The sequence below is a fragment of the Sylvia atricapilla genome, chromosome 30, assembly GCF_009819655.1.
Source record: "Sylvia atricapilla isolate bSylAtr1 chromosome 30, bSylAtr1.pri, whole genome shotgun sequence".
In the NCBI taxonomy this organism is placed as follows: domain Eukaryota; kingdom Metazoa; phylum Chordata; class Aves; order Passeriformes; family Sylviidae; genus Sylvia; species Sylvia atricapilla.
Genome location: NC_089169.1, coordinates 1,778,456 through 1,910,422, shown reverse-complemented (window position 1 = coordinate 1,910,422; position 131,967 = coordinate 1,778,456). Strand labels below are relative to the sequence as shown.

General features: G+C 64.0%; 13 protein-coding genes across 18 annotated transcripts in view; 6 read left to right on the top strand and 7 right to left on the bottom strand.

Moving 5' to 3' along the window:
- The window catches only part of NPR1 (natriuretic peptide receptor 1), an 18,952-nt gene extending 15,729 nt beyond the window's left edge, over positions 1-3,223 (top strand). Inside the window, exons 18-21 of one of the 2 annotated variants that reach the window (XM_066337710.1) lie at positions 543-717; positions 1,868-1,966; positions 2,061-2,152; positions 3,103-3,223. In XM_066337710.1, the coding sequence (XP_066193807.1) occupies positions 543-717; positions 1,868-1,966; positions 2,061-2,152; positions 3,103-3,165 (429 nt within the window). In that variant the 3' untranslated portion in view covers positions 3,166-3,223. The remainder of the gene's footprint in view (positions 1-542; positions 718-1,867; positions 1,967-2,060; positions 2,153-3,102) is intronic. The other variant, XM_066337711.1, reaches the window with a different exon arrangement.
- Positions 3,191-4,267, bottom strand: LOC136372906 (proline-rich protein HaeIII subfamily 1-like). The gene has a single exon (XM_066337762.1). The coding sequence runs from the start codon at positions 4,265-4,267 to the stop codon at positions 3,191-3,193; it is 1,077 nt and encodes a 358-aa protein (XP_066193859.1).
- A 431-nt stretch (positions 4,268-4,698) lies between these two features.
- On the top strand, positions 4,699-38,908 carry INTS3 (integrator complex subunit 3). The gene is made up of 30 exons (XM_066337729.1): positions 4,699-4,878; positions 5,521-5,604; positions 6,616-6,699; positions 10,650-10,763; positions 11,702-11,786; positions 13,386-13,452; positions 15,995-16,139; positions 18,574-18,703; positions 19,269-19,366; positions 20,418-20,609; positions 21,501-21,588; positions 22,935-23,014; positions 23,656-23,747; positions 24,072-24,178; positions 24,351-24,467; positions 24,984-25,113; positions 25,983-26,037; positions 27,727-27,830; positions 28,142-28,186; positions 28,314-28,433; positions 29,777-29,930; positions 31,609-31,677; positions 32,582-32,657; positions 34,093-34,206; positions 34,291-34,339; positions 35,901-36,068; positions 38,114-38,214; positions 38,304-38,376; positions 38,485-38,644; positions 38,757-38,908. Exons 1-30 carry the CDS (start codon positions 4,795-4,797, stop codon positions 38,832-38,834), a joined length of 3,063 nt encoding a protein of 1,020 aa, XP_066193826.1. The 5' UTR covers positions 4,699-4,794; the 3' UTR covers positions 38,835-38,908.
- Positions 38,909-40,545: 1,637 nt separating this feature from the next.
- Positions 40,546-45,488, top strand: SLC27A3 (solute carrier family 27 member 3). Its single transcript, XM_066337761.1, has 10 exons — positions 40,546-41,083; positions 42,432-42,641; positions 42,726-42,884; positions 42,960-43,084; positions 43,155-43,349; positions 43,443-43,533; positions 43,604-43,802; positions 43,933-44,030; positions 44,108-44,238; positions 45,209-45,488. The coding sequence occupies exons 1-10, from the start codon at positions 40,546-40,548 to the stop codon at positions 45,383-45,385; spliced, it is 1,923 nt and encodes a 640-aa protein (XP_066193858.1). The 3' UTR covers positions 45,386-45,488.
- A 5,803-nt stretch (positions 45,489-51,291) lies between these two features.
- On the bottom strand, positions 51,292-76,359 carry GATAD2B (GATA zinc finger domain containing 2B). Of its 2 annotated transcripts, XM_066337730.1 has the most exons (11): positions 76,188-76,359; positions 62,109-62,438; positions 60,313-60,442; positions 59,983-60,114; positions 59,692-59,823; positions 58,923-59,093; positions 55,912-56,227; positions 55,302-55,504; positions 53,574-53,684; positions 52,904-53,021; positions 51,292-51,468 (listed from the first exon to the last, which is right to left on the bottom strand). In XM_066337730.1, the coding sequence occupies exons 2-11, from the start codon at positions 62,435-62,437 to the stop codon at positions 51,335-51,337; spliced, it is 1,776 nt and encodes a 591-aa protein (XP_066193827.1). In that variant the 5' UTR covers position 62,438; positions 76,188-76,359; the 3' UTR covers positions 51,292-51,334. The 2 variants fall into 2 exon arrangements, with proteins under 2 accessions (XP_066193827.1, XP_066193829.1); XM_066337732.1 differs by lacking the exon at positions 53,574-53,684.
- Positions 76,360-78,268: 1,909 nt separating this feature from the next.
- DENND4B (DENN domain containing 4B) lies at positions 78,269-94,731 on the bottom strand. The gene is made up of 26 exons (XM_066337998.1): positions 94,303-94,731; positions 93,910-94,162; positions 93,758-93,827; positions 92,823-92,992; positions 91,794-92,035; positions 91,646-91,712; positions 91,493-91,551; positions 91,267-91,411; positions 90,779-90,954; positions 90,595-90,695; positions 88,170-88,385; positions 86,586-86,731; positions 86,363-86,502; positions 86,175-86,298; positions 85,441-85,647; positions 84,771-84,899; positions 84,547-84,691; positions 83,828-84,336; positions 83,560-83,682; positions 82,902-83,077; positions 82,571-82,688; positions 81,570-81,803; positions 81,325-81,424; positions 79,604-79,769; positions 79,475-79,539; positions 78,269-78,433 (listed from the first exon to the last, which is right to left on the bottom strand). Exons 1-26 carry the CDS (start codon positions 94,596-94,598, stop codon positions 78,288-78,290), a joined length of 4,323 nt encoding a protein of 1,440 aa, XP_066194095.1. The 5' UTR covers positions 94,599-94,731; the 3' UTR covers positions 78,269-78,287.
- Positions 94,732-97,070: 2,339 nt separating this feature from the next.
- Positions 97,071-107,579, bottom strand: CRTC2 (CREB regulated transcription coactivator 2). Of its 2 annotated transcripts, XM_066337724.1 has the most exons (14): positions 107,391-107,579; positions 103,648-103,749; positions 103,372-103,482; positions 103,206-103,267; positions 102,675-102,743; positions 102,040-102,143; positions 101,921-101,950; positions 101,743-101,822; positions 101,601-101,650; positions 101,195-101,439; positions 100,199-100,623; positions 99,357-99,560; positions 98,386-98,560; positions 97,071-97,323 (listed from the first exon to the last, which is right to left on the bottom strand). In XM_066337724.1, exons 1-14 carry the CDS (start codon positions 107,559-107,561, stop codon positions 97,103-97,105), a joined length of 2,049 nt encoding a protein of 682 aa, XP_066193821.1. In that variant the 5' UTR covers positions 107,562-107,579; the 3' UTR covers positions 97,071-97,102. The 2 variants fall into 2 exon arrangements, with proteins under 2 accessions (XP_066193821.1, XP_066193822.1); XM_066337725.1 differs by lacking the exon at positions 103,648-103,749.
- A 472-nt stretch (positions 107,580-108,051) lies between these two features.
- On the bottom strand, positions 108,052-111,016 carry SLC39A1 (solute carrier family 39 member 1). Its single transcript, XM_066337733.1, has 4 exons — positions 110,805-111,016; positions 110,095-110,322; positions 109,505-109,635; positions 108,052-109,125 (listed from the first exon to the last, which is right to left on the bottom strand). Exons 2-4 carry the CDS (start codon positions 110,249-110,251, stop codon positions 108,472-108,474), a joined length of 942 nt encoding a protein of 313 aa, XP_066193830.1. The 5' UTR covers positions 110,252-110,322; positions 110,805-111,016; the 3' UTR covers positions 108,052-108,471.
- Positions 111,017-111,192: 176 nt separating this feature from the next.
- Positions 111,193-113,468, top strand: CREB3L4 (cAMP responsive element binding protein 3 like 4). The gene is made up of 8 exons (XM_066337734.1): positions 111,193-111,612; positions 111,714-111,911; positions 112,466-112,543; positions 112,611-112,717; positions 112,795-112,863; positions 112,940-113,015; positions 113,089-113,179; positions 113,256-113,468. The coding sequence occupies exons 1-8, from the start codon at positions 111,508-111,510 to the stop codon at positions 113,432-113,434; spliced, it is 903 nt and encodes a 300-aa protein (XP_066193831.1). The 5' UTR covers positions 111,193-111,507; the 3' UTR covers positions 113,435-113,468.
- An 87-nt stretch (positions 113,469-113,555) lies between these two features.
- Positions 113,556-115,816, bottom strand: JTB (jumping translocation breakpoint). 2 transcript variants are annotated; one of them, XM_066337737.1, is made up of 5 exons: positions 115,573-115,816; positions 115,449-115,489; positions 115,222-115,307; positions 115,025-115,104; positions 113,556-113,983 (listed from the first exon to the last, which is right to left on the bottom strand). In XM_066337737.1, the coding sequence occupies exons 1-5, from the start codon at positions 115,632-115,634 to the stop codon at positions 113,821-113,823; spliced, it is 432 nt and encodes a 143-aa protein (XP_066193834.1). In that variant the 5' UTR covers positions 115,635-115,816; the 3' UTR covers positions 113,556-113,820. The 2 variants fall into 2 exon arrangements, with proteins under 2 accessions (XP_066193834.1, XP_066193835.1); XM_066337738.1 differs by having other exon boundaries at positions 113,825-114,155; positions 115,573-115,790.
- A 436-nt stretch (positions 115,817-116,252) lies between these two features.
- On the bottom strand, positions 116,253-118,570 carry RAB13 (RAB13, member RAS oncogene family). 2 transcript variants are annotated; one of them, XM_066337735.1, is made up of 8 exons: positions 118,194-118,566; positions 117,488-117,548; positions 117,342-117,402; positions 117,159-117,236; positions 116,989-117,078; positions 116,694-116,759; positions 116,541-116,591; positions 116,253-116,460 (listed from the first exon to the last, which is right to left on the bottom strand). In XM_066337735.1, the coding sequence occupies exons 1-8, from the start codon at positions 118,315-118,317 to the stop codon at positions 116,383-116,385; spliced, it is 609 nt and encodes a 202-aa protein (XP_066193832.1). In that variant the 5' UTR covers positions 118,318-118,566; the 3' UTR covers positions 116,253-116,382. The 2 variants fall into 2 exon arrangements, with proteins under 2 accessions (XP_066193832.1, XP_066193833.1); XM_066337736.1 differs by lacking the exon at positions 117,342-117,402 and having other exon boundaries at positions 117,493-117,548; positions 118,194-118,570.
- A 141-nt stretch (positions 118,571-118,711) lies between these two features.
- Positions 118,712-120,118, top strand: RPS27 (ribosomal protein S27). The gene is given in 5 exon segments (XM_066337739.1): positions 118,712-118,832; positions 118,835-118,857; positions 119,130-119,238; positions 119,501-119,611; positions 119,998-120,118. Coding segments are annotated over 5 exon segments (378 nt in total). The 5' UTR covers positions 118,712-118,726; the 3' UTR covers positions 120,027-120,118.
- A 633-nt stretch (positions 120,119-120,751) lies between these two features.
- On the top strand, positions 120,752-124,750 carry CTSS (cathepsin S). The gene is made up of 8 exons (XM_066337773.1): positions 120,752-120,912; positions 121,304-121,473; positions 121,738-121,857; positions 122,300-122,455; positions 122,527-122,751; positions 123,543-123,708; positions 123,928-124,030; positions 124,442-124,750. The coding sequence occupies exons 2-8, from the start codon at positions 121,348-121,350 to the stop codon at positions 124,539-124,541; spliced, it is 996 nt and encodes a 331-aa protein (XP_066193870.1). The 5' UTR covers positions 120,752-120,912; positions 121,304-121,347; the 3' UTR covers positions 124,542-124,750.
- The last annotated feature ends 7,217 nt before the right edge of the window (positions 124,751-131,967 follow it).

Below are 131,967 nucleotides of genomic sequence, written 5' to 3'. Positions count from 1 at the left end.
AATAAAATCCCAAAATCCCAGAAATATAGAACCAAGCATAACAAAATCCCCAAATCCCTGAATTATAACAAAATCCCAGAATTACAGAACCCAAACATCACAAAATCCCCAAAATCCCATTATTATGGAACCCAAGCATCACAAAATCCCTGAATTATAACAAAATCCCCAAATCCCTGAATTATAACAAAATCCCCAAAATCCCAGAATTACAGAACCCAAGCACAACAAAATCCCCAAATCCCTGAATTATAACAAAATCCCAGAATCACGGAACCCAACCATAACAAAATCCCCAAATCCCAGAATTATGGAACCCAACCATAACAAAATCCCCAAATCCCCGGAATTACAGAATCCCAGTGGCCCAGAATCCCGGGATCACCGGGGCAGGAAAATCCCCCCTCAGCCCATCCAGCCCAACCTGTGCCCCATCCCCTCCTTGTCCCCAGGTGCCACCTCCGGGTGCCACCTCCCGTTGTCCCCGTGACCCTGCGGCGGGGCGCCGTTCCCTGAGGGAATTCCCGTTTTCCCGGCGGCAGGTGGAGACCATCGGGGACGCCTACATGGTGGTGTCGGGGCTGCCGGTGCGGAACGGGAAGCTGCACGCGCGGGAGGTGGCGCGGATGGCGCTGGCGCTGCTGGAGGCCGTCAGCTCCTTCCGCATCCGACACCGGCCCCAGCAGCAGCTGGAGCTGCGCATCGGCGTGCACACCGGTGGGGATTCGGGATTCTGCGGGAATGGGGATGGGGAATGGGGATGGGATAATGGGGATGGGGAATGGGAACGGGAATGGGCATCGGTGTGCACACCGGTGGGGATTCGGGATTCCGCGGGAATGGGGATGGGAATGGGAATGGGATAATGGGGATGGGGAATGGGAACGGGAATGGGGATGGGGATGGGCATCCACACGGGTGGGGATTCTGCAGGAATTCCACGGGAATGGGAATGGGGAACGGGCATTGGCATCCACACAGGTCAGCATTTCACAGGAGCAGGAATAGGAGCAGGAATGGGGACAGGGACAGGGACGGACATGGCAGCCCCAGGGATCAGCGGGGCATGGGACACAGGGACAGGGACAGCAACAAGGGACAGGGACACAGCCGGAGGGGACGGGGGCTGGACAGCCCCTGTGCTCCTGGGAGGGGACAGAGGTGTCACAGGGGCGGCACAGGGGCGGCACAGGGGTGAGGGGTGGCACAGAGGGACGGTGGGACAGGGGTGGCACAGAAGTGGCACAGAGGTGGCACAGGGGGACAGTGGCACCAGGTGGCACAGGGGTCAGTGGCACAGGGGGATGGTGGCACCAGGTGGCACAGGGAGAGGGTGGCACCTGGTGGCACAGAGGTGGCACAGGGGTGGCACAGGGGGACGGTGGCACCTGGTGGCACAGGGAGATGGTGGCACCTGGTGGCACAGAGGTGGCACAGGGGTGGCACAGGCGGGCGGTGGCACCTGGTGGCACAGGGAGATGGTGGCACCTGGTGGCACAGAGGTGGCACAGGGGTGGCACAGGCGGGCGGTGGCACCTGGTGGCACAGGGAGACGGTGGCACCTGGTGGCACAGGGGCGGCACAGGAGTGGCACAGGGGCGGCACAGGAGTGGCACAGGGGCGGCACAGGGGGACGGTGGCCCCTGGTGGCACAGAGGTGGCACAGGGTGAGGGGTGGCACAGGGGGACAGTGGCACCAGGTGGCACAGGCGGACGGTGGCACCAGGTGGCACAGGGAGACGGTGGCACCTGGTGGCACAGGGGTGGCACAGGGGTGTGGCGCAGGCGGGCGGTGTCCCCGCGGTGTCCCCGCGGTGTCCCCGCGGTGTCCCCGCGGTGTCGCAGCGGTGACGCGGTGTCCCCGCAGGGCCGGTGTGCGCGGGGGTGGTGGGGCTGAAGATGCCGCGGTACTGCCTCTTCGGCGACACGGTGAACACGGCGTCGCGCATGGAGTCCAACGGAGAGCGTGAGCACCGGGGGGCTTTGGGGGGCTCCGGGGACACCGCGGGGACACCGCGGGGACACCGCGGGGTGCTGAGGGTCCCACGCCCCCTCCCCAGCCCTGAAGATCCACATCTCGGAGGTCACCAAAGCCGTGCTGGAGGAATTCGGGTGCTTCGAGCTGGAGCTGCGGGGGGACGTGGAGATGAAGGTGAGTGCCGAGCCCCCCAGACTGCGCTGAGACCCCCTCAAAGTGACCCTATAGCGGCCCCGAAGTGCTCTGGGTGTCCCCCGAACTGCCCCGATCCCAAAGTGTCCTGACCCCAAAGTGTCCTGACCCCAAACTGCCCCGATCCCAAAGTGTCCTGATCCCAAACTGCCCTGACCCCAAACTGCCCCGATCCCAAACTGCCCCAGACCCAAACTGCCCCGATCCCAAAGTGTCCTGACCCCAAACTGCCCCAGACCCAAACTGTTCTGACCCCCCCCAAACTGCCCTGATCCCCTAAACTACCGCAAACTGCCCCGACCCCAAAGTGTCCTGATCCCCAAACTGCCCCGATCCCAAACTGCCCCAAACCCAAACTGCCCCAAACCCAAACTGCCGCGACCCCAAACTGCCCCGACCCCAAAGTGTCCTGACCCCAAACTGTCCTGATCCCCCAAAAATGCCCCGACCCCAAAACTGCCCTGATCCCCTAAACTACCCCAATCCCAAATTACCCCAAACCCAAAAATGCCCCGACCCCAAAGTGTCCTGACCCCAAACTGCCCCAGACCCAAACTGTTCTGACCCCCCCAAAACTGCCCTGATCCCCATAACTACCGCAAACTGCCCCGACCCCAAAGTGTTCTGATCCCCTAAACTACCCCGATCCCAAACTGCCCCGATCCCAAACTGCCCCGATCCCAAACTGCCCCAAACCCAAACTGCCCCAGACCCAAAACTGCCCCAAACCCAAACTGCCCCGATCCCAAACTGCCCTGATCCCAAAGTGTCCTGACCCTCCCAAAACTGCCCCAAACCCAAACTGCCCCGACCCCAAACTGCCCGGTCCCTCCCCAAACCGCCCCGACCCCCCGCCCCAATAGGGACCCCCGCCCCAATCCGCCGGGCGAAGCCCCCCGAGCCCCGGGGTACCCCCAGGCCGTCCCCTGCAGGGCAAGGGCAAGCTCAGGACCTACTGGCTGCTGGGGGAGCGCGGGAGCAGCACCCGGGGGTGACCCCCCAACCCTCCGCACCCCAAAATCAGCACCCCGAGCCCGCGGGGCACCGCGAGCACGGACCCCCCCAACCCCGGCCGGGGGCTGGGGGCTCCCCCAGGTCACTGAGCCCCCCGAACCGGCTCCGGAGGGGACCCCCGGAGGGGACGAGAGCCGGGCGGGGGTCACCGTCGGCCACCACCGACGCCGGGGGTGTCACAAGAGCTCTGATTTTTGTAATAAAGCTGCTGCGGACGCACTCGGGGGGTCTCCGTGTTGGGGGGGGCCGTGGCCGGGGTCCCCGAGGGGCTGCGGAACCGGGGGAGGTCCGGGGGGGTCCCAAAGGTGGGGCTGGGGCGTCCCGGAGATTGACAGCCCGGGGGACTCGGTGGGTTCGGGGTTCCCGGGGGGTTCGGGGTTCCCGGTGGGTTCCCGGGGGGTTCCCGGTGGGTTCGGGGTTCCCGGTGGGTTCCCGGTGACTTCCCGGGGGGTTCCCAGTGGGTTCCCGGTGGGTTCGGGGTTCCCGGTGGGTTCCCGGTGACTTCCCGGGGGGTTCCCAGTGGGTTCCCGGTGGGTTCGGGGTTCCCGGTGGGTTCCCGGGGGATTCCCGCTGGTTTCGGGGTTCCCGGTGGGTTCCCGGTGGATTCGGGGTTCCCGGTGGGTTCCCGGTGGGTTCGGGGTTCCCGGTGGTTTCAGGGTTCCCGGGGGGTTCCCGGTGGGTTCCCGGTGAGTTCGGGGTTCCCGGTGGGTTCCCGGTGGGTTCCCGGAGGGTTCCCGGTGGGTTCCCGGTGTATTCAGGGCTCCCGGGGGGTTCCCGGTGGGTTCCCGGTGGATTCAGGGTTCCCGGAGGGTTCCCGGTGGGTTCCCGGAGGGTTCCCGGTGGATTCGGGGTTCCCGGTGGATTCGGGGTTCCCGGTGGGTTCCCGGTGGGTTCCCGGTGGGTTCCCGGCGGGTTCGGGGTTCCCGGGGGGTTCGGGGTTCCCGGTGAGTTCTTGGTGGGTTCCCGGGGGTTTCCCGGTGGTTTCAGAGTTCCCAGCGGGTTCTCGGGGGGTTCCCGGTGGATTCGGGGTTCCCGGTGGGTTCCCAGGGGGTTCCCGGTGGGTTCCCGGGTGTTCCCCCGCATTTGCGGGTGGGCGGAGCCTCCTCCCCTTAGGCCCCGCCCCCTCCTCCCCATTGGCCGAGACGCCCCCTGCGCCCCACCCCTCCAGCCCCGCCCCCCGAGCTGTCACTCAGGGCCATCCCTCCGCTCCCATTGGCCGGCGGGGGCGGGACCTTCCTCCCGCGCGGCGCTTCCGCTTCCGGCCCAGCGCCTCCGTCGCTCTCCGGTAACTTCCGGCCGCCGCCGCCTCCCCCCGGCCCGGAGCCCCCACAGCGGCACCGAGCCCCGCAGCGGGACCCTTCAGCCCCGTCCTCAGCGCCCCGGATCCCCCGACCCCTCACCGGGACCCCTCAGCGAGGCCTCCCGGCGCCCGTCCCGGGGCTTTCCCCATCAGCGACCCTCCCGGGAGCCGCAGCGGAGCCGCGAAGGAGCGGAGTTGTCCCGAAATCCCGCCGATCCCGCCGGGCCGGGCTGGGAGGGGGCGGCCGGGCCCCCAGAAGCGGGGGGTCGCCGGTGACAGCCCCCGCGGTGGAGCCCCCCGCTCCCGGGCCATGGAGCTCCCCAAGGGCAAGGCGGCGGCGCCCGGGAAGCTCCTGCTCTCCTCGCTGCTGGACTCCAAGGATGAGCTGGAGGAGGTGAGGGGATCCCCGGGACACAATTCCCGGCAGGAATTCCGGGGGTGCTCCCCGCTGTTCCCCCCCCCCGGGTTCCCGAAATTCCCGCGGGGATTTTCCTCCTCTGGAGTTTGGGATGTCCCCGGTACAGCCGGGATGTGCGATTCCCGGGATGTGGGAGTGCTCCCGGCCCGTGTCATTCCCGAAATTCCCGCGGGGATTTTCCTCCTCTGGGGTTTGGGATGTCCCCGGTACAGCCGGGATGTGGAGCGGCGATTCCCGGGATGTGGGAATGCTCCCGGCCCGTGTCATTCCCGCTTTTCCAGCGGCGGGGATTTGGCTCCATCCCGGGCTTCGGGGATGTTCTCAGGGGGAAAAACTCCCTTTTTGGTCCTTCTGGGAGCCGCTGGGTTTTGGGAAGAGAGGAGGCGATTCCAGGGGAACATTCCCTCAGTGGCTTTTCCATAAGGTCCCGAGTGGCTTTTCCATAAAATCCCATAAAATCTGAGGTTTCCCACCTCGGCAGGCTCCGTGTTCCACCCCCAGGTGTTTTTCCCAGGATATTCCTGAGGTCAGGGAACTGGGATTGGGTCGGAGCAGGCGCTGCCTTGCCGGGGAGATCCAGTTTTTCCCGGTTTTCCCGGTTTTTTCCCTGTTTTCCAGAGGCTGGAGCGCTGTGTGGGGATCGTGACCTCGCTGACCAACGGCCTCTCGGAGCGTGAGGCCAACGACGCCCTTAATGCTCACGTGAGTGCCGGGAATTCCCTCCTGGAATGCTGGGAATTCCCTCCTGGAGCCTGGGAATTCCCTCCTGGAATGCTGGGAATTCCGGGATGTGGGTCCTGGAATGCTGGGAATTCCCTCCTGGAGCCTGGGAATTCCCTCCTGGAGCCCAGGAATCCCAGGATAGGGGTCCTGGAATGCTGGGAATTCCCTCCTGGAATGCTGGGAATTCCCTCCTGGAATGCTGGGAATTCCAGAATGTGGGTCCTGGAGTGTTGGGAATTCCCCCCTGGAGTGTTGGGAATCCCGGGATGTGGGTCCTGGAGTGTTGGGAATTCCCTCCGGGAGTGTTGGGAATTCCCTCCTGGAGTGTTGGGAATTCCCTCCTGGAGCCCAGGAATTCCCTCCTGGAGCCCGGGAATCCCGGGATGTGGGTCTTGGAGTGTTGGGAATTCCCTCTTGGAACCCCAGAAATCCCGGGATGTGGGTGGCTCTGGGACATTTGGGACAGGGAATTTGGGACAGGGAATTGGGAACTGAGAATTGGGAATTGAGGGCAGGGAATTGGGGGTTGGGAACAGGGAATTTGGGAATTTGGAACAAGAGATTTGGAATTTGGAACAGGGAATTTGAGAATTGGGAACAGGAAATTGGGGATTTGGAACAGAGAATTGGGATTGGGAGCAGGGAATTTGGAATTTGGGAGCAGGGAGTGGAGCTGGGGCTCTCCCCCTCGGCCCGAGGATTGGCAGAGCCGAATTCCAAGTTCCTGGCTGTGCCCAGAATTCCAGTTTATCCCGGTTTATTTGCTGTTCCCAGCTGAAAGGCCTGGAGTGTTTATTCCCATATAATTCCCGTGTGTGGGAATCCCAGGGGCAGCAAAATCCCTCCTGGGAACGTTTTCCCACCTCAGACACCCACCGGGAGCCTCGGGATGTCTCAGATTCCCGGAGGATCCGGGCCTTTGGGGGAATGGTTTTCCCTCCAAAAATCCCGCCTGGAATTCACCCGGAGCTTGGAATTTTCCCCTCCCAGATCTGCAAAGGGACGCCGCAGCACGAGGAAATCTGCCTGGGGCTCTTCACCCTGGTCCTGACCGACCCAGCCCAGGCACAGAAGGTGAGGAAAACCTGGAAAAGGCAGGGAATCATGGAATTTTCCTGGCTGGAATCCCCTGGGGGCCCAGCCCTGAGCTGGAATATTCCAGGATCCGTGTGGTGCAGGGGAAAGGGGGAGCTCAGGCTCCCTCCCATCCCGGGAATTCCTTGGATCCCGGTTTTTCAGGGATCTCTCAGGGGGTTTTTTCCTTGCCCTGGGAGCGCTGGGATGGGATTTTCCCAGGGAAGCCACGCGTGGATGCCTCTGGAATCCGTCACGTGGAGCAGGAACGTGCTCAGCTCCCGGGGAAAAACAATTCCCAGCAGTTCCTCCTCCAGGAGTCAGGATCCTGGCTTTCGGGAGCAAATCCAGGCCCCAGGAATCCCCTGATGAAACCAAAGCCCGTTTTTCCTGGGAATCTTCATTCCTGGTGGGAATGCAGCTTTCCCTTGGATGAAGGGCTTTCCTTGGCTGAGCATTCCCAAAGGCTCAGTGCCCCCAGGATCCATCCCTGTTCCCGAGGCTGGGAAGGCTCCTCCTGCTTTTCCAGAGACCTTTTTCCAAAGGGTGACCCCCTTCCCTGTGGAGTGACCCCTCTGGGGACATCCAGCTGCAGCTCCAGGGATTCCACACCTGGAAGCAAACGTTGGGAGAATCCCATTCCCCTTGGGGGGGGGACCTGCCCAGCACTTTCCCTTTCCACGGATTCCTCTGGAATTTTCCTCTGGAGGAGGGAGCAGCGGCAGCCTGGGGACCTGCAGCGGCTGTCCCCAGGAGCAGGGCGCTTTTCCAAGGGGATAATTGGGATAATTAATTGGGATAATTGGGATAATTGGATCTGCTGGAGCCAGGAGCCGGGCAGGAATTCCTGATTCCGGCCAGGATTTGGGATGGGTTAACCCCTCCCTGCCTGAGCAGCTCCCACATCCCCACGGAGGATTCCTGGCGTCTGCTGGGGCCAGGAAAAACAGGAATTCCCAAAATACTGCACAGGGACCCCTCCAGGACCCCAAAATCTGCCCCAGGAACCCAAAATCTGCTCCAGGGACCCCAAAAATTGGCACAGGGGTCCCCAAAATCTGCCCCAGGGTCCCCAAAATCTGCCCCAAGGACCCCAAAATCTGCCCCAGGGACCCCAAAATCTGCCCCAAGGATCCCAAAATCTGCTCCAGGGACCCCAAAATCTGCTCCAAGGACTCCAAAAATTGGCACAGGAGTTCCCAAAATCTGCCCCAAGGACCCCAAAATCTGCTCCAGGGACCCCAAAATCTGCCCCAAGGACCCCAAAATCTGCTCCAGGGGTCCCAAAAATCTGCCCCAGGGACCCCAAAATCTGCCCCAGGGATCCCAAAAATTGGCCAAGGATCCCAAAAATTGACACAGGGACCCCAAAATCTGCCCCAGGGACCCCAAAATCTGTCCCAGGGACCCCAAAAATTGGCACAGGGACCCCAAAAATTGGCACAAGGGTCCCCAAAATCTGCCCCAAGGACCCCAAAAATTGACACAGGGGTCCCCAAAATCTGCCCCAAGGACCCCAAAATCTGCCCCAGGGACCCCAAAAATTGGCACAGGGGTCCCAAAATCTGCCCCAAGGACCCCAAAATCTGCCCCAAGGACCCCAAAAATTGTCACAGGGACCCCAAAATCTGCCCCAGGGACCCCAAAATCTGCTCCAGGGACCCCAAAATCTGCCCCAGGAACCCAAAATCTGCTCCAGGACCCCAAAAATTGGCACAGGGACCCCAAAATCTGCCCCAGGGACCCCAAAATCTGCCCCAAGGACCCCAAAAATTGGCACAGGGGTCCCCAAAATCTGCCCCGGGGTCCCCAAAATCTGCCCCAGGAACCCAAAATCTGCCCCAGGGACCCCGAAAATCTGCTCCAGGGACCCCAAAATCTGCCCCAAGGACCCCAAAAATTTGCACAGGGGTCTCCAAAATCTGCTCCAGGGACCCCAAAATCTGCTCCAGGGACCCCAAAAATTGGCACAGGGGTCCCCAAAATCTTCTCCAGGGACCCCAAAATCTGCCCCAGGGTCCCCAAAATCTGCCCCAAGGACCCCAAAAATTGGCACAGGGGTCCCCAAAATCTGCCCCAGGGATCCCAAAATCTGCCCCAGGGACCCCAAAATCTGCCCCAAGGACCCCAAAAATTGACACAGGGGTCCCCAAAATCTGCCCCAAGGACCCCAAAATCTGCCCCAAGGACCCCAAAAATTGGCACAGGGGTCCCCAAAATCTGCCCCAAGGACCCTAAAATCTGCCCCAGGGACCCCAAAATCTGCTCCAGGGACCCCAAAATCTGCCCCAGGGATCCCAAAAATTGGCACAGGGACCCCAAAATCTGCCCCAGGGACCCCAAAATCTGCCCCAGGGACCCCAAAATCTGCTCCAGGGACCCCAAAATCTGCCCCAAGGACCCCAAAATCTGCCCCAGGGATCCCAAAATCTGCCCCAGGGACCCCAAAAATTGGCACAGGGGTCCCCAAATCTGCCCCAGGGACCCCAAAATCTGCCCCAAGGACCCCAGAAATTGGCACAGGGACCCCAAAATCTGCCCTAAGGACCCCAAAATCTGCCCCAGGGACCCCAAAATCTGCTCCAGGGACCCCAAAAATCTGCCCCAAGGACCCCAAAATCTGCCCCAAGGACCCCAAAAATTGGCACAGGGGTCCCCAAAATCTTCCCCAAGGACCCCAAAATCTGCCCCAAGGACCCCAAAAATTGGCACAGGGGTCCCCAAAATCTGCCCCAGGGACCCCAAAATCTGCCCCAGGGTCCCCAAAATCTGCTCCAAGGACCCCAAAAATTGGCACAGGGGTCCCCAAAATTGGCACAGGGGTCCCCAAAATCTGCCCCAAGGACCCCAAAATTTTCTCCAGGGACCCCAAAATCTGCTCCAGGGACCCCAAAAATTGTCACAGGGACCCCAAAATCTGCCCCAGGGACCCCAAAATCTGCTCCAGGGACCCCAAAATCTGCCCCAAGGACCCCAAAAATTGGCACAGGGGTCCCAAAAATCTGCCCCAAGGACCCCAAAAATCTGCTCCAGGGACCCCAAAAATTGGCACAGGGACCCCAAATCTGCCCAGTGTCCCCCTCAGTGTCCCCAGCTGGCTCCAGCTGCCCTCAGCTCTTCCTCCTCCTCCTCCTCCTCCTGCCCCGGTGTCCATCCCACCCCCGGGGCTGTTTGCTCTCCCTGGCCTCTCATTTAAGGCCTCCATTAATCACCTCGGCGTTAATTAAGCGCCCTGGGCGGGAGGAGCCCCTGGATTGTGTCAGCCTGGCAGAAAATGAGGGATTCAGGTTCTCCCGCAGGGAATTCTCCCTGTCCCTCCGTGGTCGGGGTGACATCCGTGTTTTTTTTGTGGCGTGGGATGTGTTACAGCCCCGGGGGGATTCATTCCCTTCATTCCCGGTTTTCCAGTGTGGATTTGAGGGTGTGCCAGGAAAAAAGCTGCCAGGTTTTCCCGGGGAATGGGATTCTGGAGTCCTTCCAGCTGGGTTTAGGTGCTGAGCCTGGGGAGATCCCAGAGTGTCCCTGGAGATCCCGGAGTGTCCCTGGAGATCCTGGAGTGTCCCTGGAGATCCCGGAGTGTCCCTGGAGATCCCAGAGTGTCCCTGGAGATCCCGGAGTGTCCCTGGAGATCCCAGAGTGTCCCTGGAGATCCTGGAGTGTCCCTGGAGATCCCGGAGTGTCCCTGGAGATCCCGGAGTGTCCCTGGAGATCCCAGAGTGTCCCTGGAGATCCCGGAGTGTCCCTGGAGATCCCGGAGTGTCCCTGATCCAGCCCCTCTCCCGGGAATCCTGCCGGGATCGCTCCGGAATGACCCCACACACCCAGAGCTCTCCCTCCTGGTCCGTGTGTCCCTGAGATTCCATGGATTTGCCGTTCCCTGCTCGGGGCCGGGTGACGAGCCCAGGGATGCGTTTTCCCTGCGGGATTTTTTAACCCTTTCTGCGCCACAGTGCTACCGGGACCTGGCGCTGGTGAGCCGGGACGGGATGAACATCGTCCTCAACAAGATCAACCACATCCTGATGGAGAAGTACCTGAAGCTGCAGGACACCTGCAGGACCCAGGTCAGGCATCCCCTGGGGCCACCTGTCCCACCTTGGGTTACCTGTCCCACCTGGGGTCACCTGTCCCACCTGGGGTCACCTGTCCCACCTGGGGTCTCCTGTCCCACCTGGAGTCACCTGTCCCACCTGGGGTCTCTTGTGTCACCTGGGAGCTCCTGTCCCACCTTGTGTCCTCCTGTCCCATCTGGAGTCTCCTGTCCCACCTGGGGTCACCTGTCCCACCTGGAGTCTCCTGTCCCTTCTGGAGTCTCCTGTCCCTTCTGGGGTCACCTGTCCCACCTGGAGTTTCCTGTCCCACCTGGAGTTTCCTGTCCCACCTGTGTCCTCCTGTCCCTTCTGGGGTCTCCTGTCCCACCTTGTGTCCTCCTGTCCCACCTGGAGTCTCTTGTGTCACCTTGGGTCACTTCTCCCACCTGGACTCTCCTGTCCCACCTGGAGTCACCTGTCCCACCTGGGGTCACCTGTCCCACCTGTGTCCTCCTGTCCCCACCTGGGGTCTCCTGTCCCACCTGGACTCTCCTGTCCCTTCTGGGGTCACCTGTCCCACCTGGGGTCACCTGTCCCACCTGGGGTCTCCTGTCCCACCTGTGTCCTCCTGTCCCACCTGTGTCCTCCTGTCCCCACCTGGAGTCACCTGTCCCACCTGGAGTCTCCTGTCCCACCTGTGTCCTCCTGTCCCACCTGGAGTCTCCTGTCCCTTCTGGAGTCACCTGTCCCCACCTTGGTTCACCTGTCCCACCTGGGGTCACCTGTCCCACCTGGGGTCACCACCACCTGGGGGTTCCTGTCCCACCTGTGTCCTCCTGTCCCACCTGGGGGTTCCTGTCCCACCTGGGGTCACCTGTCCCACGTGGCAGCGGGGTGAGCAGCGGGAGGACAGGGAGCGGGAGCCCGGAGGGATCGGGGCGGGCTCTGATCCCGGAGTTTTCCGTGCCCAGCTGGTGTGGCTGCTGCGGGAGCTGGTGAAGAGCGGAGTGCTGGGAGCCGACGGAGTCTGCATGACCTTCATGAAACAGATCGCAGGTGAGCGGGGATCCGCTGGAATTCCAGCTGGGAATCCAGCCAGATCCCTCCGGAATGTCACCGCATCCCACCCCGAGCCAGGCAGGATCCGTCCCCGGGATCCGTCCCCGGGATCTGTCCCCGGGATCTGTCCCCGGGATCCGTCCCCGGGATCTGTCCCCGGGATCTGTCCCCGGGATCCGTCCCCGGGATCCGTCCCCGGGATCCGTCCCCGGGATCTGTCCCCGGGATCTGTCCCCGGGATCCGTCCCCGGGATCCGTCCCCGGGATCTGTCCCCGGGATCTGTCCCCGGGATCTGTCCCCGGGATCTGTCCCCGGGATCCGTCCCCGGGATCTGTCCCCACGGAGCCACTCCAGGGTCTGTCCCAGGCTTGGATCCCACCAGCAGCTTCTCCAGGCAGGGAATCTCTGGGATAATCCCGTTGTCCCCTCCCTGGATCCGGGAGGCTCCTGGCAGAGGCAGGAAGCTCGGTGCTTTTCCTGCTGCTCCCGGCTTTTCCCCGGAGCCCTGGGATCTCCTGGATCTCCATCAGCTGATCCCTGGGGAGAGCCTCACGCCTTTTCCGGAGCCTCTTCCGTGTTCCCGGGGCTGACGTCCGCGGAGCAGGAATCGTGTCCCTGCGGTGTTCCTGCCCCGGGACGGGACTGGGAAAGGCCAGCGGGAGGCTGGGATGGGGCTGGAGCGCTGCAGCCGCCGGTGCCAGCACGGAGCAGCTGGGAAAACCCTGGAAAAATGGCATTCCGTGGGAAAAGTGTCCCCTGGGGCGCTCCTTCCCCTCTGGATCACGCTTCCTTGTGATCCCGTTGTCTGGGCTGCTGGCTTTCCCTGGTTTTCCATGGTTATCTGTGGTTTTCCAGGTTTTCTGTGATTTTCCATGGTTTTTTATAGTTTTCCAGGGTTATCTGTGGTTTTCCATGGTTTTCTGTGGTTTTCCAGGTTTTCTGTGGTTTTCCAGGGTTTTTTATAGTTTTCCATGTTTTTTGTGGTTTTCCAGGTTTTCTGTGGTTTTCCATGGTTTTCTGTGGTTTTCCAGGTTTTCTGTTGTTTTCCAGGGGTTTTTATAGTTTTCCATGGTTTTTTGTGGTTTTCCATGGTTTTCCATGGGTTTCCGTGGTTTTCCATGATTTTCTGTGGTTTTCCATGGTTATCTGTGGTTTTCCAGGTTTTCTTTGGTTTTCCATGGTTTTTTGTGGTGTTCCAGGGTTTTCTGTGGTTTTCCAGGGTTTTTTATAGTTTTCCATGTTTTTTGTGGTTTTCCATGGATTTCCATGGGTTTCTGTGGTTTTCCAGGGTTTTCTATCATTTTCCATGGTTTTTTTTGTGGTTTTCCATGGGTTTCTGTGGTCCCCATTCTCCAGCCCCATTCCCAAAGGGACACTTCCCTCATTCCCAAATCTGGGCATTTCCAGCTCTCTCGTTTCCCCTCTGGAGCCTCGGCAGCCGCCCGTATTCCCAAAATTCCGTATTCCCTTGGGGCTTTCCAGGGGGATCCCTGCTGTCCCCACAGTTATCCCGGGAATGGGGCTGAGCAGATTCCCTGATCAGGGAATCAGGGAGCAGCCAAATCCCACTGCTCCATCCAGCTGCTGTTTTCCAGGAGGAGATGTGACGGCCAAGAACATCTGGCTGGCAGAGAACGTCCTGGAGATCCTGACGGAGCAAAGGTACGGCCGGGAATCGCCCCGGGACACGTCCCTGTTCCCAATCCTGGAATTCCAGCGTTCCCAATCCTGGAATTCCCGTGTTCCCAAACCAGGAATTCCCGTGTTCCCAATCCTGGAATTCCCGTGTTCCCAGTCCATGGATTCCCGTGTTCCCAATGCAGGAATTCCCGTGTTCCCCATCCAGGAATTCTCGTGTTCCCAATCCTGGAATTCCCCTGTTCCCAGTCCAGGAATTCCCATGTTCCCAGTCCATGGATTCCCCTGTTCCCAAACCAGGAATTCCCGTGTTCCCAGTCCATGGATTCCCGTGTTCCCAGTCCATGGATTCCCGTGTTCCCAAACCAGGAATTCCCGTGTTCCCCATCCAGGAATTCCCGTGTTCCCAATGCAGGAATTCCCGTGTTCCCAGTCCAGGAATTCCCGTGTTCCCCATCCAGGAATTCCTGTTTTCCCAGTCCAGGAATTCCCCCGTTCCCCATCCAGGAATTCCCATGTTCCCAATCCAGGAATTCCTGTGTTCCCGATCCTGGAATTCCCAGCTCCTGTGGGGAAGAAGTCCCGCAGTTGTCCCCAGATCCCGAAATCCCTGTGCAGGGCCGAGGAGCAGGCCTGGCTGCGGCCCAGAATCCCGGGAATATTTCCTTCCCGAGCCGTGGGGGAGGTTTTCCTCCGGGAATTGATCGCCCAAAAAAGTTTCCTGTGTTTGGGCAGCTCCCGCTCGGGGCTGGGCCGTCTGGGAAGCTCATCCCGGAATTCCTGTGGGATTCCTGAGGGCTGGAATAACAGCGAATTCCCAAAACTCCAGCGCTGCCCCCTGGAGCTGTTCCAGGCTTTATCCAGTGCTCCTGGGACCGTAATTCCCGGGATCTGGAGCCGTCTGGGACACTCCAGGGCTGGGCTCTGGTTTTGGATGTTTAATGATTATAAAGAAATTAATATAATTAATTAGAAATAGATTATAATTACAATACAAATAACACGGTACACACATAGTATATATGATAAATTATATTTATAATTAAATATTTTATATAGACGTTATATGTTGCGATTGATACAGTAGAATATAATACAACATAATACAATATAATGTAAGAAAATATAATATAATATAAATGTTATGTTTTGTTATATCCAATATATTATTTTTCAACATCTGTCAATTCTGTATCCATCACCAACACATTCCAGGGCAGATTGGAGTTTTCCAGTTGGGATTTGGGATTTTCAGGGCAGATTTTGTGTTTTCCAGTCAGGATTTGTGTTTTCCAGTCAGGATTTACATTTTCCAGTCAGGATTCGCGTTTTCCAGTCAGGATTTGGGTTTTCCAGTTGGGATTTGGGATTTTCAGGGCAGATTTTGTGGTTTTCAGTCTGAATTTGTGGTTTCCAGTCGGGATTTGGGTTTTCCAGGGCCAGTTTAGGTTTTCCAGGGCAGATTAGTGTTTTCCAGCCGGGATTCCCGTGTCCCAGCCGGGATGTAGGATTTCCAGCCGGCATTCCTGTGTCCCAGCCGGCATTCCCGTGTCCCAGCCGGCATTCCCATGTCCCAGCCGGCATTCCCGTGTCCCAGCCGGGATTCCCGTGTCCCAGCCGGGATGTAGGATTTTCAGTCAGGATTCCCGTGTCCCAGCCGGCATTCCCGTGTCCCAGCCGGCATTCCCGTGTCCCAGCCGGGATGTAGGATTTTCAGTCAGGATTCCCGTGTCCCAGCCGGGATTCCCGTGTCCCAGCCGGCATTCCCGTGTCCCAGCCGGGGTTTAGGATTTTCAGTCAGGATTCCCGTGCTCCAGCCGGCGTTCCCGTGTCCCAGCCGGCATTCCCGTGTCCCAGCCGGCATTCCGGCATTCCCGTGTCCCAGCCGGCATTCCCGTGCTCCAGGGCCAGTTTAGGTTTTCCAGCCGGCATTCCCGTGTCCCAGCCGGCATTCCCGTGTTCCCAGCCGGGATTCCCGTGTCCCAGCCGGGTTTCCCGTGTCCCAGCCGGGATGTAGGATTTCCAGCCGGCATTCCCGTGTCCCAGCCGGGATGTAGGATTTCCAGCCGGCATTCCTGCATTCCAGCCGGGATTTAGGATTCTCAGTCAGGATTCCCGTGTTCCAGCCGGGATTTAGGATTTTCAGTCAGGATTCCCGTGTCCCAGCCGGCATTCCCGTGTCCCAGCCGGCATTCCCGTGTCCCAGCCGGGATTCCCGTGTCCCAGCCGGCATTCCCGTGTCCCAGCCGGGATGTAGGATTTTCAGTCAGGATTCCCATGTCCCAGCCGGGATGTAGGATTTTCAGTCAGGATTCCCGTGTCCCAGCCGGCATTCCCGTGTCCCAGCCGGCATTCCCGTGCTCCAGGGCCAGTTTAGGTTTTCCAGCCGGCATTCCCGTGTCCCAGCCGGCATTCCCGTGTCCCAGCCGGGATTTAGGATTTTCAGTCAGGATTCCCGTGTCCCAGCCGGCATTCCCGTGTCCCAGCCGGCATTCCCGTGTCCCAGCCGGCGTTCCCGTGTCCCAGCCGGGATTTAGGATTCCCAGCCGGCGTTCCCGTGTCGCAGGGAGTGGGTGCTGAAGAGCAGCCTGCTGGTGGCCATGGCGGTGTACACCTACCTGCGGCTGATCGTGGATCACCACGGCACGGCCGCGCTGCAGGCGCTGCGCCAGAAGGAGGTGGACTTCTGCGTCTCCCTGCTCCGGGAGCGGGTGAGTCCTTGGGATTGGGATTGGGAATGGGATTGGGAATGGGAATGGGATAATGTGTCTCCCTGCTGCGGGAGCGGGTGAGTCCATAGGATTGGGAATGGGATTGGGGATGGGAATGGAATGGGATCCTGTGTCTCCCTGCTCCGGGAGCGGGTCAGTGCCCGGGAATGGGATTGGGATTGGGAATGGGATAATGTGACTCCCTGCTGCAGGAGCGGGTCAGTGCCCGGGAATGGGATTGGGAATGGGATTGGGATAATGTGTCTCCCTGCTGCGGGAGCGGGTGAGTCCATAGGATTGGGAATGGGATTAGGATAATGTGTCTCCTTGTTCCGGGAGCGGGTGAGTCCATTGGGAATGGGATTGGGAATGGGAATGGGAATGGGAATGGGAATGGGATTGGGATTGGGAATGGTGTTCTGCGTCTCCCTGCTCCAGGAGCGGGTGAGTCCATTGGGATTGGGAATGGGAATGGGATTGGGAATGGGAATGGGATAATGTGTCTCCCTGCTCCGGGAGCGGGTGAGTCCATGGGATTGGGAATGGGATTGGGATTGGGATACTGCGTCTCCCTGCTCTGGGAGCCAGTGAGTCCATGGGATTGGGAATGGGAATGGGGATGGGAATGGGATAATGTGTCTCCCTGCTGCGGGAGCGGGTCAGTGCCCGGGAATGGGATTGGGAATGGGAATGGGAATGGTGTTCTGTGTCTCCCTGCTCCGGGAGCGGGTCAGTGCCCGGGAATGGGATTGGGATTGGGAATGGGAATGGGATTGGGAATGGGATTGGTGTTCTGTGTCTCCCTGCTCCGGGAGCGGGTGAGTCCATGGGATTGGGAATGGGATTGGGAATGGGATTGGGATACTGCGTCTCCCTGCTCCGGGAGCAGGTCAGTGCCTTGGGAATGGGAATGGGGATGGGAATGGTGTTCTGTGTCTCCCTGCTGCGGGAGCGGGTGAGTCCATTGGGAATGGGAATGGGATTGGGAATGGGATTGGGATACTGCATCTCCCTGCTCCAGGAGCGGGTGAGTCCATGGGAATGGGATTGGGAATGGGATCCTGCATCTCCCTGCTCCGGGAGCCGGTGAGTCCATGGGAATGGGAATGGGATTGGGATGAGATCCTGCAGCTCCCTGCTCTGTGCACAGGGCAGCGCCCTGGATGGGATCCCATTCCCTGCGGATCCCTCCCTGGGCAGGGCAGTTTCGGGATGGGGCAGCTCCGGGCCTCGTTTGCCTCTGGGTGCAGCAGGAGAAGCCCCAGAGCCGGGATTTATCCCAAATCCTTCCCGACCCTCCCCCAGCTCCCTGCCAGGATCCTGCGGGAGCTGGCTGCGCTCCCGGGGAAAGTGGCAGATTTATGAGCTGATTGTTTGCTTTGGGAGGGAGAACATTCCAGAAAAGCTCCCCGGCCTTCCCTGGCTGTCAGCGGGTCCCAACCTGTGCCGAGGGGAGGGTCCAGCCTTCCTCCCACCCCCCTGCTCCAGCCCTTTTCCCAGCTCATGGATTGTTCAGTGACCGGGGATCTCCCATTTTCCCAGCTCATGGATTGTTCAGTGACCAGGAATTTCCCATTTTCCCAGCTCATGGATTGTTCAGTGACCGGGAATCTCCCATTTTCCCAGTTCATGGATTGTTCAGTGACCGGGAATCTCCCATTTTCCCAGCTCATGGATTGTTCAGTGACCGGGAATTTCCCATTTTCCCAGTTCATGGATTGTTCAGTGACCGGGAATCTCCCATTTTTCCCAGCTCATGGATAGTTCAGTGACCGGGAATCTCCCATTTTCCCAGCTCATGGATTGTTCAGTGACCGGGGTTTTCCTTCCCTTTTTTCCCAGTTCATGGATTGTTTCATGATGGGGATTTCCCCCCTCCCCTTCTCCCCTTTTCCCCTTGTTCCCTTTTCCCCATTTTCCCCAGTCCATGAGTTGTTCAATGACTGGGAATTCCCCCTTTTTCCCATCTTTCCCAGTTCATGGACTGTTCAATGACTGGGAATTTCCCTTTTTCCCCTTTTCCCAGTCCATGGGTTGTTCCATGACTGGGAATTCCCCCTTTTCCCATTTTTCCCAGTCCATGGACTGTTCAATGACTGGGAATTCCCATTTCCCCAGTCCATGAGATGTTCAATGACTGGGAATTCCCCATTTTCCCCAGTCCATGAGTTGTTCCATGACTGGGAATTCCCCATTTTTCCCAGTCCATGGACTGTTCAATGACTGGAAATTTCCCATTTTCCCCAGTCCATGAGATGTTCAATGACTGGGAATCTCCCCTTTTCCCTGTCCATGAGTTGTTCCATGACTGGGAATTCCCCCTTTTTCCCATTTTTCCCAGTCCATGGACTGTTCAATGACTGGGAATTCCCCATTTTCCCATTCCATGGACTGTTCCATGACTGGGAATTCCCCGTTTTCCCATTTTTCCCAGTTCATGGACTGTTTCATGATCGGCCGGGACCTGGTGCGGCTGCTGCAGAACGTGGCGCGGATCCCGGAGTTTGAGCAGCTCTGGAAGGACATCCTGCACAACCCTCAGGTGCTCAGCTCCCAGTTCACAGGTAGGGGCCTGGACACGCCCTGGCCTCACCTTTTCCAGGGATTTTCCCAGAGATCTCGGAGGAATCCGGGCTTGGCTCATCCCTCGTGGGATCCTTGAATTGGGAATTGTCCTTTTCCGTGGGCAGGGAGATCTTTGGGTGATTCCAGCCCAAAGCAGGCTGGAATTCCAGGATAATCTGGAGTTACTTCCCGTAATTAAGTGGTTTGGAAGGTGAGGCCAAGCTCTGGAGTGGCTGGAGCCTGGGGAAGCTCCGTGAAAAGCAGGAATTCCAGGAGCTGCAGCCAGTGGCACTTCCATGGGGTTTGATTCCTCCCAGTAGCCTCGTTCTTTGGGAAGAGTGGTGGATTCCCCAGTTTTATTCCCATTAATAACATTCCCTTCTCTGGGTGATTCCCAGTGGGTTCTGGCTGCAGCAATTCCAGGGAAATGAGCCTTGGAAGTGTTCCCACCCTTCAGTGAAATCCCCCTTTAACACCTTGGATGCTGCTCAGGGAGACAGAAACTTCCCCTGGAAGTGTCTGAGCCCTTTTCCAGCCCCAATCCCGCTCCCTGTCCCTCTCCAGGTGTCCTGCAGCTCCTGCAGTCCAGGACCTCCCGAAAATTCCTGGCGTGCCGCCTCACCCCCGACATGGAGACCAAGCTGCTCTTCATGACCTCGCGGGTAATTCCCAGTGGATTCCTGCCCAAATCTCCCGGGATTCCTCCCCAAATCTCCCGGGATTCCTTCCCAAATTCCCCATGGATTCCTTCCCAAATTCCCCATGGGTTCTGTCCCAAATTCCCCATGGATTCCCACCCAAATTCCCCGTGGATTCCTTCCCAAATTCCCCATGGATTCCTCCCCAAGTTCCCCATGGATTCCTTCCCAAATCTCCCGGGATTCCTTCCCAAATTCCCCGTGGATTCCTCCCCAAATTCCCCGTGGATTCCCACCCAAATTCCCCGTGGATTCCTCCCCAAATTCTCCATGGATTCCTCCCCAAATATTCCCTGGGTTCTGTCCCAAATTCCCCATGGATTCCTTCCCAAATTCCAGATGGATTCCCTCCCAAATTCCCTCCCAGATCCCCTCCAGCCCCCGGCTGTGGCTGTCCCCAGCCGTGTCCTGTGTCCCCAGCCGTGTCCCCAGCCGTGTCCCATGTCCCCAGCCGTGGCTGTCCCATGTCCCAGCCGTGTCCCTGTCCCCATCAGTGTCCCCAGCTGTGGCTGTCCCATGTCCCCAGCCGTGTCCCTGTCCCCAGCCATATCCTCAGCTGTGTCCCATGTCCCCAGCTCTGTCCCTAGCCGTGTCCCCAGCTGTGTCCCTGTCCCCAGCCATGTCCCCAGCCGTGTCCCATGTCCCCAGCTGTGGCTGTCCCATGTCCCAGCCGTGTCCCAGCCGTGTCCCATGTCCCAGCCGTGGCTGTCCCATGTCCCCAGCCGTGTCCCATGTCCCAGCCGTGTCCCAGCCGTGTCCCATGTCCCCAGCCGTGTCCCAGCCGTGTCCCAGCCGTGTCCCGTGTCCCCATCAGTGTCCCATGTCCCCAGCTGTGGCTGTCCCATGTCCCCAGCCATGTCCTGTGTCCCCAGCCATGTCCCAGCCATGTCCCATGTCCCAGCCGTGTCCTCATCAGTGTCCCCAGCCGTGTCCCCAGCCGTGTCCTGTGTCCCCAGCCGTGTCCCAGCCGTGTCCCATGTCCCAGCCGTGTCCCAGCCGTGTCCCGTGTCCCCAGGTGCGTTTCGGGCAGCAGAAGCGGTACCAGGACTGGTTCCAGAGGCAGTACCTGTCCACACCTGACAGCCAGAGCCTGCGCTGCGACCTGATCCGCTACATCTGCGGCGTGGTGCACCCGTCCAACGAGGTGCTCAGCTCCGACATCCTGCCACGCTGGGCCATCATCGGCTGGCTGCTCACCACCTGCACGGTCAGCGGGCCCACGGGGGCTGGGGGGGCCTAAATGGGGCTGGGGGGGCCAAAATGGGGCTGGGGGGGCCTAAAATGGGGCTGGGGGGGGCTAAATGGGCTCAGGGAACCCCAAAATGGGCTCAGGGAACCCCAAAATGGGCTCAGAATAACCCAAAATGGGGCTGGGGGGCTAAAATGGGGCTGGGGGGGCCTAAAATGGGCTCAGGGAACCCTAAAATGGGCTGGGGGAACCCCAAAATGGGCTCAGGGAACCCTAAAATGGGCTCAGAATAACCCAAAACAGGCTCAGGATACCCAAAATGGGCTCGGGGTACCTCAAAATGGGCTGGGGGCCCCCAAAACGGGCTGGGGGGACCCCAAATGTGGCTCAGGATAACACAAAATGGGCTGGGGGGAGCCCAGAATGGGGTTTGGGGGACCCCAAAGGGGCTCAGGATGGGCTGGGAGTGGGAATGTCCCAAAAATGGGGCTTAAGGGACCCCGAAACAGGGCTCGGGGTGCCCCAAAAGGGGCTCAGGATGGGCTGGGAGTGGGAATATCCCGAAAATGGGGCTTGGGATAGCCCAGAATGGGGCTTTGGGTGGGCTGGGAGCAGGAACATCCCAAAACCAGGAGTGGGAACATCCTGGGAGCAGCTCGTTCCCGCCAGTGGGGAGGGCAGCGTGTGAGGAGGGGTCTTGGAGGGATTTTGGCTGGGTCCTGGGGGTTTCCCAGCCCTGGGTGTGATCCTGGAGGGGTCTCAGGGGATCCTGAGGGATCTCAGGGGATCCTGGAGGGGTCTCAGGGGACCCTGGAGGGGTCTCAGGGGATCCTGGAGGGGTCTCAGGGGATCCTGAGGGGTCTCAGGGGATCCTCGTGGAATGATTTGGGATTTTGGGGTCTCCCCCAGTCCAACGTCGCTGCCTCCAACGCCAAGCTGGCGCTGTTCTACGACTGGCTCTTCTTCAACCCCGAGAAGGACAGCATCATGAACATCGGTGGGTGGGATCTGTGGGATCTGCTTTGGGATCTGCCTTGGGATGGGATCCATGGGGACCTGCTTTGGGATGGGATCTTGGGCTGTTCCTGGGGCTGGGATCCATGGGGATCTGCCTTGGGCTGGGATCCTGGGCTGTTCCTGGGGCTGGGATCTGTGGGATCTGCCTTGGGATGGGATCCATTGGGATCTGCCTTGGGCTGGGATCCTGGGCTGTTCCTGGAGTGGGATCCTGGGGTGGGATCCATGGGGATCTGCCTTGGGCTGGGATCCTGGGCTGTTCCTGGGCTGTTCCTGGGGGATGGGATCTGTGGGATCTGCCTTGGGATGGGATCTGTGGGATCTGCCTTGGGATGGGATCCTGGGCTGTTCCTAGAGTGGGATCCTGGGGTGGGATCCATGGGGATCTGCCTTGGGATGGGATCCTGGGCTGTTCCTGGGGGTGGGATCTGTGGGATCTGCCTTGGGCTGGGATCTGCCTTGGGATGGGATCCTGGGCTGTTCCTGGAGTGGGATCCTGGGGTGGGATCCATGGGGATCTGCCTTGGGGTGGGATCCTGGGCTGTTCCTGGGGGATAGGATCTGTGGGATCTGCCTTGGGATGGGATCTGCCTTGGGCTGGGATCCATGGGGACCTGCTTTGGGATGGGATCCTGGGCTGTTCCTGGGGCTGGGATCCATGGGGATCTGCCTTGGACTGGGATCCTGGGCTGTTCCTGGGCTGTTCCTGGGGCTGGGATCTGTGGGATCTGCCTTGGGATGGGATCCATGGGGATCTGCCTTGGGATGGGATCTGTGGGATCTGCCTTGGGATGGGATCCTGGGCTGTTCCTGGGGCTGGGATCTGTGGGATCTGCCTTGGGCTGGGATCTGCCTTGGGATGGGATCCTGGGCTGTTCCTGGAGTGGGATCCTGGGCTGGGATCCATGGGGATCTGCCTTGGGATGGGATCCTGGGCTGTTCCTGGGGCTGGGATCTGTGGGATCTGCCTTGGGATGGGATCCTGGGCTGTTCCTGGGCTGTTCCTGGGTCTGGGATCTGTGGGATCTGCTTTGGGATGGGATCCTGGGCTGTTCCTGGGGCTGGGATCTGTGGGATCTGCCTTGGGCTGGGATCCTGGGCTGGGATCCATGGGGACCTCCTTTGGGATGGGATCCTGGGCTGTTCCTGGGCTGTTCCTGGGGCTGGGACACGGTGTCACTGTGACCCAGGGGCAGCACTGTCCCTGGCTGCCCCCCGGATCCCACCCCCCGGATCCCAGGGATCCCATGGATCCCAGGCTGTCCCGGCCCCTCGGCAGCCCCCAGGGGCAGGGTTTGGGGTGTCTGAGCCCTGTCCCTGCCCCAGAACCCGCCATCCTGGTGATGCACCACTCCATGAAGCCCCACCCGGCCATCACGGCCACGCTGCTGGACTTCATGTGCCGGGTGAGCTCCTCTCCCTTCTCCAGGGAATTCCGGGCCGTGGGAAGGGCTGGGAGAGCCGCTGCTGGGCCCCACAAACCCCACCCCGACTGCTCTTCCCTGGCATTTCCCCCTCTGGTGTTTCCCTCTGGCTTCCAGAGCCACCTGGACTTCCCAAAGCCAGGGAGGGATTTTTTTTCCCCTTTCCCCAGATTATCCCTCCCAGCCCTCGGTGGGAGAAATCCGGATTGTTCCTGGAGTTTTGGGTCCGTGTGTCGTCCATTTCTGGACCCTGCCAGCGCCCGGGTGGAGGGAAAAGGCTTTTGGGGTTGTTCCCTGTGGAATTCCTGGCCCAGCCCCGTCCCCAGGAGGGATCAGAGTGTCAGGGAATGATCCAGAGTGTCCCATCCCAGGAGCTGCTGCTTCCAGGAATCGTGTCCTGGGGAGGGCTGGTTTTGGGAAGGGCCCGGAGCATTCCCAGTCCAGTTCAGGCAGCAGAACTGGGAGAAGGTTCCCGGGATATCCCCAGGCTCCAGGGAGGAATCCCGGCCTGGCCAGGGCGGAACATCCACAGCCCTGGAGCCTGGAATTCCCTGCTCCATGGGCAGGGATTGTCTCCCACTCACAGCCCCCTGACCCTGCTCTCCGTGCCCCATCTCTTCCAGATCATTCCCAATTTCTACCCCCCTCTGGAAGCCCACGTCCGGCAGGGAGTCTTCAACTCCCTCACCCACATCGTGGAGAAGCGAGTCCTGGCGTAAGAGACTTTTCCCACCTTTTCCCTGGAATTCCAAGGTGGCCACAGCTGCCCCAGGCTGTCCCCTGGGTCTGTCCCGGAGCTCCGGGGCCCTGGGGTTTTCCAGGAAACCTTGGGAGCAGCCAGGCTCGTGTCTTGGTGCCTCCAGGGGGCTGTCCCTGTGGGAAAAGGGATGGGGACAGGACGAGGGAATTGGGATTTCTCCCAGGAATTCCTGCCCCACGTCCCGTTGTGTTGTGGTGGCTCGGGGATGAACCCCCAGCATTCCCACGGGGATGAGGCCCCGATCCCAGCTCCTGCTGATCCCTGTCCCACCCCACACAGGCACCTGGCCCCTCTCTTTGACAACCCCAAGCTGGACAAGGAGCTCCGGGCCATGCTCAGGGAGAAATTCCCGGAATTCTGCAGCTCTCCCTCGCCCCCCATCGAAGGTAGGGAATAGAGGGGGGAGTTTTCCATGGAATTCCTCCCAGCTGGACGGGTCAGGAGAGGCTCCAGGCAGTGCTGGGATCCCGGGAATGCGGCTGCCCCGCGGGATCCCTTCCCAAAGCACCCGGGGCTGGATTTTGGGAGAGGCCTGACCCCTGGGCCCGGTGCTCCCAGTGAAAATCGAGGAGCCCGTTCCCATGGAGATGGAGAATCACCTGGAGAAGGATGACGGTTGCTATGACAACGCCGAGGCCGCCTTCAGCGACGATGAGGAGGAGCTGAGCAGCAAAGGTGAGGGGGATTCCCCAGGGATGCAGGATTCCCGCCGTGCCGGAGGATTCCCAGCTGTCAGCGCCGTTTCCCTCCTCTCCCCGGAGCTGATTCCCAGATCCCGTGGTTCTGGGGCTGTGCCCAAAGGGTTTGTTCCCTTTCCTGGCCTTTTCCCGGGAGCTCAGAGCACTTTTCCAGCCTCAGATCCCGACTGGGCTCACCCAAATCCCCGTTTCTCCCCCTCTGGAGCCGTTCCCGGCCTCGCTGGTCAGATCCCTGCGGGATTCCCGCTGTGCCAGGGGCTTTTCCCAGCACTGGGAAGTGGCCACAGGCCCGGGATGGGGCAGGATGTGACCTGGGAGCCCCAGAATCCCAATCCCAAATCCTTGGGAATGTTGCAGGGACCACAAATCCCAATGTTTGGGTCCCTTCCCACCTTTATCCCGGAGCCCTGGGCACAGCTCCAGGGGAGAAGGATCCAGGGCAGGGATTGCCAGGAGGGAGGAAAATCCCTGATGGATCTGCTGATGGTTCCAGGGAAGAAGAGGGAGTTCAGGTTCCATCCGATCAAGGAATCCATCGTGGAGGAGCCCGTGGACATCACCCCGTTCCTGGAGCAGCTGGACGAGTCCCTGAAGGACAAAGTGCTGCAGCTGCAGAAGGGCAGGTGGGGCCATTCCCATTCCCACATTCCCCATTCCCATTCCCCATTCCCACATTCCCCATTCCCATTCCCATTCCCCATCCCCATTCCCCATTCCCATTCCCCATCCCCATTCCCATTCCCATTCCCCATTCCCATTCCCCGTTCCCATTCCCCATCCCCATTCCCCATCCCCATTCCCATTCCCATTCCCCATTCCCATTCCCCATTCCCATTCCCCATTCCCCATTCCCATTCCCCATTCCCATTCCCCATTCCCATTCCCCATTCCCCATTCCCATCCCCATTCCCCATTCCCATTCCCCATTCCCATTCCCACATTCCCATTCCCCATTCCCATTCCCCATTCCCATCCCCATTCCCCATTCCCCATTCCCCATCCCCATTCCCCATTCCCCATTCCCCATTCCCCATTCCCCATTCCCCATTCCCATTCCCATTCCCATTCCCCATTCCCATTCTCCATTCCCATTCCCCATCCCCATTCCCCATTCCCCATCCCCATTCCCATTCCCCATCCCCAATCCCATTCCCCATCCCCATTCCCCCATTCCCCAATCCCATCCCCAATCCCATTCCCCATTCCCCATTCCCCATTCCCATTCCCATGGATCTCCAGAGCTCCTGCGGCCCCACAGTTTGTCCATGGAGAAGGAATTCCCACAGGAAAAGGCTTTGGCAATTCCCAGCAGAGCTCCTGCCCTGCAGGCCTCGGCTCAGCCCAGCCATTCCCTGGAATTTCTGCCTTTGAGTTCCACTAAAATCCCGCTGTTAACCCCGGGATCCGCAGGGATTCTCCCTGCCCCGGGCATTCCCAGTTCCCCAGCCCAGCTCTCCCAGTGCTCCCAGTAACCAGAGCCCTGTCCCTGCAGCGACACGGAGGCGCAGTGCGAGGTGATGCAGGAAATCGTGGATCAGGTCCTGGAGGTAACGGAGCCGGGAGCGCCCGGGCCGGGATCTGGGATCCGGGATCAGGGATCTGGGATCTGGGATCAGGGATTTGGGATCACCTGTGCCCCTGGAGCGGGGACATGGGGGTCTGGGGACACCCAGATCCGTTTGGGATCCGCTTCAGAGCCCGAGCAGCTCCATCCATGGATCCAGCCCTGCTCCGTGTCCCTGTTCCCGGCGCCCGGATGTCCCCAGCAGCTGCTGGCAGAGATCTGGGATTGCTGGGAATGATCTGGGATCGGTGACAGAGATCTGGGATCAGTGGCAGAGATCTGGGAATGATCTGGGATTGCTGGGAATGATCTGGGATCGGTGACAGAGATCTGGGAATGATCTGGGATTGCTGGGAGTGATCTGGGGTCTCTGTCAGAGCTTTGGGGTCCCTGGGAGAGATTTGGGGTCCCTGGCAGTGTTTTGGGGTCCCTGGCAGTGTTTTGGGGTCCCTGTCAGAGCTTTGGGGTCCCTGGGAGAGATTTGGGGTCCCTGTCAGTATTTTGGGGTCCCTGTCAGGGATTTGGGGTCCCTGTCAGAGCTGTGGGGTCCCTGTCAGAGATTTGGGGTCACTCACAGAGGTTTGGGGTCCCTGTCATAGATTTGGGGTCCCTGTCAGTATTTTGGGGTCCCTGGGAGAGATTTGGGGTCCCTGTCAGAGCTTTGGGGTCCCTGTCATAGATTTGGGGTCCCTGTCAGGGATTTGGGGTCCCTGTCAGAGATTTGGGGTCCCTGTCAGGGATTTGGGAATTTGGGGTCTCTGGCAGTGTTTTGGGATTCCCTGGCAGTAATTTGGGATCCCTGGCAGTAATTTGGAGTCCCTGTCAGAGATTTGGGAATTTGGGGTCCCTGTCAGTATTCTGGGGTCCCTGTCAGAGCTTTGGGGTCCCTGGCAGTGTTTTGGAGTCCCTGTCAGGGATTTGGGAATTTGGGGTCCCTGTCAGGGGTCTGGGGTCCCTGGCAGTAATTTAGGGTCCCTGTCAGAGATTTGGGATTCCCTGGCAGTGGTTTAGGGTCCCTGTCATAGATTTGGGGTCCCTCACAGAGATTTGGGGTCCCTGTGAGTAATTTGGGGTCCCTGTCATAGATTTGGGGTCCCTGTCAGAGGTTTGGGGTCCCTGGCAGTGTTTTGGGATTCCCTGGCAGTAATTTGAGATTCCTGGCAGTAATCTGGGATCCCTGGCAGTAATTTGGAGTCCCTGTCAGGGATTTGGGAATTTGGGGTCCCTGTCAGTATTTTGGGGTCCCTGTCAGAGGTTTGGGGTCCCTGGCAGGAATTTGGGGTCCCTGTCAGTATTTTGGGGTCCCTGTCAGTAATCTGGGATCCCTGGCAGTAATCTGGGGTCTCTGTCAGAGGTTTGGGGTCCCTGGGAGAGATTTGGGGTCCCTGTCAGGAATTTGGGGTCCCTGTCAGGAATTTGGGGTCCCTGGCAGTGTTTTGGGGTCCCTGTCAGAGATTTGGGGTCCCTGTCAGTGTTTTAGGGTCCCTGGCAGTGTTTTGGGGTCCCTGTCAGAGCTTTGGGGTCCCTGTCAGGGATTTGGGAATTTGGGGTCCCTGTCAGAGCTTTGGGGTCCCTGTCAGAGCTTTGGGGTCCCTGTCAGGGGTCGGGCTCCGTCCCCGTGTCCTGCCCCGTGCCGTGTCCCAGCCCCGAGCCCTTCCCGTGCCTTTCCCAGGAGGATTTTGACTCGGAGCAGCTCTCGGTGCTCGCCTCGTGCCTGCAGGAGCTCTTCAAGGCCCATTTCCGCGGGGAGGTTCTGCCGGAGGAGATCACCGAGGAGTAAGGGCCCGGATCCTCCCCTGGGATCGGGGCTTTTCCCGGGAAAATTCCCTGCTCCGGGGGCGGGACGTTCCTCTGCTCCTTCTCCGGGGTTTGCTTGGAGCAGGGCTGGGATGGGGGCTGCTGCGGGGTTGTTCCTGCAGCCGCTGGGATCCAGGGATATTCCTGGGGAAACCTGGAGTGCTGGACAGTTATTGGGATCCAGGGATATTCCTGGGAAATCCCACAGCTCCGGACAGTCACTGGGATCCGGGGATATTCCTGTCATTCCTGGGAAAACCTGGATCTCAGGGTGTCCGTGTGTCCCGCAGGTCCCTGGAGGAGTCCGTGGGGAAACCCCTTTACCTGATATTCCGGTAGGTCCCTTCCCAAACCCTCGGGAATCCCGGGAATCCCGGGCTCCTCCCTGCTCCCAGAAAACCCCGGGGGCTCTCGCGCTTCCCTCTGTGGCGTTTTCCCGGTGACATTCCCGCTCTTCCCAAGGAACCTGTGCCAGATGCAGGAGGACAACAGCGGCTTCTCGCTGCTGCTGGACCTGCTCTCGGAGCTCTACCAGAAACAGCCCAAGATCGGCTACCACCTGCTCTACTACCTGCGGGCCAGGTGAGCCCCGCGCCCCGCCCTCTGCGGCTCCTCCCCCTCACCGGGGCCCCGCCCTCTGCGGCTCCTCCCCCTTGTGTGACTCCACCCCCTCACCTGGGCCCCGCCCTCTTTGACTCCTCCCCCTTGTGTGTGACTCCACCCCCTCACCTGAGCCCCACCCTCTCACCTGAGCCTTGCCCTCTGTGACTCCTCCCCCTCACCTGAGCCCCTCCCTCCTGTGACTCCTCCCCCTCACCTGAGCACCTTCTTCTCACCTTGACCCCGCCCTCTTACCTGGGGCCGCCCCCCACAATACCTGTACACACACAATACCTGTGGGTGTCCCTGTCCCTGGTGGTGCCACGGCTCAGGTGTGCCAGGTGTGTGCCAGATGTGTTAGGTGTGCGCCAGGTGTGTGCCAGGTGCCCTAGGTGTGCCTCAGGTGCCAGGTGTACCAGGTGCCAGGTGTGCCCGGTGTCAGGTGCGCTGTGTCCCCAGCAAGGCGGCGCTGGGCAGGATGGGGCTGTACATGTGTGCCAGGTGTACCAGGTGTGTGCCTGGTACCAGGTGCCCCAGGTGCCAGGTGTGCCCAGGTGTGCCCGGTGCCCAGGTGTGCCAGGTGTCCCAGGTGCCAGGTGTGCCCCAGGTGCCAGGTGCCAGGTGTGCCAGGTGCCAGGTGCGCTGTGTCCCCAGCAAGGCGGCGCTGGGCAGGATGGGGCTGTACGTGTGTACCAGGTGCCCCAGGTGCCCCAGGTGCCAGGTGTGCCCCAGGTGCCAGGTGTGCCAGGTGCCCCAGGTGTGCCCAGTGCCAGGTGTGCCAGGTGCCAGGTGCGCTGTGTCCCCAGCAAGGCGGCACTGGGCAGGATGGGGCTGTACATATGTGCCAGGTGTACCAGGTATGCCCCAGGTGCCAGGTGTACCAGGTGCCCCAGGTGTGCCAGGTGTGCCCAGGTGCCCCAGGTGCCAGGTGTGCCCAGTGCCAGGTGCCAGGTGCGCTGTGTCCCCAGCAAGGCGGCGTTGGGCAGGATGGGGCTGTACGTGTGTACCAGGTGCCCCAGGTGCCAGGTGTGCCCCAGGTGCCAGGTGTGCCCAGGTGCCAGGTGCCAGGTGTACCCAGGTGTGCCCAGGTGCCAGGTGCCAGGTGTGCCAGGTGCCAGGTGTGCCAGGTGCCAGGTGTGCCCAGGTGTGCCAGGTGCCAGGTGCGCTGTGTCCCCAGCAAGGCGGCGCTGGGCAGGATGGGGCTGTATGTGTGTGCCAGCTGTGCCCGGTGCCAGGTGTCCCAGGTGCCCCAGGTGTGCCCAGGTGCCCCAGGTGTACCCAGGTGTGCCCAGGTGTGCCAGGTGCCAGGTGCGCTGTGTCCCCAGCAAGGCGGCGCTGGGCAGGATGGGGCTGTACGAGTCGTTCGCCCAGGCCACGCAGCTGGGGGAGCTGCACACCTGCCTCATGATGGACATGAAGGCGTGCCAGGAGGACGACGTGCGCCTGCTCTGCTTCCTCACGCCCTCCATCTACACCGAGGTGAGCCCTCACCTGCCCAGGTGTGCCCAGGTGTGCCCAGGTGTGCCTCGAGCGCCCCTGGAATGGGCCCCTTCTGCTGGGTCCTGAGCTCCACCCCTGAGCCCAGCCCAGGTGTGTCCTTATCCCCAGCCCAGGTGTGTCCCAGCCCTATTCCAGGTGTGTCCTTATCCCTGTCCCAGGTGTGTCCCCAGGTCCCGTCCCAGGTGTGTCCTTATCCCCGTCCCAGGTGTGTCCCAGCCCTATTCCAGGTGTGTCCCCAGCCCCATTCCAGGTGTGTCCTTATCCCTGTCCCAGGTGTGTCCTTATCCCCATTCCAGGTGTGTCCCAGCCCCATTCCAGGTGTGTCCCAGCCCCATTCCAGGTGTGTCCCCAGTCCTATTCCAGGTGTGTCCCCAGGTCCCGTCCCAGGTGTGCTGCCCAGAAAATCCCTAAATCCCAAAAATTCTTGCTTTCCATGCTCTTTGGGGTCAGGCTGTTCCCAGGGTGACCCCAAATCCCGGGATCTGTCCCAGGGCAGGATCAGGCTGTTCCCAAGGTGACCCCAAATCCCGGGATCTGTCCCAGGGCAGGATCAGGCTGTTCCCAGGGTGACCCCAAATCCCGGGATCTGTCCCGGAGCAGGATCAGGCTGTTCCCAGGGTGACCCCAAATCCCGGGATCTGTCCCGGAGCAGGATCAGGCTGTTCCCAAGGTGACCCCAAATCCCGGGATCTGTCCCGGAGCAGGATCAGGCTGTTCCCAGGGTGACCCCAAATCCCAGGATCTGTCCCAGAGCAGGATCAGGCTGTTCCCAGGGTGACCCCAAATCCCGGGATCTGTCCCAGAGCAGGATCAGGCTGTTCCCAGGGTGACCCCAAATCCCGGGATCTGTCCCTGGGCAGGATCAGGCTGTTCCCAGGGTGACCCCAAATCCCGGGATCTGTCCCTGGGCAGGATCAGGCTGTTCCCAGGGTGACCCCAAATCCCGGGATCTGTCCCGGAGCAGGATCAGGCTGTTCCCAGGGTGACCCCAAATCCCGGGATCTGTCCCGGGGCAGGATCAGGCTGTTCCCAGGGTGACCCCAAATTCCGGGATCTGTCCCAGAGCAGGATCAGGCTGTTCCCAAGGTGACCCCAAATCCCGGGATCTGTCCCAGAGCAGGATCAGGCTGTTCCCAGGGTGACCCCAAATTCCGGGATCTGTCCCAGAGCAGGATCAGGCTGTTCCCAGGGTGACCCCAAATCCCGGGATCTGTCCCTGGGCAGGATCAGGCTGTTCCCAGGGTGACCCCAAATCCCGGGATCTGTCCCGGAGCAGGATCAGGCTGTTCCCAGGGTGACCCCAAATCCCGGGATCTGTCCCGGAGCAGGATCAGGCTGTTCCCAGGGTGACCCCAAATCCCGGGATCTGTCCCAGGGCAGGATCAGGCTGTTCCCAGGGTGACCCCAAATCCCGGGATCTGTCCTGGAGCAGGATCAGGCTGTTCCCAGGGTGACCCCAAATCCCGTTCCCGGCCCCTGCCGGGATGGATCCTGTGTTTCCTGCGGAGGCCCTGGAGCAGGGAGCAGAGCCGGAGGGAAATCCGGGAATTCCGGCTGGCGGCTGCCCCCCGCTGTCGGAGCCGAGCCCTCGGGAGTTTTTCCTGGCGGATTTTGGGGGCCTTTTCCCTGAGCCCTCCTGGGCTTTGTGCATTCCCAGTTTCCCGACGAGACCCTGCGGAGCGGGGAGCTGCTGAACATGATCGTGGCCGTCATCGACTCCTTCCAGGTGCGGGGGATCCCGGCCCCATTCCCGATCCCATTCCCGGCCCCATTCCCGGGAGACTGAACCCCAAAACCAGCCCGAACTCATCCCGTGGGCTCCCTGATCCCGGCTCTCCCGAGGTGTCCAAAGGTTGATCCCGAGGCCGGGGATCTCCTGCAGAGCCATTTCCCGGGCAATCAGCGCTAATCACCCCTAATGAGCCCCTCTCTGGGGGGGAGGATCCCGCTGGACGCTCCCGGTGGGAATTCTCCCGCCTCGGGCTTGCCGTGAGAAAGCCAGGAATAGGCTCTGGAATGCCGGCGCCGTCTGGAGCAGGGATGTGTGATAACCCCCGGCCCCGCGGCGGTCCCGGCCCGGGAATGCTGCTCCAGGGCCAGGGAGGTGCGGATAGCGCAGCTCCGGGAGCCGGGAATGCTCCGGGAGCCGGGAATGCTCCGGGAGCCGGGAATGATCCGGGAGCCGGGAATGCTCCGGGAGCTGGGAATGCTCCGGGAGCCGGGAATGCTCCGGGAGCCGGGAATGCTCCGGGAGCTGGGAATGCTCTGGGAGCCGGGAATGCTCCGGGAGCTGGGAATGCTCCGGGAGCCGGGAATGCTCCGGGAGCCGGGAATGCTCCGGGAGCCGGGAATGATCCGGGAGCCGGGAATGCTCCGGGAGCCGGGAATGATCCGGGAGCCGGGAATGCTCCGGGAGCCGGGAATGCTCCGGGATCCACGGGCTGCGGAGGGCTCGGCTCCGAACCCCAAATCCCAGGGGTTTCCTTCCCCTCCCTGCTCCAGGTCCTTCCCTCCTGGGAGCTCCGGGGGATCCAGGGGGTGAGGAGCAGGGATCCAGGAGATCCAGGGGATCCAGGGGGTGAGGAGCAGGAGGAAGGAGCCCCCTGACCCCATTCCCTGTTCCCCCCCAGCTCCAGGAGCTCGTGTGCCACGTGATGATGGGAAACCTGGTGATGTTCCGCAAGGATTCCGTGCTGAACATCCTCAGTGAGCGGGAACGGGAATGGGAATGGGGATGGGAATGGGGATGGGAATGGGAATGGGAATGGGAATGGGAATGGGAATGGGAATGGGGATGGGAATGGGGATGGGAATGGGGATGGGAATGGGGATGGGAATGGGAATGGGAATGGGGATGGGAATGGGGATGGGAATGGGAATGGAAATGGGGATGGGAATGGGGATGGGGACAGGGGTGGGGAATGGGAATGGGGAATGGGAATGGGAATGGGGAATAGGAACGGGAACGGGAATGGGAACAGGAATGGGAATGGGGAATGGGAATGGGGAATGGGGATGGGAATGGGGAATGGGGAATGGGAACAAGAATGGGGAATGGGAACAGGAATGGGGATGGGAACGGGAATGGGAACAGGAATGGGATGGAAACTGGAATGGCATGGGAATGGGAATGGGGATGGGAACAGGAACGAGCAGCTGCCCCAAATCCTGCCCCAAGCCCAGACCCTGGAGCTGCCCAGAGGCTCCCCAGGGCTGAATTCCCTGCGGGCATTAAGGGATCACTGGCCCCGGGCGGATTGTGGGATTGATCCCCGTGCCCCCGCGGGTGGGATCGCGGGGAGCCCCCGCAGTGCCAGGCAGGGCGAGGGGAAAATCCCCAAATCCCCAAATCCCGGCGCTGCAGCCTCCCCGCGGGCTCCCTCGGTGTTCCCAGGGCTAATCCCGCTCTCCCTGATCCAGCTTTGGCATTAGCCTGCTAATTAGGGAGCCTCGTTAGCTCTGACCCCGCGGCCGCTCCTGGGACACGGCTCCGTCCCCATTCCCGGTGCCCGGGGGGTTGGGGGATCCCGGGCAGCTTTGGGGGTCCCCAGACCTCGGGAAGGGGCTGAGACAGATCCCTGTTGTCCCCATTGTCCCTGCTGTCCATCCCTGATATTCCCATTATCCCTGTTATTCCCATTTTCCCCGTTATCCATCCCTGTTACCCCTGTGGTCCCCACTGACCCCGTTATCCTTGTTCCCGATATTCCTGTTATCCCTGCTGTTGTCCCTGTTGTCCTTCTTGTCCCCATTGTCCCCCTTGTCCCTGTTGTCCCCGTTGTCCCCAATATTCCTGTTGTCCCACTTGTCCCCATTGTCTCTGTTACCCACCCCTGTGACCCCACTGTCCCCGCTGTCCCCACGCCATGTCCCCACTGTCCCCGTTGTCCCTGTCACCCCTGTCACCCCTGTGACCCCGCTGTCCCCACTGTCCCCTGTCCCCTGTGACCCCGCTGTCCCCACGCCGTGTCCCCACTGTCCCCGTTGTCCCTGTCACCCCTGTCACCCCTGTGACCCCACTGTCCCCATGCCGTGTCCCCATTGTCCCTGTGACCCCTGTGACCCCGCTGTCCCCACGCCGTGTCCCCATTGTCCCTGTCACCCCTGTCCCCACTGTCCCCACGCCGTGTCCCCGCCCCAGTTCAGAGCCTGGACTGGGAGACCTTTGAGCAGTACTGCACCTGGCAGCTCTTCCTGGCACACAACATCCCCCTGGAGACCATCATCCCCATCCTGCAGCACCTCAAGTACAAGGGTGAGCCCCTGGGGACACTCTGGGGACACTCCCGGGGGTGACATCCCTGGGGACGTCCCCGCTGACCCTCGTGTCCCATTCCAGAGCACCCCGAGGCGCTGTCCTGCCTCCTGCTGCAGCTCCGCAGGGAGAAGTGAGTGTGGGGGTCCCCATGTCCCGGTGTCCCCATGTCCCGGTGTCCCTGTGTCCCCGTGTCCCTGTGTCCCTGTGTCCCTGTGTCCCCGTGTCCCTGTATCCCTGTGTCTCCGTGTCCCTGTGTCCCCGTGTCCCCGTGTCCCCGTGTCCCCGTGTCCCCGTGTCCCTGTGTCCCCGTGTCCCCGTGTCCCTGTGTCCCTGTGTCACTGTGTCCCTGTGTCTCCATGTCCCTGTGTCCCCGTGTCCCTGTGTCTCCATGTCCCTGTGTCCCTGTGTCCCCGTGTCCGTGTCTCGGTGTCCCCGTGTCCCTGTGTCCCTGTGTCCCCGTGACCCCATGTCCCAGTGTCCCCATGTCCCGGTGTCCCCGTGTCTCCGTGTCCCCGTGTCCCCATATCCCTGTGTCCCCCTGTCCCGGTGTCCCCGTGTCCCGGTGTCCCTGTGTCCCTGTGTTCCTGTGTCCCCGTGTCCCTATGTCCCTGTGTCCCTGTGTCCCCGTGTCCCTATGTCCCTGTGTCCCCGTGTCCCCTCAGAGGTGTCCCTCAGTGTCCCGGGGTGCCTCTCAGTGTCCCGAGGTGTCTCTGAGTGTCCCGAGGTGTCCCTGAGTGTCCCAGGGGTGTCTCTCAGTGTCCCTGCGTGTCCCGGGGTGTCTCTCAGTGTCCCATGGTGTCCCTGCGTGTCCCGGGGTGTCCCCGGGGGATCTCTGAGGGTCTCTGAGTGTCCCAGGGTCTCTGAAGGTCCCAGGGTGTCCCTGAGTGTCCCGAGGTGTCTCTCAGTGTCCCGGGGTGTCCCTGAGTGTCCCAAGATGTCTCTGAAGGTCCCGAGGTGTCCCTGAGTGTCCCAGGGTGTCTCTGAGTGTCCCGGGGTGTCTCTCAGTGTCCCAGGGTGTCCCTGAGTGTCCCGGGGTGTCTCTCAGTGTCTCTCAGTGTCCCTGCGTGTCCCGGGGTGTCCCTGAGTGTCCTGAGGTGTCCCTGAGTGTCCCAGGGTGTCCCTGCGTGTCCCAAGGTGTCTCTGAGTGTCCCGAGGTGTCCCTGAGTGTCCCGGGGTGTCTCTGAGTGTCCCGAGGTGTCTCTGAGTGTCCCAGGGTGTCCCTGAGTGTCCCAGGGGGTCTCTCAGTGTCCCGAGGTGTCCCTGTGTGTCCCGGGGGGTCCCTGAGTGTCCCGGGGTGTCCCTGAGTGTCCCGGGGTGTCTCTCAGTGTCCCTGAGTGTCCCGGGGTGTCTCTGACGGTCCCAAGGGGTCTCTGAGTGTCCCAGGCTGTCCCTCACTGTCCCAGGGTGTCCCTGAGTGTCCCGCGGTGTCCCTGAGTGTCCCGAGGTGTCTCTCAGTGTCCCGAGGTGTCTCTCAGTGTCCCGAGGTGTCCCTGTGTGTCCCGGGGTGTCCCTGAGTGTCCCGAGGTGTCTCTCAGTGTCCCAGGGGGTCTCTGAAGGTCCCGCGGTGTCCCTGAGTGTCCCGGGGTGTCCCTGAGTGTCCCAAGGTGTCCCTGCGTGTCCCTGAGTGTCCCTGCGTGTCCCGGGGCGTCCCCGGGGGTCTCCCAGCCCTCCCCAGCGCCCGTTGCCCCCAGGCCCAGCGAGGAGATGGTGAAGATGGTGCTGAGCCGGCCGTGCCACCCCGAGGACCAGTTCACCACCAGCATCCTGCGGCACTGGGGGCTGCGGCACGACGACCTCCTGGGGGAGCACATCAAGGCGCTGCTCATCAAGAACAACAGCCTGCCCCGCAAGAGGCAGAGGTCTGGGCGCCCCCATTCCCGGAATTCTCACCCTGGGGGATTCTGGGGGGTTCTTCTGGCCTGGCCCAGAAAGGACAGAGGTCTGGGAATGCTGTCCCTGGGAATTGGGGGCTTTTTGTCACCTGTGCCAGGAGTGACAGAGGTGTGGGAATGCTGTCCCTGGGAATTGGCAAACTGGGGGGGTTTGTCATCTGTCCCAGGAGTGACAGAGGTGTGGGAATGCTGTCCCTGGGAGTTGGGAGATTGGGGGGTTTTGTCATCTGTGCCAGGAGTGACAGAGGTCTGGGAATTCTGTATCCTGCTTCCTGGGAATTCCCAGTCTGGGAAATTGGGGGGGTGGTTTCTTTTCACCTGCCCCAAAAATGACAGAGGTCTGGGAATGCTGTCCCTGGGAGTTGGGAGATTGGGGGGTTTGTCATCTGTGCCAGGAGTGACAGAGGTCTGGGAATGCTGTCCCTGGGAATTGGGGGCTTTTTGTCACCTGTGCCAGGAGTGACAGAGGTGTGGGAATGCTGTCCCTGGGAGTTGGGAAACTGGGGGGGGTTTGTCATCTGTGCCAGGAGTGACAGAGGTCTGGGAATGCTGTCCCTGGGAATTGGGGAATTGTGGGGGGTTTGTCACCTGTCCCAGGAGTGATAGAGGTCTGGGAATTCTGTATCCTGCTTCCTGGGAATTCCCGGTCTGGGAAATTGGGGCAGTTTCTTTTCACCTGCCCCAGAAATGACAGAGGTGTGGGAATTCTGTCCCTGGGAGTTGGGAGATTGGGGGGTTTTGTCATCTGTCCCAGGAGTGACAGAGGTCTGGGAATTCTGTCCCTGGGAATTGAGGTTTTTTGTCACCTGGCCCAGGAGTCACAGAGGTCTGGGAATTCAGTTCCCTGCTTCCCAACAATTCCCTCCCTAAGGAATTAGGGGTGTTTTCCCTCCCCTCCCCGTGCCCAGCCCCGTGGAGGTGAATTCCCAGTGTCTGAGGTGAATTCCCAGTGTCTGAGGTGAATTCCCAGTGTCTGGGGTGAATTCCCAGTGTCTGGGGTGAATTCCCAGTCCCTGGGGTGAATTCCCAGTCTCTGGGGTGAATTCCCAGTCTCCGGGGTGAATTCCCAGTGTCTGGGGTGAATTCCCAGTGTCTGGGGTGAATTCCCAGTGTCTGGGGTGAATTCCCAGTGTCTGAGGTGAATTCCCGGTGTCTGGGGTGAATTCCCAGCTCCGGGGTGAATTCCCAGCTCCCAGGGTGAATTCCCGGTCTCTGGGGTGAATTCCCAGCTCCGGGGTGAATTCCCAGCTCCGGGGTGAATTCCCAGTCTCTGGGGTGAATTCCCAGTCTCCGGGGTGAATTCCCAGTCTCCGGGGTGAATTCCCAGTCTCCGGGGTGAATTCCCAGTGTCCGGGGTGAATTCCCAATCTCTGGGGTGAATTCCCAGTGTCTGGGGTGAATTCCCAGTCTCTGGGGTGAATTCCCAGTCTCTGGGGTGAATTCCCAGCTCCGGGGTGAATTCCCAGTCTCCGGGGTGAATTCCCGGCTCCGGGGTGAATTCCCGGCTCTGGGGTGAATTCCCAGTGTCTGGGGTGAATTCCCAGCTCCGGGGGTGAATTCCCGGCTCTGGGGTGAATTCCCAGTGTCTGGGGTGAATTCCCGGTCTCTGGGGTGGATTCCCAGCTCCGGGGTGAATTCCCAGTCTCCGGGGTGAATTCCCGGCTCCGGGGTGAATTCCCAGTGTCTGAGGTGAATTCCCAGTGTCCGGGGTGAATTCCCAGCTCCGGGGGTGAATTCCCGGCTCTGGGGTGAATTCCCAGTGTCTGGGGTGAATTCCCGGTCTCTGGGGTGGATTCCCAGCTCCGGGGTGAATTCCCAGTCTCCGGGGTGAATTCCCAGTGTCTGGGGTGAATTCCCAGCTCCGGGGTGAATTCCCAGCTCCGGGGTGAATTCCCAGCTCCGCGGTGAATTCCCAATCTCTGGCTCAGGGCCAGGGGGCCGAGCTCAGCTCAGGGTGGGATTTGGGAGGTCCCATCCCGGTTTTTTTTTTTTTGGGATCTTTCCCCGCTCAGCCTGCGCAGCTCCAGCAGCAAACTGGCGCAGCTGACCCTGGAGCAGATCCTGGAGCACCTGGACAACCTCCGGCTGAACCTCACCAACACCAAGCACAACTGTGGGTGCCTCTCCTGCCCTGGGGGGCTCGGGGGGTCTCGGGGGGCTCGGGACCCTCCCCCTGACCCCATCCCTGTCCGTCTCTCCCAGTTTTCAGCCAGACGCCGATCCTGCAGGCGCTGCAGCACGTCCAGGCCAGCTGCGATGAGGCTCACAAAATGAAGTGAGAGACTCCCCGTGCCTCCCCCTCCCCAAAAAAAACCCCCTCCCCAAAAAAAACCCCCCCTCCCCAAAAAAAAACCCCCCTCCTGAGGCCCGGAGCCGCCCGCAGGTTCTCGGACCTGTTTTCCCTGGCCGAGGAGTACGAGGACTCGTCCAGCAAACCGCCCAAGAGCCGCAGGAAGGGCACGGCGCTCTCCAGCCCGCGCAGCCGCAAGAACGCCGCGCAGCCCCCCAACAACGAGGAGGAGTCCGCCTCCAGCAGCGCCTCGGTGAGACCCCCAGAGTCCCCCCGGGTCCCCTCAGGGTCCCCAAAGCGCTGCGGTGACGCCCCCGTGTCGCCTGTCCCCGTGTCACCTGTCCCCGTGTCACCTGTCCCCGCAGGAGGAGGAGGACGCCAAACCCAAACCGGCCAAGAGGAAAAGGAAAGGTTCCTCTGCCGTGGGCTCGGACAGTGACTGAGGGCAGGGACCCCCTCCCCAGCCCGGAGCCCCCCAAAAACCGGTGCCAGCGACCCCCCGGGGGTCGGGGCTGTCCCCCCAAAACCCGCGCCTTGGGGTGCCTCCCCCTTCTCACGGCCGTGGGGAGGGGTCGCGGTGTCCCTACCCCGAGGGGACACGGGGACAGGAGGGGACAGGGGGGACAGGAGGGGACACGGGGACAGGAGGGGACACGGGGACAGGAGGGGACAGGGGGGGACACGGGGGACCCCAGTTCTCCCGCAGAAATGTAAATAAAGGGTGGAACCGAGTGGCTGCTCCAGGGTCATTTGGGGACGGGGACAGGGGGGGTCCTGCCCGTCCCCATCCCGGGAAAAGCGTCCCCGGGGTCCCGGGGTGTCCTGGGGTGTCCCGGGCTGTCCCGGGCTGTCCCGGGGTGTCCCGGGGTGTCCTGGGGTGTCCTGGGGTGTCCTGGGGTGTCCCGGGGTGTCCCGGGGTGTCCCCGGGGGTCCCGGGGTGTCCCGGGGTGTCCCGGGGGTCCCGGGGTGTCCCGGGGTGTCCCGGGGGTCCCGGGGGGTCCAGCGCCCGTGGCCGGCGGGGTTTGGGGGGTCCCTCAGCGTTTGTAACTGTTTTTAAAGAAAAAGCAGCAATAAAAAAACTCGTGTTTTTGTATGGAACGGCCCCGGTTTGTGGCGGGGGCGGCGGCCGTGTGTCCCCACCCCCGGGTGGCCTCCAGGGACACGTGTCCCCTCCCCGGGACGGTGACACTGCCAGACCCCCCCGGGCCACCGGGAATCTGGGACACGGGGGGACAACAGGGGGGACACGGCGGGGACAGGGCTGGGGGGACACGGGACACGGCGGAGGTGACAATGGGGACAGGGGTGACACTGGGGGGGACACGGGTGACACTGGGGGTGACACGGGGTGACACTGGGAGTAACATGGGGGCCCGCGGTGGGGACAGGGGTGACATGGGGGTGACACGGGTGACATGGGGGTGACACTGGGGAACCGCGGTGGGGACAGGGGTGACACTGGGGGTGACACGGGTGACACTGGGGGCCCGCAGTGGGGACAGGGGTGACATGGGGTGACATGGGGGTGACACTGGGGAACCGCAGTGGGGACAGGGGTGACACTGGGGGTGACATGGGGGTGACATGGGGGTGACATGGGGGTGACACTGGGGGCCCGCGGTGGGGACAGGGGTGACATGGGGGTGACATAGGGGTGACACTGGGGGCCCGCGGTGGGGACACGGGTGACATGGGGGTGACATAGGGGTGACACTGGGGAACCGCAGTGGGGACAGGGGTGACACTGGGGGTGACATGGGGGTGACATGGGGGTGACACGGGTGACACTGGGGGCCCGCAGTGGGGACACGGGTGACATGGGGGTGACACGGGTGACACTGGGGGCCCGCGGTGGGGACACGGGTGACATGGGGGTGACACGGGTGACACTGGGGGCCCGCAGTGGGGACACGGGTGACATGGGGGTGACACGGGTGACACTGGCGGCCCGCGGTGGGGACACGGGCGGGGCTGCATTTGGCAGAGGGGTCCGGGGGTGTGGTGTGGGGAGGACTCAGAGTGGGCGTGGCCAGAGTGGGCGCGGCCGGGCGGGGGCGTGGCCAGGGTGGGCGTGGCCAGGGTGGGCGTGGCCGGGCGGGGGGGCGTGGCCAGGGTGGGCGTGGCCGCCCCGCCCCGTGAGGCGGGCGCGGGGCGATGGCGCTGGCGGCGGCTCTGGGGACGCTCCTGGGGACGCTCCTGGGGACGCTCCTGGGGACAGTCCCCGCGGCGCCGCTGGCCGGGGCGCTGCTGGCGGCTCTGGGCGCGCTGCTGGCGCTGCAGCGGCTCCTGCGGCCGCACCTTTGGGCCGACCTGGCGTTCGCGCTGCGGGCGCTGCGGGCGCGGCGGCGGGCGCGGCGCGGCCCCGGCGGCTCGCTGCCGGCCCGGTTCCTGCGGGCGGCCCGAACCGGCCCGGACACGCCGTTCCTGCGGGCCCGGGGCGGCGCCCAGCCGCTGGGGCGGGCGGCGAGGAGCGTGGCGAGGGTGGCGAACGCGCTGCGGGCGCTGCGGGCCCCGCCGAGGCCCGGCGACGCCGTGGGGCTGCTGGTGGCCAACGAGCCCCGCTTCGTGTGGGGCTGGTTCGGGCTGGCGGCGCTCGGGGCCCGCCCGGCGTTCCTGGGCACGGCGCTGCGACCCGCGGGGCTCCGCCACTGCCTCCGCGGCTGCGGGGCGCGGGCGCTGCTGGTGGCGGACGGTGAGAGCGGGGACAGCGCGGGGACAGCGGGGACAGCGGGAGGGGAGCGGGGGGACAGCGCGGGGACAGCGCGGGGACAGTGGGGGGCAGCGGGGGGGGAGCGGGGGGACAGCGGGGGGACAGCGGGGGGACAGTGGGGGACAGTAGGAGGGGAGCGGGGGGACAGTGGGGGACAGTGGGAGGGGAGCGGGGGGCAGCGGGGGACAGCGGGGACAGCGGGGGACAGCGGGGAACAGCGCGGGGACACGGCGGGGACACGGCGGGGGACAGCGCGGGGACACGGCGGGGGGACACGGCGGGGACAGCGGGGGGACAGCGCGGGGACAGTGGGGGGACAGCGGGAGGGGAGCGGGGTGACAGCGGGGGGACAGCGGGGGACACGGCGGGGACACAGCGGGGACAGTGGGGGGCAGCGGGGGACAGCGGGGGACACAGCGGGGACAGTGGGGGGACAGCGGGGGACACGGCGGGGACAGCGCGGGGGGACAGCGGGGGGACACGGCGGGGACAGTGGGGGGACAGCGGGGGACAGCGGGAGGGGAGCGGGGTGACAGCGGGGGGACAGCGGGGGACAGCGGGGACAGTGGGGGGACAGTGGGGGGAAAAGGCCGAGAGGAGCCGGGGAGATTTCGGGGCCCAGGGGAATAACGGGGGGACACCGGGAGGGGACCGGGGAAACCGGGGGGATGGCGGGGAGATCCCGGGGTGTAACTGGGGACAGAGGTGGCACCCGGGGGATGAGGGGACCGGGAGCCGGAGTGGGGCCAGGGGAATAACCAACGGGGTGGGACAAGGGAATGAGGGGGACATGGGGTGGGTGGGTGGCACGGGGGGCACCGGGGCCGGGATGGTGACACAAGGGCCGGGATGGTGACACCGGGGCCGGGGTGGTGACACAGGGGCCGGGGTGGTGACACAGGGGCCGGGATGGTGACACCAGGGCCGGGATGGTGACACCGGGGCCGGGGTGGTGACACCGGGGCCGGGGTGGTGACACAGGGGCCGGGGTGGTGACACCGGGGGCCGGGATGGTGGCACCGGGGCCGGGGGTGGTGGTGACACCGGGGCCGGATGGTGACACCGGGGCCGGGGTGGTGACACAGGGGCCGGGGTGGTGACAACCGGGGCCGGGATGGTGACACAGGGGCCGGGGTGGTGACACCGGGGCCGGGATGGTGACACAGGGGCCGGGGTGGTGACACAGGGGCCGGGATGGTGGCACCGGGGCCGGGGTGGTGACACCGGGGCCGGGATGGTGACACCGGGGCCGGGGTGGTGACACCGGGGCCGGGGTGGTGGCACCGGGGCCGGGCTGGTGACACCGGGGACAGCAGGTTGGTCCCCCCAGAGCTGTTCGGGTCGGTGGAGCCGCTGCTGCCCGGGCTGCGGGAGGACGGCGTGGCCGTGTGGGTGCTGGGAGCGGGGCCGTACCCGCCCGGAGTCGTGGCGCTGCAGGAGCTGCTGGACGCGGCCTCCGAGGAGCTGGAGCCCGAGGACGTGTGGGAGCCCGAGGACATGAACGACACCTGCCTCTACATCTTCACCTCGGGCACCACCGGTGGGGCCGGGGCCGGGGCCGGGGGGGTTCTGGGTGAGCTCAACTCAGCTTCTGAGGAGACTCAACTCTGTTTTCCCCTCCCAGGCCTCCCCAAAGCCGCCCGCGTGTCCCACCTCAAGGCCGTCATGTGCCTCAGCTTCTACGAGCTGGTGGGAGCCTCCAGCCGCGACGTCGTGTACCTGGCGCTGCCCCTGTACCACATGGCCGGGGCCCTCCTGGGCGTCGTCGGCTGCCTCGGCATCGGTGAGCGGGGGGCTCGGGGCCGGGGGGGCTCCGGGGATGTTTCGGGGGCTGATCCCCCTCGTCTCCATCCCGCAGGAGCCACGTGCGTGCTGAAGGAGAAGTTCTCGGCCAGCCAGTTCTGGGACGATTGCCGCGCCGAGGGCGTCACCGTGTTCCAGTACATCGGGGAGCTGTGCCGCTACCTGGTGAACCAGCCGCAGGTCAGGGCTGGGGCCGCCGGGCGAGGGGGGTCCCGGGGGAGCAGCCCCGGAGCTGACGGTGGCCCCGCAGCGGCCCGGGGAGCGGCAGCACGGGCTGAGGCTGGCGGTGGGCAGCGGCCTCCGGCCCGACGTGTGGCGAAGCTTCCAGCAGCGCTTCGGGCCCGTGCGCATCGTGGAGACGTACGGCATGAGCGAGGGCAACGTCACCCTCTTCAACTACACCGGCACCCCGGGCGCCGTGGGCCGCTGCAGCTTCATCTACAAGGTCTGGGGGACAAGAGGATGAGGGGCCGCGCCCCAAAAGCGCCCCGAATCCCCGCTCTGGGCGCTGATTCCCGTCCCCGGCGCCTCTCCCCAGCTCTTCTCGCCCTTTGAGGTCGTTCGTTACGACGTCGCGGCCGGAGCTCCGGAACGGGACGAGGCCGGACGCTGCATCCGCGCCCGGACGGGTGAGCAGCGGCCGTGGGGCGGCTCCTGGGGGTGCCCGAGGTGGCCGTGTCACCGTCGCCGTCCCCGCAGGTGAGACGGGGCTGCTGATCGCCCCGGTGACGCCCCGGACGCCGTTCCTGGGCTACGCCGGCAGCCCGGAGCTGTCGGAGCAGAAGCTGCTCCGCGGGGTCTTCGCCGAGGGCGACGAGTTCTTCAACACCGGGGACCTGGTGGAGCAGGACGAGGAGCAGTTCGTGCGCTTCCGCGACCGCATCGGGGACACCTTCAGGTGCCGGAGCCCCCCCGGGCTGGGGGCACCCCCAGAGCCCCCTCCCCTCGGGGCTCAGCCCCGTTCAGCGTTCCGGGGTCGTCTCAGCCCCGTGAAACATTTTGGGGGTCTCCTCCCCGTCCCCTCCCAGGTGGAAAGGCGAGAACGTGGCCACCACGGAAGTGGCCGAGGCGCTGCTGGCCCACGAGGCGCTGCAGGAAGCCACCGTTTACGGTGTCACCGTCCCAGGTACCGCCGGCCCCGGTGCCACCTCCCGGGGACACTCCCGGCCCCGCGGAGCGCCCCAAGTGTCCCCTCGCCCGCAGGCCACGAGGGCCGTGCCGGGATGGCCGCGCTGGTTCTGCGGCCCGGCCGCTCCCTGGACGGACCCGGCCTCTACCAGCACCTGGAGCGGCTGCTGCCGCCGTACGCGCGGCCGCGCTTCCTGCGCCTGCAGGTACCGGGGTCTGGGGGTCTGGGGGTCCGGGGGTCCGGGGGTCTGGGGGTCCCGGGGGTCCGGGGGTCCGGGGGTCCGGGGGTCCCGGGGGTCTGGTGGTCCCGGGGTCTGGGGGGTCTGGGGGTCCGGGGGTCCGGGGGTCTAGGGGTCCGGGGGTCCCGGGGGTCCGGGGGTCCGAGGGGTCCCGGGGGTCTGGGGGTCCAGGGGTCTAGGGGTCCGGGGGTCCAGGGGTCTAGGGTCCGGGGGTCCCGGGGTCTGGGGGTCCTGGGGTCGGGGGTCCCGGGTCTGGAGGTTCCGGGGGTCCCGGGGGTCCGGGGGTCTGGGGGTACCGGGGGTCCGGGGGTACCGGGGGTCTGCGGGTCGGGGGGGTCCCGGGGGTCTGGGGGTCCCGGGGGTCTGGGGGTCCGGGGGTCCGGGGGTCTAGGGGTCCGGGGGTCCCGGGGGTCCGGGGGTCCCGGGGGTCTGGGGGTCCAGGGGTCCCGAGGGTCTGGGGGTCTGGGGGTCCGGGGGTCCCGGGGGTCCGGGGGTCCCGGGGGTGTGGGGGTCCCGGGGGTGTGGGGGTCCCGGGGGTCCGGGGGTCCCGGGGGTCCGGAGGTCCGGGGGTTCTGGGGGTCCCGGGGGTCTGGGGGTCCGGGGGTTCCGGGGGTCTGGGGGTCCGAGGGTCTGGGGGTCCCGGGGGTCTGGGGGTCCGGGGGTCTGGGGGTCCGGGGATCCGGGGGTCTGGGGGTCTGGGGGTCTGGGGGTACCGGGGGTCCGGGGGTCCGGGGGTCTGGGGGTTTGGGGGTCTGGGGGTCCGGGGGGTCCCGGGGTCGGGGGGTCTGGGGGTCCGGGGGTCTGGGGGTCTGGGAGTCCCGGGGTCTGGGGGTCCCGGGGGTCCAGGGGTCCGAGGGTCCCGAGGGTCTGAGGGTCCCGGGGGTCCGGGGGTCCCGGGGGCTGCCGCGGGGGTCCCCAACGCCGCCGCTGTCGCCAGGAGCGGCTGGAGATGACGGAGACGTTCAAGCAGCAGAAGGTGCGGCTGGCGAGGGACGGCTGCGACCCCGCGCTGGTGCCGGAGCCGCTGCTGGTGCTGGACGAAGCCGCCAGAAGCTTCGTGCCGCTGGACGCCGAGCGCTGGGAGCGGCTCCGGGACGGGCGGCTCCGCATCTGAGCGGGCCCGTGTCCGGCCCGGGGGTCCCCATGTCCCTTATCGGGGTCCTGTGCCCCCCGCGGGTGTCCCCAGGTGTGCCCAGGTGTGTCCCCCCGTGTCCATCCTGCCGTCCCCGAGCGCCCCGTGTCCACCGCGGGGTCCCCAAAATCCATCCCGAGGGTCCCCCACGTCCGTCCCGGAGGGTCCCCGAGGCCATCCTGTCCCCTCCGTGTCCCCCTCCGTGTCCCCCAAGTGTCCCCCAGCTCCCCACGTCAATCCCCGACCCCCCCGTGTCCCCCCCCGTGGGTCCCTGTCCCCTCCCTGTCCCCTCCCTGTCCCCTCCCGGGGGTCCCTGTCCCCTCCTGGGGGTCCCTGTCCCCTCCCTGTCCCCTCCCGGGGGTCCCTGTCCCCTCCCTGTCCCCTCCCGGGGGTCCCTGTCCCCTCCCGGGGGTCCCTGTCCCCTCCTGTCCCCTCCTGGGGGTCCTTGTCCCCTCCCTGTCCCCTCCCCAGCCGCCGGTGCCTCCCCCCTCCCCGGGGGTCTTTGTACACAACAAATCCCCAATTTCGGGGTCCTTTTTTGGCGAATAAAAACTCTTTTTTGTAGCAAATCTGGTCCCTGTCACCCCCAGGTCGGGGGCGGGGACACCGAAGCCGCTGTCCCCGTGTCCTGGAGGTTTTTGGGGGGAATGGGGAGGGAAAAGGGGGGCCCCACCTGGATTTGGGGTCTCCTCCCAGCAAAGGATCCCTCTCCTAATTAAATAATTATTGCCAAGGGCCGAAGTTTAAATTCGTTTTATTTTTAAGCCTTTCTTCAAAAATCGGGGGGTCCTGGCCCCCTCCCCGCCCCCCACTTCGCCATCGGCCCCGAGCTCAAACCCGATGGAAAAGAGGAAAAAAAAAATGGGGAAAACCCCTTAAATTTGTGCAAAAAGCCCCATTTCCACCCGCCCCCACCCCGAGCCAGAACTGGGTTAAAATCCTGCGGATTTGGGGCTGAAATGGTCCAGATCTGGACCAAACCCCAGAGACGGGGGGCCACAATCCCCGACATTTGGGCTGAGGACAGAAATGGGATTTAAATCCTGCAGCTGGGGCCAAACCCCTGGAAATTGGGATTAAATCACTAATTCTGGGGCTGAGGGCAGAAGCTGGGGGTCAAACGCTGCAAACGGCGGCTGAAATCCCAGATTTCTGCCGGAATCCTCAAAGTTTGGCCCCAATCCAGAACTGAAATCCTGCAAGTTCAGATCACAATTCCACACCGGGCCGGAAACATGGGGAATTAAAACCCTGCAAACTGAGACCCAAATCCCACCGTTTTGACCTGAAATTGGGCCTAAAACCTTCAATTTTTTTTTTTTTTTTTTTTTTTTTTTTTTTACTGGGCTTGAAATCCTGGAAACTTTCCCCAAACCCCCCTCCCCAAATTTGGCCAGGAAATTAAAACACTTGGGTGCAAAATCTGGAAAACGGGGCTGAAATCCTGGAATTTTGGGGCCCATCCCACCCTTTCCCACCCTTTCCCATCCCGAATTTCCCTTTCCCATCCCGAATTTCCCTTTCCCATCCCGAATTTCCCTTTCCCATCCCGAATTTCCCTTTCCCATCCCACCCTTTTCCCATCCCGAATTTCCCTTTCCCATCCCGAATTTCCCTTCCCCACCCCGAATTTCCCTTTCCCACCCCGAATTTCCCTTTCCCATCCCGAATTTCCCTTTCCCATCCCGAATTTCCCTTTCCCATCCCGAATTTCCCTTTCCCATCCCGAATTTCCCGCCCCGTCCCCACGCTCCCGAGGAGGGAATTTTTATTTTTTTGGGGGTATTTTTTTTTGGGTGGGGGGAGAGGAAGAGGCGCAGCCGGGGGCTTGTTGGAGCCGTGTATTGTCGGGAAGCCAATCCAGAATAAAAACAGTGCAAATACAGGAACAGGGATCTCGGCCCCCCCGGGGGTCCCGGTGCCGCCCCGTGTGAAAGGCACAGATTTGGGGATGGGGCCCGGGGGTCCCGGAGCCGCCCCCGGCCCCCCCCTCCTTGCACGGTTCATGTCACACACACCAGGTCACACGACACGGACGTGACACTTCCACAACACCCAGGCGGGTCCTTCCCGGCGCTTCCCGGGAAGGGTTTTGCCGGTTTTCCATAGTTTTTTTTTTGTTGTTTTCTCGGTTTTTTTTTTTTCCTTTTTTTAAATTTTTTTTTTCCTTTTTTTTCATTTTTTTTCTACACAATGTACAGGTTTGGTTGGCTTTTTTTTTTTTTTGGCGGATTTTTTTTTTTCTTTTCAACCTTTTTTTCTTTTCAACCTTTTTTTTCTTTTTTTTTTTTGTCCTTTTTTTTTTTTTTTGTCCTTTTTTTTTTTGTCCTTTTTTATTTTTTTTGTCCTTTTTTTTGGGTTTTTTTTTCTCTCTTTTTTTTTTTAATCACCTTTTTAATGTGTCAAGAAACAGCTCAAGTTTTATATACACGGATGAGTCCTGGTTATATCGGCAGCGAGAGCGGAAGCAAACGGGGCGGGATCGGGAATCGGGGGCGGGAATTGGGAATGGGAAATGCCTTTGGAGGAACCAAAAAAAAAAAAAAAACCCTCCCCTCCCCCGAAACAGAAACCCCAAAAAAGCATTTTCACAAGCGGATCTACCCCTAGCCGGAAAAAAAGCAGGAAAAATCCTTGAAGTTTGGAGCCGGGGGGTGGGAGGGGGAATAAAAAAAGGGAATTTTCTGGGATATCACAGCCCTGGGGGCGGCGGGGGGGGGAGAGGAGGGACAAGCCAAAAAATAATAATAATTATAATAATAATAATAATAAAAATAGGGATAAACCTATGCTGAGGGGGAGGGGGGCCGGAATCCAAACCCCCCCCGGAATTCCGGGAACGGGGCGGGGGAACTGCCCGGGACCGGTTTGGGGTCACCCTCGGGATTGGGGGGACTCACTTTGGGGGGTGGGAACTGCTCAGGAGCCTGGGGTCACCCTGGGGTCACCTGGGGTCACCTGGGGTCACCCTGGGGTCACCCTGGGGTCACCCTGGGGTCACCCCGGGGTCACCCTGGGGTCACCCTGGGGTCACCGGGGTCACCCCGGGGGTGGGAATGTCCCCCCCCTGTCCCAGGAATGGGTTTGGGGTCACTTTGGGGGTCGGTTCTGGGGCTGGGGACTGGGTTTGGGTCGGGGGTCGTTTTTTGGGGGGTGGGAACTGCCCGGGATCATTTTTTTTTTGGGGGGGGGGGAACTGCCCGCAGCCCCCGGGGCTGAGACCCCCCAGGGAGGGGTGACAAAAACCCCCCAATTTGATTATAGCACCAAGAGCTCGGCCCCCCCGGGCCCCCCCCTATTGCACTTGGGTTCGGGATTTATTTTTTTTTTTTTTTTTTTTTCCCAAGGTTTTCACCATTTTCGTGGGTGAAAAATCCCTTTTTTTATTTTTTTTAAAGAATTTTTTTTTTTTAATTAATTTTCTCATTAGAACTCGGCCCAGGGGCCCTGGGGGGGGACAGTGGCACTTGGGGGGACCCCCGGGGGACGGAGGGGGAGTGACCCCCTCCAAAGTAAAATAAACCCCTAAAATAACCCCAAAATTCAGGTTTTAGCCCCAAAAACCCGACCTGTCAAAGTGCTCCCGGGGCGAGGATTTTGGGGAGGGACCTGGAAAAAGGGGGAAAGGGGAAAACAGCTGGAAACGGTCAAAGCCAAAGGAAACACCCCAAAATTCCCCATGTCTCGATATAAACCCCCCCCGCCCCCCCAAAAAACAGAATAAACCCCAATTAATATTTTTTTTTTGCCTCTGGGGGGATTTTGGGGGTCCGACCCCACGTCCCCCAGGGTAAGTGCTCACTGAATTCGGGGAGGGGGCTGCAGAGGGGGGCCCCAATGGCCGCAGGATTTGGGGTTGGGATTGGGGGTCCCTCCTGCTATTTCGGGGTCCCCCCAGTTCATGGGGTGGGCGGGGCTCCCAATTTAGGGGAGGGGTCCCCCGAAAGTTTCCAGGTGGGAGAATTTGGGAATTGGGACCCCCCTGGATTTGGGGTGTCCCCCTCCCCTGCTCTGGGGGGTTTTGGGGGGTTTTTGGGGGGGTTTTTGGGGTTTTTTGGGGGGATTTGGGGCCCCCCTCCCATCGGGGAGGCGGCGCTTGGGAATTGCAGGAGAGGAGCAGGAATCAGGGAAATTCCCAAAGTCAGGAAAAGGGGAATGACCAAAATTCACTGAAACCATGAAAAAACAGCGAGGGAGGAAACGGGAAAGGAGGGAACGGGAAAGGAGGGAACGGGAAAGGAGGGGATGGTTTGGGATGGTTTGGGAAGGTTTGGGAAGGTTTGGGAAGGTTTGGGAAGGGAAAGGTGAAGTGCAAATCGAGAGTTTTCTCGCGGCTCATTTTCTTGCTTTGGGTTGTCCTCGACACCCCCGAGACCCCCCAGTGTCACCTCTGGGGACATCAGGGACCCCCCAGTGCCACCCCCGGGGACAGAGGGGACATCAGAGACCCCCCAGTGCCACCCCTGGGGACACAGGGGACATCAGGGACCTCCCCAGTGCCACCCCTGGGGACAGAGGGGACATCAGAGACCCCCTCAGTGCCACCCCTGGGGACACAGGGGACATCAGAGACCCCCCCAGTGCCACCCCTGGGGACACAGGGGACATCAGGGACCCCCCAGTGTCACCCCTGTCACCCCCAGGGTGCCCCACAGGGACCCTCTCCGCTGTCCCTGGGGGACACGGGTGCCACCCCTGGGTGACAGAGGTGACAGGGAGAGGTGGGTGTGGCTGCAGAGCATGCAGGGGCTGGGGACAGCCGTGGGGACAGCCGTGGGGACAGCCGTGGGGACACTCACCCGGCCTGGCTGCACCTTCTCTCTGCTCCGGAGCCACCGCATCCCCCCACGGGGACAGGGACAGCGGGGACACTCCTGGGGGACACCTGTGGGGGGTCTGGTCACCTCGGGGGACCCCTGGGGACACCAAGGGACCCCCTGGTGTGGGACTGTCACCTCAGGGACATCGGGATGGGGACGGGAGCCCAGGGCTCAGGGCTGGCATCTCCGGGGTCCTCCTGCGGAGCCGAGGGGGACGTGACCCCCGGGATTGGGGACAGGGGACCCCTGGGAATGGGGACAGGGGACAGGTGACACCCCAGGATTGGGGACAGGGGGATGTGACCCCTGGGATTGGGGTCAGGAGAGAGGTGACACCCCGGGATTGGGGTCAGGGGACACCCTGGGATTGGGGTCAGGGGGACGTGACCCCCAAGATTGGGGTCAGGGGGATGTGACCCCCGGGATTGGGGACAGGGGGATGTGACCCCCGGGATTGGGGTCAGGGGACAGGTGACCCCCGGGACTGGGGTCAGGAGGGTGGTGACACCCCGGGATCAGATCCAAAGGGATTTGTCCCCCCGGAATCCGATCCAAAGGGGATTTGTGCCCCCGGGATCAGATCCAAATGGGATTTGTCCCCCCCAGGATGAGATCCAAAAGGGATTTGTGCCCCTGGGATCCGATCCAAAAGGGATTTGTCCCCCCGGAATCAGATCCAAAGGGATTTGTCCCCCCGGAATCAGATCCAAAGGGATTTGTCCCCCCGGGATCAGAGGCACCCCCGCAATCAGCACAGGCTGCCCCCCAAAATCTCCCCGCAGGGAACTGAAGGTGCCCTCGCCAAAGTCTCTGGAAAAGGGAGAAAAAAGCTTTAACCATCCACGGAGCCAAGGGAGGGAGGAAAAAAATCAGGAAAAAAAGGGGCAAAAAACAACCCACGAGACAAGGAGGAAGCGGCGGCGTTACAAAACGAGCGGCAGCGACTCCCGCCCGGAAAACCGAAGGGAATCGGTTTGGGAAACCCGGGAACGGGACGGTCGCCGTTTGAAATGTTTGTTTTTTTGTCTCTTTTTTCGTTTGTTTTGTTGTTTTTTTTTTCCCACGTTCTGTGTTTTGTTTCTCCTCTCCCCGGGGGCGGCGGCAGCCGGCGCTATTTCTGCCCGCTGATGGACTGGGATATGGAGCGCGGCGGGATCATATCCAGCAGGTATTCCCGCTGCCGGTCCGCCAGGCTCGACGCTTTGTGGCCCCCGATGCCGGCGTTCAGGTAGGCGATGTTCACTCCTGGGGGACACCAGGGTCTGTGCTCCGGCACCCGCCCCACGGATCCCGCGGATCCCAGTGATCCCACCGATCCCAGTGATCCCAGTGATCCCAGTGATCCCAGAGAGCCCGCGGATCCCAGTGATCCCAGAGACCCCGCGGATCCCAGTGATCCCAGTGATCCCAGAGAGCCCACAGACCCCACGGACCCCCAGTGATCCCAGTGATTCCACCGATCCCAGTGATCCCAGTGATCCCAGAGAGCCCGCGGATCCCAGTGATCCCAGTGATTCCATGGATCCCAGACCCCACCGATCCCAGTGATCCCACAGACTCCCACTGATCCCACAGACCCCGCAGATCCCAGTGATCCCAGTGATCTCAGAGACCCCACGGACCCCCAGTGATCCCAGTGATCCCAGAGACCCCCAGTGATCCCAGTGATCCCACGGACCCCACTGATCCCACAGACCCCGCGGATCCCAGTGATCTCAGCGATTCCACCAATCCCAGTGATCCCACAGACCCCATGGACCCCCAGTGATCCCACCGATCCCAGTGATCCCACAAAACCCACTGATCCCAGCGATTCCACCGATCCCAGTGATCCCACAGACCCCAGTGATCCCAGTGATCCCACAGACCCCACTGATCCCAGTGATCCCAGAGACCCCACGGACCCCGCGGATCCCAGTGATCTCAGCGATTCCACCAATCCCAGTGATCCCACGGATCCCACAGACCCCACTGATCCCAGTGACCCCGCGGACCCCCAGTGATCCCAGTGATCCCACGGACTCCCACTGATCCCAGTGACCCCAGTGATCCCAGAGACCCCGCAGATCCCAGTGATTCCACCAATCCCAGTGATCCCACCGATCCCAGTGATCCCACAGACCCCGCGGATCCCAGACCCCACCAATCCCAGTGATCCCAGTGATCTCAGCGATTCCACCAATCCCAGTGATCCCACGGACCCCGCGGATCCCAGTGATTCCACCAATCCCAGTGATCCCACAGACCCCGCAGATCCCAGACCCCACGGACCCCACTGATCCCAGTGATCCCAGCGATTCCACTGATCCCACCCCGATCCCATCCCGATCCCACCCCAATCCCACCCCAATCCCATCCCAATCCCATCCCAATCCCACCCCAATCCCATCCCAATCCCATCCCCAATCCCATCGCAATCCCACCCCAATCCCACCCCAATCCCACCCCAATCCCACCCCGATCCCACCCCAATCCCACCCAATCCCATCCCAATCCCAATCCCACCCCAATCCCACCCCAATCCCAATCCCACCCCAATCCCACCCCAATCTCATCCCAATCCCAATCCCACCCCAATCCCATCCCAATCCCACCCCAATCCCATCCCGATCCCACCCCAATCCCACCCCAATCCCACCCCAATCCCACCCCAATCCCATCCCAGGGGGCGGGGCCGTACCTGGCATTCCCAGGAGCCCCCCGGCCACGGAGAGCTGTGGGGCCTGGGCGAAGTTGGAGAGCATGGAGCGGGCGGAGGTGGGAATTCCGCGCTGGAGGCTGCTCTGGGGCTGCGGGGCCTGGCACGGACACGGACACGGACACGGACACGGACACGGACACGGACACGGACACGGACACGGACACGGACACGGACACGGACACGGACACGGGGAGGCGTTGGGATTGCGGGGAAACGGGGAGAGAGGGCGGCATCTCCGCGCCGTTATCCCGCCGTTATCCCGCTGTTATCCCGGTGTTATCCCGCTGTTATCCCGCCGTTATCCCGCTGTTATCCCGGTGTTATCCCGCCCCCGTTATCCCGTTATCCCGCCGTTATCCCGCCGTTATCCCGCCGTTATCCCGTTATCCCCGTTATCCCGCCATTATCCCGCCGTTATCCCGCCGCTATCCCGCCGTTATCCCAGTGTTATCCCGGTGTTATCGCGGTGTTATCCCGCCGTTATCCCGCCATTATCCCGCCGTTATCCCGGTGTTATCCCGCCCCGTTATCCTGCCGTTATCCCGCCGTTATCCCGGTGTTATCCCGCCGTTATCCCGCTGTTATCCCGCCGTTATTCCGCCCCATTATCCCGCCATTATCCCGCCGTTATCCCGGTGTTGTATCCCACCTGCCGGAGCGTGTGGTGCCGCAGGATCCCGTCCTGTTTGCCCACGCTGGGCACGGCGGGCGCGGCCGTGGGGGACAGGGCGGCCTGCTGCTGCAGCCGCTGCTCGATCTCCTGTGCGGGGACGGGAACGCTGGGAATGCCACCCCTGGGAATGGCAGCCCCGGGAATGGCATCCCTGGGAACGCCACCCCTGGGAACGCCACCCCTGGGAATGGCAGCCCTGGGAACGCCACCCCTGGGAATGCCATCCCCACTGACCCCTCAGGAATGTCACCCCACAGACCCCTCGGGAATGTCATCCCAACCCACCCCTGGGAACGCCACCCCTGGGAATGCCATCCCTGGGAATGGCAGCCCTGGGAATGGCAGCCCCGGGAATGGCAGCCCTGGGAATGCCACCCCCACAGACCCCTCGGGAATGTCAGCCCTGGGAATGCCACCCCTGGGAATGCCACCCCTGGGAATGGCAGCCCTGGGAATGCCATCCCTGGGAATGGCATCCCTGGGAATGCCACCCCTGGGAATGGCAGCCCCTGGGAATGGAAGGCCTGGGAATGCCACCCCTGGGAATGCCATCCCTGGGAATGGCAGCCCTGGGAATGGCAGCCCCGGGAATGGCAGCCCTGGGAATGGCAGCCCTGGGAATGCCACCCCTGGGAATGGCACCCCTGGGAATGGCAGCCCTGGGAATGGCAGCCCTGGGAATGCCATCCCCACAGACCCCTCGGGAATGTCACCCCTGGGAATGCCATCCCCACAGACCCCTCGGGAATGTCATCCCTGGGAATGCCATCCCCACAGACCCCTCGGGAATGTCACCCCTGGGAATGCCATCCCCACAGACCCCTCGGGAATGCCATTCCAACCAATTCCCACAGGAATGCCATCCTGCTCAGTTCCCATGGGAATGCCACCCCATTCAATAACCATGGGAACGGCACCCCGGCAGCCTGGCTGGGATGGGATGAGTGGGATGGGATCAATGGGAAAAACAAGATGGGATGGGACGAGTGGTTTGGGATGGTGTGGGATAGTTTGGGATGATTTGGGATGTGACAGTTTGGGATGGTTTAGGATAGTTTGGGATGGTTTGGGATGGGATGGTTTGGGATGGGACAGTTTGGGATAGTTTGGGATAATTTCGGATGGTTTGGGCCGGGATGGTTTAGGATAGTTTGGGATGGTTTGGGATGGGACAGTTTGAGATAATTTGGGATGGGATGGTTTGGGATGGGACAGTTTGGGATGGGATAGTTTGGGATAATTTGGGATGGTCTGGGATGGGACAGTTTGGGATGGTTTGGGATGGGATGGTTTGGGATAGTTTGGGATGGTTTGGGATGGTTTGGGACGGTGTGGGATGGTTTGGGATGGTTTGGGATGGGACAGTTTGGGACGGTTTAGGATAGTTTGGGATGGTTTGGGATGGTTTGGGATGGGATAGTTTGGGATGGTCTGGGATGGTTTGGGATGGGATAGTTTAGGATAGTTTGGGATGGGATGGGATGATTTGGGATGGTTTGGGATGGTTTAGGATAGTTTGGGATGGTTTGGGATGGGACAGTTTGGGACGGTTTGGGATGGTTTGGGATGGTGTGGGATGGTTTGGGATGGGATAGTTTGGGATGGGACAATTTGGGATGATTTGGGATGGGACACTTTGGGATGATTTGGGATGGTTCAGGCCGGGATGAGCCACACCAGGACGGCATTCCCGGTGACGCCGACCTGCTCCTGCTGCAGCGCCTTGACGAAGGCGTTCTTGAGGCGATTCGTGTGCTCGGCCTTGAGCGCCTTCTTCTGGTTGGAGGTCTGGCACTGCTCGCACAGGATCCGGCCGCCCTTCTCCTGCTTCCAGTGCGGGGTGAAATCCGTGCGGCACTGCGCGCACACGAACGGCTCCACGCGCGGCACGGCGGGGCTGCTCTTCCCTGCAGGACACACCCGGCCTCAGCACCCCGCCTCCCACCCCTGGAACCCCTGAAGCCTGGCCTGAGCTCACAAAAAACGGCGCCGAAATCGCCGGAGTTTTTGGCGAAACCTGGCGAACCCGCCGCGATTTCCCGCGGATCGGCCAAAACCTTGAAAATTTGCTTTAGAATCCCGCAAATCTGGTCTGAATTCCTGCAAAACCCATTAAACACCTTCAAACCCACCCCGGAATTCCAGTTTTTCCCCGCCCAAACCCCCAGCAACTCCTTGAAAACCCTTCCAAGCCTCCCCCAAACCTCGCATTTTCACCCTGAAACCCCAAGATTTCAGCGCGGAACGCCGCGGATCGGGACGGAATTCCCCCTGGAATCCCCGTTCCCCCTCGGGGACGACCCCGGGCAGTGACCTTGGCTGTCGATGACGCTCTGCACCACCTCCTCCAGCCCCACCATGTAGATGAACTCGCTGTTGGCCGCGCTGGGCAGGAAGTGCAGGAGCGGGGCCGGCGGCTTCGGGGGCGGAATCTCCAGGAGCGTCTTCTCCAGCTGCTTCCGGAGCGCCAGCTTGGCGGCCGCCTGGGAATTGGCGGCGTCGGAGAGAGCGCTGGGGCTGGGGAGAGGCGAGGACACGCGGGCCACCGAGCCCGGCTGCATGTGGGACGCGAGGTTCATGTAGATGGCGGAGGACGACGAGCGCTGGCACGGCACCGAGGAGCCGGATTGCTGCGGAGGAGACGGGATAACCAGGGAATTCGGGATTGGGGATGGTTTGGGGGGAGCTGGGATAACCAGGGAATTCGGGATTGGGGATGGTCTGGGGAGATGGGATAACCAGGGAATTCGGGATTGGGGATTTGGGATGGTTTGGGGGGAGCTGGGATAACCAGGGAATTCGGGATTGGGATGGTTTGGGGGAGCTGGGATAACCAGGGAATTCGGGATTGGGGATTCAGGATGGTCTGGGGAGCTGGGATAACCAGGAAATTCGGGATTGGGGATGATCTGGGGAGCTGGGATAACCAGGGAATTCGGGATTGGGGATGGTTTGGGGGAGCTGGGATAACCAGGGAATTCGGGATTGGGGATTGGGGATGGGTTGGGGGGAGCTGGGATAACCAGGGAATTCGGGATTTGGGATGGTTTTGGGGGAGCTGGGCCCAGGAGGGAATTCGGGATTGGGGATTTGGGATGGTTTGGGGGGAGCTGGGATAACCAGGGAATTCGGGATTGGGGATTTGGGATGGTTTGGGGGGAGCTGGGATAACCAGGGAATTCGGGATTGGGGATAATTTGGGGGGAGCTGGGATAACCAGGGAATTCGGGATTGGGGATGGTCTGGGGAGCTGGGCTCAGCAGGGAATTTGGGATGGTTTTGGGGGAGCTGGGCCCAGCAGGAATTCGGGATTGGGGATTTGGGATGGTTTGGGGGAGTTGGGCTCACCAGGGAATTCGGGATTTGGGATGGTTTGGGGGGAGCAGGGCTCAGGAGAGAATTTGGGATTTGGGATGGTCTGGGGGAGCTGGGCCAAGGAAGGAATTCAGGATGGGGATTGGGGATGGTCTGGGGGGAGCTGGGATAACCAGGGAATTCGGGATTTGGGATTTGGGATGGTTTGGGGGAGCTGGGCCCCACAGGGAATTCGGGATTGGGGATTTGGGATGGTCTGGGGGGAGCTGGGATAACCAGGGAATTCGGGATGGGATTTGGGATAATTTGGGGGGAGCGGGGCCCAGGAGGGAATTTGGGATGGGATTTGGGATAATCTGGGGGGAGCGGGGCCCAGGAGGGAATTTGGGATGGGATTTGGGATAATTTGGGGGGAGCTGGGCCCAGGAAGTCCCCGGAGCCCCAGGAGCTCTCGGGGGGACACGCGGGCTGGGGCAGTCCCGGGCAGAGGTGTGACGGGTGTTGCCTTGGGGCAAACCAGTCCAAACCAGTCCAAACCAGTCCAAACTGGTACAAACCAGTGCTCAAAACAGTGTCCAACCAGCCCCAACCAGTACCCAAACCGGTACAAACCGGTAAAAAACCAGTGCAGACCGGTACAAACCAGCCCCAACCAGTGGAAACCAGCCCCAAGCAGCGCCCAGCCAGACCCAACCAGTGGAAACCAGCCCAAACCATCCCAAACCAGTGCCCAACCAGCCCAAACCAGTGGAAACCAGCCCAAACCAGTGCTCAGCTAGCCTAAACCAGTGAAAACCAGCCCAAACCAGTGGAAACCAGCACCCACCCAGCCCAAACCAGTGGAAATCATCTCAAACCAGCGGACACCATCCCAAACCATCCCAAACCAGTGGAAACCAACACCCACCCAGCCTAAACCAGTGCCCAACCATCCCAAAGCAGTGGAACTCAGCCCAAACCAGTACCCAATAATCCCAAACCAGCCCCAAACCAGTGCCCAGGCAGCCCAAACCATCCCAAACCAGTGGACACCATCCCAAAACATCCCAAACCAGCGGACACCATCCCAAAGCATCCCTGGGCAGTGCCCAACCATCCCAAACCATCCCAAACCAGCGGACACCAGCCCAGACCAGTGGAAACCATCCCAAACCAGTGCCAAACCATCCCAAACCATCCCAAAACAGTGGAAACCACCCCAAACCATCCCAAACCAGTGGACACCATCCCAAACCATCCCAAAGCATCCCAAACGATCCCTGGGCAGTGCCCAAACCATCCCAAACCATCCCAACCCAGCAGACACCATCCCAAACCACCCCAAACCACCCCAACCCAGCAGACACCATCCCAAACCACCCCAAACCACCCCAGCCCAGCGGACACCACCCCAAACCATCCCAAACCATCCCAAACCATCCCAACCCAGCAGACACCATCCCACACCATCCCAAACCAGCGGAAACCATCCCAAACCATCCCAAACCATCCCGACCCAGCGGACACCATCCCAAACCAGCGGAAACCATCCCAAACCACCCCAACCCACCCCAGCCCAGCGGACACCACCCCAAACCACCCCAAACCATCCCAAACCACCCCAAACCACCCCAGCCCAGCGGACACCACCCCAAACCATCCCAAACCATCCCAAACCAGTGCCCAACCATCCCAAACCACCCCAGCCCAGCGGACAACATCCCAAACCACCCCAAACCACCCCAGCCCAGCGGACACCACCCCAAACCACCCCAAACCATCCCAAACCATCCCAAACCATCCCAACCCAGCAGACACCATCCCACACCATCCCAAACCAGCGGACACCATCCCAAACCATCCCAAACCATCCCGACCCAGCGGACACCATCCCAAACCATCCCAAACCACCCCAACCCACCCCAAACCACCCCAGCCCAGCGGTCACCACCCCAAACCACCCCAAACCATCCCAAACCACCCCAACCCACCCCAGCCCAGCGGACACCAGCCCAAGCCCCCGCAGCGCACCGGTTGGTAGTTGATGGCGGGGCTCATCCCGGGCGTGGAGCTGCGCACCAGGCCGGGCTTCTGGGGCCCGCGCTGGCCCTGGAGCTGTGCGGGGCTGGGGGCGATGACACGCTGCGACATCAGCATGTGGGGCAGCGCCGAGCTGGCGGCCGAGCGGATCACGCTGTGGCCCTGCCGGGGGATCCACGGGGAATCAGATCCCGGGAGCAGCAGGGAAAACACCCCAACAGTCCCCCCCCAGTGCTCCTGGAGCTCAGTAATAAAATCGCAGGGAAGTGAGGGGAGCTTGGAGCATTGATTCCCTGAGCCACGGAATTCCGGCTTATACAGAATCCCAGGTAACTCCTAATGTCCCAAATCCCTCGTTTTCCCCCAGACTGGATTTTACAGGATTGTGGCCTTTTCCCCAGCTCCAGTTACCATGGCCCTGTTTCCCATGGGAGGTTGGAATTGCTCCACGGCCAAGGAGAGCGGCAGAAATCCATGGAGCAAACGCTTCCAGTGGCTTTTCCTTTGGGAGCAGCAGGAAGGCCGCAGGCCCTGGAGAATTCCCACCATCCTCATCCCACTCCAGCTGGGACACTGGCCATTCACAGGATCAGGGAACGTCCAGCTCCACAGGATCCCCGAGTCTAATTCCTGACAAACCCAAATCCAACCCCAACCACCAGGAACTGCGGGAATTCCTCTGCTCCTTGGGAAAAGCCCCTCGGCTCTGTGTGCCTCCAGCAAAATCAGCGTTTTCCAGGAAAAACGGGAATGCTCTCACCTGTAATGTCCTTAAATTCTGCGGCTCCACCCCCTGAGCTCCGGGCCGGGAGGGGATCTTGGACAGGCCCTGCTGTCCCACGTGGGCAGGGGACGGCTGCACGATGGACGCGGCGTTCTGGACCACGGGGGTCTGGGAGGGCAGGGATCAGAGAGCTGGGATCAGCGCTCCGGGCGGGAATCCAGCGCCAAGGGGGTTGTCTTCCCGGGGGGAATCGGTGAGGGAATCCCACAGGCGGAGCAGAGGGAGGCTCCGTGTCCCCCCGCTGTCCCACCCATCCCCAGCCTTCACCTTCTGCACCACGTTTTCCTTCTGGAGCTGGCTCTGCCGCAGCTTCTTCAGGAGCACCAGCCGGGCCTCCTCCAGCCGCAGCTCGTCCCGGAGCTGCTTGATCAGCTGCTGCCGCTCCTCCAGGCTTTTTCCCTGGAAAACGCCCGGCACCGGGGCGGAACGTGAGGAAGGGAGCGAGGGGAAGCTGAATCCGAGCGGGAATTCGGGCCGCGGGTGCAAGAACCAGGGGGAGCTTCACCTGGAACTCGGTGAGAAACGCCCCAAATCCTTCACCCACCCTCCTCCTCCCCACGCCGTGCCTTTCCTGGGATGGAATTCCCGCTCCCTCACCTTGAACATCTCCAGGTTGGCCGCCTTGAGCCGCTCCTCCATGCGGGAGCTGGAGCGGGGGCTGGAGGCCTCGTTGTCCGACAGGACGATGATGTCCGGGGACGGGGTCAACCTGCCCCTGTCCTGGTCACTGCGGGGGAAAGGAGCCCCCGTGAGCCGGGAATGTGGGATTTCGGGAATCCCACTGAGCCGGGAACGTGGGATTGCGGGAGCAGGATCGCCCTCGTTCCAGCACGGACACCAGGAGGGAAGGATTCCCTCCCTCCAAAGCACTCCCTCACCCCCCAGGTCCCTCTCCAGGGGTGTAAATCCCACCTGGGAATCAGGTGGGAATCAGGAGCGTATCCTGGTGCTGGGATGGGAGGGAATGGCAGGGATATTCCAGCCTGGAATTGCTCATCCTCACTGTGGTGGAGAAGGGGCTGAGACTTCCCAAAAGTCTATCCCAACCCAAATCTATTGGAAAAGCTCATTCCATAGAGGAAACCTGCTTGAATATCCAACCGATCCGTGACCAGGATTGAGAAACAAAAGGGAGCAGCAAGGAAAAGAAATTAACCAAAAATCAGTGTGGAATCCAGGCAGGATCATCCTGAGAAAGGAGACTCCAAGAAAAGCCCTTTGTGATCCTGCATTTCATCCCTGCTGCTGGAGAGCCTTGGAAAACTGTGGGATAATCCAGCAGGGAGCAGAAGGACTGCCAGGCTCAGAGGTAATTCCAGCTCCCTGGAAGGTCCTTGGAGCGAGGGGAGACCATGGAATATCTCATCCCAGACTCTGAGCTCTGAACACCCAGGAGGGAGCCCAGAGCCAAATCCCAGCTCCCAGGTTTGGCTGCTCCAAGGCCGGGAAGATGCTCAGAGCTGGGATTGCCTTCGCCTCCCAAACATCCCAGCTGTTCTTGTGGAAATTCCAAAGCACCAGGGCACGGAGCTGCCCCTGCTCCAGCAGAGAAATTCCAGAGTGTCCCAAGGAGGAGGAGCCGGAGGGAGCCCATCCAGGCAAACCAAGCTGCATCCCAGGAGTTCCAAACTGGGCGGGCACTTCCCGAGCGATCCAGCACTGGAGCCTGGCTTTTCCTGGATTAGGGATGTCTTACAGCTCCTGGGGATAATTTTGCAGGAGCATCCGGATACATCCAGGCTGGATTACTGGAATTCCATCAGGGGAATAAGGCAGAGCCAGAGTCCAAATCCAAGAGGGAAAACGGACCCGTCCATGAGGAATCGCTGAGGGTTGGATTTCCTTTGTCCAGGGAAGAGCAGAATTCCAACAGAATCACTGGAGAAGGAGCCACGGCGAGGGAGGCAGGCAGAGGTGAGGAGACATGGAGCACATTCCCAAGGAAAATGAGACATTCCCAGTCCCACTTCTCAACTCAGAGTGGAACATTCCCATCTCTTTCCAGGGCTGATTCCCCGATCCAGGCGTCCATGTCCGATGTTGGTGCCCCACTGGGTAACCTCACATTGCACAATATCCAAGGAATTCCTCTGAGGATGCGGCCCACGGCTCCACACTCCGAGCAGAACCCTCCGGGGACACCTCCCACTATCCCAGGCTGCTCCAAGCCTCGTCCAGCCTGGCCTCAGACACTTCCAGGGATGAGAAATCCACAAATCCTTGGATAACCCTCACAGGGAACAATTCCTTCCTGATTCCTCCCTCTGTCCGCGGGAAGCCATTCCCCCTCATCCCTCCGTTCCCGAGCCCCTCCCCATCTCCTGGCATAATCACAAGGGGTTCTCCAGGATGCCACTGAATTCCCGGCTCACCCCGGAATTCCCGGCACTCACCTCCTCCTGGCGCTCATATCCACGGGCTCGTCGTTGATGTTCTCCTTGCCCGGCCGTGCCGCGCTCCGCCCGTCGCCGTGGGGCCGCAGGCTCCCGTTCAGCTTCTCCTCGTATCCCTTGATCCCGTCCGGCTTCACCGGGAGCTCGTGGGGCACCTCCAGCCCCGCCAGGTCCTTGCGCTTGAGCAGCGCCAGCATCTTCAGCCTCTCCATGGCCTCGTGTCCCTCCATCTTGAGCCTCTTGGCCAGGACGTCCTCGCGCTCCTCCGCCGGCTCCAGGCTCCGCTTGAGCAGGTTCAGGCGCAGCGCGTCCTCGGTCATCCGGTCCATCCTGGGGGACAGGGACACTGTCAGCGCCAAGGATCCCCATGAGGCCACCCCCGGATCCCCTCCGAGCTCAGCTCGGCCTCCTCAGAGAGCTCTGATCCCCTCATGGAGCCCCAATTCCCTGGAGAATTCCAGTCCCACAGAGCTCTGATCCCCTCATGGAGCCCCAATTCCCTGGAGAATTCCAGTTTCACAGAGCTCTGATCCCCTCATGGAGCTCCAACACACCGGAGAGCTCCAGTCCCACAGAGCTCCGACTTCTTGGAGAGCTCTGATCTCCTCATGGAGTTCCAACACCCTGGAGAATTCCAGTCTCACAGAGCTCCTCATGGAGCCCCAGTGCCCTGGAGAGCTCCAGTTTCCCAGAGCTCCGACCTCTTGGAGAGCTCTGATCTCCTCATGGAGCCCCAATTCCCTGGAGAATTCCAGTCCCACAGAGCTCCTCATGGAGCCCCAGTGCCCTGGAGAAACTCCAGTCTCACAGAGCTCCGACCTCTTGGAGAGCTCTGATCTCCTCATGGAGTTCCAACACCCTGGAGAATTCCAGTCTCACAGAGCTCTGATCCCCTCACAGAGCCCCAATTCCCTGGAGAATTCCAGTCTCACAGAGCTCCGACCTCTTGGAGAGCTCTGATCTCCTCACAGAGCTCCAATTCCCTGGAGAATTCCAGTCCCACAGAGCTCCCATCCCCTCATGGAGCCCCAATTCCCTGGAGAATTCCAGTCCCACAGAGCTCCTCATGGAGCCCCAGTGCCCTGGAGAAACTCCAGTCTCACAGAGCTCCGACCTCTTGGAGAGCTCTGATCTCCTCATGGAGTTCCAACACCCTGGAGAATTCCAGTCTCACAGAGCTCTGATCCCCTCACAGAGCCCCAATTCCCTGGAGAATTCCAGTCTCACGGAGCTCCCATCCTCTCACGGAGCCCCAATTCCCCGGAGAATTCCAGTCCCGCACTGCTCCCATCTCCTCATGGAGCCCCAATTCCCTGGAGAATTCCAGTCCCGCACTGCTCCCATCCCCTCACGGAGCCCCAATTCCCTGGAGAATTCCAGTCCCGCACTGCTCCCATCCCCTCACGGAGCTCCAGCCTCCCCAGAACCCATCCAGGTCAGGAGTTTCCTCCTCCGAAAGGCTCTGAAATCCCTGAGAGCGGCAGCACAACCCCTCCTTTGGGATTAAACCCCACGGATTTGGCTCAGCGAGGAAGGGGAGGCGGGATGAAGGCCCTCGGGAGCCCTGGAATGCCAGGAAATCCCCCACCGCGTGGTTCTCCCGGCAGGAATGCTCGGCAGCTCCGGGATGGAGGCACGGGCAGGTCCATCCCTGCCCTCCCACCTCTCCGGCTCCCCCGCCTCAGCTCCAGGTGCAGGAATGCCCTCTGGAAAACAGGCGGGAGCCCATCCCAGCCCCATCCCAAGCCTGGAGCCCATCCCAGCCCCATCCCAATCCCGCTCCCAGGCTGATAAGGAACCAGCTCCGACAACAAAGAGCCACGGGAGCTCCACCTGCAAACCAGCTGGGCGAGGCCTTTCCCTGCACAGCAGGGCCGGAGACCGGGACAAACACCTGGGAATAGTGGGAATTCCATGGGGCAGGCTCGGGAGCATCGGGAATTGCCCGCTCCAGAGGGAACAGAAAGTGTCCATGCTCCGAGCAGCCGGATCCCAGGCACCTGGAGCTGCTCCACACCTGCCTGGACTCGGCTCCGCGTCATTCCCGGGATAAACCTTCCCCGAGCCAAACTCCTGCCAGGAGAAGGCTCTGGCTCGGGTACAAATCCCTGGAATGACACATCCGTAGAGCCGGCACACGAGCTCAGCTCCCACGGGAGACACCGGGGCCGGGGAGGGCGGCAGGAAAACAGATGGAAATCCCAAACACGATCCGAAAAAAGGCCGGACGGAGCCTCCACGGGAGCACCTCGGGCTCTTCCCTACCTGCTCATCCCGTCTCTCCGCACGTCTCCCAAATTTAGCCCAGCAAGCCGGGACAGGCCGCGGGAGCTGCTCCCGCCCCCGTCCCGCAGGAGTGACCCCGGGGGGATCGGGGATGTTCCAGACACCCCGGGAGCGCTCGGAGCCGCGCCCAGCGCCGCGGCTGGAGCCGCTGGGAACGCGCCAGGATCCCGGGAGCGCCGCCAGGAACGGGCTCACGGCTGCTCCCGGGAAGGAGAGGGCAGGAGAAGGAGGGAGATGTCCACAGGACCGACATCCCGTAGGATAATTCCTGCTGGGAATAACGAGCTTCCCGCCACGGATACCTGAACTGAGCACGGAGCCGGCACGGCTGGGAGCCAGCAGGGAGATCCAGGATCTCCTGCTCGTCCTCTCCAGGGGGTGGGAGGATCCCAGAGGAATTCCGGAGACCCTCTGGTCCCTCACTCCCTGCTCCATCACCAAGGTGGTCTCCCAACGCCCTCTCCTCTGGCATTCCAAACAAATCCAGAGTGCCGTTACCAGGAATGGGGCCCACCACTATTTAATCCACTCCAGAGGTTTTCCAGGCTCAGCCAGATCCAATAAAAATTAAATCAGGCTTCGGATTCGGTACTGAATGGGGCCCTTTGGCTGGAGGGGGAAGGGGAGGATCCACTGGGAATTTCCAGAGCCCTGGGAAAGCTCCTGATTCCATCCAGAAATCCGCAGCAAAGAGCAGGAATTACTCCAGTCCCAGGTATCCAGCAGGTCCGGAGGCCGGGCAGTGCCGGCCCTGCTCCGGTCTCGGCACATCCCAAACCGGATCATCCGGCCCCGCCGCCCTCCGGCACGGCTCCCGGGGATCCGGCACATCCCAGGGAACAGCCTCGGCCTCTCCCTTCAGCTTCACCCAAAAAAATCCTCCTCCGTGGAGCCGAATTCCCAAAGGGCGGCAAAGCTCGTGGACAACAGGAGCTAAATCCGTGGAGTGTCTCCAGCTGGGAGCACCTTCCCCAAGCGCCTGGACACTCGGGATAGAGCCACGATTCCAGAGGCTGCCAGGGTGGGATGAGCAGGGTCGGCTGGACCGGCCCGGCTGACCTTGGAATGTTTTCCAGGAATCCCAGAGAGCCGGACGCGGCCCGGCTCCGTCCCGACGGCGATTCCCGGTTCTCCACGGGGACTCTGCTCCCGTCCCTGCTCCGGCACCACGCGCTCCTCGGCACGTTCCGCTGGCTCCCGGCGCTTTTCCTGCTCCAAAGGGGCCGGCAGGACGGGTTTGGCGTCCGCAGACAAACAAAGCAGCACCCCCTTTTCCATGGATATTGGATGCGGCGCCCACAGGGAAAAAAAAAAATCCAGTAAAAAAAAAACCTCAGGGGGAGGATTTGAAAGGCTGGAACGAGCGAGTTGGGCCAAAAGAAGGAATATTCCAGGGAGAAGTGGGAATATCCAGGGAGAGATGCAGCCAGGAGGGAAAATATCCTGGGATTTACCCGATGGAATCCAGAACCAAGACTTGGCAGCACCAGGAGTTAATTCCAGCTGGAGTTTATCCAGGGAGGCTCCAGCCCCTTCCCATCCTCCTTGGAGGCTTTTCCCTTGGGTCAAACCCCATGTTGGTCTTCCAGCCCCAATTCCTGGCCTCGGACCCTCCGGAGCTCATGGAGGGGTTGTAATTCCTGATCCACCACCAGGAACAATCCCTGATCCTCCACGAGGGATCCACGTGCTCCCTGTGCCGTGAGGTCTCCCCAGCAGCACTGGAATTCCCAACCCCGCTCCAGCAGCACTGGAATTCCGAGGCCTGGAGGAGCCAAGGCGGATCCCTGGGATCCAAGGGAGCGAGGATGGGAAATCAGGGATAAACCAGCCCCGTGCCTGCTCCGTTCCTTGGGAAGCCTCTGGTATTCCAGGAAGAGGCACCTGCAGAAGCCTCAGGGGACCCAGAGCATCCCCCAATATCCATCTGGGGCTGGAATGCCAGAATTAATCCCAGGAACCCAACGTGATCCATAACATCCCGGGGGAACATCCATCCCCGGAGCCACGGTGCTCCGAGAGGTCCCAGCACCATTCCAGGCGCTCCAAACCCAGGACATCACTCGGATACGAGACTGTTGGAATAAAACCCATTCCAAACCCTGTTTTCCCGGGATCAGGGAGCAGGAACCGGCAAGATCCAACTCCTCCAGCTCACCTGGGCGCGCTCCCACCTCCGGAGCCCCCCCTGAATCCCAGGATCCCGCTCAAGCCCCGGCGATCCCGAGGGAAACGCGCGGGGCTGGCTCCTCACGAGGAGCCATCCGACCCAAATCCCGCTCCAGGGGCTTCCCGGAGCCCGGCACGAGGCGGCTCCAATCCCATCTGGGCTCGGCACATCCCGACGTCGGCGTCATAAAACGCGTTCCGGCACGGAACACAAAATGGCTGGCTCCCAGGGCGAGCGTTCCCAAGGAACGTCAGGAAAAGGATAATAACCTAAAAAGGTAATTAGGATTTAACGGCTCGGCGGCCGGCAGCGGGATCCGGGAACGCCGCTGGAAAGGGAAGGGATAAAAAAGAAACTCCACGGCTGAACAAAACCCGTGCTGCTCCCGATCCCGCGGAGCCGGGGAGGTGTCCAGGAATCCGGAGGAGCGCCCGGCTCCGGGCAGGAATTCTGAGGCAGGTAAGGGAGGCTGAGGGCGGCTCGTGGGGATTTTCTCCGGAGCAGGACGAGCACCGGGATTTAAAGCATCCCTAAAAACAGCCCCGGAGCCATCCCAGAACGCACAGGGACACGGCTGCTCCCAGGAGGGAGCAAAGCGAAAGATTTGGGAAGAGAAATGGGAAGGGTCGGGATGGGAGCGGGCACTGGGATGCGGCAGAGTGGGAATTCCTCTGCAAACTGCTCCAGGAGTTCTGCTGTTCCCGTTCTCAGATCCCAGAGTGGGGACACCTGTCCCTGCTCCCACACAGACCCTGGATCCCCCCGATCCCGGATTCTGGATCAGCTCGGGATGTCCCCAGATTCTGCAGCTCCGGGTCAAGTACAAAACTAACACCGGGAAGCAGGAAAAGCAGGAAAGGAGGAAAATCATCCCTCCCCAAAAGTGCTTCCCTTCCCTCCTAAGTTTGTTCTTGTCCAACTCTATTCCTCAGGAGCAGGGAATTCCGGTGCCCTGTCCGGCACCACGGGCTTCACACCTCATCCCACCCCAGGATTTTTGGGATGTGGGAGGAGAGCAGGAATTCCAGGAGCTGCTTTATGCCCTGAAATGCGGGGGGAAAGACCCCCAAAAACTCCACAAAGTCTGAAAGAGAGATAAAAATTCCAGGGGACCCGGCTGGGACGGCCCGTTTCGGGGAAAGCCGGCTGGAAAACGCTCCGGGAAAATAAAATCCAATGAAAAATGCTGGGATGGAAGGTGGGGGGGAGGGAGTGCCCGGCCCCCTCCCCATCCGGGATGACGCAGACTTCCCAGGCTTCCTTATATAACGCTTCCCGATTTCCTCGACTGCGGGCGCTGCCTTTGTGCGGCTCGGGCCGGGCCATCGATCACCCGCTAACGACCCGATCGATAATCCGATCGATCGCCACCCAGATCCCAGGGGTGACATCGATCCAAGGCACCGCCATTCCCCGCACTTTTGTCACCCCTCCGGGCGGGTGGGATCACAGCGTTCCGGCGGAATAGCGACGGTGGGAGCAGGGATAAGGGAGGGGAGGGAAAGGAGAAGGGAATCACGGATCCCGACAGCAAATCCCAGCACCAGCACTCGTTTGGTTTTTTTGGTTTTTTTTTCCCTTAAGACATTCCCTCGAGACATTCCCGTTCCGCTGCCAAAAAAATAAAACAATAACAATAATAATAATAATAATAAAAAAAAAAGGCAGGCAAAAAAGAAAAAAAAAAAATAAATCAGCTCCGCTCATCTGTTAAGGAACCCTTTTGTCCAGTCCGAATTCCCGACAAAACCCGGGGACGGGCTGAGGGATACTTACAGGTACGGTATTCCCGCTGCCTGGAGTGGCCCAGAAAAGGAGGGAGAGGCACGGGGGGCCCCTGGAGCGGCGCGGGAAGGGGCAGGAGGCGCTCCATCGCCCGCGGAGCCGCAGCCGGAGCCGGAGCCGCGCTCCGAGCGGGCCCTTCCCTGCCAATCATGCGCGTTCTGTTTTATTAAACAAAAGAAAAGGGGGGATGCTGACTTTTTCCCATGATGCCTCGCGGGGCAGGGAAAAAGAGAAGGGAGGGAAAAAAAAAAAAAAAAAAAAATGGAATTTAAAAAAAAAAAAAAAAATCGGAATTTCACCAAAAAAAAAAAAAATTGATGGGGGCAAAAAAAAAAAAGGAAAAAAAAAAAAAGGAAAAAAGAAAATCCGGTCGCGACCGGTTGGGCACTTCCCGGCATGGAACTGGCTCCGGGATTTTTTTTGGGGGGGGGATAATTTTTCCTGGGATTTCGGCGCTGGCGGCCGCCCCCTCCCCGCCTCCCCCTCCCCCAGCTCCTGGCCCCCCGCCAAACTTTGTCTTCATTCATGGAAGCTCCTTCCCTCCCCTGGAATTTTAACTGTTTCCCTCCCAAAAAGGAGGGTCGGGGCCGCGACGCTGCCGCCGGGATCCGCCCCTCCCGGTTCCCAAAAAACGCGGCCCAAGGTCGGGTCCGGCGGCGGAGCGTGCCCCAGGGGATGCCCAGGGATCCCGGGAATGTGCCCAGGGATCCCGGGAATATGCCCAGGGATCCCGGGAATGTGCCCAGGGAATGTGCCCAGGGATCACAGGGAATGTGCCCAGGGAATGTGCCCAGGGATCCCGGGAATGTGCCCAGGGATCCCGGGAATGTGCCCAGGGAATGTGCCCAGGGATCACAGGGAATGTGCCCAGGGAATGTGTCCATGGATCCCAGGGAATGCGCCCATGGATCACAGGGAATATGACCAGGGATCCCGGGAATATGCCCAGGGATCCCGGGAATGTGCCCAGGGAATGTGCCCAGGGATCACAGGGAATGTGCTGAGGGATCACAGGGAATGCGTCCATGGATCCCGGGAATGTGTCCAGGGAGCACAGGGAATGTGCCCAGGGATCCCATAGAACGTCCTCAGGGATTCCAGGGAACGCGCCCAGGGATCCCGGGAATGTGCCCAGGGAACGTGCCCAGGGATCACAGGGAATGCACCCATGGAACCCGGGAATGTGCCCAGGGATCCCGGGAATGTGCCCAGGGATCACAGGGAATGTGTCCAGGGATCACAGGGAATGTGCCCAGGGATCCCGGGAAATGTGCTGAGGGATCCCAGGGAATGTGCCCAGGGATCCCAGGGAACACGCCCAGGGATCACAGGGAATGTGCCCAGGGAATGTGCCCATGGATCCCGGGAATGTGCCCAGGGAACGTGCCCAGGGATCACAGGGAATGCACCCAGGGATCCCAGGAATGTGTCCAGGGATCACAGAGAATGTGCCCATGGAACCCGGGAATGTGTCAAGGGATCACAGGGAATGTGCCCAGGGAACGTGCCCAGGGATCACAGGGAATGCGCCCATGGATCCCAGGAATGTGCCCAGGGAATGTGCCCAGGGATGTGGACCAAGACGCCAGAGCAGACGCTCAGGAACACGCCAGGGAGACACTGGGAGATCCCAAAATCCCGGCAGAGGCACCGAGGGAAGCGCTGGAGGAGAGGACGGGGATGTGAGGATGATGCCAAAGGGTCCCAAAGATCGGAGGGAACGGATGAAGATCCCGAGGATCCCCTGGGAAGATGCCGAGGGATGAGAAGAAGCTGGGAGATGAACCTGCGGGGCCGGCCCTGGAGAATCCAGCGGGATTTTGGCTGTCCCAAACCTCCGGAGCTGTCCCAGCCCAACTCCGGGTTCCCACTCTGGGATCCCTCGTTCCCTGTGAGGTTATCCCGGGAATCTGAGGCTGCCCCACCCCTGGAAGTGCTCAAGGCCAGGCTGGACGCGGCTTGGAACAGATGGAAGGTGTTGGATTCCCCAAAACATCCCAATAATCCCGTAATCTCCCACATCCACGGCTTCATTCCACCCCTGAGGTGTGGGAGTCTGGGAATTCCGTAACATTCCAGCACTGGAAACCCCAGTTTGCCTTTATCGGATAAAATGGAACAATTCGGTTTCCAAAGGGGGGAAAGGATTAATTAGCTTTAATTGCACGCTCGTTTCCATGGATTTATCAGCTAATGAGGGGGTGGGATGGGCTCTGGGATGATTTATTCCAGGCTGTGTCCATGGAAAACGCAGAGGGCACAGGAGAGCAGCACATTCCTTTATTTCTCCATTCCCTGGCCTTTCAGGACCATTCCAGGCCGTTTCCATCCTCCCTATCTTCCTTCGGCTCTCCCATCCCTGTTTTCTGCTGGGTGGGGATTTGGGAAGGGACGGAATCCTTCCCAGCACACTCAGGGAATTGAGTTGATCCCTCTCATCCCTGCCCCAGCCGCCATCCCACTGCTCCGACCTTTCCAATGGATATTCCCGCCAGGATGGGCCGAAGAAGCACCAAAAAGCATCATTTCATCGGATTTGGGGATTTTTCCCTATGGATCCATTCCCTGGAAGCTTCCGTTTCCAGGCCGAAAAGAGTTTTTGAGGAAGCGTCTGACCAGAGCTCCTTTTATCCCAAATCCAAAGGATCCCTGGATCTTCTTTCCCCACTGGTGTGATTCCCCCACAGCAGAGGATTCCTGGATCCAATTCCCTCCTCCGAAATGTCAGCACCAGGCATCAGCATCGTCCTGATCCAGCTTCAGGCCGAGACTCGGGAAGAGATTCCGGGAGAGCTGGCGGATGATGAGCAGGGAAAGGGATGGCTTTTCCCAGCTCTGCCATCCATTGGGAGGGAATCCAATCCCGGCTGATCTCCGGGGAAGGCATCGCTCAACAAACTCGGCGGGGCCGAAGGATTCCCGGGATACGGGAGCGCAGCGTGATCCCATTCCTGCGGATTCATCCCGATCCCAGCTGGAATTAGCCCCTCCGGAACGTGTCCTTTGCCTGATCCCCCCAAAATCCGGGATCCGCTCCCCTCGGCGATGTCACTGCGGGATGATTCCCATCCCAACCACATCCAGCAGCTCCCGCTTCCCAATCCAGCACTTCCAGGCAAAACCGGCGAGCGGCGTTCCGGGATTTCCGGATCCAGCCTTCCACTGAGGACATTCCTTGGAAAACCAGGCCTGGGCGTCTTCCCTCTGCTCCAGCCCACAGGAGTCATTCCAAACACGGATCCCAGGAGCTGCTGTTTTGCAGGAATTCCTGCAAGGAACAAGCAGCCAGCCATGGGAATGCCCCCATCGCACAAGTAGGTGTTGGAATTTGTCAAGGCTCCAAGATTTAATTGGAATCCAGGATTTAATGAAGAGGAAAATCCACCGAGTTTTGGAGTTATTCAAGAAGGACCACGGGATCGTTCTGGAATTCTGCATCCCTCCGATCGCCTCTTCTTCTCTCAGAACTCCCCACTGTGGAGGCAGCACAGGGCGGATGTTGGGATGTGCTTGAGGAGCAGGGAAATTCCTTATGGATACAGGAGGAGCTCCTCCATCTGCAGCCCTCATCCTTGAGGTGAGCTGGAACTGGGAGCAGCCGAGATTCCCAACCCTTCCTTCAGCCAAGGACCCAACCTGGAAGAATCCCTGGAGCACCGACCTCAAAATTCCCTGGGGGCCGTGGATCCCGCAGGAAACAGCCCCAGCAGGTTTTCCAGCCAGGCCCTCCCGAAAAACCGAGATCTGGGGATCTGCACCTGGAGGTCTGCTCCTGGAGTTTGGGGAATTTCAGGTGGATTTGGGGGAATTCTCGCTCACGACCAACTGGGAAACCAAAACTGGATCCCGGGAGGGATGACAGGGAGCAGCCTCCCCTTCCAAAGGGTCATCCCAAAAAATACCAGGATTCATGTGTCCATCTTCTGACGCTCCATGAAAACGAAGCCCAAATTTTATCGGGAAAAGCACACCAGGCATGGAAAAGGCACACAAATCCAACTCCTCCCAACAGCCAGGTCGTCTTTCCCCAAGGAACCGGCGCGGATTCCGTCAGGATTCCGAAACGGGACAATTTCAGGATCTGGCCCCAAAATCCAGACTCCAGCCTCACGGAGTGGGATCTGTGGAGCAGGGACGGGACAACGTGGAGGCGACGAGGATCCATGGAAATAAAACCCGGGCTCCTCGGTGCTGGGTCGGGGCTAATTTTAGGCTTGGAAGCGCCGCTCCCGACACCCTCCAGATTCCAAAGGGTGGTGCTGCTCTTCAGAGGGATCTCAGGCATATTCCGGATACCGCCATCCCAAACTCCCGGGTGAGATTCCACGTCCGAGGGGCAGAGCTGCAGCACCGGGATCCGCAGGGAAGCGTGACCCCTTCCCGCAGCCCATCCCGCTCATCCCGGATCCGCCGGGAAGCGCCGCGTCCGTCGGGAAATCACGGGGAGGGAAAAAAGAACCCCCCAAAAAAAAAGCCCAGCGCTGCAGCCTCTTCCTGACCCACTTCCCACGGATTGGGATGAGCTCCCCCAGCTCCACACCAGCATCGGGATGGGGAGCGGCGCCTGCTCGGATCCGACGGGAGACAGGGATGGAAGGACCCCCAGACACAACAGGGCACTCCCACGGCTCCTTATCGGGAACGGGATATCCTTGAACATTCCCTGAGTCCTGCTGGAAGGGGCATCCGGAGCTGTGAAAGCCACTGGAGAAAGCTGGGATTGCCCAGCCTGGAAAAGGGAGGATCCAGGGAGAACTTGGAGCATCTTCCAGTGGCCAAAGGGGCTCCGAGGGCTGGGAGGGATGTGGGACAAGGACATGGAGTGGCAGAAAAAGCGGGAATGGCTTTAAGCTGGGAAAGGGGAGACCTAGGTGAGATATCGGGAAGAAATTCCTGCAGAGAAATGCAGGTGCATCCCAACACATCCCATATCCCGGCCACGGCGCCAGGAGCATCCCGAGACGCTGCGAAAATATGGAATATCCCAAAACACCTGGAAAAGAGCCTAAAGCACCAACAAACCCCACAGCAAACACAATCCCAGCCGTCCGCGGCTGCGCTCCCCAAGACTGCGGAGCAGAATTCCAAGATCCGTGTGAAACCCAAACTCCCAGATTTCCACCAGGAGCACTGATGGACTGAGGAGCGTTTTGCCATTGGACACGGAAGAGCCGAGCACGGAAAACTGTCAGTGAGCTGGGAAATAACCAGGAAAGAAGCTTCAGTGGCTGATTTTCCTCAGATCAGGCGAGTGAAGGGATCCGGGAAATTCCTCTCCCAAGCAGTGGATCCCAACCCCCTCGGAATATCTCATCGGAGGGGGAAGGCGCTTCCAGGAATATCCCGAGTGGGCTAAACCCCGCCAAGCAGGTATTCCCGCCCTGCCCCATCCCAGGAACACCTGAGGGCTCCCCGGGATGCTCCGAGCCCGCGGAGCCGTCGGGAGAGACGCTGGAAGATGGATGGATGCTCCCGTCAGCGCCGGCCTCGTGACCGGGAAAGGCGCCAGCAGAAGGTGGCACCGAGATCCCACAGGATCAGAGCCACGGCTCCGGATCCAGCGGATCCGACGCCGCGGGAAGGAGGCGGATTCCAGCACAATCGTGGATCCCGGCGAGGCACGGAACCCAGGGATGGGGGTATCCCTACGGATACATCGCCTCCATTTCACCCCAATGGCAACTGGAGCAGCGTGGATGTCCCAAATCCCGGGATGTGACAGGGGTCTCCCAGAGTGGGGAGGGTCTCCCTGCACCTCCAATCCTTAAAACCCCCTGAAATTCCCGAAAAACCGCGGCTGCCTGTGCGATCCCGCCCCAACCCCCACCCGGGAGCACCGAGGAACAGGAGTCAAATCCTCCCACACTCCTGCCAGGAGGAGGCTGCTCCCATTCCCGTGCTCCCCCTTCCTCCTCCTCCTCCTCCTCCTCCTCCTCCCGCCCGGCAGCGGTCGAGGAGGCTCCAGAAAATCAAATGGATATTAAAAAAAAAAAAAAAAAAAAGGATCAAAAAAGCTCTGGAAAAGCCAATCGATCCCGGCGCATCCGTCCACCGCCGCTCTTCCTCCCTGCTCCCAGATTCCCAAATCTCCTCCTCCTCCTCCTCTCTTCCCGGCAAACCACCCCCTCCCCCCGCCATCACAGATCCCTGCTCCAGGCTCCAAGGGGAGGGGAAAGCGCCCAAACGCCTCGATTTTGGGAATCTGGGGAAGGATTCTCCTCGGGAGCCGAAATGCTCATCCTTTGGGAGGAGAAACCCTCCCGGAGCTCCTGCTCGGAGAGGATCCAGCCTCCCAAAGGCGACTGAGGAAGGGTCCGTGCCCTCCTCCCCGCCAGTGCGGCGTTTTCATCCCGATCCCACCCAAAATCCGGGAAGGGGCGCGGGCAGTGCCCAGGGGCAAGGCGCCGGCATCGCCGGAGGCTCCAGCCCCGCGTTATTCCGGGGATGGCAAAGTTTCCCTGCCGGGTTTGAGCCGGGGAAGCAGCACCGGGAAGCGAGGGGGGGGCAGCAGGAAAAGAGGGAGAATCCCGCGGGGCGGAAATCCTGGATGAGGCCGGGACCCGCTTCCAGCAGGGAACGGGGAAACGGCGCGGAAAAGGACCGGGAGCCGCTCCCGAATCCCGGCACGGAACAAAGGGGGGCTCGATCCAGGGGGTTCCCGGCATCCGCCCCCCCAAATCCCTCCGGGAACCCCCCGGGCCGCCCCCGCCCCGCCCCCGTTTTCCCGGGGGATTCCCCGGCGCTCCCCCAAACCTCCCGGGCTGACCCCCCAAAATCCCTGTGCTCTGCTCCCCCAAATCTGAGCTCTGCTCCTCAAAAATCCCCCAGCTCTGCCCCAAACCCCTGAGATCTGCCCCCCCAGATCCGTCTGGCTTTACTCCCCAACGCCCCCGCTCTGCTCCCCCAAACCCATCCGCTTTGTGCCCCGAAAACCGCTCGGGCTCCGCTCCCAAAAATCCGAGCTCTGCCCCTCCCCAAAATCCCTGAGCTCTGCCCCCCACCGACCCGTCAGGTTGTGCCCCAAATCTGAGCTCTGCCCCCCAAAATCCCTGAGCTCTGCCCTCCCAAATCTTCGAGATCTCCCCCAAAATCCGAGCTCTTTCCCTCCCCTAGTTTGTGCCCCCAATCCTTCCGGCTCTGCTCCCCAAATCCCTGGGTTCGGCCCCCACAAAAAAACCCGGAGCTCTGTTCCCCCAAATCCGAGCCCGCCTCCCCCAGATCCGATCTCTGCTCCCCCAGATCCGATCTCTGCTCCCCCAGATCCGATCTCTGCTCCCCCAAATCCGATCTCTGCTCCCCCAAATCCGAGCTCTGCTCCCCCAGATCCGAGCTCTGCTCCCCCAAATGCGATCTCTGCTCCCCCAAATCCGATCTCTGCTCCCCCAAATCCGAGCTCTGCTCCCCCAAATCCGAGCTCTGCTCCCCCAGATCCGAGCTCTGCTCCCCCAGATCCGGTCTCTGCTCCCCCAGATCCGAGCTCTGCTCCCCCAGATCCGAGCTCTGCTCCCCCAGATCCGATCTCTGCTCCCCCAGATCCGGTCTCTGCTCCCCCAGATCCGGTCTCTGCTCCCCCAGATCCGAGCTCTGGCGCCGCCCAACCCTCCGGGCTCTGCCCCCCCCAAACCCGAGCTCTGCGCCCCCAAGGCACAGCCCAGATCGCCCGCAACCCCGCGGGCTCTGCCTCCTGCCCGCAGCGCCCCCAAAATCTCCCCCGAGCGCCCCCAAAGCCGCCCTCGGCCGCCCCCAAATCCCCGCCATGGGCCGGGTCTCGCCCCCGCCTCAGCCAGGCCCTGCCCCGCCCCCGCCGGGCCCGGCCCCGCCGCCCCCGCGGGCCTCACCTGGCTCGGGGGTCGCGGGGGGTCGCGGCGGGTTCCCGGCGGTTCCGGGCGTTTCCCGGTGGATTCCCGGCGGATCCCGGCGGGTCCCGGGGGGTCCCGGGGGTCCCGGGCCGGGCGGGCGGAGCAGACGCGGCCGCCGCCGAGCGCAACCGGCACCACCACAAACAATGCCGCTGATTGGCCGCCGCCGCCGCCGCGCCCGCCCCGCCTCCCGACCCCAGCCGCGATGCCCATTGGTGCGGTGTCCAGACGGGCACCGGGTCTCACCAATAGAATCGCAGCGATCCGCCGTTAGCCCGCCGCCCGGCCCTTACTGGCTGTCCCAGCGAGGATTGACGTCCCGCCGCTCCAATGGGAACGCGCCGATCTTCCCCGCGGGGCGCCTTTAATGGGTCCCCGAGTCTGAACATCCGGGTATCCCGGGCGGCGCGCGGTGGCGGCTCGCGACATCTCCCCCGGCCCGCGAGGGAGTTTTGGCCCCTGGCGGCCGCCGTACCGGCCCGGAGCCCAGTCCCGGCCCGGTTCCGCCCCACGTGGCGCCGGTGCGAGGCCGCGCGTGGCTCTGCGGGCGCTCCCGGCTCCGGGGGCACCGGCCAGAGCTGCCCCACGCCCGCAGGCCCGGCGGGGCGGCAGCGCGCGGGGCCCGGCGCCCGCCGGGCCTCCTGGCCCGTGCCAGGATCCAAGATGGCGGCGTGAGGGCAGCGGCCGGGCCGTGCCAGGGCCGAAGATGGCGGAAACGGCCTCGTCTCCCCCCGTCAGCACCCCCGGGGGGTTCCGCAGCCCCGGACCCCTCCCCACGGAATAAAACCGCCCCGGAGCCAGCGAGGAAAATACCGCAGCAGCTTTTATTTACAGGCCCCTGGGGCGGGGGCTGCTATTGCACAGTGCGAGGGGAGGGGGCGGCCCCGAACCCCCTCCCAATGGCCACCAAACCCCCCGGGGGGCGCGGGAGGGCTGGAGATGGGGTGGGGGGACAAACCCAGAGCCCCCCGCTGCCCTGGCACCACCCGAAGGGGGAATAAAAGAAACCCAACTCCCCCGGGGTGAGAACGGGGGCAGAAATGAGGAGGGGGAAACACCCAGGGCCGCCCCCGCCCATCCTACCCGCGCTCTCACTCTGGGGGAGGGTGAATAAATAAATAAAAATATATTAACACTGACATATAAAACCCGTCGTGAGCCTGGGGGTTGCCGGGGGTCCCTTCTCCCCATCCTGGAGCATTTGAGGGGGGTCCTGGGGGTCCCTTCTGTCCTCTGCATCCCCCTGGGGTGACCTGGGGGCTCCTTTCCCCACCTCGGCCCCCCCCCGACCCTCGGGGGTCCCTGCCACACTTTGGGGGGACGCTGGAGGGGTCGTTCCCCCGGGGGGAAAGGTCCTGTCTGACACTGGGGAGTCCTTCTCCTCCCCCGGGAGCATTTGGGGGCTTCACGGGGGGTTCCTTTTCCCGGTCTCCGGCCCGGGGCAGGGTCCCGTTCCCGGGGCAGGGTCCCGTTCCCGGGGAAGGGTCCCGTTCCCGGGAGAGGGTCCCGTTCCCGGGAGAGGGTCCCGTTCCCGGCGGAGGGTCCCTTTCTCGGGACAGGGTCCCGGTCCCGGGGCAGGGTCCCGTTCCCGGGGAAGGGTCCCGTTCCCAGAGAAGGGTCCCGTTCCCGGGGCAGGGTCCCGTTCCCGGCGGAGGGTCCCGTTCCCGGGGCAGGGTCCCGTTCCCGGCGGAGGGTCCCGTTCCCGGGGCAGGGTCCCGTTCCTGGGGCAGGGTCCCGTTCCCGGGGGAAGGTCCTGTTCCCGGCGGAGGGGCCCGTTCCCGGGGGAAGGTCCCATTCCCGGGGCAGGGTCCCGTTCTCGGGACAGGGTCCCGTTCCCGGGGCAGGGTCCCGTTCCCAGGGCAGGGTCCCGTTCCCGGTCTCCGGCCCGGGGCAGGGTCCCGTTCCTGGCGGAGGGGCCCGGTCCCGGGGCAGGGTCCCGTTCCCGGGGCAGGGTCCCGTTCCCGGGGCAGAGTCCCGTTCCTGGCGGAGGGGCCCGTTCCCGGGGCAAGGTCCCGTTCCCGGGGCAGGGTCCCGGTCCCAGGGAAGGGTCCCATTCCCGGGGACGGTCCCGGTCCCGGCTCAGCACTCCGGAGGGGCCCCGAAGGTGCGGCGGCAGTCGGAGGCTTTGGCGCTGGGGGGCTGCGCCCGCCGCCGCCGCAGCTCGTCCCGGCCCAGGGCCCCGCCGAGCTTCCCCAGCGCCGAGCGGTACCGGCGGTCAAAGGCGGCTGGGGGCACGGCAGGGGTCAGCCCTGAGACCCCCAGTGTCCCCCCATCAGAGCTCCGGGCCACACATCAGAGTCCCGCCCTGAACACACCCTGAGCTCCCTCGGAGCCCCCACGGTTTTCTCTAGACCCATCATGTCCCTCTGTGCCACCTCCTGTGTCCCCCCGTGTCCCCTGGATCCCCATCCCGAGCCCCCCAGCAGCACCCCCGTGTCCCCTGAGCCCCTCAGTGCCCCCTGTGCCCTCTGAGCCCCCCGTGTCCCCTGAGCCCCTCAGTGCCCCCCGTGTCCCCTGAGCCCCTCAGTGCCCCCTGTGTCCCCTGAGCCCCCCAGTGCCCCCTGTGTCCCCCGTGTCCCCTGAGCCCCCTGTGCCCCCTGAGCCTCCCTGTGCCCCTGTGCCCCCTGAGCCCCCCATACCCCCTGACCCCCCGTGTCCCCTGAGCCCCCCGTGTCCCCCTGAGCCCCCCAGTGCCCCCTGTGTCCCCCATGTCCCCTGTGTCCCCTGAGCCCCCCGTGTCCCCCGTGTCCCCAGTGCCCCCCGTGTCCCCCTGTGCCCCCTGAGCCCCTGTGTCCCCTGAGCCCCCCGTGTCCCCTGAGCCCCCCATGTCCCCCCTGCCCCAAGCCCCCCGTGTCCCCCTGAGGCCCCCAGTGCCCCCTGTGTCCCCCGTGTCCCCGTGTCCCCTGTGCCCCCGTGTCCCCCTTACCCCGAGCCCCCTGTGCCCCCTGAGCCCCCCATACCCCCTGACCCCCCGTGTCCCCTTACCCTGAGCTCTCCTGTGCCCCCTGAGCCCCCCTGTGCCCCCCAGTGTCCCCCGTGTCCCCAGTGCCCCCTGTGTCCCCCGTGTCACCCGTGTCCCCCTGTGCCCCCTGTGTCACCCATGTCCCCCGAGCCCCCCGTGTCCCCCTGTGCCTCCTGTGCCCCCTGTGTCCCCTGAGCCCCCCAGTGCCCCGTGTCACCCGTGTCCCCCAAGCTCCCCGTGTCCCCTGTGCCCCCCTGAGCCCCCCAGTGCCCCCCATGTCCCCCGTGTCCCCCCAGCCCCTCACCGATGTCCGTGTGCTCCCGGCCCAGCGCCGCCAGCGTCAGGAACAGCAGCTCCCGGTAGATGCTCCTGGAGGAGGAGCTGTGAGGGGATTTTGGGGGGATTTGGGGGGATTTGGGGGGTCTGTCCGTACCTGTGCAGGGTCCGGGGGGCCCCGGGCGCCGCGAGGGTCTCCAGGAAGAGCCCGATGGCTTTGTGGACCTCATTGAGCCCCACGTGGCTCAGCAGGGCCTCGAGGAAGGTCAGCGAGAACGGGGCGGGCGCCGGGCCCCAGGGGTGCAGCCGGGGCGGGATGTTACCTGGGGGACCCCAAAGTGTGACCCCAGAGTCCCCACATCCCCAGGGATGTTACCTGGGAGACCCCAAAGTGTGACCCCAGAGTCCCCACATCCCCAGGGATGTTACCTGGGGGACCCCCTGGTGTCCCCAAGGTGTCCCCGATTCCCCTCTTTGCTCTTGGCCATTCCCCTACTCCTTCCATCCCCCCGTGCCCCCCATTCCCACATCTCCCATTCCCACGTCTCATTCCCATATCCCCCATCCTCATATCCCCATTCTCACATCCTCCATTCCCATATCCCCATTCCTGTATCCCATCCCCAATCCATATCCTCATCCCATATCCTCATTCTTGTACCCCACTCCCACATCTCCAATCCCACATCCCCATCCCCATATCCCCAATCCCATATCCCCATTCCCATACCTCATTCCCATATCCCCATCCCCATTCCCATATCCCCATATCCCATCCCCATTCCCATATCCTCAATCCCATTCCCCAATCCTACATCCCCATCCCCAATCCCATATCCCCATTCCTGTACCCCATTCCCACATCTCCATTCCCACACCTCCAATCCCATATCCCATATCCCCAATCCCATATCCCCAATCCCATATCCCCAACCCCATATCCCCAACCCCATATCCCCATATCCCCAATCCCATATCCCCATATCCCCATTCCCATATCCCCAATCCCATATCCCCATTCCCCAATCCCACATCTCCATCCCCAATCCCAAATCCCCATATCCCCAATCCCATATCCCCATATCCCCATATCCCCATATCCCCTTTCCCCAATCCCATATCCCCAATCCCATATCCCCATCCCCATATCCCCATACCCCCATATCCCCAATCCCATATCCCCATATCCCATACCCCCATATCCCCAATCCCATATCCCCATATCCCCAATCCCATATCCCCAGTGCCATATCCCCATATCCCCATATCCCCATATCCCCATATCCCCAATGCCATATCCCCAATCCCATATCCCCAATCCCATATCCCCATATCCCCAATCCCATATCCCCATATCCCCAATCCCATATCCCAATCCCATATCCCCATTCCCCAATCCCACATCTCCATCCCCAATCCCAAATCCCCATATCCCCAATCCCATATCCCCACCCCCAATCCCCCATCCCCAACCCCATATCCCAATCCCATATCCCCAACCCCATATCCCCAATCCCATATCCCCATCCCCAATCCCCCATCCCCAACCCCATATCCCCAATCCCATATCCCCATATCCCCATATCCCCAATCCCATATCCCCATATCCCCAATCCCATATCCCCAATCCCATATCCCCATTCCCCAATCCCACATCTCCATCCCCAATCCCAAATCCCCATATCCCCATATCCCCAATCCCACTCCCCCATCCCCAATCCCAATCCCCATCCCCAATCCCAATCCCCAATCCCATATCCCCATCCCCAATCCCATATCCCCATATCCCCAATCCCACACCCCCAATCCCATATCCCCATATCCCCAATCCCACTCCCCCATCCCCAATCCCCATCCCCATCCCCTTTCCCCACTCACTGTGCAGCCTCCAGAGGACGTACAGCGGCGGGCAGCTCTCGGGGTCGGGGCTCAGCACATCCCACAGGAGCCGCACACGGACACGGGAGGGCTCGGGGGGCTGTGGGACAGGGGGTCAGCACCCCCAGAGCCCCCCAGGGCCCCCCCAGAGCCCCCCAGAGCCCCCCAGAGCCCCCCCGAGCCCCCCAGAGCCCCCAGAGCCCCCCAGAGCCCCCCAAAGCCCCCCAAAGCCCCCCAAAGCCCACCTGGGGGTCGCGGGGGGCGTGCTGGGAGCCCAGCAGCAGCAGGGGGAGGTTGCTGGGCAGGGCCAGGCGCTGGAAGTACCACACGAGGTTCCAGTAGATGATGGGGTGACTGTCCACCAGCTCGGGGCGCGCCAGCAGCTCCCCGCCCTCGTTCTCCACCAGGCTCTCCAGCTCCTTGCGCAGCACCAGCGGGCTCAGGTAGGCGAAGGCCACGCGCTCCCAGCGCCCGGGGGGCTGTCACAGGGGGGACACACTTGGGACCCTCGAAATAGAGGGAGAACGCACCCCCTGCCCAGCCCTGTAATGCCCCGGGAGCTGGGAACAGGGGGGACACACTTGGGACCCCCGAATTGAGGTGGTGAGGGACCCCCAAACTGTGGTGGTGAGGGACCCCCATCCCCAGCCTTGTAATGCTCCAGGAGCTGGGAATAGGGGGGACACACTTGGGACCCCCGAATTGAGGTGGTGAGAGACCCCCTGCCCAGCTCTGTAATGCACCAGGAGCTGGGAACAGGGGGGACACACTTGGGACCCCCAAACTGTGGTGGTGAGGGACCCCCAAACTGTGGTGGTGAGGGACCCCCTGGCCCAGCCCTGTAATGCCCCGGGAGCTGGGAATAGGGGGGACACACTTGGGACCCCTGAATTGAGGTGGTGAGGGACCCCCTGCCCAGCCCTGTAATGCCCCGGGAGCTGGGAATAGGGGGGACACACTTGGGACCCCCCAACTGTGGTGGTGAGGGACCCCCTGGCCAGCCCTGTAATGCACCAGGAGCTGGGAACAGGGGGGACACACTTGGGACCCCCGAATTGGGGTGGTGAGGGACCCCCTGCCCCAGCCCAGGACCACCAAAGCACCGGCAGGGACCCCCAGTGACCCCAAATCCCGGGAGGGACTCTCCCAACCCCAAATTACAGCCATGGGGGGCTCCTCATTTCCAGCCCCTGCAGGGATCCCCCCGCCCACAATTCCCAGCCCCGCTCCCGGGGACCCCCGGTACCGGGCTGTCGGCACAGCCGTTGCAGAGCTCGGGGGTCTCGTCCAGCTCCAGGCAGCGCCGGCGGTCACTGAGCACCGGCCCCTGCGGGGAGGGGGGCACCGGGCCGGCGCCGGGGGGGCTGCGGGAGACACACGGGGGTCACGGGGGACACCGGGGGACATCGGGGGACATCGGGGGACATCGGGGTTCCCCAGAGGATGGATGGAAGGAAAGGGGAGAGCAAAGAGGGGTGTCAGGGACACCTTGGGGACATCGGGGACTCGGACACAGGGGTGTCCCCACAGAGCATGGGGGTCCCTGAGGCTCTCAGGGATGTCCCCAGGGCTCCCACCTGGGGGGCCGCCGGAAGTCGCGGATCTCGATGCTCAGGAAGGGCACGAAGGAGCGGGAGCAGAAGGGGCAGGAGGTGTTGAGGTTGGAGTCGTCCGAGGTCCAGCCGGCCATGAGCTCCTCGTCAAACACCAGCCCGGCACAGCCCGGGCAGCGTGAGCAGCTGGACAGCAGCACCTGGGGGCAGCGGTCACTCTGACCTGGGCTGGGCCCCCAAACCGGCCTCTGACCCCCCAAAGCGGGCTCTGACCCCCCAAACCGGCCTCTGACCCCCAAACCGGCCTCTGACCCCCCAACCGGGCTCTGACCCCCCAAAGCGGGCTCTGACCCCCCAAACCGGGCTCTGACCCCCCAAACCTGAGCTCTGACCCCCCAAACCGGCCTCTGACCCCCCAAACCGGCCTCTGACCCCCCAAACCCGAGCTCGGCCCCCAAACTGGACTCTGACCCCAAGTCCCTCTGTCCCCAAATCCCTCTGCCCCCAAACCAGGCTCTGACCCCCCAAACCCGAGCTCTGCCCCCAAATCCCTCTGCCCCCAAATCCCTCTGCCCCCAAACCGGGCTCTGACCCCCCAAACTGGCTCTGACCCCCCAAACCGGGCTCTGACCCCCCAAACCCCAGCTCGGCCCCCAAACCCCCCTGCCCGACCCTCTCTCACCTCCAGGGCGGGGGGCTCTGTCCCCGCTGTCCCATCCACGGAGGGCTCCGTGGATTTGGGGGCGCCGGTGCTGCCCCCCGAGGCATCAGACAGGTCCAGCTCACTGCCCAGCGACACGGAGCTCTGGAGGGGACACGCGGTCAGGGGGGATGGCTGGGGGGACACAGTGACACGCAGTGACACGCAGTGACACGCAGCGACACGCAGTGACACGCAGTGACACGCAGTGACACGCAGCGACACGCAGTGACACACGGAGCCCCGGTACCTCGGACGCCGTGGACTCGGGCCGCTCCCGGGGCCGCAGCAGGCTCTCGGCGGGGCTGCGCCGTGAGGAGGAGTCCCCGTCCCGCTGCTCCGAGCCCCGCCGTGTCCCGGGCTCCCGGGGAGGCTCGGCGGGCCGCGGGGAGGGACGTTTGCCGGGCGACAGCAGCTGCTGCAGCTTGGCCGCCAGCCCCCGGCGCGGGGTCACCGCCCCGGGACCCCCGGGACCCCCGGGCGGCCCCTCGTCCCCGCCGCTCTCGTCCGTGCCGACGTCCGAGAGGCTCCCGTCGGCAGAAGCGGGGGCGGCCCGCGGGCGGCCGGGCGCCGGGCTGGGGGTCACCGGGAGCACGGGGGTCCCCGCCCGGAGCCCGCCCTCGCTCCGAGCGCTGCCGGGGAAACTGAGGCTGCCGCTCTTCACCAGCCGCGGCGCCGGGACCGGCTCCCGAAGGCTCCGACCCGCCCAGGTGGTCTGCCGCTGCAGGACGGGCCGCGGGGCTGGGGGGACCCGGGCACCTGCGGGGGACAGAGGGCTCAGTGACAGGGACCCCCACATCGCTCCTATCCCGGGGGGACAAGGGGACGGCAACAGGGTCCCCCCACGGAGCCCCAGAGCCGCCCCCCAGCGCAGAAGGGGACAGTCACGGGTGTCTCTGAGACACTCAGAGGGGACAGCGGGGTGTGAGTGGGGTGACCCCGTCCCCCCGTTCCCCCCAGACCCCTCACCCGGGGGGTCTCCGGCGGCGCTCCGGCGTTCCCGCTGCCTCAGGGGCTGCCGGAACTGCGCCGCCCCCAGCACCACGTTCCGCAGCTTGGCCCAGCGCAGCCGCCCGCCCTGCGTCCCCGCCGGCCACTTGCTCTCCAGCACCGCCTGCCACGGGGACACGGAGGGGTCAGGGGTGGCCAGGGGACCCCCAGCACCCCGCCCAAGAGCATCCCCCGGGGGTCACCTTGTTGTAGTAGCCGTAGGTGACGGTGTTGGGGACGATGCCGGCGCGTTTCATCTCCAGCAGGACGCGCACGGACAGCACGGGCTCGCCGTACTGCCCGCAGAGCTGCATCAGGATGCGGTAACACACCTGGGGGGCACCTGCACGTCAGCCTGGGGCGGCCCGGGCACGGCCCCGCCCTCAGCACCACACCGTTATCCAGGTGGGAATGAGCCCCAGGGTCACAACCTGTGCCCAAGCCCCACCCGCTCACCCAGACCAGTGGCCAGGCCTCCCCTGGACACCTCCAAACCTTCCTGGGCTGCCCTTTCCAAGGCCTGGCCACCCTTTCCAGGAAGGAATTCTCCCAAATGTCCACCCTGGCCCAGCCTGAGGCGTTCCCTCTCCTCCTGCCCCTGTTCCCTGGGAGCAGAGCCTGACCCTCCCCAGTTTCCCGTCCTGTCAGGGAGCTGTGCTGAGCCCCTTTTCTCCAGGCTGAGCCGCTTTCCCAGCTCCCTCAGGAGTTCTCCATCCCCTTCTCCTGCTGCCCCAGCCCCTTTCCCTTCTCTGGACATCCTCCAGCCCCTCCAAGCCCCTGCTGCCCTGAGAACGGGGCCCTCAGCAGGCACACAACACCCCGTCCCAGCAGCAGACCCCTTTCCCCGAGGGTCCGGAGCAGGAGCTGACCCACCTCGTCGGGCAGCACCACCTTGTGCTGCTCCATCTTGCGCAGGACGTCGTAGGCCAGCTGCAGGGCGCGGAGTTTGGCGGGGGCAGCGCGCACGTGGGTGGGCAGGTACAGGAACCAGAGCCCGTAGCAGTGGCCCAGCAGGCACCGTGCCCACAGCTCCGGCACCGCCGACGACTTCTGGGCCACCCGCTGGGCCACCTTCATCTCCTGGGGACGTTGGGGACAATGGGGAGTCAGGGATGGCAGCTGAGCCCCTCAGCGCCGCGCCCAGGTGGGTGTGTGGGCAGGTGTCACAGTCACGGGGACACCAGCGCCAAGTGTTGTGGCATCTGGGCACCTGTCCAGGTGTCACAGCTCACGGGGACACCACCGCCAAGCGTTGTGGCATCTGGGCACCTGTCCAGGTGTCACAGCTCACAGGGACACCAGCGCCAAGCGTTGTGCCATCTGGGCACCTGTCCAGGTGTCACAGCTCACGGGGACACTTAACCACATGCTGTCCCGCCCGGGCACCTGTCCAGGTGTCACAGCTCATGGCGACACCAGCGCCAAGCGTTGTGCCATCTGGGCACCTGTCCAGGTGTCACAGCTCACGGGGACACCAGCGCCAAGCGTTGTGCCATCTGGGCACCTGTCCAGGTGTCACAGCTCACAGGGACACTTAACCACGTGCTGTCCCGCCCGGGCACCTGTCCAGGTGTCCCAGCCACACGTGCCCAGGTGTTGTCCCTCACCTGCTTGGTGCGGCGCGGGGCGGGGCTGCTCGGGGCGCTGCTCCGGGCCTGGCACAGCTGAGCCACCAGCGGGTCCCGGGGGGGCTCCAGCAGCTCCGGGCGCAGCGTGGGGAACCCGTCGTACCTGGGGGGCACAGGTCAGCGGGGTTTGGGGAGGGGGGGACGCAGGGAGGGCCCGGGGGTCTCACCTGTAGCGCGCGGGGGGCTCGGTGCCGTCCGGCCCCGCCGGCTGCTCCGGGGGGGTGATGAACACCGTGTGCTCCCCGCCCCGGGGGTCGTCCAGCTCCATCAGGGGCGTGTCCTCGGGCTTCTCCAGGTCCACCTGCACCTGGGGACGTCAGCGGGGTCACGCCTCGCGGACACAGGCGCGAGGGACGCCCGGGGACGCGCGGAGGGGACACGGGGCCGCACCTTGTCGACGCAGGTGTCGAAGAACTCGAGGCAGGGCTCGCGGTCGCTGGCGAAGGAGCAGTCCTCGATGAACTGCGTGAAGAGCTGCGTGCGCAGCAGCTGCCCGTAGAAACGCTGGTAGGCCCGCTCCCGGGAGCGCAGGAACCCTGCCGGACACGGGGCGGGGACAGGGACAGCGTCACTGGCGTGGGATCCACGGGATGGGATGGGACAGGAGGTGATGGGACAAGATGCATGGGATAGGACGGCATGGGATGGCATGGCATGGGACACACAGGATGGGATGGGATGGGATGGGATGGGATGGGATGGGATGGGATGGGATGGGATGGGACACACGGGATGGGATGGGATGGGATGGGATGGGATGGGACACCCAGGATGGGACACACAGGATGGGACGGAATGCACAGGATAGGGATGGGGTGGGATGGGATGGGATGGGATGGGATGGGACGGGATGCCATGGGATGGGACACCCAGGATGGGACACACAGGATGGGACGGAATGCACAGGATGGGGATGGGGTGGGATGGGATAGGACACACAAGATGGGATGGGATGGGACACCCAGGATGGGACGGGATCCACAGGATGGGATGGGACACACAGGATGGGATGGGATGCATAGGATGGGACGACATGGGGCACACAAGATGGGATGCAGAGGATGGGATGGCAGGGACACACAGGATGGGACACCCAGGATGGGACAGGATGCACAGGATGGGGATGGGGTGGGATGGGATGGGACACCCAGGATGGGACGGGATGCACAGGATGGGGATGGGACACACAAGATGGGATGGGATGGGACCGAGTGGCACGGGATGGCATGGGACACCCAGGATGGGACACTCAGGATGGGACACCCAGGATGGGACACTCAGGATGGGACACACAGGATGGGACACACAGGATGGGACACACAAGATGGGATGGGATGGGATGGGACACCCAGGATGGGACAGGATGCACAGGATGGGATGGGACACCCAAGATGGGATGGGATGGGACACCCAGGATGGGATGGGACACTCAGGATGGGACAGGATGCACAGGATGGGGATGGGGTGGGATGGGATAGGACACACAAGATGGGATGGGATGGGACACACAGGATGGGACGGGATGCACAGGATGGGATGGGACACACAGGATGGGGATGGAATGGGACCGAGTGGCACGGGACGGCATGGGACACCCAGGATGGATGGGATGGGATGCACAGGATGGGGATGGGACACACAAGATGGGATGGGATGGGACACACAGGATGGGACAGGATGCACAGGATGGGATGGGACACCCAGGATGGATGGGATGGGACCGAGTGACACAGGATGGGATGGGACACCCAGGATGGGATGGGATGGGACCGAGTGACACAGGATGGGATGGGACACCCAGGATGGGATGCACAGGATGGGACAGGATGCACAGGATGGGATGGGACACCCAGGATGGATGGGACGGGATGCACAGGATGGGGATGGAATGGGATAGGATGGGATGCACAGGATGGGGATGGGGACGAGGTGGACCCAGACAGCCAGGACAGGACAGGGACAGCCCGAGCTCACCCTGCAGGGCGAAGAGGCTGCCGGCGTCGCGGCCGGCCGGGGCGGGCGCGGGCGCGATGGGCCGCAGGAAGGAGCGGTAGCCGCGCAGGGCGCAGGCCATGAAGCGCAGGAACGCCGCCCGTGCCTCCAGCTCCAGCTGCGCCCGCCGCGCCCCCGCCGCCTCCGCGTCGCTCAGCACCAGCTCCGGGGGCTCCTCCTCGCCCGGCGCGCTCAGCACTGCGGGGACACGGGGACACAGGGACATGGGGACATGGGCTCAGTGCTGCGGGGACACTGGGACACGCGCTCAGCACTGCGGGGACACGGGGACATGGGGACATGGGGACATGGGCTCAGCGCTGCGGGGACACGGGGACACTGGGGACATGGGGACATGGGGACATGGGCTCAGCACTGCGGGGACACGGGGACACAGGGACATGGGGACATGGGCTCAGTGCTGCGGGGACACTGGGACACGCGCTCAGCACTGCGGGGACACGGGGACATGGGGACATGGGGACATGGGCTCAGCGCTGCGGGGACACGGGGACACTGGGGACATGGGGACATGGGGACATGGGCTCAGCACTGCGGGGACACGGGGACACGGGGACATGGGGACATGGGCTCAGCACTGCGGGGACACGGGGACATGGGACATGGGCTCAGCACTGCGGGGACACGGGGACACGGGGACATGGGGACATGGGGACATGGGCTCAGCACTGCGGGGACATGGGGACATGGGGACATGGGGACATGGGGTCAGCACTGCGGGGACACGGGGACATGGGGACATGGGGACATGGGGACATGGGGTCAGCACTGCGGGGACATGGGGACATGGGCTCAGCACTGCGGGGACATGGGGACACTGGGGACATGGGGACACGCGCTCAGCACTGCGGGGACACGGGGACATGGGGACATGGGGACATGGGCTCAGCACTGCGGGGACACGGGGACATGGGGACATGGGGACATGGGGACATGGGCTCAGCACTGCGGGGACACGGGGACATGGGCTCAGCACTGCGGGGACACGGGGGACATGGGGACATGGGGACATGGGGACATGGGCTCAGCGCTGCGGGGACACGGGGACACTGGGACATGGGCTCAGCGCTGCGGGGACACGGGGACATGGGGACATGGGCTCAGCACTGCGGGGACACGGGGACATGGGGACATGGGCTCAGCGCTGCGGGGACACGGGGGACACGGGGACATGGGGACATGGGGACACGCGCTCAACACTGCGGGGACACGGGGACACGGGGACATGGGGACACGCGCTCAGCACTGCGGGGACACAGGGACATGGGCTCAGCACTGCGGGGACACGGGGACATGGGGACATGGGGACATGGGGACATGGGCTCAGAGCTGCGGGGACACGGGGACACGGGCTCAGCACTGCGGGGACACTGGGACATGCGCTCAGCACTGCGGGGACACGGGGACATGGGACATGGGGACATGGGCTCAGCGCTGCGGGGACACGGGGACACTGGGGACATGGGGACATAGGCTCAGCACTGCAGGGACATGGGGACACTGGGACATGGGGACATGGGCTCAGCACTGCGGGGACACGGGGACATGGGGACATGGGGACACGGGCTCAGCACTGCGGGGACATGGGGACATGGGCTCAGAGCTGCGGGGACACGGGGACATGGGGACATGGGGACATGGGCTCAGCACTGCGGGGACACGGGGACATGGGGACATGGGGACATGGGCTCAGAGCTGCGGGGACACGGGGACATGGGACATGGGGACACGGGCTCAGCACTGCGGGGACATGGGGACATGGGCTCAGAGCTGCGGGGACACGGGGACACGGGGACATGGGGACATGGGGACACACGCTCAGCACTGCGGGGACACGGGGACATGGGGACATGGGGACACGCGCTCAGCACTGCGGGGACACGGGGACATGGGGACATGGGGACACGCGCTCAGCACTGCGGGGACACGGGGACACGGGGACACGGGGACACGGGGACACTGGGACATGGGGACATGGGACATGGGCTCAGCACTGCGGGGACACGGGGACATGGGGACATGGGGACATGGGGTCAGCACTGCGGGGACACGGGGACACTGGGACATGGGGACATGGGGTCAGCACTGCAGGGACACGCATGACATCGGCACCGGGGATCCCAGCAGGACAGAGAGCCCCAGGGGTGGGTCTGGTTGGCCAGGGAATGGTTGGGAACCCGGGTTCTTTCCCAGACAAGGAGGGAATGAAGCCACAGCTCGGATTTTCCTGCTTGGAAAACGCTCCCAGGCAGAGGGTGGATTTCAGGGTGTCGCTTGAACCCCAGCAGGTCCTTCCCAGTTTGGGGCATTCCGTGTAACAGCAGAGGTGAGGGATGCGCAGACCCCCTGCACGCCCCCCCAGCACACCCCCGGGACCCCCACTCACGCTCATCCAGCTGCTGGGACAGGTTGTGCAGCGAGGCCAGCAGCACCTTGCAGGGCCGGCGGGGCAGCGCGCGGGGCGACAGCAGCTTCCGCTCCTCGCTCCTGGGGGCACAGGCACAAGGGCAGGGCGGGACCCCCGGGACCCCCAGGGACAGCCCACCGCCCCCAGCCCTGGGGACACTCACTGGAAAATGGTGTTGGTGTCCAGGTCGACGAAGATGACGTCGCGGGGGGGCTCGTAGAGGTCGAAGTAGCTGGAGTGGATGCCTACAATGAAGGGCACGGGGGCACACAGCACGTCAGCCAGCGCCAGCGGGCACAGCGGGATGTAGGGGCACTGCCAGCGCAGGGGGAAGATCATCTGGGGACAGGACGAGGGTGGTCAGCACGGCGGGGCCCCCAGCAGGCAGCATGGGGGGCCCAGCGCCGCGGGGTGGGGTCTCCAGAGCTGTGGGACCGGGATTCCCAGTCCTGTGGGATCAGGGTCCCCGGCAGCGCGGAATGGAGATCTCCACGGCAGGTCCCCAGCACTACGGGATCAGCGTTCCCAACACGGCAGGACAGGGATCCCCAGTGCCAGAGGTCCCCAGCGCTGTGGGACCAGCATCTCCAGCACGGCGGGTCCCTGGCCCCACAGCAGCGTGTCCCCGCGGTGTCCCCTGCTGTCACTCACCGCCACCAGGGCTTCGCCCACGCTGGTCAGGACATCGGGGCGCAGGGAGTGGATGAGCAGCTTCTGCTCGGTGAGGACGGCCACCAGCAGTGCCACCGCATTGTCGGGGCCCAGGTTCTGCAGCAGCGTCAGGAAACTGGCCCCGCTGCGGGCGGGGACATCACCTGGTCACCCGCGGCCCCCTCCCCACCTGTCCCCTCCCACCGCCAGCACCGCCCAGCCCTACCTGAGCGGCAGCGGGGAGGACACGGGCCGGCACAGCAGCAGGCTGTCATACGGGGACATCTGCAGGGACAGCGACGCGCGCTGGGTGACACAGAGACCCGCCGGGCCGAGCCGGGGCGGGGTCGCAGTGAGGTTCCTCCCCCAGGTGACTCACCTGGACCAGGATCCGCGGGCGCTGCGGGGACGGGAAGGGCACGTTGTGCATGAAGTGGGAGATGTGCCTGCGGGCGGAGCGGCCCCGTCAGCGCGGGGGTCCCGGCGGGCCCCCGACCCCCCCGGCGCCCCCCCTTCTCCGCGCTCACGTCTCCAGGGGCAGCACGTGGGGGCCCGAGATGGAGTAGCGGTAGATGAACATGAGGAACTTGCGGAAGACGTCGAAGAAGGGCCAGTGGGACAGCACGCAGATGCTCTTGCGGGTGTGCAGGGAGCGCCCGGGCACCGGCCGCCGGTCCACCACGCTGAGCAGCCCCAGGCGCAGCGCCTGCGCCTCCGACAGCCGCTCCCGCGGGAACGCCTCGTGGAACTGGATGGCGGCGCCGTACACCTGCGGGGCACGGCCGTCAGGGCACCCCGGGGTCCTGCTGCCACGAGGGCTGGGAGCCCTGGGGATCCTGGTCCCACAGTCTGGGAACCCCCAGCACCATGGATCCCAGTCCCACAGCCTGGGAACCCCCGGCACTGGGATCCTGGTCCCACAGTGCCGAGAGCCACTGGCACCGGGGGATCCCGGTCCCACAGTGCTCTAAACCCCCAGCATCAGGGATCCCAGTCCCATAGCACTGAGAGCCATTGGTACTGAGAATCCCATTCCCATAGCACTGGGAACCCCTGGCACTGGGATCCCAGTCCCATAGCACTGGGAACCCCTGGCACTGGGATCCCGGTCCCACAGTGCTCTAAACCCCCAGCATCAGGGATCCCAGTCCCATAGCACTGAGAGCCATTGGTACTGAGAATCCCAGTCCCATAGCACTGGGAACCCCTGACACCAGGGATCCCATTCCCATAGCACTGGGAACCCCTGGCACTGGGATCCCGGTCCCACAGCCTGGGAACCCCCGGCACTGGGGATCCCAGTCCCACAGTGCTCTAAACCCCCAGCATCAGGGATCCCAGTCCCATAGCACTGGGAACCCCTGACACCAGGGATCCCATTGCCATAGCACTGGGAATCCCTGGCACTGGGAACCCCAGGCACTGGGAACCCCAGGCACGGGCAATCCCGCTCCCACAGCATTGTGCCTGTGAGCACTGAGACCTTTGGACCCAGCCCCTCCCACAGCACTGGGGACCCCCCTCCCACGCCCCCCGAGCCCCCTGTCCTGCCGTGCCTTGTCCCCCGAGGCGCCGGTGAGGACGAAGGTGGAGAAGACGGGCAGGGGGTACTTGGTGCCCAGGGGCCAGCTCTCGATGGTGGCCCCCATGGGCAGGCAGAACACGGGCACCGACTCGGGCAGCGGGAAGGACTCGCTGTCCTGCTCGGGGTAGCGGCTCAGCAGCCCTGCATGGACACAAGGACACCCGGACACACGGACAATGGACACCAGGATCAGCCCCCCAGGTCACCTCCTCCACCCCAAAGGGGAGGGGGCAGTCAGGGAGTGCCCACAGCTCCACAAAACTGCCCCCAAAATGTCCTTCCCAATAGGAAACCCAACTGCCCCCCATCCCCAGTAAGGCATCCCACTGTCACCCCAGTAAAGGACCCCACTGTCACCCCAGTAAGGGACCCCACTGTCACCCCAGTAAAGGACCCCACTGTCACCCCAGTAAGGGACCCCACTGTCACCCCAGCAGGGGACCCCACTGTCACCCCAGCAGGGGACCCCACTGTCACCCCAGTAAAGGATCCCACTGTCACCCCAGTAAGGGACCCCACTGTCACCCCAGCAGGGGACCCCACTGTCACCCCAGTAAAGGATCCCACTGTCACCCCAGTAAGGGACCCCACTGTCACCCCAGTAAGGGACCCCACTGTCACCCCAGTAAAGGATCCCACTGTCACCCCAGCAGGGTGTCCACCCTCCCCAGTGAGTGGCTCCAGTCCCAGGGCCCCCCAGGGGTGCTGGGGCAGCTGAAAGCCCCCACCTTGTGCTCCCCAAACCCCCCTGAGGAGACCCAGGGGCTTCTGCCCCGCCCCCAAATCAGCCCCGTGCCAGCTGGGCAAGGTTAATTAACTCAGAAAATACTTTAAAAAATAATAGTGACCACAAATGACTCTGGCTCCTCCTGGGGGGACCCAGAACCCCCAGCCTGAGGTCCCCACCTGCCTCGTAGACCAGCGTGTTGTCCTTGGCCACGGCGATCTTGTAGCACAGGTAGAGCGCAGGGCCCCACTGCAAGGAGGGGTCGGGGTTTTGTGGGTCAGCAGGGGCAGGGCAGCACCAGGAGGCTGAGAGGGACCCTCCCCAAACCCACCATGCTGGTGTTGAGGTTCTTGTCCACCCGGCAGAAGGTGTGCGGGGTGCTCTCGCCCTTGCTGGGCATCACCAGGCAGATGTCGGTGACGCCCAGGGTGTGGTGGCCCGGGGGCTCGGCCGCCCTCCGGAACGTCAGGAAGGTGCGCTGGTGGCCCGGGGAGCCCGAGGCCAGGTTGGCCGAGCGGCTGTAGGGCGTGGTGTCCAGGATCTGGTAGCCCGGCTTCGGGCGGTCCTTGCCCTCATAGTGCACCCTGAGCGGGGAAAGAGGCGAGGGGAACCCCAGGAGTGTCACCTCCGGGTTCTATCCCAGCTTCCCAAGCTCTGCCCCCGGCCCGGAGCACCCCAGGGCGCTGCTGTGACCCGCAGCAGGACTCGGCTGCTCCCCACTCACCCCAGCTCGATCAGCGGCGGTTTGTCCCGCCCGCGTTTGTAGCACAGGAACATCTGCGGGTTGTTGAGCAGCCCGGCGTTGAGGTCCACGGGGTGGCCCGACGTGCTGGTCTCGATGCAGGTGAAGCCCTGCGGCACCTCCTCGCCCTGCGAGCGGATGATCACGGCCACGTCGGTGATGGGCTCCCCGGGCCGCGCCGGCCGCGGCTGCTGCTCCTCCTCCAGCGCCCGCGACGCCTCCGCCAGCCCGGCCACCACGAAGTAATCCACGAGCTGCGGGGGCTTCTCGTCCGACATGGCTGTCACAGCATCTGCGGGGACACGGGCGGTGGGACACGGGCGGTGGGACACACACGGGCGGTGTCGCCAGCCCCGGCCCCGCCGCTGCCCCCGGGGACGGGAAGGGAGGAGGTTTCCGGTCACGCCGCGGGACACGAGGAGCCCCCAAACCTTCCTGTCACCCCCCCAAGCACGGGCGCGTCCCCTCGGCGGTGCTCGGAGGAAGGACCCCCGCCCTGAGGCTGCCCCGCTTTGGGGGCTGCGCCCCTGTTTTGGGGAGCCGGTCCCTTTCCCGTGGCCCCTCCTTGTCCCCGGCACCCCCGGTTCCCGGCGGCACGCCGTGTCCCCAGAGCCCCTCGGGTGTCCCCAGCCCCTCTCGGTGTCCCCAGCCCCTCTCGGTGTCCCCAGCCCCTCCGGTGTCCCCAGCCCCTCTCGGTGTCCCCAGCCCCCGGTGTGCCCACGGGCAGTCCCCGGAGCCGCAGAACGGCGGGAGCAGCAAAGGGGAAGGAAGCGGGCGCCAGGCCCCGAGCGCCCACGTCACCCCGGCCCCGCCACACCGGGGGGCGACACGGCCCCTGCGGGGACAAGGGGTGGCACCGTGACCCCGGGAGGGCACCCCTGGGGACCGGGACTCCGGGGGTCACAGCCCCCCGGGAGCGGGGACAGCCCCTCGGACGGGGTGTCACACTCTGCTGGGGACAGTGACAGCCCCCGGCTGGGGGGACACCTCCTGAGGACGGCCTGGGAGGGTCCCCCAGCCCCGTGTCGCCCCCGGTGACCCCCCAGGAGCGTCCTCTGTCCCCGTGTCCCTCGGGGTGACGCCCGGAGCGATCCCGGTCCCCGTGTCCGCCCCGGTGCCCCGGCGCCGCTGGGGTCGCCGTGTCCCCCCGGTGACTGCCCCACACCGGCGCCACAGGCCCCGCGGGCGGCCCGGCTCCAAGCCCCGGCCCCGCAGGCCCCGGACCCGGCCCCGCAGCAGCCGCCGCCCCGCGGGAGCCCCGGGCCGGTCCCCCCGGTGCCCCCGGTGCCCCCGGTACCTGCGGGCCGGGCCGGGCCGGGCCGGGGCCGCGTCTTTGGGCTCCGCCGGGCCGCGACCGCGCGCCCGCCCGGCCCCCGCCCGCGACAGCGCCCCCTGGCGGCCCGGAGGACTCTCGGTACCCGCCGGGGAACACCGTCCGCCCCCCCCCCCCAGAACCCCCGAAATCCCCCAGGACCCCCCCCAAATCCCAGAGAAACTGCCAAGAGACCCCTCCGACCCTCCCCAGGAAACTCAAGGAGCCTCCAAGGAACGTGAGGGTCCCCCTTTCACCGCCACGCCGATGCAGAGATCCCATTTACCGCCCTAAAACGAGACCCCTTTGCCCCCCTCCCCATTAAGGGACCCCCTTGTTCCCTCCCCGCTCAGTGACCCCAGCCCCAAGGGCCAGCGCTGAGGGGGTCCTGGGGCAGCTGAACCCCCCCTTGTACCCCCCCAAAATCAACCACACGCCGGCGGGGGGATTTAATTAACATAGAATATATTTTAAAAAATAATAATAATAATAAATCACTCTGGCTCCCTCCGGGGGGGGCCCAGGGCCCCCCACCCGCGGACGGGACCCCCCCGTGTTCCCCCGGGGGGGCAATTGGAGCGGGGGGGGCAAAGTTACAAGTGCTTTCTACACGTCCCCGGCAGCTGGGTAATTTGGGGAGGGGCTGGGGGTACATACGGGGGGAGCGGGATTTCTCCTTAAACATGATGATTAGCCGGAAAAATGATAAAGTAAAGGCAGAAGCGGCCCCCCCCGGGGGTCTCTACCTACGGGGTTATGTACAGCCAACCCCGGGGGGGCCGGGACCCCTCCACCGGGGTCGGGGGGCTGGGGGTGCCTGGATCGCCGCCCCCTCCCCAATTTTCCCAGGGTTTTCCCAGGAGAACAGTGCCTGGTCGGGTCTGGGGGTGGGAATTAGGGGAGGGGCGCTGGGTGGAAGCCCCCCAGGGTTGCTTTAGGGGTGCCTCGATTGTCTCTCCCTCCCCGATATTCCCGGCCCCGAGGTGACCCCCGGGGGGAAACTGGGGGGCTCGTGGTGCCGGGGACCCCCCCAGCCTGGGATGGAGCACAAGGAGCCCTTGGCAGCGGCAGCTGGAGCCCCCTCCTCACTCTGGCCAGGATTTTCCCGGGACAACAGTGCCTGGGGTGGGGCCGAGGGGTGGGAATTGGGGGGGGGTCGCGGCGGCGGGGCCCCCAGGGCTCACTGGAGGCGGTGGGAGCCCTTGACACATCAGCGTGGAGGGTCCCCGGGGCCGGCAGCGCCCACGGAGCCCCCCGCCCCCTTTTCCCAGGCTTTTCCCACCGCTGGGGTCCGGAGCTGCGAGCTGGGGGGGTCTCGGCGCCGGGCCCCCCCGGGGGCAGTCGCAGCCCATTTCCAGCCGGGTTCGGGACGCCCGGATCGCAGCCCGCTCCCGCCTTTCCCGGGGCTGGAATTCCCGGCGGCTCAGCGGGAGCGCAGCGGGCGGGGGGCGGCCCCGGGGCCCCCCGGGCTCACTGGAGGCGGTCGGAGCGGAAGGAATCCTCGACGGCGGGGTCGGTGAGCAGCGCGCAGGGGTCGCTCAGCATGCTCAGCCCGTCCAGCGTCAGCGGCTCGATGCGCAGCTCCTCCTCCAGACCCCCCAGACCCCCCAGGGAACCCCCCTCCACCTCGAAGCCCGGGACCCCCGCCAGCGCCGTGGCGATCTCCTTGGACAGCCCGGGGGGAGAGTCGCCTGCGGGGAAGGGCGGGGGTCACACGGGGGTCACACGGGGGTCAGCACCTGCGAGACCCCCGGCCAAACACGCCCCGTGACACCCCAAATCCCCCAAATAGCCCCCCGGAGCCCACCCCTCTGTGCCACCCCACAGAGCCCCCAGCCCACCTGCCCACCTGTGCCACCCCGTGACCCCCTGTGCCACCCCACAGAGCCCCTGTGACACCCCACAGAGCCCCTGTGACACCCCACAGACCCCTGTGACACCCCACAGAGCCCCTGTGACACCCCAGAGACCCCCTGTGCCACCCCACAGAGCCCCCAGCCCACCTGCCCACCTGTGCCACCCCATGACCCCCTGTGCCACCCCACAGAGCCCCCAGCCCACCTGTGCTACCCCACAGACCCCCTATAACGGCCCAGAGACCCCACAGACCCCCTGTAACACCCCACAGACCCCCTGTGCCACCCCACAGAGCCCCCAGCCCACCTGCCCACCTGTGACACCCCACAGACCCCCTGTGCCACCCCACAGACTCCCTGTGACACCCCACAGAGCCCCTGTGCCACCCCACAGAGCCCCCAGCTCACCTGCCCACCTGTGACACCCCACAGACCCCCTATAACGGCCCAGAGACCCCACAGACCCCCTGTGCCACCCCACAGAGCCCCTGTGACACCCCACAGACCCCCTGTGCCACCCCACAGAGCCCCCAGCCCACCCATCCACCTGTGACCCCCCCACAGACCCCCTGTGCCATCCCACAGAGCCCCCAGCCCACCTGCCCACCTGTAACACCCCGCAGACCCCCTGTGACACCCCAGAGACCCCCTGTGACACCCCACAGAGCCCCCAGCCCACCCATCCACCTGTAACACCCCGTGACCCCCTGTGACACCCCACAGACCCCCTATAACGGCCCAGAGACCCCACAGACCCCCTGTAACACCCCACAGACCCCCTGTGCCACCCCGTGACCCCCTGTGCCACCCCACAGACCCCCTGTGACACCCCGCAGACCCCCTGTGACCCCCCAGAGACCACCTGTGACAGCCCCCAGGACCCCCCCGGAGCCCCACCTGTGAAGATGATGTTGGGGATGGGGCCGTGGCGGCTGCAGTTGCTCAGGTTTGGGCGGTTCAGGCCGGGGGGGTCGTAGCCCCCCTCGCTCGGGGGGTAACTCAGGGCCCCCAACTCCTCGGGGAACCCTCCGCTGTTCCCGGGGGGGCTCTCCCCGATCCCGAACTGCTCCAGCTGTGGGGGGGACACGTGAGGAGAGACCCCCCCCACGGAGACTGTCCTGTCCCCATCTCTCCCCTGGTGACCCACCCAGAGGGTGCCCATCCCTGTGTCCCCCCGAGAGGGGTCCCTGTGTCCCCCCCAGAGTGGCCCCGTCCCTGTGTCCCCCCCCCCCGAGTGGCCCCATCCCCGTGTCCCCTGTCCCCATGTCCCCCCCCAGCGTGCCCCCGTCCCCGTGTCCCCCCCAAGGGCTCCCTGTCCCCATGTCCCCCCCAAAGTGTCCCCATCCCCATGTCCCCCGTCCCCGTGTCCCCATCCCCATGTCCCCCCAGAGGGCTCCCCGTCCCCGTGTCCCCCCAGAATGTCCCCCATCCCCATGTTGTCCCCCCCGAGTGGCCCCATCCCCGTGTCCCCCCAGAGTGGCCCCATCCCCGTGTCCCCCCAGAGTGGCCCTGTCCCCGTGTCCCCCAGAGTGTCCCCTGTCCCCATGTCCCCCCAGAGGGCTCCCTATCCCCGTGTCCCCGTCCCCGTGTCCCCCCAGAGTGCCCCCGTCCCCGTGTCCCCCCCAAGGGCTCCCTGTCCCCATGTCCCCCCAGAGTGCCCCATCCCCGTGTCCCCTGTCCCCTCCAGAGTGTCCCCCATCCCCATGTTGTCCCTCCGAGTGCCCCCGTCCCCGTGTCCCCCAGAGTGTCCCCATCCCCGTGTCCCCCATCCCCGTGTCCCCCAGAGCGCCCCCGTCCCCATGTCCCCCCAGAGTGCCCCTATCCCCGTGTCCCCCAGAGCGCCCCCGTCCCCGTGTCCCCCCACTCACGCTGCCCAGGCCGAAGTCCCCGGGGGGCTGTGCCAGGGGCTGCCCCACGGCGCTGCCGGGGCCGTAGGGGGGGTTGTAGGGGCGCGGGGGGCCGGCGGGGGCCCGCGGCGGCGGCTGGGAGCCCAGCAGCATTCCCGGCTGTCCGTAGGGATACGGCGGGAGCCGCTGGTCCGCCGGCAGCTTGCTGGTGTCCAGGGGGACGCCCTGAGGGGACAGCGGGGACACGGGGGGTCAGCCCCGGCCCCCCAAGGGTGGGGGGCTCCCCCAGCCCCCCCGGCAGCGGGAGCCGTCCCTGAGACCCCCAACTCGGCCACGGCTGTGCCCGGACCCAGGGCGGGCCGGGGTCCCCTCGGAGGGGATGGGGGGGCCTGGAAGGGACACGGGGGTCCCCCCAATGGCCCTGAGCACGGGAGGGGGCGAGGGGGGGCCCTGGGGTGTGGGTGAGATGAGGATGGAAACGAGACCAGAAGTGGAGCGGGAGCGGAAAGAAGAGGACGAGGACGAGGAGGATGAGGACAGGCGGGACAAAGAGGAGGACGAGGACAAGGAAGAGGAGGATGAAGACGAGGAAGAGAACAGAGAGAAGGTCCAGGACAAGGACAGGGAGGACAAGGACAGGGAAGAGAAAGAGAAGGAAGAAAAAGAAGGAAGAAAAGGAAGAAAAAGGGGAGGAACACAAGAAGGAGGAGGATGGGGAAGAGGACAAGGAGGATGGGGACGAGGACACGGAAGGGGAAGACGAGCGGGAGGAAGGAGAGGAGAAGGAGAAGGAAGAGAAAGGAGACAAGGAAGAGGCCGAGGAAGAGGAGGCGGCGGCGCTGGAGCGTGGGGACGATGCGTACCTGGGTGATGGAGGACAATGTGGGTGACATTGTTGGTGAGAACTGTTTGGGGTGCTGCCGTCTGCAGTCGCCGGCCACGGGCAGGGACAAGGGGCTGAGCGGGACCCGCCGGCGCGGCGACGTGGCCCCGAAGGAGCCCCCCAGCCCCGAGGGCAGGCTGGGGTTGCTGGGGGAGGACTGGAGGGGCTGGCTCCTGGGGGACGTGGGCAGCGAGGGGTTGGAGAGCGAGGAGGACAGGGAGGAAGGCAGGGACTGGTTGGAGAGAGAGGAGGGGATGGAGGAGCTGCTGTGGGAGGACTGGAGCGAGGGGTTGCTGAGGGAGGCCTGGAGCGAGGGGCTGCGCAGGGAGGCCTGGAGGTTGGGATTGCTCAGGGAGGACTGCAGGGACGGGTTACTCAGGGAGCTCTGCAGAGGTGAGGGGAGTCCTGTGGGGACAAAAACAGAGAGCACCGTTACCCCGGCACAGCCCCGAGCCCCGGGACGGCCCGGGCGGGGCTCCCGGGGGATGGAGGGGGCACGGAGAGACCAAAAAACGATGGAGACGGACACAGGGACGGACACACACCCCGGGCAGGGGGACGGCGGCGGGAGGGGGCACCGGGGCGGGAGAGGGGCACCTCCCGGACCCCTGCAAGACCCCCGACACTGTCAGACCCCATGAAAGGAGAGCCAGGCTCCCCTCAGGCCCCCACGGGACCCACGGTGCCACCAGACCCCATAGAGCAGGAGGGCAACAGGGTGGGAGCTGGGCTCCCCCCACACACCCCCCTACGAGACCCCCAAATCATCGGAGCCCCTCCCCACCCCACCCAGCCTGCCGAGGCCCCATCCCAGGCTGGAATTCCTGGAATTCCTGGTGCCACAGCCACCCCAGGACACCACCTGGGCGGGGGTTTTACGTCCCCCCACACCGGCCAGGGGTCCCCGTGCCCCCCACACCAGTTCCCAGCCGGGGGATCCTCTGTGGCCCCCCGGTGCAGGGGGGTCCCGGCTCACCTGGGGGGTCATAGCCCAGCCCCACGCCGCCCGTGCCGCTGATGCCCAGGTGAGTCATGGTGGTGGCCAGGTTGGAGGTGCTGCTGCCCCCGCTCAGGGGCGGGTACGGGGCCTCCTCAGGGTCCAGGGGGGTGGGCAGGGGGGACGGGAAGTGCAGCGTGGTCAGGTCGGGCAGGGACCCCCCCGTGTTGAGGGCAGAGGGCATGAGGGGCACGTTGGCAGGTTGATCCGGGGACGGGAATATGCTGTGGGAAGGGGAGAGACAGGATCAGGGCAGGAGCACCGGTGTCCCCCAGTGTCCCCTGCCCAGCTCCAGCCCCTCCCCAGGACCCACCCGCTTCCAAACATCCCCCTCCCCAGAATCCCCCTCCCTGGGAGCCCCATCCCAGCCCCTCCCAGCACTCACTGGATTCCCGGGACCTCGCAGGAGCGCGGCCGGGCCGAGGACGACGAGAGCTGTGGGATCAAAGCGCAGGGATGAGGCCAGGCCAGGCCACAAGGGGGTGGGGGACAGGAAATGGGGGACACAAGGGGACATCCCTACCCACCTTCTTGGTGTCCCAGGGCTTCAGCGAGTGCTTGTTGTCATCGAAGTTCTCTTCGATGGGAGGCACTTGGAAAAGAAACACTGGCAAGGGGACAGGGGGTCAGCGGGAGGAGAGGGGCACAGAGGGGGGACATCAGAGCCCCCGGCACAGCGGGGACACCAGAGGGAGCCAGGCTCACCTTTGCTGTCCGAGTCCCCGTCCAGGAAACCTGCGGGGCATCGGGAGGGTCAGGGGGCTCAGAGGGGAGGGGGCTGCCCCGGGACCCCCGCGGGGGTGCAGGGTCTGGGGGGAGCTCACCAGCACGGCGGCCGGGGGGCGGCCCAGCCTGCGAGGGGCCCAGGTAGGCGTCCTGGGGCGCGGGGTTCATCACGCTCGTGTGCAGCGCCGAGTCGGAATTCGTCCTGGGAACGGGGGGAGCAGCCTGGATCCAGCCTCAGCCCTGGCCCCCAGCCCACTGACAGCCCCCGGCCCAGCCCACGGCCCCTCCTGCCATTCCTGTGCCCCCTCCCCACGGGGGACCCTCTCCCCGTGTCCCCAGAGGGGCTCTGCTCCCGTCTCCTCCACCACCCCTAGCATGGGGTGACAGTGAGACCCCCGGGACCCCCCCGGGGACCCTTCAGGGGCTGGGGGCACCCGGTGTCCCCAAGGAGCTGTTCCAAGGTGGAGGAGGGCACGGACGGGCTGGGAAAGGGCCGCTGGGGCGAGTGACAAAGAGGGACATTGTTCAGCTGGCACCAGGGAGGACAGGGACCCCTCCAGCTGGGGGCCCCGAGGGGGAGGCGGGGGCCACCTCGTCCCCAGGGGTCCCCAGGGCCACCTCCTCCCCAGGGGTCCCCAGGGGTCCCCAGGGCCACCTCCCGCACAGGGGTCCCAAGGAAGGGCTGGAGTCTGGCTTGGGGACACGGAGAAAACGGAATCAAACCATCCAGTACCTGTTGAGAGCTGAGGGCAGCCGGAATAAATGTCCTTTCTCCATCGGGAAGTTGCTCCAGGGCATGGTCCTGCAGAGGGAGAAAGCGGGATCAGGGGAGGCAGTGGAGCGGGGGACAAAGGGCCATGGGAGAGGCAGGACACCCCTCAGGGATCCATGACCCCATTCCTGCCATGGGAGGGCCGGGAATGGCAGGGAGATGGGATGGGGACAGGGACATGGCTGTCACCCCCCACACCGGGACAGAGACACTCCAGGGATGAAGCTGGAGCTTGGATCTGTCACCTGTCCCTGTCCCTGGGGATTCCCCTCAGCCAGATCCCTCTTCCTGGATGAAATTCCCCCTCAAGCCCCCACTCTGTGGGACAACCCCGGAGTGTGAGAGGCAGGAGCCTCCCCCTGCCCCTCTCCCAGCCCTTCCCTCTGCCCCCAGCCCAGCTCCCAGGAACGGCCCCTGTGCCCGAGGCTTCCCCACTCCCAAACCTCCGGGATGGGAACGGGCACCCGGGACCGGGGGAAAGCAGGGAATCACCTCCTCCAGCTGGCCTCAGGCGGAGGCGACAGGTACGTGGGTCCATAGGGAGAGCTGTCGATGTGGGGGCACGTTAAGGATCGCACAGAGGACACCCGGGGGCTCCCGAATCCCAGGGAAAGGCGGGAGCGCCAGGACGGCGCCGGGGACACGGGACAAAGGATATCTGCCGGACGTAGCGGCGCAGGGGGGACATCATCCGGCGTGGATCCCGCTGGACACGCTCCACCAGCCCGTGGTGCCGCGTGCTCCGCGTGGAATCCAGCGGCGACGGGCCCTGAGGGGACAGGGGACAGCTGAGCCCACCCGGGAGAGCGCTGGGGACACGGGATTCCAGCCGGGAAAGGGGATCACAACCAGCTCCCCCTCCGGAGCTCCAGGGGTGGGAGAAGGTGAAGGCATCTGGGAATGTCCCCACGGCCTGGGAACCCCGTGGAGTCACCTGGAATTCGGGGACGCCGGTGCCGATCTGGTTGACGTTGGGCAGGGAGCCGCTGTAGAAGGGCCCTCGGCTGTGGGCCAGCCTCAGCTTCTGCGCCTGCAGCTGTGGGGACACGGGGGACACAGGGGGACATCAGGGGACACGGGGGGACACGGGGGACATCAGGGGACACGGGGGGACACAGGGGACACGGGGGACACGGGGGGGACACGTCAGGGGGGACACAGGGGGACACAGGGGACGACACAGGGACACAGGGGACACGGGGGATACAGGGGACATGGGGGACACAGGGGACACGGGGACACAGGGGACACGGGGACACGGGGGGACACGTCAGGGGGACACAGGGGACACGGGGGGACACGTCAGGGGGGACATCAGGGGGACACGGGGGACACAGGGGACATCAGGGGACACGGGGGGCACAGGGGACACGGGGGGACACAGCGGGACACGGGGGACACGGGGGACAACAGGGGACACGGGGGGACACAGGGGACACAGGGGATACAGGGGACATGGGGGACACAGGGGACACGGGGACACAGGGGACACGGGGGGACACGTCAGGGGGGACATCAGGGGGACACGGGGGACACAGGGGGGACACGGGGGACACAGGGGGGACACGGGGGGGACACGTCAAGGGGGACATCAGGGGACACGGGGGATACAGGGGACATGGGGGACACAGGGGACACGGGGACATGGGGGGACACAGGGGGACACAGGGGACACACGGGGGGACACAGGGGACACGGGGGATACAGGGGACATGGGGGACACAGGGGACACGGGGACACAGGGGGGACATCAGGGGGACACGGGGGGACACAGGGGACATCAAGGGGACACGGGGGGACACGTCAGGAGGCCCTTGGCCTGTCCAGGCCCCCCAACCTGCCCCTCACAGCCCCGTGGGATGAGGATTCCCCTCCCCACACAGCGTCCATCTGGGCAGACACATCGCATCCAGCCCCTTCCCACTCTGGAAAACCCTTCCCGCATCCTCCAGAGCAGGAGGGATGAGGGTCAGGATCCCGCATCCTCCAGAGCAGGAGGGATGAGGGTCAGGATCCGCATCCTCCAGAGCAGGAGGGATGAGGGTCAGGATCCTGCATCCTCCAGAGCAGGAGGGATCAGGGTCAGGATCCCGCATCCTCCAGAGCAGGAGGGATGAGGGTCAGGATCCCGCATCCTCCAGAGCAGGAGGGATGAGGGTCAGGATCCTGCATCCTCCAGAGCAGGAGGGATCAGGGTCAGGATCCCGCATCCTCCAGAGCAGGAGGGATGAGGGTCAGGATCCCACATCCTCCAGAGCAGGAGGGATCAGGGTCAGGATCCCGCATCCTCCAGAGCAGGAGGGATCAGGGTCAGGATCCCACATCCTCCAGAGCAGGAGGGATGAGGGTCAGGATCCCGCATCCTCCAGAGCAGGAGGGATCAGGGTCAGGATCCCACATCCTCCAGAGCAGGAGGGATGAGGGTCAGGATCCCGCATCCTCCAGAGCAGGAGGGATCAGGGTCAGGATCCTGCATCCTCCAGAGCAGGAGGGATGAGGGTCAGGATCCTGCATCCTCCAGAGCAGGAGGGATGAGGGTCAGGATCCCGGAGCGGGGTCCCTGTTGTACATTCCTGGGGCAGAGGCTGAGCCCGGCAGCCCCCCCGTGCTCCCCCTGCCCCAGACAGGCTCCGGGGCCAGCCCATCCCCACGGATCCTCAGGGATTTTCCAGCAGGAGCCTCATCCACGCCAAGGCCGTCCCGGAGATTCCAGCGCGGAGCGGGACTCAAGGCCGGGGGAAGGAGTCACAGCAAAGCACGGCGGGAGATAACGGGATCCCAGGAAAACACCAGGATCCCACAGCCCCGGGAAAGGGAACGGCCCCATCACCCCTCCAGCAGCAATCCCCCGCCCCGATGGAGCAGAGCTGCCCTGATCAAACCCACAGGGAGGGAGCATTTCCCTGATCTCAGCCCCCACAAATCCCCTTTCCCTCCGGAGCTGGGGGTCCCCGAGTTGATTCAAGAGCTGCTGCCCCTCAGCGCCTGGAGAAATCCCAGGGAAAGAGAAGCTGAAGCCCAAAAAAACAGCTCAGAAACGGGAAACACCGAATTCCTGAGTGTGAAAGCGTAGAAATCCAGCTCCAGAGGGAAAAACAAGGGAAAGAACCCCAAAAGCCGGGAGATTTAGGCAGCAGCTGGCGGGATTAGCGCCCGGAGCTGCGCCGGGGCTTAAGGCCTTGGGATCGCGCTCGGAGCTCCGAGCCAGGATCCCTGCGGGAGCCCGGAGCCCGGGAGCAGCTCAGGAACGGGCAGGAAAAGCTCCAGGAGCCACGGAGCAAAGCTGGGGGGCTGCGGATCCCACACACGGGGAGCGGGTCCCGGCGGAACCGGCCCAGGCAGGGATCAGGGAAGGAATTCCCAGAGGAAACATCCCTGGGAGTGAATTCCCGGAGGAGTGATTCCAGGAGTGATCCCGCTGCCCCTGCTGCACATTAACCAGCTGTTTGCTCTGCAAACACTGCGGAGGCTCCGGCTCATTCCCAAAATCCCTGGGGATGGAAGCACGGGGCGGAGGATCCAGCCCATTCCCAAACTCCCCAAGGATGCTCCTCCCCATTCCTAAACTCCCCGGGAACGGAGAGAAAGCTCCAGCCCATCCCCAAACTCTCCAAGGATGTCCCTGTCACTGTGCCAGTGACATCCCAGATCCCGGGGCCCAGCAGCCACAGGGCTCTCCGACCCAAAAATTCCCAGTTTTTAAAGTTCTGCTGGGGATCCCTGGATCTTCCCAGGGACAGAGCCGCCCCCATTCCCTGGAAGAGCCTTTCCACGTCTCCTTAGATTCCACACTCTGCATCCTCGCTCCTCCATCCCGCAGTTTTGCCGGGAAGGACCATACTCCACCAAACCCCGGGATCACGGACACGAAATTCCCACAGGTCTCGGGAGGCAATTCCCGACCAGCTCCTCCCGATGCTTTCCCTGCCTGGGAATGCACGTCCGGAGCATCCCGACACCCTGAGACCCCTGCGAGCGGCCCTCGGGGCCGGCACTGGCCCTTCCCGGGGCTGTTATCCCAAATCCCACCCCAGGAGCAGCTCCAGGATCGCCGGCTGCCTCCAAGCTCAACCGGAGCATCCCCCAGGATGAGGCGTGCGCCGGGTGCCGCGGAATCCGGGGAGGATCCCGAGGGTGCCCGGGGACAGGGACAGAGCCCGGAGCCTCTCGGAGGGGACACGGGCTGGGATCCGAGGGATCCTTTTCCCACCCCAATTCCGGGAGCTGCCCTTGGGAGCGGCGCCGGCACTCGGGACGCGCCGGGATCCACCGGGAGCCCCCCTGGACCCCTCAAACCCCCTCCCCAAAATCCTCACAGCCCCCTGCGACACCCCTCAAACCCCCTCAGAACCCCCCCTGGACCCTTCTACCCCCAACCCAAATTCTTCAGAGCCCCCCTCAAACTCCCCGCCGACATCTTCGCAGCCCCCCGTGTCCCCCCCGATCCCCTCCCCAAATTCCTCACGGCCCCCCATCTCCTCTCCAGCCCCCCCACACCCTCGCCCCCCGGCCCCTCAGGACCCCCCAAATCCCGGCCCCCGCCAGCTCCTCCGGACCCCCCCGAGCCCAGCACGGTTGCCCCGGCTCCCCCCGCGCTCGGCCCCGGCGCCCCCCGGCCCCTCACGGCTCCTCGGCCCCGCGCCCCGCGGCGCATCCGGCGCGGCGGCCCGTCCTCACCCGTGTGGAGCAGATCTCCATCATGACCTCCTCGAAGGCCGCGGTCTCCTCCGCCTGCCGCTGCTTCTGCAGCGCGATCTTCTCGCTGAACTTGCGCGGGTTGGACGCACCGGCGCCGGCCGAGGGTCCCGCGCCGGGCCCGGGCCCGGCCCCCGCGCCCGCCGCCGCCATCTTCCCCGCTCCGCCGCTCCGCCGCCGCCGCCGCGCACGGCACGCCGGGAGTTGTAGTTCGGCGGGCAGCGCCGACCGCGGGCTGCGCCGGGCGCCCGGACTCCGACTCCCAGGGGCCAGAGCGGGCGCCGCGCGGGGGCGGCTGGGAAATGGAGGCGCCGAGTGACCAGAGGATACGCGATGAGGGAGGCGGAGACTACGAGTTCCGGAGAGCACCGCGCGGCGAGGGGGCGGGGAAAGGGGCGGGGCCACCTTGGGGGCGTGGTCTGCGGCCGTGGGGCACAGGGATGGAGGCGCCCGGAGATGGGGCAGCTTTGAGGGGTACAGCGGGGTGACCCCCGCCCCACGGCTGGGGACGGAGCTGGCACCCCACACCCAAAGTGAGCGGGGACCAGACTCTCCCGGCCCATATATCCGGGAGGCTGGAGCGGGACGACACTATGACGTGCGCCCCAAATCGCATCCCACCCTCCCCAGGCAGAGACAGCACTTTTGGGTTCAGTTCTTTATTTGCTTCATCCGACGCCCCCAAATCCGGGGGAGTCCGTAAGGGCACTTGTGGTTATGGGGGGGGGACACTCACCCCCTCCCGGGGTCCTGAGTGGGGGGTCACAGCACCAATCCCTTGTGCAGATGGGGAAACTGAGGCACGGCACTGAGAGAGGCACTTTGGCACTTCGGAAAAGGGGGTGCAGGGTGGGCTATGAGTTCCACGAGCGTGTCCAGGAGCAAGAACGGGGGATCCCAGGCCAGGAGCGGTCTCCCCTCGAGGAAGAGGATAGTTTAGACAGAGAAACTGAGGCACAGAGATGAGAGAGGCACTTTGGCACTTGAGAAAAGAGGACGCAGGGGAGCACACGGGAATTCCGCGGGATTCCCCAAGGCCGGGGGCATCCCAGGCCACAGGGCCTCATCCCTTGACGAAGAGGATGGCGCTGACCAACGCGAAGCCGGCGAGGATCAGGATGACCTTGGGGATGCGGTTTTGGGGCACTCCCAACTCCTGGGGCAGAATCTCCAGGAAGGTGACGAAGAGGAAGGTCCCGGCCGCCAGCCCCTCGAGCACGGCCCGGCACAGGCGCTGCCTCGGCCCCGCGCCCGCCGCCAGCACCGTGCCCACGCCGACGCCCAGCGGGGACATGAGGGCCAGCAGCACGAGGCACGAGGCCACGGCGGGCGGCCGCAGGCGGCTCCGCAGCAGCTCCAGCGACAAGCCGAAGGCCACGGCGCCCTTGTGCAGCAGCAGGGCCAGCAGCACCCGCAGCGCGGCCGCGGAGCCCTCGCGGAGCCCCAGCGCCAGCCCCTCCAGCACGGCGTGCAGCGCCAAGGCCAGCGCCAGCGCCCCGGCACGCAGCGCCCCGGGGCCACCGGACACCGGCACCGCCGAGCCCCCCGAGCCCCCCGAGCCCCCCGGGGCCACGGCCTGGATGGAGCCGTTGGGCAGCAGCGCCCGCGACTCCTCGGGAGGCTCGGCCAGCTCCCGCTGCGCCAGCGTCACCTGCTCCAGCACCAGCACCAGGAAGAAGCCCATGGCCAGGATGAACTCCGGCAGAGGGAACTGGAGCTGCGGGGAGAGGGATGCGGTCAGTGGGGAAGGGGAAGCTGTGGCCAGAAGGGGAGGATCTTTCCATGAGTCATGTGGGGCACAAGGGGCTCCCGGCGGGATGTTGTCACCATCCCGGCTGCTCCACCGGCACCAGTGTGGCCCCGCTGTCCCTGTCCCCACTGTCCCTTCTCTGTTGTCCCAGCCCCTCTTGTCCTTCCCCATCCTCAGTGTCCTCACCCCAGCACCCCATTCCTGCTGTCCCTGTCCCATTGTCACTGTCCCTGTCCCGGCCATCCCCTCCCCACCAGCCCGAGCTGCTGTCCCCGATCCCGGACACAGGGACACCCGTGGGGACAGGGGCAAGGCCAGGTCCCCAGTGGCATCCCGAGGCTCTCACCGTGATGCGCAGCCCCTCCAGCGCCGCAGCGATGCTGTCCAGGTAGTCAGGCAGCAGGTCGAGCAGGAAGGTGCCCATGAAAACGCCGCCGGAGAAGCAGCTCACGAGGCTGAGCACGGGGCTGCGGGGGTCTGGAGGGGAAATTGGAGGGGCTGAGACCCCAGCGAGACCCCAACCCCTCAGCCCTGCACCCTGACAGGCCCCTGGGGGACAGCCCCGAGGTGGGGACAGCCCCGAGGTGGGGACAGCCCCGAGGTGGGGACAGCCCTGAGGGGGGACAGCCCTGAGGGGGGACAGCCCTGAGGGGGGACAGCCCTGGTCCCAGCCTGTTCCAGACCCTCGGGACGCCCCCAGACTCCCCAGGACCCCCGGGAACCCTGAGACCCCAAACTCCAGAATCCCCCGGAATCCCCCAGATACTCACGATCTCAGACTCCCCAGATTCCCCCAACTTCACGATCCCCTTGGGATCCCTCAGACCTCCCAAACCCCTGATACCTGCTCCCAGCCTCCCCAGGACCCTCTGGAGCCCTGAGTCCCCCACTCCCCGGGACCTCCCGGGACCCCCCGGGACCCCCCGGCCCCGGTACCGGGGGTCTGTCGGAAGCACCAGAGGGGCGCCAGGCCACAGGCGAGGGGCAGCAGCAGCAGCAGCACCAGCGATCCCAGTTTCACCCCGAGGCCGGGCGGGGGCTGCGAGGCGGCCCCGGGGCTCCAGGCCAGCGCGGCCCCGACGCCGGTGTCCATCCTGCTCCCGGAGCTCAGCGCCCGCCGCCGGGGAAGCTCCGAGCCGTGCTGCGCATCCCCGGGAAGCGGCGCTGGAACGGGACGGGCCGCTCAGAGCCGCCCCCCGGCCCCGGTGACTCACCCGGCGCCGACCCCCCCCGCCCGGGCCCCCGGGACAAGGACAGCGCGGCGGGGAGGGACCGGGGGTGGGAACAACGACCGGGACCGGGATCAGGACCCGGGTTTCCTGCACCGGGACCGGAATCAAGGAGCGGGAACTGTTTTTTCCGGGACCGGGATGGGGATCTGGGCACCACGGACCAAGGACCGCCACCGGGGACCACGACCGCAGTCGGGATCAAGGACCGGGTGTGGGACCACGATTGCGAACCGGGACCAAGGAACGGGAGCGGGATCGAGAGCCGGGAATCGGGAAATCGGGACCGCGATGGGGAGTCAGGGCTCGGCTCTTCCGGGCCTAGGATGGAACCGGGACCGAGGGCAGGGTGGGAGGCCCGGGCCCGAGGCCAGAGACCCCCGGTGCCCCCGGTTCTCCCCCGGCCCCGTAACTCACCGCTCGCCGCATCCCAACCGCGTCCCGGGAACTCCGGGGGGCGGGGCCGGCGCCGCCAGCGCAGCCAATAGCGACGTGGAATCCCCTATGACGCCGCTGATTGACGTGCGCCGCAGCCAATGGAGAGCGAGTGGCGGCCGCGCGGCCCCGCGGCCCCGGGAGCGCGCACGTGTCCGCTCGGCCGGGCGGGGCGCGGGGACCCGCCGTGTCCCCGCCGTCACTCCTTGGACCCCGTTACCGGGAGGGTCCCCCCGTTCCGGCACTCCCGGACCCCGTTACCGGGGGCATCCCCCCGGTCCTCCGCTCCCAAACTCCGTGACCGGGGCGTGCGGGGGTCACCGGCTCCGGCCCGGAGCCACCGGCGGCCGCCGCCGAGCTGCCCCGGACCCCCGTGAGACCCTCCGGGACGCGGTACCGGGGCCGCCGCACCCCCCCGCTGCCCCTGGTGCCCCGGTAGGGCGGCGGGAGCCCCGAGCCCCGCTGGGGGAGGGATGATCCCGGCCCTTCCCGGCACGGGGCGGGACTTGGCCGGATTCCCCGGGATCCCGGAGATCCTGGTGCCCAGCGCCGGAACCGGGCGGAGGCGGCGGCACCACCGGGGACAGCAGTGGAGACCGGGGGACCCCGAGGAGGGGGCGCGGGGGGTTCATCCCCCGGCGCCGGGACACGGGAGATCCCGCGGGGGGATCCCCAGGGAGCCCCTATGGAGACACCGGAGCTCCCGGAGCCCGGAGCGCTCTTCCCGGATCCCGCCTCGCTGCCGCTGCCGGTGCTGGGCTTCCAGACCCTGACGCTCCCGGAGGATGATGTGAGTGGGGCGGGAGGGGCGCGGCTGGGCGGGACCCGCACGGGGACACCGGGATGTCCCGGGGGTCTCCCTGACGTGTCCCCCGCCCCGGTGTCCCTCAGGGCAGCGGAGCCGAGGAGCTGCTGGCGCTGACGGTGAACCCCGACATCGCCTGCGGCCTCGGCAGCAGCCCGGAGCCCCCCCGGCCCGACGGGCCCCCGCCGCTGCTGCTGGAGGTGGTCTGTGACCTCAGCACTCCCCTGTACCCCTCGCTGCTCCCCGGCATCGAGCTCTCCCCGAGCCCCGAGCCCCCGCCCACGGTGAGTCCCCGCACCCCCCAGTTCACCCCCAGACCCCCAAATTCACCCCCAGTTCATCCCCGGACCCTCAAATTCACCCCCAATTCACCCCCAGTTCATCCCCGGACCCCCAAATTCACCCCCAGTTCATCCCAGTTCACCCCCAGTTCACCCTCAGACCCCCCAGTTCATCCCCAGTTCATCCCCGGACCCCCCAGTTTCATCCCCGGACCCTCCAGTTCATCCCCGGACCCTCAAATTCACCCCCAATTCACCCCCAGTTCATCCCCGGACCCCCCAGTTCATCCCCGGACCCTCCAGTTCACCCCCAGACCCCCCAGTTCACCCCCAGTTCACCCCCAGACCCCCCAGTTCATCCCCAGACCCCCAAATTCACCCCCAGTTCATCCCCGGACCCTCCAGTTCATCCCCGGACCCCCAAATTCACCCCCAGTTCATCCCCGGACCCTCCAGTTCATCCCCGGACCCCCCCAGTTCACCCCCAGTTCACCGCCAATTCACCCCCAGACCCCCCAGTTCACCCCCAGACCCTCCAGTCCATCCCTGTCCCGCAGCTCCAGCTCACGGAGGAGGAGAAGCGGCTGCTGGTGCAGGAGGGGGTGACCCTGCCCGGGGCCCTGCCCCTCACCCAGGTGTGTGCGGGGACACGGGGGGCGGGGGGCCCGGGGAGGGGACAGGAGTGACCCCTCCACGCCCCAGGCCCAGGAGCGGCTCCTGAAGAAGGTGCGGAGAAAGATCCGGAACAAGCAGTCGGCGCAGGACAGCCGGCGGAGGAAGAAGGAATACCTGGACGGGCTGGAGAGCAGGTGGGGCCGGGGTCCTGACGTGCCCAGGTGTGTCCCCCACCCCGCCACTGTCACTGTCCCTGTCCCTGTCCGGGCAGGGCGGCCGCGTGCTCGGCACTGAACCAGGAGCTGCGGAAAAAGGTCCAGGAGCTGGAGAAGAGCAACGGGTGAGCACAGGAGAGCAGCGGGGGGCTCTGGGATGGGACACCGCGAGGGACACGGAGCTGACCCCCGTTCCCGCAGGTCCCTCCTGCGGCAGCTCCAGGCGCTCATCAAAGAGACATCCACCAAACCCGCCCAGACCGGCACCTGTGTCCTGGTACGGCCCCTCGGGACCCTCCCGGGCCCTCCCGGCCCCAGCCCGGGGCTCACGGCTCCCATCCCTCCCGCAGATCCTGTTCCTGTCGCTGGGGCTGATCCTGCTGCCCAGCTCCAGCCCGCTCCGCCGGGGCGGCAGCCGGGACGGCCTCGGACCCACCGGAGGTACCGGGAGCACCGGGACGGGGGTGGGCACAGCCCCCCGGCCCCGGCGCTGCCCATCCCGTTCCTGCTCCCGCAGTGATCTCCAGGAACATCCTGATGGCTGGAGAATCCCCACAACCGGGGTGGATCCCGGGGGCAGAGCCGCGGCCCGGGCTGGAGGACGGCATTCCCGCCCCGCACAGGGATCCACGGAGCAATTCCTCCAGGCGGGACGACGTGGGCACAGGGACACGGGGACACGGGGATGAGATGTGACTGGGAGACCCCAGCATGGGGGAACAATCCAGAATAAACCTGCACTCTGTTTGCACCCCATGGAATGTCAGGGGGTTGAGAACGGGGGGACTCCCCCAAAGGACAAACATTCCAGGGCTGCTCCAGCGACATGAATCAGGATTTATTCCACATTCTGCTCCTGGGCTGGGTTCCTGGGGACCCTCAGCGTGCTCCCTGGGTAGATCCCAGCACTGGAGGAAACAGGGATCCCTCAGGAAACAAACACAGCGTCACTCCAGGAACGATGAGCAGGATTAATTCCACATCCTTCTCCTGGAGTGGGATCCTGGGGATGCCCAGGATGATCCCAGAGCAGATCCTGGTGCCGGGAGGGACGGGGATTCCCCCAAGGGACGCACACAGTGTCACTCCAGGAGCAGTGACCAGGATTTATCCCCCATCCCGCTCTGGGGGATCCCTGGATGCTCTCCCGAGGCAGATCCCAGCAGGATTCCACATCCGGGCAGCAAGGCAGAGGCTGCTTCTCCTCCCGGCGCTCCGGGCCAGCGGAATTCCCGGCTCCGAGCCCTGGGGAGCCTCTGGCTAAATGGACTCGATCTGTTTGCGGACCTTCTCCAGCGCCCGCCGGTCCAGCACTCGCTGCCGCAGCACCACCAGCGCCGCCGCCGCCGCCGCCACGCCCAGAGCCGAGCCCACGAAGCGCCAGAAGCGCTGCGCCTCCAGCGCGGCCGAGCGGCAGCTGCGGAGCACAGCCCCGGCAATGCCCCGCGGAATTCCTCAGCCCCGGCCCCATCCCCCGGGAATTCGCAGCGCTGGTTCCCAGGGAATTCCCAGCTCCGATCCCAGGGAATTGCCAGCTCCGATCCCAGGGAATTGCCAGCTCCGATCCCAGGGAATTGCCAGCTCCGAGCCCAGGGAATTCCCAGCACTGATCCCAGGGAGTCACCAGTCCCGATCCTCCAGAAATGACCAGCCCCGATCCCACAGGAATGACCAGGTCCGATCTCCTGGAAATTCCTGGCCCCAAACCCCTGGGAATTCCCAGCCCCGATCCCACAGGAATTCCCAGCCCCGATCCCAGGGAATTCCTGGCCCCAAACCCCTGGGAATTCCCAGTACTGATCCCAGGGAATGACTAGCCCCGATCCCACAGGAATTCCCAGCCCCGATCCCAGGGAATTCCTGGCCCCAAACCCCTGGGAATTCCCAGTACTGATCCCAGGGAATGACTAGCCCCGATCCCACAGGAATTCCCAGCCCTGATCCCACAGGAATTCCCAGCCCCGATCCCACAGGAATTCCCAGCCCCGATCCCAGGGAATTCCCAGCCCCGATCCCAGGGAATTCCCAGCATTGATCCCAGGGAATTCCCAGCATTGATCCCAGGGAATTCCCTGCCCCGAGCCCCTGGGAATTCCCAGCCCCGATCCCACAGGAATTCCCAGCCCCGATCCCAGGGAATTCCCAGCCCCGAGCCCCTGGGAATTCCCAGCCCCGATCCCAGGGAATTCCCAGCCCCGATCCCAGGGAATTCCCAGCCCCGATCCCCTGGGAATTCCCAGCCCCGATCCCAAGGAATTCCCAGCTCCGATCCCAGGGAATTCCCACCTCTTGTACTCATCCCGGTGGGACGAGGCGCAGTTGATCTTCTCGATGAAGCCGGTGGGGCCGCAGGCTGGGATCGTCTTCTGCCAGTGAGGGGCCGGAGCGCTCGGTCAGGGCGGGATCCCCCGGGGTAAGGGGGACCCCGAAAACCCCGAAAACCCCGAATCCCGGTCCGCCGCCGCCCCGGGCCCCGCACTCACCATCTCGAAACCGGAGCACCTCGTGCACTCCTGGGCCACCACGAACTGCTCCACTCGCCAGCACGGCGTGGCCACCGCGGGGCTCGCTGCGGGGAGATGGGGTCCGGACTGAGCCCCAGACCCGGACCGAGATCCCCGCCACCGGACAGGCCCCTCCCGGCCTGGGATCGATCCCGGTTCCAGCCCCCCGGCACCAGACCGAGCCCCTCGGGACGGTCCCTGCTCACCGGGCCGCTCCTCGTTCGCCGCCGCCGCCGCCGCCGCCGGGCTGTGGGCACAGAGGAGCTGCCGTGAGGGCCCCGCACCGGGCCCGCTCCTCCCATCCCCCGGTCTCCCCCGGTCCCCGCTCACCGCAGCCCGCCGGGCACCGCGCTCAGCACCGCCAGCAGCACCGCGAGGCCGCCGGGCCCCATCGGGGCGCCGGGATCCGCCGGAACCCCTCCGGCACCGCCGCGGTCCCCCGGGAACTACCGGGCCCGGCCCCGCTGCGACGGCGGCGCCGCCACCTTGGAAGTGCCGGGGGCGCCGGGAGGAAGGGGCGGGGCCTGGCGGGGCAGCCAATGGGAGAGAGGGGCGTGGCTTGCAGGGAGCCAGGGGGCGTGGTTTGAGACGTGATGGGCGTGACTTCATTTAAAATGAGGGCGTGGCTTCGTGTTTAATTAGGGGCGTTGCTTTATGCTTAATTAGGGGCGTGTGCATGCGGCAGAGTGAGGGCGTGGTCATGAAAATGAGCGTAGTATCGGCCCCTATTTGGCGTTGTAGGCGTGGCTTGGGCGCGGCCTCGTCCCGATCCCGGTCCCAATCGCGATCCCAATCGCGATCCCGATCCCGATCCCGATCCCGGTCCCGGTCCCGGTCCCGGTCCCGCTCCCGCTCCCGATCCCGGTCCCGATCCCGATCCCGATCCCGATCCCGATCCCGGTCCCGGTCCCGGTCCCGGTCCCGGTCCCGGTCCCGATTCCGGTCCCAATCGCGATCCCGATCCCGTCCCGTCCCCACCAAACCCCCTCAAAGAGACTCCGGAGCCGGGACAAGGCACAGCGGGGCTTTATGGCACAAGAAGAGCGGGGGGGCAGCCCCAAATCCCCCCCAGATTCCAGCCCAGATCCCTCCGGAGAGGCGCCTGCGCTGCCCCGGGGGTCTCGGGGAGCTCCCGCGCCCCTATCCCAGCGAGCATCTCCCGCCGGCCTTTCGGGGGGGCCCGGGCTCCAGCAGGGCCCTGCTGCTGCTGCCGGGGGGCTGCGAAGAGACGGGGGGTCAGGGGGGCGCAGAGGGTCCCTCGCCTGTCCCCCCCCGCCCCAAATCCCGGCCCCACTCACGGCTTTCCGGAAGGATTTGTGCAGGATGTCCCGCGCCAGCGTGCGGAAAGCCTGGGGGCGACAGGGGCTGCTCAGGGGGGGCAGCGCCTGGGGACCCCCCCAGAGGACGGAGGGACTTTGGGGTGCAGCCCCCCGCCCCGGGACCCCCCTCACCTCCTCCACGTTCTCGCTGGACTTGGCGCTGGTCTCGAAGAAGCGAATCCCGTGTTCCTTCGCCAGCTGAAGGACCGCGACCCCCGTGATCCCCACGGAGCCCCTCCAGCCCCCTGAGACCCCTCCTCAACCCTCCCGGGACCCCCCCAGGCCCACGGGCAGCCCCGGACCCATGGGCTCCTCCAGAGTACCCCCAGAGCCCCCCAGAGCCCCCAAGCCCAGAGCCACCCCCGGACTCCTCCAGACCCTCCCGGCCCCACGGAGCCCCCCGGAATCCCCCCGAGCCCCCGCGCACCTTCTCGGCCGCGTCCCGCTGCACTTTCCGCCTCCCCTCCATGTCGCACTTGTTGCCCAGGAGGAGCCGCTCGACCCCGGCCGAGGCGTTCTGGGGAGGGGGAGAAACACGGGCAGGACCCTGGCGACCGAGCCCGACCCCGCCGCGCCCCCCGAGACCTCGCCACCCACCTCCTTGATGCTTTTCATCCAGTTCTGGATGTTCTCGAAGGATTTCTCGTCCGTGATGTCGTACACCAGGACGATGCCCTGGGGGGATCAGGGGTCAGGGGGGCCCGGGACCCCCCTGTCCGCGGTTTTGGGGTGGGGTCCTCGCCCCCAGCGCCCCCCCGGGCTGCAGACCCCTCCCCGTACCACGGCTCCGCGGTAATAGGCCGTGGTGATGGTTTTGAAGCGCTCCTGTCCCGCCGTGTCCCTGCAGAAACGGGGCGGTTTTGGGGATTTTGGGGGAAATTTGGGGGCGTCCCACCCTCCCCCTGACCTACCCCCCAGCAACTCACCAGACCTGCAGCTTGATCTTCTTCCCATCGATGTCCACAGTGCGGATCTTGAAGTCGATCCCTGGGGAAAAGGGAGCGGGGCGCTGGGAGCAGGAGCAGTCCCCTCCCAGTGCTCCCAGTGCCGACGGCCCGGCGCCCAGTAACCATCTGGCTCCCGGGAAAGGGGGGGCCAAAATCCGGGACGGGGGTTCTGGGAGGGGAATCCCGGAGCGTTCCCGGCTGGAGGTTCCCGGGAAGAACCGGGGTCCCGCTGGGGGGGTCTGGTGAGTCCCAAAGTGGGGGCTCCAGGGTGAGGGGTCCCGGGGGATTTGGGGATGGGGGGTCCTGCCGAGTTCCAGGAAGGGAATCCCGGTGAATCCCGGGATGGGGGTCCCAGAGCGGGGGTCCCGGGAGGGTCCCGGGAGATTTCAGAGAGGAGGAATCCCGGTGAATCCCGGCTGGGGGATCCCGGAGGGGATCCCAGCGGGGGGATCCCGGACAATCCCGGTGGGAGGTCCCGATGAATTCCGGAGGTTCTCAGTTGGGGAGGGTCCCAGGGGGTGTCCCGGGGGTCTCGGGGGATCCGAGGCTGAGGGGGTCCCATTGGGGGATCCCGGCGGGTCCCGGGTTGGGGGATCCCGGTGAATCCCGGCGGGTCCCAGTTGGGGGGGTCCCGGGGGAGAGTCCCGGGGGAGAGTCCCGGGGGGGATCCCGCGGTCCCACTCACCGATGGTGGAGATGTAGGTGCTGCTGAAGTTGTCCTCGGCGAAGCGGATGACGAGGCAGGTCTTTCCCACGCCGCTATCCCCGATCAGCAGCAGCTTGAAGAGGTGGTCGTAGGCCTTGGCCATGGCCCCCGCCACCGCCCGCCGCCACCGGGACCGGCCCGGCCCCTCCCGGGCGGGGCCTGGCTGTGGCCCCGCCCCCCGCCGTGACGACACGCCCCAATGACGTCACCACCATGATAGTCTGACGTCACGGGTCCGATGTGACACTCCCAAAATGGCGCGACCGTCCCGAGACAGCAGCAGCTCAAATGACCCTCCCCAAATGGCGGAAGCGCAACGGCTCCAAAATGGTGGCAACTTGGGGACCTTATCAAAATGGCGGAAACACAAAAGACTGAGAATGAGGCCCCTTCCCAAATTCCGACGACTGAAACCACCGCCTCAAATGGCGGCAGTAAGAGGGGTCTTCCCCGAGGTGACGGAAACTTCAACGACCGTCCCAAAAGACGGTTAAGTGAGCGACCTTCCCAAAATGGCGGCGGCTTTCCCGCAGTCCAAAGATGGCGCCGCCCACTTCCGCCCCCGGGGCCGCCTCACACCGGAAATGGCGCTGCGGGGCTCGGCCCGTCCCTTTCCGGCCCTCACGCCGCCGCCGCCATGCCTGTGAGTGCGGCCCGAGCCTGCCCGGGCGCCGCCGCTCCCCCGGGCACCGCGGGGACCGCGGCCGGCGGGGCCGGCGAGGGGCGGGAGGGCGCGGGGAAGGCGCAGGGAGGGCGGCGGGGCCGGGGCGGCGCGGGGCGCTGCGGGCGAGGAGCGCGAACGGGGGTGCCCCAGATGGCGGCAGCGGCGTGAGGGGACGGGCTGGGGGGGGAACGGGAGCGATCGCGGTGTCTCCGGCGCTGACCCATCGCCGTGTCCCCGCCGTGTCCCCGCAGCTCGCCAAGGACCTGTTGCACCCCTCTCCCGAGGAGGAGAAGCGCAAGCACAAGAAGAAGCGGCTGGTGCAGAGCCCCAACTCCTACTTCATGGACGTCAAGTGCCCCGGTGGGCGCCGAGGGCCTTCCAGGGTCCTTCCCCGTGTCCCTCCGTGTGTCCCGGTGTTGTCCGCGCTCTCCCGTGCCCTTCCCTGTGTCCCGGCGTCCCTCCACGTGTTTCCCCATGTCCCGAAATCTCTTCGTGTCCCTCCGGGTTTTCTCTCCGCGTCCCCTCCGGTGTCTCGGGGTCCCTTTTCGCGTCCCTTCACGTGTCTCCTCCCGGTGCGGCGGGGTCCCTGCGTGTCCCCGCCGTGACCCCGCTGTCCCCGCAGGCTGTTACAAGATCACGACGGTGTTCAGCCATGCCCAGACCGTGGTACTCTGCGTGGGCTGCTCCACCGTGCTGTGCCAGCCCACGGGGGGCAAGGCCCGGCTCACCGAGGGTGGGTGCCCCGTCCAAAGTGGGGCTTTGGGACATCTGGGATTCCTGGGGGGAATTCTGGGACCCCGGGGACAGGGCATGGGGAGGTTGTGGGTCCCACTGGAGGGAGGTGGAAGCCTGGGAGGGGCTGGTTCTTCCTTGGAATTGGGGCTTTGTGGGGTGCCAGGGGGGTTTTGGGGTCCTCAGGGGGCTGGATTCACCCTCAGGAGAGTCCTGGAATTCTCTCGAGGGGGTGGAATCCCAAGGAGAGGTTTGGAATGGTGTCTGTCTTGGGAGCCTTCAGCAGCAAAATTCCCCCAAACTTTGGGTTGGGAGACGTGGGATTCCCATTCCAGGGTGGGTGGAGAGACCTTGCAGCATTCCCAGGATTTGTTTTGCTCCCCCCAGGCTGCTCGTTCCGGCGGAAGCAGCACTGAGCCAGCCGGGATGCGACGGAGACGGGAATTCCGCCCAGTCCCTGTAGCCCCCTCCGCTTCCCACCAATAAATTTTGGATAAAAGACCCAAAATGGGCCGCTTCTGGTTCTTGGCTGCAGGGATTTGGGGATGTGGGGAGGGAATTCCTTCCCTGCGAGGGGCTGGGATGGGTTATCCAGGGAGCTCATTAGTGAGGAGATGATCCCTCAGAGCATCCCTTCCCAAACCATTCCCTGATTCCTGGGGAATCCGGGTGCAGGTGGTGCCACTGCCACCCTGGGCTGGGACAAATCTCCTTCCTGTCCCTTGTGGGGAGCCTTGGGATGCTCCAGCTGGGCTCCATTGGGAATTCCATGTGGATAAACCTTTTCTGTCTGTGGTTTAACTGGGATTAACTGGGAAAATCCATGCCTCCTGCTTCCCACGCTGCTCTGATCCTATCGTGGGTCCTGTTCCCATCCCTGTTTTCCCATCTGAAAGGGAATAACTGGGATGTTTTCCCAGCATCTGGCTCTGCTGGGGTCAGGGCTCAGCTCTCCCATTCCCACCTGGTTCTCCCAAAATCCATCCTGAGGGGTGACCCCTCTCCGTGGGAGCCTGCTCCCGGGTTTTTGGGGTGCTGGAAGGACGTGCCCCTCCCTCCCCAGGTGTTTTCTGGGAGCTCTGGCCCTGCCGCCCCCCGGATCCGAAGCGAAATCGAAATTGGGGTTTCGGTTCCTCCTTCCCTCATTTCCTGGCTCGTGATTTCTCCCCGTGCTGCCAGCGCCCCAAATCCCGGAGTGCCGGCGCTGGGAACGCTCCGGATCCATCCCCAAATCCATCCCCGGATCATTCCCAGCCCCACCCCGAGCTGGAGGCCGGAGTCCCCCCGGAGCAGCTCCTGGAGGTAATTTGGGCGGGTTTGGTGCTTTCATAACAATAATAATCCTCCCCGGGAGCACTTTGAGGAAGTAAAACCCTAAGACAAGGGGATTTATGGGGATTTGGGGTCTGTCTTCTCCCAGAGCCCAGCTCGGATTGTGGGATTGCGGGTGTATCCCGTCCTGGAGGGCACCGGTTGGATAAACCCAGGGAATTTGGGGATTTTGGGGCTTGGGTTTGTCCCAGCAGGAGCCGGGAGCGTTCCCCAGGCCGGGGCAGCTCCGATGTGTCCCGGCCTGTCCGCACGGACACGGGGCTGGCTCCCGGATTCCGCCCTCCAGGGAATTTTGGGATGCGTGTCCGGGCGGGCCGGTGGCACCACCAGGTCACCGGGGTGTCGTCACCTCCCTGCCCAGACCGGATTTGTCACCGAGGGGTCAATCCCGCTCCGAATCCCGGGATGGAGCCGCTGGCTCCTGCTGCTCTCCTGGCGCTGCTGGTGCTGGCCCTGGGACACCCCGACCCCGCGCTGGACCGGCACTGGGAGCTCTGGAAACAGACCTACGGGAAGGAATATCACCCCCAGGTGGGAACGTCACTGGGAATGTCACTGGGGGGGAGCCCGGGGTGTCCAAGGAATCCTGGTGGGTCTTGGGAATATCCCGGGATTTTCTGGGGCTCTCCTGGGCGGTGATCACCAGTCGGAGAGGATCTGATGGTGCTTCCAGGCACAGCAGGTCCCCGGGGATGATCCACCCGGGGCTCCCAGTGGCCTTTACTGGGATGAACTGGGGTGGGATGGCTCCGGAGGGGGTGTCCAGGCTCTCACAGAGCCCCGCTGGAATTCCAGGAGGATTCTCTCCGGCGCCTGACGTGGGAGAAGAACCTGTGGCTGGTGACACTGCACAACCTGGAGCACTCCCTGGGGCTCCACTCCTACACACTGGGAATGAACCACCTGGGAGACATGGTGAATGTGGGGATTCCAGCCCTCTGGAATTCCCCCGGAGTGAGCCGGGATGTCAGTGGGTCTGGGGTGGGAAAAGTCCCCCTCAGCCCATCCTGGTGGGATCCAGCAGCCAGGGACAGGCTGCTCCGGAATTCTGTCAGGAAAGAGCTCCTCGGGGAGGGATTTGGGGCACACGGAGCTGTCCCAGTCATCTGGGATATTTATGGATCATCCCTCTCCTATATCCCAAAGTTCAGGGGAGGGTTTGGTGGCCCAGCTTCCAGGGATTCGGGGAGCTGGAGCTGAGCTTTTCCCTCTCTGAGGAAAATCTGGAAATTAAAGGGACAAAGAAGGAATTGAGGATCCCCAAACCCAAGGCTTCCACCTCAGCATTCCCGCTCTGCCCCTGCGGTGGGCTTCACAGAGAGCAGGAATCACCCTCTGGGATTTTCTTCCCCACCAGACCAGCGAGGAGGTGGCGGCTTCCCTGACCAGGCTCCAGGTCCGTCCTGGTCCCCGTGGGAATCCCGCATCCCGGCCCAAATTCCGGGCGGTGGGTGACATCCCCGAGGCGCTGGACTGGCGGGACAAGGGCTGTGTGACCGAGGTGAAGAACCAGGTGAGCCTCAGCCCGGGAGCCTCCCGCAGCTTCCTGGGGCAGCTCCTGACTTTCTCCCGGGTCTTTCCCAGGGCGCCTGCGGAGCCTGCTGGGCCTTCAGCGCCGTGGGAGCCCTGGAGGGGCAGGTGAAGCTGAAAACCGGGAATCTGGTGTCCCTGAGCGCCCAGAACCTGGTGGATTGCTCCGGGATGTACGGGAACAAGGGCTGCGGTGGGGGGTTCATGACGGAGGCCTTCCAGTACATCATCGACAACGGCGGCATCGAGTCCGAGGAGTCCTACCCCTACACGGCTCAGGTGGGCCTGGGAAAAGCTGCTTCCCTGGAAAACCCACGGGATGCCCACGGCAGCTCGCTCCGTTCCCGTTTTCCTTCCTCCTCTCCCATCCAATTCCCCCCGCCCCTGTGTCCTGGTGGCACCTTTGCTCCAAACCCATCCCAGGGACCTTGGGGTTGTTTTGAGGGGAGTGACTGGAGCAAGAGCCAGAATTCCTACCTGGTTATTTCACCATTTCTTAGGCAACGAGCTGGAGGGGAGGGAAAAATGGGTCAGGAGCCTCTTGGAAAAAAAAACACCATCCCAGGAAATGGGTCAGAGCAACAAGAGCTCAATCCAAGGAAAAGTGGGATTCAACTCCCCAAATGTGGGGCTGCAGAGGGAAAAGCTGCTGCTCCTGAGGTGCAGAGGGAATGAGGAGCATCTGTGGATGGGGAGGATGAGGATGGAGACTCCAGGGAAGGGGGAGGATGAGGAAGGAGACTCCAGGGAAGGGGGAGGATGAGGATGGGGACTCCAGGGAAGGGGGAGGATGAGGATGGAGACTCCAGGGAAGGGAGAGGATGAGGAAGGAGACTCCAGGGAAGGGGGAGGATGAGGAAGGGGACTCCAGGGAAGGGGGAGGCTGAGGACGGAGGCTTGTGCTGGATTGCGAAGGGGAACCACCCCAGGATGAGGTTGGAGGGATATTTTTGAGGAAAAAGGGCGGAGAATCCTTTGGGGAACAAACCAACCCAAGGACAGGGAAGTGGGGGGCTCCGAGGCTCCGGGAACGCTCCCGGATCCCCCGGCTCATTCCCGGTTCCCGGCAGAACGGGACGTGCCACTACAACGCCTCGGCCCGCGCCGCCTCCTGCTCCCGGTTCCTGGAGCTGCCCCCGGGGGACGAGGCCGCGCTCAGGGACGCCGTGGCCACCGTGGGCCCCGTGGCCGTGGCCATCGACGCCACGCGGCCCAGCTTCTTCCTGTACCGCTCCGGTGAGGGCGCCGGGGATCGGCTGGGATTGGGGAATTTGGGGGTGAATTCCTGCAGGGAGTCAACTCCTGGGGCTCTTCCAGAGCCACCTCCTTCCATCCGAAATCCTCTCCTCCTTGGAGGGAACGTTCAGAATCCGGGTGGGGTTTGGGAGGCTGGGGGTGAATTCCCGGAGGGAGGCTGGGATGGGTTGGAATTCCTGGTTTTTTCTCCCTCCCCAGGGGTGTTTGATGACCCCCAGTGCTCGCAGGAGGTGAACCACGGGGTGCTGGTGGTGGGATACGGCTCCCTGGAAAACAAGGAATACTGGCTGGTGAAGAACAGGTAAACCCCGGGCATCCACAGGGAATCCTGGGGCATTCCAGGCTGGAAGGATCAGATCCAGGCCACAAGGATCAGATCCAATCCCCAGCCCTGGACACCCCCAAACCCCACCTTGTCCCTCAGGGCCTTGTCCAGGGGCTCCTTGGCCCGTGGAAGGGTTGGAATGTTGATCCCTAAGGTCCATTCCAGCCCAACCCGTGACATAATTCCATCATTCCGTGTCTGGAGCTGCCCAAATCCGTGTGGATGCGGCACTTGGGGACACAGTTCCCTGGTGGCCTCGGGACAAAGTCGGACTCTGTGATTCCCAGGGGCTTTTCCCACCCGAACACTTCAGTGAATTCCAGGCCTCTGGCACCTTCTCCTTGTCAAAGGAGGAGGATTGAGTTTTCCGTGTGTCTCTTCCCAAAGCTGGGGCGTGCGGTTCGGGGACGCGGGATACATCCGGATGGCCCGGAACGCCTCCAACCTCTGCGGCATCGCCAGCTACGCCTCCTACCCCCTGATTTAGCCAGAGCCCCCAGCACCATCCCAGGGCTCCGGGACCCCTGGATTCCGGCCAGCAGGGATCATTGGGATCCGGTTCTGGGATCTCAGGGATCGTGGGTTCCTCCCTCTGGAGCTGCTGCCGTGTCCGACGTCAGTTTCTCCCAGTGCCACGCCGCTGGAATTGCAGATATTCCATGGAAAATAAAAACCTGCATTTTGCTGCCTCAAAAATTCCGATATTTGGGTGCAGATCTTTGGAGATAATCCCAAAAAATCCAATGTTTGGTGGCTCGGGTCACCCCAGAGCCAAGAATTCCGTGTTGGTGGATGGTGATCCTGGGGGAACAGTGTCCCTTTGTCCCTGAGCAATGTCCCCAGGCTGGAATTCCTCACCCCCTCATCCCACCCCTCAGTTGCCGGTGGGATCCCGGGACCTCCTGGGGACGGATGGGACTGGAGCACCGGGAATCTCCTCCCCGGGATGAGGGGTAAGGATGATCCCTGCGGGATCCTGCTCCTGCTGCCGCTCCCGTGGGATTTAGAGCTGGAAGAGGGCGGCTCATTCCCGGGGTTGGGGTTTGGGGCAGGATTTGGTGGGAAAAGGAGTTGTCCCTGTGATCCCAAATCCTGAGCCTGGCACCAGGAATGTTGGGTCCTGCATTTCGGGAGGTGGAGCCGTGGGATCGAGACCCCCGAGGGGACCCTGGTGAGGACAGGGCCAGTTCCAGAATCCCCCTGGAAACCATGGAATAATTCAGGGTGGGAAAGACCTCGCAGGTCACTGACTCCACCGGGAAAATTTCCGGTATTTTGGGGTCTCGGCTCCTGGGAAGGAGTTTTTGTCCTGCCGTGGAATCTCGGCTTGGGTTGGAAAGGACCCAAAGACCCCGCTCCAGCCTCCCTTCAGGAATTTAAGCCCCAACCTCCCAAATTCCACCCTAATTCCAAAGGTTTATGCACACAAGCCCGGCGGGGAGGACTCCGGGGCGGACCCGCAAGAACCAGGAAACGCGGAGCCAAAATTTAACCCCCAAACCCTGGAAAAGGCTCGATCCCTGCCCTGGAGCCGGGACAGGGAGTCCCTGGAAAAGTTTGGGAGCGCGGCCGGAGCGGGCAGGGCTCGGAGCCGCGTCCCGGGAGGTGTCACCTCCTGGCACCTCCCGATCCCCGCACAAAGGTCCCTGTTCCGCCCGTTTGTTTAAACAAACACCTTCCCGGCGGGACAAACCCCCGGGAATACCCAGCGGGGAGACGGAGCCCAGGGAGCCAGGCTCCGAGCTGGGGAATTCGGGATTTTCCCGAGGTTTCTGCCGGCTCCGGGACACCCCGGCCGAGGCTTTTCCATGCTCCCGGATATTCCTGGTAGGTGGGAATTGTCTCCCCCCGGGGGTGCCGAGCGCCCGCAGGTGCCTCCGGAGCGGGATGGAGCCGATCCAGCCGGGATTGACTCGTTCCCCGCTGGCTTTTCCCAGGAAATGAGCTCCCGCCCGGATCCGGCCGTGCTGGCATTGTCCGAGGTGTGTGACCCAAGCTCTGGAGCCGGGACAAGGTGGGGATGCGGGGATTCGGGATTCGGCCCCGCGGATGTTGGAAAAGTGGGAATACTCCGGGGGGAAATCTTGCCCTTGGGGCGGGGAAACTGAGGCACGGAGTCAATCCCCCCGCGGCGCTTTGGGGGTGCCCAGCTCCTCCCGCCCCTGAGTTATCCCGAAATCCCACGGGAAGGATTCTCCTGGAGCCGGGAAGGGGCAGTTTGACCCCGAGGGGACTCGGGGGCTGCTCCTGATCCCTAAAAACCGCCGGGAAAAGGGAATGGGGGGTGCCGAGGGCGGGGGGGGGGATGGAGGGAACGGGAGCGGCACCCCCGGATCTGCGGGAAAAGGGTTAACAGGGAGAAGGATCTGGTTCGCCGAGTGGTTCCTGGTTTGTTTGGAGTGAGGGAGAGGAGGGGGAGGGGGCGCGGGGCCGGGACCCCGGGAGCCGGGAATCTCCGGGAACCGGGAATCGCCGGGAACCGGGAATCGCCGGGAATTGGGGATTTCCGGGTCGCGCGGAGCTCACCCTGCCCCCATCCCCCGCAGGTAGGTCCGGGGTCACCTGGGGTCACCTGGGGTCACCTGGGCATGGCCCGACCCCCCCTGAGCCCCCCTGAGCCCCCCAGGGACCCCGGCCCCGCTGTCACCACCCCGGGGCCACCACGCAGCCGCTGCCCCGGTGTCCCGGACACTCCGGTGGGACACGGGGAGGGCGCTCCTGTCCCCCCGCGGTCCCGGCCCTGGAGCCGCTCCCTCGTCGCTCCGGGCCCGTTCCCGACGCCCGGGATCCGTTCCCTGCCGGTACCGGACCATCCGGTCCGTCCTGGGCCAGCCCCGGGGCAGGTTTCCCCGGCTCCAAGCGGGAATCCCGGGCGGCTCCCAAGGAAAGGCGGGATGTGTCCCCACGGTCCCCTCTCCGGGATTGGGGACACCCCGTCCCCACCCCCGGTTTGGCCGCTCGGAGCAGCTCCCGAAATTCCCGGCCCTGCGCCGTTATCCCGCTGTTCCCGCGTCCCAGGCGGGATCCAAACCCACATTTCGGGGGCTGCCCCCGGGATGCGGATTTGGGGGCAGCTGCTGCAGGATCCCGCCCCTTTCCCAGCCAACTCCCGGCTCCGGAGCTTGGATTCGCATCCTGAGATTCCCGACAGGTTCAGGGGATCTCCCGCGCATCCCGGTGGCTTCTCCGCACCTGGATGAACTCGGGAGCCCCAAAATCCGCGGGGACTTGGCGGGTTCCTGGGAAGAGCCGTGGCTGTGGCCTTCCCTTGGGAGCTGCCCCGGGCCCATGGCCACGCTCCGCTCCTCGGGTTTTTTTATTCCATATTTATTATTCCACGTTTGTGGCAGATCCAAGGGCAGATCCACAAAGGAAAGCGGGTTTGTTTTTTTTTTTTTTTTTTTTTAATCAGCTGACCGGGCTGGGAATGTAAAAACAGGAAAACGGCTGAGCTCATCCCAGCTCATCCCAGCACATCCCAGTCCCCTCCCTGTCCCCAGCGGGGTGAGTGTGGCCGGGGCTGGGTCCAGCCTGGGAATGGTGTTGGGATTTGGGGACTGTGGCACCGGAGCCATGGGCACGGGGATCGGGGGATCCGCCGGGAGCAGCCCGGGATCACCTGGATCGAGGCGAGGAGCAGGGAATGGTCCCGGCAGGAGCAGCTGGGCCGGGATGCTCAGGGGGCGTTGGGATTTGGGGAGGGGTGCTGGGATTCCCGGGGGTTTGTTTTCGGGCCAGGCTGAAATCCCCCCGATCCCATCTCAGACCCCCCCAAACCCGCTCAGGTCCCCCCAGGTCCCTTCCAAGGTCCCATCTCAGATCCAGGTGCCCCCCGGTCCATCTAAAGCCCCCTGAGCCCCTCTCCCGAGGTCCAGCTGCTCCGGGGGGTTCCCTCCCCTCAGGAGGTGGGAATTTGGGGGCTGGATGAGCTGCATCCAGGGTTTCTCTGGAGTGGAGATTCCTATTCCTGTTCCCATTCCCACATTCCCATTCCCATTCCCATTCCCCATCCCCATTCCCATTCCCATCCCCATTCCCATTCCCAATTCCCATTCCCCATTCCCATTCCCCAATTCCCCATCCCCATTCCCCATTCCCATTCCCCATTCCCATTCCCATTCCCACATTCCCATTCCCCATTCCCCATTCCCATTCCCCATTCCCATTCCCCATTCCCATTCCCCATTCCCATTCCCATTCCCACATTCCCATTCCCCATTCCCCATTCCCATTCCCCATTCCCATTCCCCATTCCCATCCCCATTCCCATTCCCATTCCCCATTCCCATTCCCATTCCCATTCCCATCCCCATTCCCCATTCCCCATTCCCCATCCCCATTCCCATTCCCCATTCCCCATTCCCATTCCCATTCCCCATTCCCCATTCCCCATTCCCCATTCCCATTCCCCATTCCCCATTCCCCATCCCCATTCCCATTCCCCATTCCCCATTCCCACATTCCCACATTCCCACATTCCCATTCCCAGCCGCCCTGATCCCGGCCGAATTCCTGCCGGTTTAATCAGTAACCAGGAGAGCTCCTCCCGGGGGGGGTTGAGAGTCCCGGTCCCCGGGGGGGGGTTTGGGGACCGCGGGGACACGGCGGGGAACGGGAATGTCCCCCCAGCTCCGGGAGGGCCGGGAGGGGGCTGAGACCCCCCAAATTCATCATCCGGGCCCCCCCTGACCCCCCCACGCCCCTCCCCGCAGCGCCCGGCCCGGAGCAGCGCCCGCAAACCCTGGAGCCCCCCCAAACCCTGGAGCCCCCCAACGTGTCCCCAGGGCCCTGCGGGGGGGTCCCCGAGGGGGTCCCGGCCCCGAGGCGCCGCTGCGTGTCTGTCCTGGAGCCCGGCACGGCCTGGGATGAGGAGGAGGAGGAGGAGGAGGAGGAGGAGCGCGTGGCCGGCGTGTCCCTGCGGAGATGCGGGACGCTGCGGAGCTGCCAGGACCCTTTCCGCCGGCACAGCTGGGAGCCGGGCAAGGAGCGGGGGATCCCGGGCTACGGCCAGCTCAGGTAGGGGACAGCCCCGGGCCACCGCTCCCCGAACCCGGGGCTCAGGGGTGTCCCTCGGTGTCCCCGGGCCCCAAACGCAGGGTTCAGGGGTGTCCCCAGGCCCCAAATCCAGGGGTCCTCCCAAGCCCCAAACCCAGGGCTCGTGTGTCCCTCGGTGTCCCCGGGCCCCAAACCCAGGGGTCCTCCCAAGCCCCAAACCCAGGGCTCGGGTGTCCCTCGGTGTCCCCGGGCCCCAAACCCAGGGTTCAGGGGTGTCCCCGGGCCCCAAACCCAGGGCTCCTCCCAAGCCCCAAATCCAGGGTTCAGGGGTCCCCTTGTGTCCCCGAGCCCCAAACCCAGGGCTCAAGGGTGTCCCCGAGCCCCAAATTCAGGGGTGTCCCCATGTCCCCAAGCCCCAAACCCAGGGCTCAAGGGTGTCCCCATGTCCCCGAGCCCCAAATTCAGGGGTGTCCCCATGTCCCCGAGCCCCAAATCCAGGGGTCTCCCTGTGTCCCCGAGCCCCAAACCCAGGGGTCCCCCCAAGCCCCAAATCCAGGGCTCAAGGTTGTCCCCTTTTGTCCCCGAGCCCCAAACCCAGGGCTCAGGGGTGTCCCTGTGTCCCCGAGCCCCAAATCCAGGGCTCAGGGGTCCCCTTGTGTCCCCGAGCCCCAAACCCTGGGGTCCTCCCAAGCCCCAAACCCAGGGCTCAGGGGTGTCCCCGAGCCCCAAATTCAGGGATGTCCCCGTGTCCCCGAGCCCCAAACCCAGGGCTCAGGGGTGTCCCCGTGTCCCCGAGCCCCAAACCCAGGGCTCAGGGGTCCCCTTGTGTCCCCGAGCCCCAAACCCTGGGGTCCTCCCAAGCCCCAAACCCAGGGCTCAGGGGTGTCCCCGAGCCCCAAATTCAGGGGTGTCCCCATGTCCCCAAGCCCCAAACCCAGGGCTCAAGGGTGTCCCCATGTCCCCGAGCCCCAAATTCAGGGGTGTCCCCGTGTCCCCGAGCCCCAAAGCCAGGCGCTGGGACCCTCCGAGCGCCCCTGTCTCGGCGGGGGCACCCCAAGGTCCCTGCTCGCTCACCCCTCAGGGACCAGCCGCGCTTTGGGGCTGTCCCCACATTAAGGTCCCCGTGTCCCCGCAGTGGCAGCGTGGAGCAGCTGGGGGGGCTGTGCCGGCCCCGCAGGGACCCCCGGAGGGTCCCCCTGGTCCACAGCAGTGACGACCTGGACTCGCTGCTGTCCCAGGACGAGGAGGACGAGGCCGACGTGAGGAGGGCACAGGTAGGACCCTCCTGTCACCCCGGGGTCACCCACACCCACCCGAGCTGGGGGACAGGGGACCGCGGAGAGTGGATCGCTGTGACAAAGTGGCATCCTGGTGGCTTTGCCGTCCATCCTGGGTGGCTTTGTCATCGCCCTGGTGGCTTTGTCACCACCCCAAGCGCTTCTGTCACCGTCCTGAGTGGGTTCGCCGTCATTTTGGGTGACCCTGTTGTCACTTTGGGTGGCTTGGCCATTGTCCTGGTGGTTTGCCATTGCCCAGAGTGACTTTGCCATTGTCCCGAGTGACTTTGTCATCATCTGGGGCGGCTTTGCCACAGTCCTGGTGGCTTTGTCACTGTGCCTTTGCCATCGCCCTGGGTGGCTTTGTCACTGTCCGGAGTGTCTTTGGGCTCCTTCGCGGCCCTGTCCCCTGGGAGCGGCTCCCTTTTGGGGGATCAGTGTCGGGGATGGACCCTGGGGGTGGCGGTGCCACTGTCGCTGTCCCCGCCGGCAGGAGGACGCGCGGAGGCTCCCGGCGCCCCGGGCCGGGGCCGGCTCCTGGGGCTGGTCCCGCTCCAAATCCGCGTCACTCGGTGTCATCGCCAGTGTCCCCGGCGAGGAGGGTGAGTGTGTGTCCCCCCGGGACCCTCGGTGTCCCCCCGGCGCTGTCCCTGCTCCGACCTCCCCGGTAACGACCCGAGATCGATGGCGCTGTTAATTACGGCTCCGGCCCCCGGCACCTCCTCGCGGCCCTTTCGAAATTCCTTTTCCCTTTTCCAGCGGCCGAAATTCCCCCGTTCGCCTCCCAGCAGAGCCTGCTCAGCGGGTGAGTCCCCTCGCTGTCCCCTCGCTGTCCCCTGGTGGCCCCGCGGTGTCCTGTCCCCTCCCCGCCTGTCACAGCCCATTCCCGTCCTCATTAGGGAATGTTCCGGGGGCTGGCCGGGAGCCCCGCGGGGACAGGGATGGGGACAGGGGACATGGGACAGGGATGGGGACAGGGATGGGGACAGGGGCAGGGATGGGGACAGGGGACAGGGATGGGGACAGGGGACAGGGATGGGGACAGGGGACAGGGGACAGGGGACATAGGACAGGGATGGGGACAGGGATGGGGACAGGGGACATGGGACAGGGATGGGGACAGGGACAGGGATGGGGACAGGGGACAGGGATGGGGACAAGGGACAGGGATGGGGACAGGGGACAGGGGACAGGGATGGGGACAGGGACAGGGATGGGGACAGGGGACAGGGGACAGGGGACAGGGGACAGGGATGGGGACAGGGGACAGGGGACAGGGGACAGGGATGGGGACAGGGATGGGGACAGGGGACAGGGATGGGGACAGGGGACATGGGACAGGGATGGGGACGGGGACACGCCGCCCTGAATCGCCACCCCAAAAAGGACGGGGCTTTTCCCCCTTCAAAGGTGGCTCGTCCCCCTCTGGAGGTGACTTGTCCCCGTCCGAGGGCATCTTGTCCCCCCCTCGAGGGTGATTGATCTCCAAGGGTGGCTTGTCCCCTCCAACGGGGATTGTCCCCTCCAACGGGAATTGTCCCCTTCAGGGGGAATTTCTCCTCTCCCAGGGGGATTTGTTCCCTTCAGGGGCTGGCTTTTGTCACCTCCCCCCGGGGTGATTTGGCCCCTCCGAGGATGTCC

Excerpts from the sequence above, each read along its gene's own strand:
- LOC136372906 (XM_066337762.1), bottom strand. The coding sequence starts at position 4,267 with ATGCGGGGGAACACCCGGGAACCCACCGGGAACCCCCTGGGAACCCAC.
- INTS3 (XM_066337729.1), top strand. The coding sequence starts at position 4,795 with ATGGAGCTCCCCAAGGGCAAGGCGGCGGCGCCCGGGAAGCTCCTGCTC. Across the intron at positions 13,453-15,994 it reads GAGATCCTGACGGAGCAAAG|GGAGTGGGTGCTGAAGAGCA; the intron begins GTACGGCCGGGA and ends CCCGTGTCGCAG. Across the intron at positions 29,931-31,608 it reads CGCCCTCCATCTACACCGAG|TTTCCCGACGAGACCCTGCG; the intron begins GTGAGCCCTCAC and ends GTGCATTCCCAG.
- SLC27A3 (XM_066337761.1), top strand. The coding sequence starts at position 40,546 with ATGGCGCTGGCGGCGGCTCTGGGGACGCTCCTGGGGACGCTCCTGGGG. Across the intron at positions 41,084-42,431 it reads GGCGCTGCTGGTGGCGGACG|AGCTGTTCGGGTCGGTGGAG; the intron begins GTGAGAGCGGGG and ends TGGTCCCCCCAG. Across the intron at positions 44,031-44,107 it reads TTACGGTGTCACCGTCCCAG|GCCACGAGGGCCGTGCCGGG; the intron begins GTACCGCCGGCC and ends CCTCGCCCGCAG.
- GATAD2B (XM_066337730.1), bottom strand. The coding sequence starts at position 62,437 with ATGGACCGGATGACCGAGGACGCGCTGCGCCTGAACCTGCTCAAGCGG. Across the intron at positions 60,443-62,108 it reads GATATGAGCGCCAGGAGGAG|TGACCAGGACAGGGGCAGGT; the intron begins GTGAGTGCCGGG and ends TTTCCCCCGCAG. Across the intron at positions 59,094-59,691 it reads AGAATTTAAGGACATTACAG|GGCCACAGCGTGATCCGCTC; the intron begins GTGAGAGCATTC and ends ATCCCCCGGCAG.
- DENND4B (XM_066337998.1), bottom strand. The coding sequence starts at position 94,598 with ATGTCGGACGAGAAGCCCCCGCAGCTCGTGGATTACTTCGTGGTGGCC. Across the intron at positions 90,696-90,778 it reads GACACCAACACCATTTTCCA|GAGCGAGGAGCGGAAGCTGC; the intron begins GTGAGTGTCCCC and ends CTGTGCCCCCAG. Across the intron at positions 84,337-84,546 it reads CGCCGCCGGAGACCCCCCGG|GTGCCCGGGTCCCCCCAGCC; the intron begins GTGAGGGGTCTG and ends TGTCCCCCGCAG.
- CRTC2 (XM_066337724.1), bottom strand. The coding sequence starts at position 107,561 with ATGGCGGCGGCGGGCGCGGGGGCCGGGCCCGGGCCCGGCGCGGGACCC. Across the intron at positions 100,624-101,194 it reads GCTGGGCTATGACCCCCCAG|GACTCCCCTCACCTCTGCAG; the intron begins GTGAGCCGGGAC and ends TTGTCCCCACAG. Across the intron at positions 99,561-100,198 it reads CATTGTCCTCCATCACCCAG|GGCGTCCCCCTGGACACCAG; the intron begins GTACGCATCGTC and ends CTGTCCCCTCAG.
- SLC39A1 (XM_066337733.1), bottom strand. The coding sequence starts at position 110,251 with ATGGACACCGGCGTCGGGGCCGCGCTGGCCTGGAGCCCCGGGGCCGCC. Across the intron at positions 109,636-110,094 it reads GTGCTTCCGACAGACCCCCG|ACCCCCGCAGCCCCGTGCTC; the intron begins GTACCGGGGCCG and ends TTTCCCCTCCAG. Across the intron at positions 109,126-109,504 it reads TGGAGGGGCTGCGCATCACG|CTCCAGTTCCCTCTGCCGGA; the intron begins GTGAGAGCCTCG and ends CTCTCCCCGCAG.
- CREB3L4 (XM_066337734.1), top strand. The coding sequence starts at position 111,508 with ATGGAGACACCGGAGCTCCCGGAGCCCGGAGCGCTCTTCCCGGATCCC. Across the intron at positions 111,613-111,713 it reads TGACGCTCCCGGAGGATGAT|GGCAGCGGAGCCGAGGAGCT; the intron begins GTGAGTGGGGCG and ends GGTGTCCCTCAG. Across the intron at positions 112,544-112,610 it reads GGGCCCTGCCCCTCACCCAG|GCCCAGGAGCGGCTCCTGAA; the intron begins GTGTGTGCGGGG and ends TCCACGCCCCAG.
- JTB (XM_066337737.1), bottom strand. The coding sequence starts at position 115,634 with ATGGGGCCCGGCGGCCTCGCGGTGCTGCTGGCGGTGCTGAGCGCGGTG. Across the intron at positions 115,308-115,448 it reads GGCGAACGAGGAGCGGCCCG|CGAGCCCCGCGGTGGCCACG; the intron begins GTGAGCAGGGAC and ends ATCTCCCCGCAG. Across the intron at positions 115,105-115,221 it reads GGTGCTCCGGTTTCGAGATG|AAGACGATCCCAGCCTGCGG; the intron begins GTGAGTGCGGGG and ends CCTCACTGGCAG.
- RAB13 (XM_066337735.1), bottom strand. The coding sequence starts at position 118,317 with ATGGCCAAGGCCTACGACCACCTCTTCAAGCTGCTGCTGATCGGGGAT. Across the intron at positions 117,237-117,341 it reads CCTATTACCGCGGAGCCGTG|GGCATCGTCCTGGTGTACGA; the intron begins GTACGGGGAGGG and ends TGATCCCCCCAG. Across the intron at positions 117,079-117,158 it reads GGATGAAAAGCATCAAGGAG|AACGCCTCGGCCGGGGTCGA; the intron begins GTGGGTGGCGAG and ends CCCCCTCCCCAG.
- CTSS (XM_066337773.1), top strand. The coding sequence starts at position 121,348 with ATGGAGCCGCTGGCTCCTGCTGCTCTCCTGGCGCTGCTGGTGCTGGCC. Across the intron at positions 121,858-122,299 it reads TGAACCACCTGGGAGACATG|ACCAGCGAGGAGGTGGCGGC; the intron begins GTGAATGTGGGG and ends CTTCCCCACCAG. Across the intron at positions 124,031-124,441 it reads TACTGGCTGGTGAAGAACAG|CTGGGGCGTGCGGTTCGGGG; the intron begins GTAAACCCCGGG and ends CTCTTCCCAAAG.